The sequence below is a fragment of the Phoenix dactylifera genome, chromosome 2 (assembly GCF_009389715.1).
Source record: "Phoenix dactylifera cultivar Barhee BC4 chromosome 2, palm_55x_up_171113_PBpolish2nd_filt_p, whole genome shotgun sequence".
Lineage (NCBI taxonomy): Eukaryota > Viridiplantae > Streptophyta > Magnoliopsida > Arecales > Arecaceae > Phoenix > Phoenix dactylifera.
Genome location: NC_052393.1, coordinates 27,139,570 through 27,283,748, shown reverse-complemented (window position 1 = coordinate 27,283,748; position 144,179 = coordinate 27,139,570). Strand labels below are relative to the sequence as shown.

The 144,179-nt window shown below is 39.1% G+C and overlaps 8 protein-coding genes, 1 long non-coding RNA gene and 2 pseudogenes across 10 annotated transcripts; 4 read left to right on the top strand and 7 right to left on the bottom strand.

Moving 5' to 3' along the window:
• Nucleotides 1-27,568: 27,568 nt before the first annotated feature.
• LOC103708684 (transcription factor bHLH93-like) lies at nucleotides 27,569-29,473 on the bottom strand. The gene is made up of 4 exons (XM_008793733.4): nucleotides 28,563-29,473; nucleotides 28,254-28,421; nucleotides 28,015-28,182; nucleotides 27,569-27,912 (listed from the first exon to the last, which is right to left on the bottom strand). The coding sequence occupies exons 1-4, from the start codon at nucleotides 29,124-29,126 to the stop codon at nucleotides 27,826-27,828; spliced, it is 987 nt and encodes a 328-aa protein (XP_008791955.3). The 5' UTR covers nucleotides 29,127-29,473; the 3' UTR covers nucleotides 27,569-27,825.
• Nucleotides 29,474-29,883: 410 nt separating this feature from the next.
• LOC120109950 lies at nucleotides 29,884-35,518 on the top strand. The gene is made up of 2 exons (XR_005510772.1): nucleotides 29,884-31,009; nucleotides 31,085-35,518. It is a non-coding gene; the product is annotated as an uncharacterized LOC120109950 (long non-coding RNA).
• On the bottom strand, nucleotides 35,320-42,335 carry LOC103708683 (serine/arginine-rich splicing factor SR45a-like). Its single transcript, XM_008793732.3, has 7 exons — nucleotides 42,248-42,335; nucleotides 42,118-42,137; nucleotides 37,085-37,192; nucleotides 36,873-36,972; nucleotides 36,659-36,808; nucleotides 35,979-36,048; nucleotides 35,320-35,838 (listed from the first exon to the last, which is right to left on the bottom strand). Exons 1-7 carry the CDS (start codon nucleotides 42,248-42,250, stop codon nucleotides 35,606-35,608), a joined length of 684 nt encoding a protein of 227 aa, XP_008791954.2. The 5' UTR covers nucleotides 42,251-42,335; the 3' UTR covers nucleotides 35,320-35,605.
• A 10,802-nt stretch (nucleotides 42,336-53,137) lies between these two features.
• On the top strand, nucleotides 53,138-64,172 carry LOC103708682 (DDB1- and CUL4-associated factor 8-like). The gene is made up of 5 exons (XM_008793729.3): nucleotides 53,138-53,471; nucleotides 61,142-61,393; nucleotides 61,491-61,634; nucleotides 61,726-62,469; nucleotides 63,823-64,172. The coding sequence occupies exons 1-5, from the start codon at nucleotides 53,355-53,357 to the stop codon at nucleotides 64,051-64,053; spliced, it is 1,488 nt and encodes a 495-aa protein (XP_008791951.1). The 5' UTR covers nucleotides 53,138-53,354; the 3' UTR covers nucleotides 64,054-64,172.
• A 4,331-nt stretch (nucleotides 64,173-68,503) lies between these two features.
• LOC103708681 (hippocampus abundant transcript-like protein 1) lies at nucleotides 68,504-93,796 on the bottom strand. 2 transcript variants are annotated; one of them, XM_008793728.4, is made up of 14 exons: nucleotides 92,374-93,796; nucleotides 89,904-90,015; nucleotides 86,196-86,308; nucleotides 85,301-85,423; nucleotides 84,990-85,198; nucleotides 83,522-83,597; nucleotides 80,504-80,590; nucleotides 80,277-80,357; nucleotides 80,136-80,168; nucleotides 72,297-72,350; nucleotides 72,156-72,197; nucleotides 69,268-69,346; nucleotides 69,115-69,185; nucleotides 68,504-69,038 (listed from the first exon to the last, which is right to left on the bottom strand). In XM_008793728.4, the coding sequence occupies exons 1-14, from the start codon at nucleotides 92,536-92,538 to the stop codon at nucleotides 68,949-68,951; spliced, it is 1,335 nt and encodes a 444-aa protein (XP_008791950.2). In that variant the 5' UTR covers nucleotides 92,539-93,796; the 3' UTR covers nucleotides 68,504-68,948. The 2 variants fall into 2 exon arrangements, with proteins under 2 accessions (XP_008791950.2, XP_026661059.2); XM_026805258.2 differs by having other exon boundaries at nucleotides 92,237-93,795.
• Nucleotides 93,797-96,106: 2,310 nt separating this feature from the next.
• LOC103714537 lies at nucleotides 96,107-97,664 on the bottom strand (annotated as a pseudogene).
• Nucleotides 97,665-99,868: 2,204 nt separating this feature from the next.
• Nucleotides 99,869-100,751, top strand: LOC103714536 (annotated as a pseudogene).
• Nucleotides 100,752-104,238: 3,487 nt separating this feature from the next.
• LOC103714535 (uncharacterized protein At4g08330, chloroplastic) lies at nucleotides 104,239-110,981 on the bottom strand. Its single transcript, XM_039123829.1, has 3 exons — nucleotides 110,829-110,981; nucleotides 105,014-105,193; nucleotides 104,239-104,927 (listed from the first exon to the last, which is right to left on the bottom strand). Exons 2-3 carry the CDS (start codon nucleotides 105,028-105,030, stop codon nucleotides 104,567-104,569), a joined length of 378 nt encoding a protein of 125 aa, XP_038979757.1. The 5' UTR covers nucleotides 105,031-105,193; nucleotides 110,829-110,981; the 3' UTR covers nucleotides 104,239-104,566.
• Nucleotides 110,982-112,653: 1,672 nt separating this feature from the next.
• LOC103714534 (probable esterase PIR7A) lies at nucleotides 112,654-113,932 on the top strand. Its single transcript, XM_008801815.4, has 3 exons — nucleotides 112,654-113,050; nucleotides 113,313-113,447; nucleotides 113,561-113,932. Exons 1-3 carry the CDS (start codon nucleotides 112,676-112,678, stop codon nucleotides 113,837-113,839), a joined length of 789 nt encoding a protein of 262 aa, XP_008800037.2. The 5' UTR covers nucleotides 112,654-112,675; the 3' UTR covers nucleotides 113,840-113,932.
• A 2,360-nt stretch (nucleotides 113,933-116,292) lies between these two features.
• On the bottom strand, nucleotides 116,293-127,562 carry LOC103714533 (dnaJ homolog subfamily C member 17-like). The gene is given in 5 exon segments (XM_039123828.1): nucleotides 116,293-116,897; nucleotides 120,822-120,997; nucleotides 125,940-126,012; nucleotides 126,014-126,166; nucleotides 126,892-127,562. Coding segments are annotated over 5 exon segments (930 nt in total). The 5' UTR covers nucleotides 127,393-127,562; the 3' UTR covers nucleotides 116,293-116,870.
• Nucleotides 127,563-131,041: 3,479 nt separating this feature from the next.
• On the bottom strand, nucleotides 131,042-143,869 carry LOC103714530 (putative aconitate hydratase, cytoplasmic). The gene is made up of 20 exons (XM_008801812.4): nucleotides 143,379-143,869; nucleotides 143,163-143,268; nucleotides 142,871-143,031; nucleotides 142,179-142,271; nucleotides 140,887-141,072; nucleotides 140,589-140,750; nucleotides 139,502-139,646; nucleotides 139,209-139,351; nucleotides 139,070-139,126; nucleotides 138,878-138,957; nucleotides 138,665-138,740; nucleotides 137,940-138,125; nucleotides 136,812-136,879; nucleotides 136,600-136,718; nucleotides 136,383-136,504; nucleotides 132,697-132,795; nucleotides 132,125-132,604; nucleotides 131,891-131,989; nucleotides 131,536-131,778; nucleotides 131,042-131,429 (listed from the first exon to the last, which is right to left on the bottom strand). The coding sequence occupies exons 4-20, from the start codon at nucleotides 142,230-142,232 to the stop codon at nucleotides 131,355-131,357; spliced, it is 2,394 nt and encodes a 797-aa protein (XP_008800034.2). The 5' UTR covers nucleotides 142,233-142,271; nucleotides 142,871-143,031; nucleotides 143,163-143,268; nucleotides 143,379-143,869; the 3' UTR covers nucleotides 131,042-131,354.
• Nucleotides 143,870-144,179: the final 310 nt, after the last annotated feature.

Below are 144,179 nucleotides of genomic sequence, written 5' to 3'. Positions count from 1 at the left end.
AAAAAAAAAATAAAATAAAAATCATCCCTCTTCCTCAAGTATCTTCTTAATAGAATGGTGATTGATCTAACAAAAGTCATAGAAAAATCAGCCAGTCTATAGTCTGCCACAATAGGGATGCATGTACTGAATGATATAAGAGGTCGTAGGTAATATTTTCAAAGAAAGTTACAAATCAAAATTCTGTTGGTAGTGTTTTAATCCTAGATAAATGCCAGCATAAAGCCGTGTCTTTCACTCTCACTCTCCACATACACCATGCATGTTTTATAAAGAGGAAGATAGGGAAGAAACGTAATCCTTGATGCAATGGCCGGGTATTTGTTGCTCATCTCTTCATGAGAACCTTGCGTGAGCTATAATAACTGCCGCATAAATGTGTATCTTTCTTGAGATAGGGTCATGCATTGCATTGCTGCACTTAAATTCCTTGATTTGACTTCTTATCAAGTCCTAGACAATCCCTGCATTTTATATACGCCGATAAAAAAATTATCAAAAATAAAATGTATATCTTAGAATCAAACTAATGATCTCTTATTTGAAGAGCAAGCTCTTAACCACCAAGCTACAACTTGTATTATTATTTACATTTTAATATTTTATATTTTAATCATTATTTTTTAAAATATTTTTTTTATTTTTCACAAAAATAAAAAAATATTTTATTTAATTATTTATGATATTTTCAAAGTTTTATTGTTAAAAATATTTAAAAATTAATTTTTTGTGTCACCATATTTGTTTTTTTTACAAACTCTATAAAAATAGTTAATTCATGATTACTTTTATTTATGCTATAATAAAAAGTAATAATAATTTTTTACTTTTACATTTTTATCTTAGATAGTTTTCGATTCTTGATATTTTAATACAAGTCGAACCAATAGCCTATATATAGTAATGTTAAGAAGACATAAGTATGATAACATATTTGATGGCATCGATGTGACTAAACCCAACCTCTATATAAAAATTAACAATTTAAAGTTTAGCAGCAATCTTCCAAAATCCTACAAATTATGATATTATTTACCAGCATATTAGTTAAATGCCAAAATAGTAATTCCAATTTCCAGCACTTTAAGTGATAAATTTATAGCCGCATTTATAATAAAGTACCACTAATAAAAAAAAATACTTATTGGAAGATAACGACATTTACAAAAGTCATTAATTTTTATTGTAGTTTGTAGTGCATCACCTTGGCATGTGGTTGTTGAAGGCCCAGAGCTAGAAAAATTTCCGTATAGGCATGTAGACTAAAGTGGCTAAGGATAGCAATTCTCAAAGGGTATGTACTTTTGCAGCCATCATGTCTCCTAACATGTATATATCTCTCTTATTATACATGTAATCTATGTATTCATAAAGATTTATCAAAAAAGAGAGACCTATTCCATGCTTGTTATTTTATTCCACTGCATACATCCTGCGGGATACCCACACACCCATCACTAGCTGCCTAGTAAGATGCCTCTAACACTTCTAGCTAGATCAAGTATAAAATACTTAGACAAATATACATATCTTTATGGATTGTAGAGCCTTAATCCTAGTGCACAACCCCATAAATTAACATGCAAAGATCCCTAATATGAATGTCAATAAAGCAATATCCTATAAAACATATAATTCTATTGTAATTATTATTTTATTATGCTACATAACATCATGCTTGATACCCTACACTTCCATCACTAATAGCAAAATTAGATGCCTCCAATACCTCTAGCTAGATCAAGCATATAAATAAAAATACTTAGATAAATACAAATATCTCTGTGGATAGTAGAGCCCTAATCCAGGTGCACAGAGATATTTGTATTTATCATGAAAAAGATCCCTAATCCAATCATCGATCAAGTAATATATCCTATAAAGGATATAATAATAAATATATCCTATGGGATTTTCACAAAGTTGTGGGTTGCTCAAAGTTTTAAATTTAGATATTTCACTCTTATTTTGAAAGATTATTTGCTTCAAGTATTTATTATTCATATGCCAAACATGGAACTCTTATCTTGATTTCCAAATTATTCTCTTGCGGACTCATAGAGAAATTTATATTTACCTAGATACTTTATTTATATGCTTGATCCAGCTAGAGGTGTTAGAGGCATTTTACTGGGCTATCAGCTCATTATTTTATTTTCCTATCATCTTTCAAATGCTAAGAAGTAGCTCGAACTATGGGTTAGGAGTTGCGAGCTAGAGAGCCTATGGATCAATTTTATTTTCTTTTCTTAATTATGGATTAAAACTTCATATCAAAGTTTGTTAATAATTTGGAGACTTTGTTTTTTCTTTTTTCTTTTTTTTTTTGAAGTGTAAGCCAGAGGAGTAAGGTACCCCCCCCCCCCCCCCCAACACACACACACAATTTATCTTTTGAGTTGTGATTGATGTATGGTGCATGCTGCTAATAATTTGGAGACAATATTAATGAGTAAATTGAGGATGGTTAATCTTAAGTTTGGTACTTTTGCAGTTATTGGATGTTGCTATTAAACTTATTTTACTTGAGTTATAGATGCTCTAAAATTTCAGCACTGTTTTCGTAGCATATAGTAACTCTTCTTAGAAGATTTGTATTGGACTTGAGAATTCTAGGCAGATTTTGGTTGTCTTGTAAGGCAAAGCCTTATGGGATCAATATGCGATCGTTTTCACATTCCCAGCTCACACCTTTGAGACAAGATATAATAAATTTAGTGAATATCAGAGTAGGGGACACTGCTTTGACAATAGATGGATTATGATGTTTGTGATTGGACCTATACCTATATCTTTAACTTGGTAAAAATGTTAGGGCTTAAAGAAAAAATACATAAAAAATTGAACTGATGTGTATTTGGTCATGCATCACGCCAGGAAGATTTTGAGTTATTACATAATTAATAACAAAGGACTGATTTTGAATTATTTTTTATTACAAAACATGACATAAAATAAAAAATAGAAAGCAAAAACGAAATAAATAATTAGTGGGAGTGGTGGAGTAAATAGAGGCACGGAGCCAAGGGTGGAGCAGTGAAGGGGGGAATCTTTGTCCGAGTGACGACATAAAGGAAAAGCTCTACTTGTATAAATGCTTACCATTCACACCGTTTTGATGTTTACCTGCTCTCATTTATATACAGTTACTCCGCTTCAACTACTCTTTTCCCACAATCTCTATAGAGCAAGATATTTGGTTGAAGCATCCACTGCTTGATGGGGAGTAACTTTTTGCTATTTGTTTTCCCTAAAAAAAAAAAAACTTATCAATGTTTGTTTTGGCGACAACTAATTCACCGCAGTAGATCAGAATGACCTGGGATCGAACTATATGTTATAAAAGGCCCAGAAGACCAAACGTTAGAGATTGTCCTTGGCAAGAAAAAAAGTTTAGAGATAGTCAGAAGATTAGATACAGTTGGTCCATGCGATAACTTTATGCCTTAAAACGAGCCATGCAAGTATTTAGCATAAGTAAAAAAATCCTCCATAAATTGCACCGATATAATCAAATAAAACCTTCGGTTTCGTAAAGATTTGTGGGGATAATCTCCCATTTCATCTATGTCCGGACGTCACTGTAATGGTGGTAGACTTACGTTTATAATAGCGTGTTTTTTTATTTTTTATAGTTTGACGTACTTTTGTTATACCTGCAGCTTTTCTGGTAACACTCGATTAGAAAACAGGATTAAGATGGACTGGTAACAGCACAGTTATGTTGGGCCAGTAATAAAGAGATATATATATATATATATACCTTGACGAGAACAGTGATGATGCGGCGGCAGGACGAGGTGACAGAGATGGTAGGGAAGGATGAAAGAGTACTAAGATATTGGCACGGCTCAATCAGAACGCAGGATCTAAAGCCTTCGTGTTGCCCTAGGAGCGTTTTCTGAGTGAACCGGGCCAACATCATAGTAACTATTTCATTCGTACGTGCTTGCCCCTTCTCAATTTCCTTCTAACTTACGCTGTGTGGAGGAGAGAGAGAGAGGGGAGGGAGGGAGGGAGAAGCATGAAGCAAAAAGAAGAAAGAACAATGCCATGATAACTCAAAAATCTACCTCAAGAAAATCACAGAGATGGACTACGCCTTTCACTTTGCTTTATTAAGTGGCGCACTTCACAAGATAAATTAGAGAGGAGAAATGGTATTGCAACACAAACCAGGACTGGCAAAACTGAATTTTTTTAAGCAAGAAAAGCATTTTTGAAAGAAGAAAACAGGAGATAGAAATGTCGAGCAGCTATTAGGAGAAGAGAATGCAGGGAATGTTAACAAGTTTTTTCTCTCTAGAGAAAAAAAAAAAAAGAAAGAAAAGCCCTGATACTTAAAAAAGATGAAATTTTCTCATTAAAAAAAAAAGAAAATAGAAGATGAAGAGGAAGAGGAAGACGAACCATAGAGAAGGGAAAAAAAAATGAGACAGATAGGAAGCTTGCATTCCTTCTTCCAAGTGAGAAACGAAGAGGATGAAAAAAAATTAAGCCTTAACGAGCTCAATCTCCTTACGTGAAAGAGGGAGAAGATAAAGAGAGATATCAGAGAGAGAGAGAGAGAGGGAGAGGGATGGAGGAGGTGGGGAATGTGTTGGTGGAATTTAAGGAGGTTGATGTGTGTGAGAGCGTGTGAGAGCATTTAAAACGCCCGACTACCAAACGAGAAAGACAGGCTGCAGCATTAATAGAAAACCTCCTCCCAACAATATTCTCTCTATCTCACACAGATGAATTACTAACATTTATAGTTGTCTCGTCCCATAAATAAGATCCCGTTTCTTCCAGTGCTGAGGACCCGGAAACCCATTTTATATTTATATATAAGCATCCAAATGGTATAGTTATCACTCCACCAACACCTTTTGAGATTTAGCTCCCTCAGCCTTAACTGCTGAGTTCTGATCATATTGGAGGTTATGGCATGGAGAGAGAGGGAGAGGGAGGGAGGAATAAATGTTATGGATGAGATAGTGACCTGCATTTATATTGTGGGATGAAAGGATATATACCCAATATAGTGGTAAAAGAAGGCAGAGAATATTTTTTGAATACAAGTACTTTTCATTTTGGTAGAAAAAATACAATGACTTTACCGTGTACAGCACTTCCTTAAACCTGATGAATTTGACTTACTAATGAATCCTGATGATATTAAAAAATCCAAAAAATATGACTTGGTTTTATAAAACATATCAAGAAAAACTTAAGAAAAAGGCTTGTTTTTATTTTTTTTTTAAAAAATAAAATTAAGGTTGGTTTTGGAATTAACAAAGAAGTCAGAAAACAAATCAAGTATAAATTCTTGAGTTGCATCTTCATATGCGTGATAGCTTCCACTATAATTCAACAATTCAAATTAAGGTTGATACACTTGTTGGATTTGGATATATCTTGTCATATGTAGAATATCTAGTGATACAAAAAGGAAAAGTTCTAGATTGTCAATACATGGGGAAAAGCATTTCTTATAGATTCGTCATGCATTGCATCACCTTACATCCTCATTAATGTGTTATATTGAGGTTTCCCTGAATTTAGTAAAAAATCCATGAGAATTTAGTCAAAAATTGCATTATTAAATTCAAGAAAAAGAATTGTGTTCGGGGTGCAGACTTAACTCACATGCTATGCAGAGAAAGAGAAGAAGCATAAAGAATACAAGATAGGAAAAATGAAACAAACTACTCCATGAGAATTTTATTAATCAAAATCAAAAATTTCAACTTTGAACTAATCCTAGGCAACTCTATATAGGCAAAAGGACAAATTATTAAAACAGTAAGTTTTTCTAGTTTTAGACTCGCATTGGCCCTGCAAGCATGGATTTTGAGGATGAGAATTGGGATGAATGGCTTTGTCAATTGTTAGAATCATTGAGCTTAAAATACTGACTCTGAAATTAAAGTGGTCACATAGCAATTTTAATGTGAAAGTTACACCCGTTATAGTTAATGATAATTATATGTATTGGCTATCAACTGCATAATTGTTTACCTATTTTTGCACTCTTGTTTCTCTATGAAATCTATGGTTGAGGCGGCTAACTTAGTTATATATTTGAATTTTCTATGAATGAGAAATTAGTTCAATATTTCAAGTAAGTTTTAAATTGATCATTTGAAATAGAAATTAGAGGTACCAACAAAGTAATAATATAACATCCCAGGATCTCCCATAAGAAGACTAGCCAAGAAGGTGTTATTTGGTTTCTTGACTCTGTGGAATTAAATATACACTTGCATGGGTGGCACAGTCCAATTCCATTCAAATCCAATCACAAGTATCATACAATCATAATACCACAATCAACCCATGGTCAATCCAAATGGATGCATGTTGCAGTGCCCCCTGTCTACATGGATCGTAGGTCAGGTTTTATTCTTATACTATTTGTAATAAAGTAGGATATTTATCTAAAAGAAGATTAATTGGAAGGTGTTAATGGTTTCTTAGCCCTATATAAATATCAAAAATCTATCCAGTGGATAACCAATATGGGACTAAACACAAATCTACACAAATTCTCATAAATAAGATACTTTAGTTTGCATGATAGTAGCATTGATATCCATCAATAATATGATATCTGATAATTGAGGACAAGATCACATACTTATAGCAAGTTCAAGAAAACCCTATGTTGATTGATTGTGGTGCAATATTTGTTTTCTTTTAAATCACAGATATTAATACATTAAAGGAATGTAAATTCTTATACACTATAACAAAAAGTGTTATTAGTTGTGTTCGTAAGTGCCGCTATAAGCAAAAAAATGCCATTAATATATTTTTCAGTATTTTTTGCAGTATTTTTTTATTTATCGTCTTAAGATAGTATCGGCAATTAATTCTAACATTTTCAAAAAATAGAAAACAATATTTTTTTAACGGCATATGTAAGTGCCCTTAAATTTTAAATCCCAATATTTTATTCAAATATATAGTAGTGATTGTATATTCTAATAATGTACCTTTGCAAGCTCTCAACCACCAAGCTACAACATGCATTCCTATATTCATTTAGTTATTCAGATGTATTCAGGTCATCAAATAATCATTTGATATACATTATGATACTTTATATTTTAATCATTATTTCTTATAATTATATCTGTTTATTCCTATATTCATATATAATTTTTCTTATAAGCTAACTAAGAATAGATAATTCATGATTATTTTTGTTTATACTATAATAAAAAGAAATAAGAATATTTGATGCAAGAAAATATTAATACTTTTATATTATATTTTTATCTTAATTTTTTTTTACATGTTTGGTCAAACTAGTGACCTACACATATTAATGCTAAAAAGGTATGATAACATGATGTTAATATTTTTATAACAAAGATTCCAATCATGACATGATTTTATGACCACCACCATGTGTAGGATAGTATATTTGATGGCCTCAGGGCAACTACAGGTCTACAACCAGGCTCTGTAAATAAAATTAATAATTTTAGGTTTAGCAGCAATCTTCTAAAACTCCATAAATTATAAGATTATTTACTAGCATATTACTTAAATGCCATAATGGCAATTTTAGTTCCCAGCACTTCAAGTTACATGCTGTAACATAAAAATGTATAGCATCATTTATATAAAGTACCACTAATAAAAAAATACTTATTGGAAGTTGATGATATTTATATTTTAATGCAACAAAAAAAGATTTTTAACTACATAAAATAATAAAAGCCACAAACAATTTACCAACAAAAGTAATTTTTGTTGTAGTAATAAAAAACCGGGATCTAGTGGTACACCTCGATCCCCTTTTAGTTTTCTGAACTGATGGAACTACGCATACTAGACTAGATTTAGAAATAAAATTCACAAGATCACGATAGAGCTTTAATATATCTTAATATAGTATATCACAGAAAAATGATATACTGATATTCATCTAAAGTTATTTTAAGTTTATGATGAAATATATTAGTAGTGTACATATCAGAAAATAAAGGTAAGAAATAAGAAAACCATCGTAGCTCTTGATTCTGTGAGTGGCATGCTTGCTGGTCTGCAAATTTAAGCAGTTGCATTACAGCCATTTTAAGATCAGATTTGGTGAAAGCCAGATTAGTCTTCTCTAGCTCGCAACAACCCAACTTCTATATTGAAGATCCTTCATTTCAGATAGAATATAAGAATAAAGCCGGCCATCGTTATGAACTCAACGAACACTAGCATAAGTCGAGGATGCCCTAATTAATTTGGATGAGAGTAGTCATTGGATGACTACGGTATTTTAAAATATTGAGCCTTCAGCCTGTGAGACTTGAGCAATCTATCTGCACTCAAAACTTAGAAAGTTTAGTCGGTTCATGCATATGTAAAGTTGAAATTTAAGAGACACGCCATCTTTCGTCATCAATAAAAGAGAGAGAGAGAGAGAGAGAGAGAGAGAGAGAGAGAGACTCAGATCCATCTCAAACAACTTGTTATTGTCCAAAAGATCTTTGCATTGAGTAATGGATATCACTCACAAGATACAAATATCAAAATCACACTGTTACCAGCTTATATTCATTTGAACTGAATAAAAGAAACTTGTTTTTGTTTATTTGGACTTCAACATTTTCAAACTTACAAAACATACCGGAAACTTTAAAAAACTTTTTTCTATTATTATTATCTATGTGACAGCTGCTTCATCCCATGAAATGCTTTCGGAGTGTGCCCTCTCACCTCATGCATAGTGAAGCGAAATTTTTTCAAAGTTTTAATAACCCATATATCGAGCTAAAGACATCTTGTTTAACCACTGTAATAATGCTACGTACACTTGCTATAGTTGCCAAGACATCTTTTTTAGCCACTGTAATAATGCTATACTTGCTATAGTGCCACGAAAAGCGTATTCCACTCAACTTACTGTCTCCAAGGAAACACATTTCGGAAACAGTTTTATTTCAGCATATTATATAAAAGACTTGCACTGTAGAATCTATATATATATAGCCAATACAATAACTTTGAATACTGAATTCGTAATTAATTCGTCATGTATTATGGCAACCAGGTTTCTTTTACTATGATGAATCCATCTTATATATTCTCTATATTCCAATCGCAACTGAATTGAACAAACAAGGTAAAGGGGTGAAATGTGAATGAATGGGTCCGGCCTACTTTAATATAGGACCCATGCATGTAGGAATTCTCTAACAAGGAAACACAAGGGCAGGGAGTTCATTTCTGATATTAATAACAACCGTGCCAAATCCAGACCTTAGAAATCCTTGTTTGTACCTTTATAAAAAATATTTGGGTAATCAATTAATAACAAGATGTTTTCCCCACGCCATGGATTGAATAAGATCAAGTTCTTTTGATAGGATATAATATTTCTGCCAGTAACATCACTATCGATAGTTGATGGGAATATCAAGACCCATTGAATATTATAAATATATACTATGTACATCACTAAATAATTGTTTAGTTGCCTATGGCTATGAGTCTAATTACAGTTAGAAATTCATAAAACCTGATTTTGATTTAGTAAACTAGGTTGTACATATGATTTGCTATTCATAAAAGTTTCGATCTATTTTAGGATTCATGGGAACATATTTTAATAAAATTAAGCTAATGATTCACCATGCTGTCCAGGAAGCGAATTTGTTACCTCCTCCTGCCCCTTGTCTATGATCTCCATGTTCCTTTCCTCTTCTCTCGGCCTGCAGGCCATTTTGATATACACTCTTTCATTCTCTTAATGAAATGGTCCATGGGTTCGTGTATTTGTGGATAAGGGTTGTATCTTTTGCGTCAAAAAAAGATTCGTCTTTTTTTTTTTTTTTGCACGAATCCACCATTCGGTCAATGTTGTGAAAGAAGATCAGCAGTTCTTTCACGCCAAAAATCCAACCAGAATACAATAGCTTTTACGTCGGGTCAGTAAAATACTATGATCAGATGGTCCCACGCAATCTCTTTTCTGGCATAATATAAGATTTTGTCAGCGAAATTCTAACAAAAACATCACGTACATAATATTTCAAAAAAAAAAAAATCACTTTTCATTATAAAATAAAAGCATTACATTGATAGCAAAAGGAAAGCAATAAAACATACAAAGGGTGTGGAATAGAAGGGATGCAGTAAATGGAGGCATGGGCTGATAGAGAAGTGAATGAGGGAATCTTTGTCTGACGGAAGACATAATAATAGCAGGCATCTACATATATAAATGCCTTCCACTCTCACCACTGTTTACCGAGCCTGAGTGACGTTTTCCCGCTCTCACTTATTATCACTTACTCCTTCCCAACCACCCCTCGCCGACGCCCCTCTCCTCTCTCTCTCTCTCTTCTCTTCTCTCTTCTCTTTGGAGAAGGAGGGGGGAAGACTGTGTAATATTTCATACATAGCACCGGCTTCTGGTGATCCCCAGAATACGATAGCAGAAGAGCGTGCATGCATGTCAAGATCAGGGGTTAGTGGTGATATAACGTGTTTTTGGCTCTGGTTAATTTGAAAGACCATCTGGCATTTGTTGTTGCGTTGGGATTCACGCTCATGGTGGTTGCTGCAACGAGGCATGTCTGGGTGGATCCCAGTGTGCCAGTGGATGGCAGATGAGTTGTTGGTTCATTGAGAATAGCGTGCATGCAGCACTCTTCAACAAAAGCCTATGCATGTCTGCCTTTGTGCAGTGATCCGTCCGCCTTGCTCATGAGCTCTTGTCCTTGTTTCAGAACCATTAGATGGTAGAAAGATTCTATTTTGTGAATTACTACAATTTTTTGACGTTAAATTTTGCCGTTTATGTGGAGAAAACTAGTGCTTCTACCTGTGCAAGTTTTTCATCAGAATCAAGACGCCAGCTTATTGTAAAATGTGAATGATATGGGGACGGAGTAGTATTTCTCGCATTCAGCTAAGATCATGCGACAGAAGTTTAATTAATGAAAGATGAGTGAAGAGACAAAGAAGAGATTGTGGAGATGGACTACTGAGATATTGGCATGGCTTGGTCAAAACACAGGATCTGATGCTGTTTTGGTGGCCCAGGCTGGTAATGCATTCTGCTCGAGCCAGACCGCATATTAACTAAATTTTTCAACGCCAAGGGTTGGCCAACGAGTTCTCGGTGACCAAATACTTGTGGCTTTAGTTATATTTACTAGGTTATTGAATGATAAGCAACCGGAATACCTGGCACGTCAAAGAGAAAGAGAGAGGGGATAATGTATGGAGAGTAGGTCATACCGATGGCTGGTAGGGTGTTGACCAGAGACCTTGCTTTTGTGTGGAAGATAGTTACTCCCCAAGTCTAGGATATAACACCGCTATACAACCGAGGAGTGCAACCCATGATAACACGAATCCAACATTACATATAGCTTCCAAATCTATCTTAAACAAAATATAATAAATAAAAGTATAATTTCATTATTCATTAAATTCAACCAATACTGGTTCAGAACGTCTAAATATAAACAAAAATACCAAATCCATAATCCTCAAAATACTAGAAAATTTCTAAGCTATAAATTCATAATCAACTAAAGAACTAAAGTTTTGTTATATAGATTGCCAAGCTTGCTAGTACAAACTCGAAGCTTGTACCATCCTTCGTCCCTATTGACTGTATTCGCCTGAAGAGAAAAAAATAAAAATAGAGATTTATGAGCGACACAGCTTAGTTAGCAAATCTTACACTATTTTACCAGATCAATCATAAATTTTTTCATATTAATGCATCATTTATAGAAAATAAATACTATTGTGAAACTAAAGCATTTCATAGTACAATATATTAAAATAAGTCATAAAGCAAACTATGCATGAACAAATCATCCATATTTCATAAACAAGTTCCAAGTTTATATTGCAAATAAATTCGTAAATCATTCTTCATATCATTTAACCCTATCATGGATCCAAACATTACTTACATATATTCATACTATGGTTACTCATGACAGGGTTGTAATCAATTGCATGTCATAGTTTGCCAATTGTTATACTCGCTGGCAAGGGTCATATGCTAACTATTATATCCGTAGGCAGGGCCGTTTACTAATTATTATATTCGCTGGCGAGGGCCGTATGGCAACTATTATATTCGCCGGCAGGGCTGTTTACTAACTAATATATTCGCTGGCGAGGGCCACACATAGTTATCTAAGAGCCTTTCACATACTTATATCTTTTTTCTTAAAACATACATATAAATAGATAAAAAATACTAAATAGCATGATCAAATTCATATTTCATAACAAAACTATTTTTATTAAAATATTTATAAAATTATTTTTTAATAAAATATGATTTTCATAACATATATGCTGATCCATAATTTTAAGAAAACATAACATCTTCGCTGCCAATATCATATGCATGAAAATATGATAATTTGACAAACTAATAAGAAGTGTAAGATCTACTTACATCTTTCACCTTAGACCATCAAACTTTACTAGGCAAATCTGCTACACTTATTTAAAAATATTAAAAGCGAGATTAATTTCTAGTCGACGGTCGAATTAAAATAGTAAGAAAAATAGATGGTTTGTCTAGTGACAGAGTATGGTGGCGTTGAACGAGTCAGGTTTAAGCAACTAGAACAATGAATCATGGGGCATGAAACCGATCAAGGCTATGGTTGTTCGATAGGGTTTATAATTAGTGGATTCTAGAGACACTTAATAGGGCCGAAATGATCAGTTTAGTAGGCAGTCCGAGCACCAAAGTAGTTTAGGGCCTCTTTTTAGGGATCAACTCGGATTCATGGATCAGGTCGATGGGACTCTAAACTGAAATTCATAGATCTTCTAGAGAGAGAAAGAGGGAGAAAAGAGAGAATGGTGTAAATGAGAGAGATAAAGAGAGCCTTCTCTTCTTCTTCTTATCTTCTCCCTTCTTAACAAAGAAGAGGAGGAAGAGAGGCAGACCGATGGCTGCCATGTCGTGGTCCAGCGAGGTAGTAGCAAGCAGCAGTGGCAAATAGCAAAGGGCAGTCGATAACAGCGGCTAGCCGGCCGAATTCCGTGGAAGAAGATCGAAATAAGGGTGCCCTATTTTGGATGAAGTTCCGGTGATTGCCGGCTCAAATCAAAAGGAACAAAAGCCAAAACATCAAAGAAGGAAGAGAAGAAGATGAAGGACTCTTACCTCAGTCCAACAAGGTGATCCGACGACTCTTTCTAGCGAAAATTAGAAAAAGAACCTCGAGAAAAATAGCTTGAAATCGCAGTGAAATCTTGTCTATTCTTTGATGGATCTCAAAAGAGAAGGATGGGAGATCTTAAATAGGCAAAAATCCTAAGTTTTTTGGGGTTCGGATTGCCCTGAAACCCTAGGTTTCAAGCACAATCACAATCGGATGAGAGAGGAAGGAGAATCCCAGCCAGAGTCCTCCTTCCCTTTTCCCTCACATGCAGCGCATGTGAGGAGTTGGGTTGGGCTCTTAGGGCTAACCCACATGCCCAAATCATATGTGGGCCGTTCAATGGACCAAACCCTCATAGAAGATCATACAAAGTGCCTTTTTTGAGTGCATTGAAAGTATTTGACTGCCTAATGAGAATATGATGCAACACTTCTATGGAAATTCCCGGCCTCCAAAAATTCTCTCCCAAAAGAACATTTATATGCACACTCACACACACACACACACATACGGAAGCATGTAATATATACTAATAAATTTTGGATATAATCATGCATGCATGTGCATGCACATAAACACAAGTACAACAATACCTAACTAATTTTTGATATGTGTGTGTGTGTGTAAACACATTACCAGCTAGCTAATTAGTTGAAAAAGACATTCTCTTTAATACATCTGATTTTGATTTCCACCCTCACCCAACTTCCACTAAGGTCACGAATCCTAGAGATCCAAAGTTCACTATAACATGTTTGCTTAGATATATGATAATTAAACATTAACAATATTTTATAATTAAAAGAAGAGACAAAATTCATAAATCAAATTGTCGCGATATGAAAGATGATTTTGTGTTCAGTTTTTACCAAACTCCAAGGAGCCCAATTCTGATACAACATTAATTACCTGGCCGTCACAACTTTTGTTTAGTTCAAAGTAGTGCGTTTGGACCTTTTCATGAACAAAGACAGAGCAAATTAAATTGCACATGACTCATTGTACTTTGTTTATACTCAAAAAATTAAATGGTAAGAAAATTAAATTGACTAAGATTTGGTAAGCTAGTTATGCATTATAGTTGGAGAGTTCCTTGTCCAACTCAATATTGTCTCGTTAAATTAGCAAACAAGCCAAACATGAACAAGATTTTAGTTTCGAAAAGTAAATGAGCTAAGCACAAGCCTGACCAAGCTTGTTCGTGTTTAGCTTGATATAACTCAAAATTCATTGGTAACTGCATAATATTTATTAATAATTTGTATATTATTGTTTACTATTCACTTATGTAGTGATTATTGGTTAGGTTTTTTTTTTCTTTTGACAGCCACCCAGCTTTTATTAATTTGAAGACACCAGCACTAGTTTGAGAGAGTTTCAAGAGCTTTGGCCAGTCAAAAAACAAAACCAAACGGACCAACCAAAGAGCTCTGAAAGACAGCAGACACACAAGCAAGAGAGATAGAGCAGACCAGTTATAGTGAGACAGACCAACCAAGGCAGACAAAACCCAACGAGAACAAGAAGCAAAAAGGCCACATCAACATATCAAAACTGCGATCGACATCAGAACAAGGTGAGGCTGCAACAGATTTGAGTCAGATATTCCCTCAATTTCCCTCTTGAGGTCCAAGTGAGACTTTTGTGGGTTGCCAGAAACATATCAACTGATACAGGAGGTCATACAGCAGAGAATGTTTTCCATGGAAGAACTTTAGCAAGCACAAGCAGCGAATGTCGAAATCAAGCTCCATTAAGCAATTCAGGCGATCTTTTAATCTTCCGTAGCAACCGAGAAAATGGAGGAATGCTCGTTCAAGAACAATCTAGCATTCCTTTCTTTCCAAGAGACCCATGTCATGGCTGCGATCAACATGAGAATCAGCTGATGAGTTCGGATATCGAGAAGTTCCTCATTCTCCAAGCAAAACACAAGCCTTTCAAAATCTCATGAGATTTGCAAAATATTACAATTGTCAGTATCATGCACAATCTCGCTCATTATAGTATGCACAATCTTAAATATCACACCAGCTGCATATCATATGCACAATTTTGATATATCAGTTTAGAGCAATCTTAAAAAATTATGGGATCTAATTATCATATTTAAATATAGTATATGTACCAAATCATCGGATTTTGCTATTATATTATACTACATCTAGTCCTCAGTATCTTTTCTATAATGATGGAATTATGTTGTTGTATTCTACTATGTCTAGTCTCTCGAGTCAAGGGACTCAACTTGTATATAAAGCACACCAATGACATGAAAATCTAATGATTTCGTTGCATTTCATACTTGGCCTAAACAGTACATATAGATTCTTCTTTCACTTTATAAAATATTATAAACAAACATAAGTTTGGCGTACATTTAATGCATATTACAATGTAATGTTCTAGTGACATGCTAATTAGCACAATATGTGTCGTGTTACAATTTTTTCTCTTGTTCCAATTGACCTTTGGGAAATGAAGGAGATGATTATGATAGAATTCCTTCTCTTCTTCTTCATACCATTTGAGCTTGATATTGATGGCTGGGACCTCATTGTATGGCTACTTGATCTTTACATTTTTTTCGTAAGCATTAACAGGGGATAGCAGTAGCAAACATGGCAGTTTTTCAGAGGGTTTGGAAGAGTGGTCTTAGATGGTAGAGGAGTGGAAGTCATCTAGAGTACACAACTAACATGAGTACATGACACACTTGGGGGCTTGGTCAAGGAGTCTTAAACCCTATATAAAGACCTAATCACTACTAGTTTGAGACCATTGAGTCTAGGTTTGGGTACATAACTGTGCATGGCATGGCTGGTTGAGCTGAGTCAAATCAAAATGCCCACAGACAAATAGGAATAGTTGGTGGTAAGATTACTTGTATTTGAACTATCAAAAAAGAACTAGAATTTATAAACTAATGAAGTGTCAATGATTCTAATGATTGAAGTTTTCAGTCTTTTGCAATATCCTACCAAACATCAATCACCAATAAAAAGACCTCTAAAAACTAAAAAACACCTGAAAAGTCATTTAAAATTTTCGAATATCTAACATTTGCAATAAAGATCTCTCCAGAGAGCAACCAATACATCATAAAAGAGAGGATTTGAAGTCCGCAAAATTTTCCATCCAATACGCTTGGCAGATCCTCCGCATGTTCCTATTATCAATTATAAAATAGATTTTTTTGATAGTCTAACTGATGAGAATTATTACCTATATGGTTCAAGTCCACCAAATATCAAAATATCTACAATCATTCTGATGTCTAAAAGTATATAGATTTATTGCTCCATTACCAAATAGATGAGGCAAGAAATATAATTGCAACAGGTGGTCAAAGAAAAGTTCAAATCAGCCATGAGAAAGGACAGAAGAAGCTTGTTTTGATTGAACTACGACAAGGAAAAATGACGAACAAGGATTATATGTCCGGTACAGGGATAGATTATGATCTGCTGGATATAGTTTCTTGCGTGGTTTTCTGACAAGGCCCTAGCTAGAATCATGAAGACTGTATCTGCTATTCTGAAGCCTGATCAGCCTTAGAAATGTTGGGCCTGAGTTGCTGTAGTTCTACAGAGTATGTCGTCATTGCCTTTTCCACAAGACCTAATCTAGGGAGTACATTGCCCAACAGTTTAAACCTTCTCTAGCCAACTCCTGACTGAAACACCAAGCAACAACAACCAGAATCTGAAATGCACAGCATCCCTTAAATGTTTTACAACACACTTTGATAAAAACAAAAGTGTCAAGCATGCAATCATAAGAAGCAGCTTGATGAATATTTCCATTAATGCACCCAAAAATGGTGATCTATTATATGTTCGATGCAAAGATTATGCAATAAGCATGACTTTTTAACTCCAGAAGCGAGATACAGTTAGATTAACTCTCTGCTAAATCAACAACTAAGTTAAGGAAATTCTATCATCTGTTTTGATGTCAACAACTGAAGTGTGGAATGCTTTACTTAATGGAGATCTTCTGAAAACTGTAGATGTTCTAAAAGGAGACCTTCCAGTTACTACCACACTAAGCTCAAAAGGATCTACAGAAATGATTTAGATTGAGACAGTGGTGAATTATTGAGGTTCACTTTTCTAGCCAGGCATCATAACTACAGAATTGACAGGACAGCAAAAAAAAAAAAAGGATATCCAATGCAATGCAAGGTTGGGTTCAATCTCACAAAAATGATAATTCAACTAATTCCTCAAAGAAATAAACCATGTTTTGATTTGTGTTGCACTTACTCTTGTTAATTTCCTTTGTACTCTCTCAGTTTTTGTTGTCTAAATTAATATGAAGGCTTCCCTGTTTCCATTTCTTCCAAACTGCATCCATTCTTTACCATGCATACTCATGTTATATCCACTATTTTTTCAATTATTACTTCCACTTTCCAACTTAGTTTCTGAATATTCCAATTCATTCAACTTCAAATTGCACATCATGTGGAAAGAAAGACAATCTATAAAGCTATGGATCAATCATTCACTCGTGGCACGCTTCTTTTTTTTTGGTAGATTTGCTGACTTTCTACATGTAATACACTGTTAACAACAGATTTATTGTCTGGTGGACCCTTTTCTGTTGTCAAAAAGCTTTCTGTTTTAAAAAACGGACCATCTTCCACACCCCCAAGGCTAGCTTTTCTTCTTTTTATTTTCTTGTTCTGTTTTTTTTTTTTTTTGAAGAACCCTCTCAGCTGACCTACTAGCAGAATACAGTTACATAAAGATTATCAAGCTGAAGCAAGCTTAACTCGTCCGAACTCCCACGAAGCAACCTGTAAATGGAGATATTCTAATCAAGCTTCTTCTCATATTATTCATCCAGAGGGGCAACATCCAGTTGGAGTTCTTGGATTGCTATTTGATCTTTGGACTAGGATAGATGCCCTAGTCGCAATTCCGTATCCCCGTAGACTCTTTTTGTTTCGAAGAAAACCTTGTAACATTCTTTAGTTGCATAAGTTTTGATGCATGTACGTAGGTTTGCAGGTTTCCTTGATCAAAGATACAAACATCAATTTCTGTGAGTTGATCCTATGATGTTGATATTGATGGATTACATCATATACCCAATTTTGCATCTACAGGATGGATTTAATTGTTAATGTTATGAAAATTTTAATAACATGGAAAAAAAATTTATCAACTTTTTTCTCCTAAAGTGAACAATTCTTGTTATGCTCATTTCCTGATTCTAAATTTTCAGATAATACTTGGTTAATTCATCCTGTCTTCTTCTGGTTTGTCTCCCATTCTTCATTTGGAAATATAATTTTTTTTTAGCAACTAGAAGAACTTTAGTGATATTAGGATTCTAGGTATCAGAGATAAGATGCCAATCAATGAATGTAGCAATGATGACCTAAATCATATCATTGAATAGTTAAATTTCAGAAAGGAAAACAACAACCTATGCTGCTACCTGTCTCTACCTAGCAATAAAATACTAATAAGTGAGCCCTTGGGTCAAAAACTCTGCCTATAGTTTCAGAGCATTAATTAAAAACAAAAAGCAGATGCATCACTAACAAGCAGGTTGGTAAAAAAAAAATATACGTATTCCTTAGTCTACACAAATACCTTCGAATCCATCTTACACTTCCTAGCTTAATCAACTAGGTGAATAACAAGCGTTAAAGTACTGAGTTTGAAGTTACCAACCAAATGCTATAGTTCACATACTGAAATATCCTTCTCTGATGCCTTAAAAGTGGTCCTTTAAAAAGAAAATCACACATTCTCCCTCATGTCTATTCCCATATTTTCACAAATGCAGTGGATGAGCACGGAATCAGAAGAACGGCTACTTGGATTGAAGCAGCAAATGTTTATTCCAATGGATTTAGACATCCAAATGACTGTCTCATGCTGGTCTTCGTGACGAGGACCGTCAAGATTTCATGTTAAAAAGTTCTACGCTTGTGCCAGTGTCGAAAAATGCAGTTGTCACCCCACTGTTGTGAATTGAGCTTGATAAGCAGGATGATTGAAGATTGTAATCTTAAGGAAACCCATCCTGATTGTTTGAAATAACACCTCTTCTTGGGATTTTCAGGCTGGGCTTAAGTTTAAGAAAGAATATGGTGTAGGTTTATGTCTGCAGAAGACAGCAAGATCTGAGAAAGAGAGAGGAATCCTAGTCTACAGGGAAGTGCATGTATATAGCTGGTGTAAGAAACAGTATTGCAATGATGAATTTACCTAACTAAAAACTTTACTTCCTATTTAGAGGCATCAAAAGTTAGGACAGGAATCTTTAAAGTGGTTGACTCCCTAAGTAAAAGAAAAAAGAAAAGAAGATACTTTACTTGAAACAAAATATAGAAACAACTTTGGATTCTAAATTGCACAAATAATCATACAGGAGGACTAGGCACTACATACTAAAAGCAAGAGGGGAAGAAAGAAACATCTTCTATATTTACAAGAATAGAGCCATTTTGCTCCTTTCCCCAAAATCACATTATCTATCACACCATCTGAGCATAAAACCATCATTGCTAATCACAACGATTATTGCTAACCACAACCAGCAACATCAACTAGATTGATTTTTTTATTTTTTTAATGGAAAGCAGCATCTGCTAGAAAAGTTTCTCTCTAGCTAAAGTGCAAACCTTTCACTATCAAATTACAGAAAGTATCAAAAGCCGTTCCAATTTGGATCCTTTTCTAAGGAATCCAACCTATTAATGATTCAAATCATCTCATCTAACTCATAGTCATAGCAGTTGTTAGCCTAGGAGATAATACAGATAAAAAGAAACACGCCCATACTTTCCTCATATAAGATGTGATTAAACCCAGATAATTTAAAGTAAAACACTAAACTATAAATAAAACTTGTGCATAAACCGCGCTAATAGCTAAAAATGATATATGAACCTTTGTTTTTAATCAAAAGAGTAGGGCTCACCTGAATTTGGCCTATGGAAAGGTAGAACACCAAAGACATAAGAAATAAGAAAATAGTACAATTTCCAAAAATAAAAGCTAAAAACCACCAAACTTTTCTCACAAAGCAGAAAAGCACAATCAAGAGATGAACAAACATGACCATTCCCCATGCCATACAGAGGGAGACAGCATACAAACCCCATACTTCATACATTCCAATGTTCATCAACCCAAGTCTAATCACACAATCAAACCAAACACTCCTTTCCCAATCTAAATGAATTCCATTTCAACAAAACCACAAACATATAGCAACCATAACATCAAGAAGAAAGCAAAGAGAAGTTGTGAAATTGGATCACAAGCAAAGCGATCCCCCAACCGCAACCTCCACAGAATTTCAATACTTTCCATACTTGTGCCAGCAGAGGAGCATCACCACACATCTCCTAATAATGTAAAATCTGGACCTTTGCTCCTTCGCCAATGCGAGGCAACCGATCTTCTCCGATGCGGCGCCATCCTTCCACCCCTCGCCGCCTCTCCTCCTCGTCGTGGTCGACAAGCACTGGCCCATCTCATCCAATCCAGAGAAATCAATTCTCTTGTTCAGAGGGAGAGAAGAAGAAGCCCGGCGTCCACCATTTGGCTGCAGAGGAACAGAGGTGAAGGAAAACAGAGAGAGGTCTTAACTTTCTTGCTGTTGTTTGTATTTTAAGGCCAAACCGCCTTGGCGATCTCCTCTCTTGTCCTGTCCGGTCTTTGCTGTGTTGCGCGGCGGGTTATCGTTATAACGGCTTTTGTCCCGCCAACGTACGGCCGTGATCGCATCTGGGGGAGGGGTGGCCGGATGGAGTGGTAATGGGTTTGACACGTGTTGGGTTCCGAGTCGGTTGAAGCGGCTGTTTTGTGAGTTGTAGGTACTTTTGGATAGGTTTGGGTGGTATATACGTTGAAGCCAGCCCGGATTCTCTGTCTTAGCCTCTTAGGGATGGGAAGGTAATAGCGGTTTGGGGAGGAAAATATCTTTCTAGATATCCATTTTGAAAGAAATATATTATCTACCAAAAAGTTACAAAAAAAAAATAAAAGAAAAATTGATTGAGTATTTGCCAAATCAATATATATATAAGTTCAATGAGCTTGGGATAAAGTCATCAATGTTTATAAGGTTAAACAAGTAATGACAAAGGAAAGCAATTGCTATAAAACATAACAAATTCCTTGTATAATCAAAAAAAACATCATGGATATTAGACCTATTACTATGCAATTAATTGTGATTGTTTTCATCTTCAATCCAAACAGGAGTCTTAGGAATTTCATGATAAAAGAAATGAAAACAAATGGATATTACGAAGCAAAGACCTATCACAACTCATTAAGCGCGATTTCATAATTTAACTTAACGTATACAAGATTTAAAAGTTTATAGGATACAAATTTAAAGTTCATATATGAAAGATTGGTAAATTTATAGAGTAAAAATTTAATCAGTGCAAATGTAAATAAAGATGACGTCCTTCTTTGAAATTGACAGACAAGGGATATTATAAAGTAATTAATTTTATATTGAAAATTCATTATATAAAACAATGAGGAGATAAAAGAAGGCATATAATAGTATGGATGGAGAGGTGTTTCAAGATGTTATTTGATTGATATAATTTCTTGATCAAAAAAATTATAGGACAAAAATAAGGTTTTTAATACTACATGGATTTGAATTTCAAGCATCAAAGAGAGTTTTAAAAAATAAGTTGAATGTAGCGGAGATCAGAATGTTAAAGAAGGATACAAGGTAAAATTAGAAAAGATAGAATAAAAAATGAGCATACTAGAAAAGCTATAGAAGTTGTATATATCAAGAATAAAATGATGGATTGTTATTGTTTAAGAAGAGATGTTGGAGAATAAATTTGGAATAATATGAGTTTTTCCAACAAAAATTGGAAAGGGATTTCATAATGATTCGGAAATAATATAGCAAAGAAAGGAGAACACCTAAGATAATATTGACATCATCGAGAAAGGATATGGAAACTCTCTGAATTTCTTTAAGCTAACTCTAAGTAAAAATGCTTGTCAAATGAAGAGCCATCAAGTTAAACCTAATATATTTTTTGGGTGATAATATATTTCATTGTATGTTCATTTATTTTTAAATTTAATATTTTATGATAAACTATTAATTAGTATCCAAATTTAATTGTTCAGCTCAATTAAATATCAATTCAAGGTTGGATTGTGCTTGACTCAAACTTGGTAGAGGCTCGAATTAGTTTCAGCTTGATTTGAGATTATTATAAATTAATCGATCAAGCTCATGCTTGGCTTAATTCAAAATTAAGCTTAAATTAGGCCTGCCCAAATAATAAATGAATCAAATTGACCTCAAAATTCAGTCTCGAAACAAATTTCAATTGAAGCTTAGCTATCCCTAGGGTCCATCAAGCGTGGCTTAATCATAATGCTGCATGTATTTGTATTAAAAATATGTGCATCATTGTAAAAAAAAATTATGTACATTCAACTTTGCTTAAATATATGATTGAAATATATCTATAAAAGCTTAGCTATCCCTAGAACTGAACTATTTCTGTCAAGGAAAATAAAAGGTCAGAATACACTAAAAAGAAGCCATTTTTGTGAAATACTCACCATGGACAAAGGAAACCTAATGGTGGACCTAGCTGGATTGAAAAGGGTCCACCGCATCTACCGCAATCTTGGTATTTCAATTGACATGATGTATGGCTTCAAATCATGTCCAATAATTGCTTCACTTTGTCTCCCAAATGGAGAAAATGCAGGGCAACCATGCTGCTAGCTCCCACACCAATACCTGCACTCCCATCTTCTACTGTCATCCATTGATCAGACGATGGTCATCATACAGTCCAAATTGGAGGTCCAAATGAGACCTACCCTAATCTCATGTTTTTTTTTATTATTTTAATTTTAGTCATCATGATTGATTTGGAATGAGACCATTTTGCTAATTAACTTAGTAGGCGAGAATTGTGCGTTACTCCTCGCACGCACTTGATTTCGAAGCGAGAAACTTTGATTGGTCATGTAGGCCGAGGGCCCACCAAAAATCCTATCATCCGGGTCCAGTGAGAGGATAATGGGTCCAAATCCCATCTCTAGTTAGGCTGGACCAGCCCAGTTGTGGCTTCCACTGGGCTATTAGAAAGAAAGTGAGGGGTAGATTTTCTTGTGGAAGTCCTCTGTGGCTATGGCGGCAAATGGGTCAGGTTGACCCATAACCCAACCCGACCTACTTAGATCCGACCCAATCCATTTTAGAGAACCCATAGGACCGGTCGAGGCCTAAAATTGGACCCGTTTTACTTTCTGGGTCGATTTGGGCTTATTGAAGTCAAACCCAACTAGATCCAACCAATTTGGAAGTTGGATAATTTTGTATTTGCAATCCTACGACCCGATCCGACCCAACCCGAATCTGTAAAATTATTTGGTCCTGCGTGCCGCAACCCGCGGAGGTATAAACAAGTTCTGAAGTCATGGATGGGTTGACCCAAACTGGACCTGATTTTTTTCGGTTGGGTCCGGGTCATACATGGACCCGACCCAATCCGATCTTCTATTGGGTTGAATATGGGTCCAAAATTAGGACCTGAATAAAGAACCGAATTGGATCGGGGTCACTCATGACCCGACCCGACCCATTTGTACCTCTATCTATGGCAATTGATCTGATAGAAGTGTTAGAGAGGAGCCCATGAATATGGTAGATCATAAGCAACAATAATTTGAAAATATTCAAACCATGCTAAGAAGCCAGCTCATAACAACTTCTTTTTGTAATCTAGGTTCTAAATTATAACAACATTTGTTGTAACCTACTGTCTAATAAACATTTTGTTGTAACCTATTGTAACAATATATATTTTGTTATAAATATCCAATGAAGGAGAAATCAAAACGTGGGCTGCCGTTCATTGTCAAAACTCTCTTTGTAATTTGGTATCAGAGTGTCGCCACCCCAGCCTGCCATGATATCTCTGCCATGACTTCATCTGCAGCAAGCTCTCAAGTGTCGCCACCCGTTACATCATCAGCCCAAAGTGCCGCAGCCCCTACTATAGTGATTTCTAATATCTCAAGCCTCATTCCAATCAAACTAAATGCAGGTAATTATGCATTATGGAAGTCTCTTTTTGTTCCCACACTTCGTGCCCAACATCTCTTGGGTTTCGTTGATGGAAGCACTCTGGCACCATCTCCATCTAGTCCTAAGTCATGGTTTGAAAGGGACCAAACACCCGTTGTTGATGTTTTATCTTCAAAAAAAGCGTCCGCCGAATCCGAACCGAGGTGGGAGTACAGCTCGGACGACTCTGAGGTCGGCTGAAGGCGGGTTGAGCAGGTCAGTTGACACGTCGAGTGCCGAGTTTCTCTGGAGATGACCTGCAAGAAATTTGCTTGCCGAAGAGTTTCCAGCAAAAGACTCTCCGATTTCTAAGCCAGAATAATGAGGCAACAATATAGAAGGGAGAGAATTTCAATCTGTGAGTAATATTGCATACATACCTTAGGTCCTCCGGGCTAACCTTTTATATAGGAGAGTTCATTTTATTGTTACCTGGCCTGACGTGGCATGCAATAATGTTCAGATAACGATCGGTAGTACGGCCGAGGCGTGGGTGCCAATCTACGTGGGCGGCCCACCCAATTTTCTTTGGGCTTAATGAGCTAGCAATTGGTAGGGTGGGTCAGGTCAAGTTGAGTTCGTAACAAACATTGAACCTGACTCGGTTTAATCTCGGAGCAGGTCTAGCTTCCACACCTTTGACAGATTCATACCCTCTAGGTTTCATGTGTTCGAGAAGAAGTGAGAGTGGAAAGAAATGGAGACAAACTTTTTTATTAGTGCAAGATTTTATTGTCACAGGATTTGAACAATTTTACTGAGGACTCTTGCTCTTACAAGCATTCAAAACACTCGATAAAATAGTCAGCTCTCTCAAGTACCTCCCACCCTAATGCCTTCACAATCTTGCATCAGTATTCCGGAGATGGATGAGCTTGGTTTCAGCCTTTCATTTGCTATGAGGAGAAACTATACCCTACACCATGTGCACCACATAGCGGTGCACCACGTCATTCACTTCGCCTCATTCCTATGGGCTCTATTCATGATGCACTTATTTCAAATTGCTGCAGCGCTCATCTTGCTTTGGTTTGTTCCTATGGTGCATTGCTGATATGGTGCACATAGTGTAGGGTATAATTTTTCTGTTTTGAGGTTGTTGGCCTATTTAACCATTCATTCTATCAATGAAATGTTAGAGAGAGAGAGAGAGAATGGAGAGGTGTGAAATCGGCATTTACTTAATCCAATTATACCTTTAATTTGACTCGAGATTTTCTTTTGAGTAAAAATTTGCATCAAAAATTGGGATCCAACGTATGGCAAGCCGATCTATTTAGTTTCAAGATACAAAGGAGAAACCAAATTACCAACTAGTTGAGTCGGTAATGCCTCTTCTACCATTACAAGAGATCTTGGTTCTATCACTTACTCTTGGCAGTCAGCCATCCTAGTTCTCTTTAAAAGAGAAGTTTTAGGTTATGTAAGACTTTGGACTTTACAACCTATATTATTCTATTGGGAAACTATGCATAGTCCCTTAGTATGGCACACTGGCATTGGTTGGTTGAAGACCAAGATAAGATAAGTAAGGTAAGGTCATTGTTGATCAGTTATTGAAAAATTTGTATTGAAAATGAGATTTGAATTATTTATTATGTTCATGCACTAGTGTGCTTTATATATAAGTTGAGCTCCTGGACTCGGGGGGACTAAATATAGTAGAATGTAACAACAAAATCTCATGACTATGGAAAGATACTAGGAATCAGGTATAGTATAATATAATAGTAAAATCTCATAATTTGATACAGATACTAAGTTTGAATATGACAATTGGATTCCATGATTTTTGGAGATTGCTCTGAGCTAATATAACCAAAATTGTGCATGCAATATGTGGTAGGTGTGATATCACATGATTCTGACAATTGTAATAGTTATTGTGCACATGATAACAAAGCTCTAGTATTCATCCGATCTAGTTCCAGAAAAATGGCATGCTCAAGATTGATAGCAAGTAAAGATTGAATAAGATGAACTTAAGACTTTAACGTATTTCTTGAGAGAAACGCATAAGCAATTCCTGAAAGTTGTGGTCATGCCAATGTTTCAGAAGTCCAAAGGAAATTCCCTACATTTGAGAATTTGAATAGAAACTTGAAATATAGCTTCTTGGCTTACACTTACAATCAAAGACATCCATTACGTTAATAATTTAAAACAACAAAACAACCAAATGGTCATATTACCTTTCAGAGTTTTGCACTATTCAACAAACAGGAAAGCAAGTTGGCTTAACCTATTAGCTGTGGCACTGACTCAACCCAACTTGACTCCATGTTGCAAGTTGCAGAAAAGCCTAATAATTTTTAAGATGATCGTACATAACACAAAGACAAAGACTATAGGTTGTGTTACCAAAGAAAGAGATCTTGGAGGATAAAAAAAAAAAATTACATAGCTCATCTTAAGCCATGTGGTCTAGCTCCAAAGGTTGAAGATGGCAAAGAAAATCCATTGTAGAGCAATACAACTAAGAGTCCACTTACAATTCTCTAACTCGACTTGAAAAAAAGAATAGAATATCTTCTTTGTTCAAGAAAGATCTCTTCTCTTAGCACAAGAATTGGGCAATGAACCAACATAATCCCTCTAGAAAAGATGTTCAGATCTGGTCTACTCAAAAAAAAATGCCTGAAATGAAATATGTTGTCTTGTTTATTATCGTCTCTACTCTTGTATTTCGAGTCGCAGACTTGTATGTCAAACACCTACAAGTGGACTTCCATTTCTTTAAAACTGTTCGAGTTAGTAGTGTAGAAAGACCAATTTGAAGCTCCAACTTACCTAACCTCACATGTATGTTATCTAAGCATCAAGAAACCGCACTCCTTAAGTGAAAAAAATCATTGCTTACTTCCAAACACCCTACAGTACATGCCAATCTTACAGGAGTTTCATATTTTTGTAGCATCATATCCCCCCATAAGGCTACTTAAAAACCACCGATTTGGCACCGATATACAACCGTCATAGATCTAGCATTCCATGTTAGTTTCCGATCAATTATCATGCGATGATTGGATTTAAATGGTAAATCAAGTACACCACTTTTGGCTCTTATCCTTTACAGATTTGAGCCCAAATGTTCCCAAAAATCCCCCTAGTGCAAGCAAATGATAGATTGGTCTGAAGAAGTCATCAGATTGCTTGATTATAAGTGATGAAGGTAAACGCATAGCAGTCGGTAAACATCGCTACGTATTTTGTGGATTCTTGAAGAATTGAATGGACTACAATCAGCCATTTCATAAACTGAAAGATCTTTTCTTGTATGAATATAAACTGGAAGCATTTCCTTTTTTCTGAGCAGAAAATAAACTGGAAACATTATTCATTTCGCATTTCTTGATGAACTCTATATTCAACTACATAGTCATTGTTTGATGCTGGAGACTAGGCTTCTCTAAGTACATGCATAACAATCTTATTGGCAATCTTTCCCTAACAGAAGCAAAGAGTTAACCTCTTCTCATCAAAGGTCTTCTCGGACACCACTAAATAACTCTGAAGCTTCTTAAAATGATAAATAAACAGAAAAAGAAGGTTTCCCATATTGTATTGTTACTCTTTCTTAAACACACTCGCCCCCATAAACAGCAGTCCTGAACAATGCTTGCTCAATCTCTTCAGAGCTTATGAATGCCCTCTGCTCCTTGTCCTAACCAGTCACAAGAGATCCAGAAAGATTAAGTAATCACAGAATAGTAACATAAGTTGGGACTCTAATTTACACAAAAATATCTAAAGCTAGGCATCTTACTTCTGAGCAAGAAGCTTGCATCCCAAAATCACTGAAGCAGCTAGCAACGCACTGTTGGATTTCTAGCCCCAAAGCCTCCAAAGTATACACTGAAGAAAGCAACAAACCCGGCTTCGCCGTGCAGGAAATCTCTATCCTGGTGTCCCCTTCCCTCCTTTCGACATGGAACTGCGCATGCTCTCATGGATCAGATGCAGCTGAGCAAGGGGCTTGTAAACTAAATTGCACGCAAGAGTTACCTTGGGAGAGATTCTTGGCAACATCTCGTTGGGGTTGACACCATGCAAAGTGTCCAGTAGATTCAGCTGATCTTGACCCACTTTAATCTCTTCCTGCAAGCTCTTGATCCTCTCCAAAAGCTCTTTCACATAATCAATGGTGTCTCCAAGGATTGATGTCCTGTCCATCTAGTAACATACACTAGTATCAGCATGCAGCAAAGATCATGTAAATTTAGAAGAACCTAGCAAACAAAGCTGTAGATATGTAACCAAGGAAAGAAGAGGATAAATATCATGGGATAAATAAAACGAGTTTCAATGCATCACCTTGCTGATCTTAGGAACAATGGATCTTAGCAGTGAAAGCCGGTCATTAAGCCGCTTCCTTCTCCTCCTTTCTGCCATTAGATTCTTCGATGGCAGGCCATCGACCTTCTTCGGCCGGCTATTCCGTCTCTCCAGACACGAAGATCCTGCGCCACCAAAGACTAAAGGAGTATCCATAGTTTGCATTGGCTCTACCTTCCAGATGCTCTGCTCCTGATACCAAGTGCTGTGGCTTCCTTCGGGGATCACACCAATCTCTTCATTTTCCTGAGTTGAGCAAGAAATGGTGCTATGTGTCGTCATGGTGCATGAGGATTGAAACTCTGGTGCTGCGGACAGGAAGCCACTTCCAAATGGACAGTAGACTTCACTCAGGCAATCGAAGTTGGGCTCGGCCTGCAAGACTAGCTCTTCGAATGGAGCGTAATTCGGTGAGACGACCGGGCTTGCAGTTCCTTGGAAGCAGTCAATTCCCCCTTGGAAGCAGCTGGGTTCAACTGTCTCCCTCCATGGAGCAAAAAGCTCCTGCAGGAGGCTTTGCTCATCGATCTCCATCTTTTCCATTGTCTCTCACCTCAAACGCAAAGTAACAAAGGACGGAGGGTGGTATGAAGTTGCACCAACCAAAGGAATAACAAATGAAAGCTATAGGAACAATTATTCCCTGTAATGAATGAAATAATTAATGCGTCAAGGTATGCTAGATGCATTAGAACCTATATAGCCAAAGATGGGAATGAAAACTCCTCTTTCTTTAATCTCTCTCTCTCTCCACCTTCCTATGTCAATGATTCCATATCTTTTCTCACTGATATCTGCAATCCTAAAACCATCACATTTAACTCCCATGCCCTGAAAGCTTTGACCCACAGATCTGTGGGAACTCAGAAGGAAGGGGTGGTAGGCTAAGAAATTATTCAATAGCTGTCACGGCCACCTATAGTCCAGTGCTGCTAGGAGGGTGTCTTGGTTGGCTCTGGGACCACCACTCATTCCTCAATGCAAGCTCTTTTGGCCTTGTTCCTTGGGCCACTGTGCCAATGGTTGCAGGGCTCTAAGTCTATCTTTAATTGTTTGTGCTCATTAAATAAAACTATCTGCATTCTCTTCTCTCAGGGTCTCTATCCCTGCAGCCCAGTGAAGCATTTGATTAAACTTGCAAGAAACACAATTCTTCATGGGTGCTGGATGCATGGGCACATGAAATTATTCGCACCTCGTGTCAAATATACTTTACAATATTCCACTGCATATGACTAGGTATTTGGTAGATGAAGATGGATGACAATTTGGCTCATATTTATATTGTAAATGGTATCTTACTGATCTTTCTGGATAGCAAGTTGCATTGTGGTCCTACTCTACAATTCCTGTTAAACAAAAAAAAGATAGAAGCCATATCTTTCCTTATCCCATAATCTGTTCTTCTTTGCAGGCTTTTTGTTTCTTTATTTGCTGTGATCTAAGGCACTTATATCTCAATGCACTAAATTAACCTACTTGTATAACATGATGTGCATCTTCTTCAATTTTTTTTTGATTTAAGCTCAGCATTTTCTTGGAAAGTGGAGGATTTGCTGTGTGAGTTTGACTGAAGGCATGGTAGATGAAGGTAACCTGACAAATGGTCCAACAAATGGTCCAACAATGTTGATGGTCACTGACAGATTTTTGAACTCGCTTGATGATTTCTGTTATGTTAGCCTGTGAACTATGTTCTGGCAGTCTTGCTGGAGCCAGTAAAAGAGCCATATATTTCATGACTACAATTAGTCCATTGTAGTAGAAAGATTTGGGCAAGATTTAGAGTAATATCTCCATTGGAATGAGTGTTGCGGATGCTATTTTACTTGTTGTATCACTATTGATTCTTGCTCCCCCAACTTTCGGTTTGGTAAATAATTCTGGGCCCAAAACAGCCTTCTTAATCTCCATGAAATGTTATAATCAGAACCATGTCATCCACCATGAACTGTTTGTGACTGAGAAAGATTGGTAGGTGGCTGAAATAAATGATTTAAGGATATAAGTTGATGTAAGGCCAAACATCTTTTGCTCTCTTTTTTTTTCTTTTTCAGATTTAAATATCTTATCTAGAACATGTTGAAGGGCTTTATAAGCTGCATGTAATGGTTTATTCTTCTCTTGGCTGCTATAGAAAGCAAATGTATCAGTCATTACCGTTGTGAATGTCAAAGATATTGCGAGTGTTTTGTGATTTAAGGTTGAACCCTTCCTGTCTGCCATATTAGAAAGGAGGAAAAAAAAAATTACTTCCATGGAGAAACCTGCATGTAGGATATGGGGATCTCGCAGATACGATATGGGGTGGAATCGATGTGAATCAAGTGGTAATCATATAATTAATCTCCTCAGCACGAAGGGGAGTATAAATTAATAAGAGTGAACCATGTTGAGCTGTCCAAGATTTCGAATGGATTCTTGAGGTACATGTCTGACCTTGCTTCTCAGATCATCATCCTCATCTTGTCTCTTATTCATTTTCTTCATCTATTTCTTAGGTTAATCTATTGAAACAGGTTTAAGATGTAGTGAAGGAAGAGAGATCATGAAGTATTAGGTGGCGATCTCCTGCTTCTCATTCTCAAGTCAAGGATTTATTTATTAGAAATACTTCTAGCTTCAAACTCATTCTACTAGGCTCAAGTTCTTGAGGTCTTTTTAATCAAAAACAAAATTCTAATGACTGCCGCGCAGGATCGCCTGAGTTGAATCTGTTGTGTTGGATGATTTCTGGATTGCAACAATACTTCATCAAAACACAGGCAAAGGCTGGCATCCTTCTTCTTCTTCTTCTTCTTTATTTGTCTATTTGTTTATTTTATGTGTGGTAGTTGCTATACCCATGCTTTTAGTGGATATGTGAAGCATTAGACTCTTCTTCTTTATTTATCTATTTGTTTATTTTATGCGTGGTAGTAGCTATACCCATGCTTTTAGTGGATATGTGAAAGCATTAGACTAAAGGAAATATAAATTTAAACAGGCTGGCATAAATGTTAGGCAACTTTGTAAGGAGAGATTCCAAGATTTTGGGCTTAGGATGATTGCAATTACTTGACTTTGCAATACTAGGAATATCATAATCAGAATTTGTGGCAATACCTTGATAGGACCTTCAGAGTAGACTTCTGCCTACCAACAAAATGAGAATTGGAGAAGGAAAGCTAGTCAGTTTTTCATTTCAGGAATTTGACAAGCTAGAAGAAAGAATTGGGTTGACTCCAATAATTTCAATCCGGATAGGGCTGCAAATAGGTTAGTTTGACTTGTGAACCAACCCAGTCCCGACCTAATTAGATCTGATCCGATCTGTATTTGAAAACCCATGGGGTTGATCAGGCAGAAAAATTGGTTCCGATCTAAATTTCATATGAAGTATGGATCTTGTATTTTTCAACCCAACCTACATATCATTAGGTCTATTTTGGGTCAACAAACAATAGGCTCGAGCTGACATGACCTGATCTAACTAGACCAAAAAAAAAAATCATATAAACCTTCTCCTTTACTCTAAGTATCTTTCATAAATTCTTGAATAAACTCTCGTTTAAACTAATTCTTTTTTCATCTCAATAATGGCATCTCCTCTTATCTATTTTCACTGAATTACACTTAAAAATTCATATTTCATTATTTGCTTTGGTAGATTCTTATTTGTAATATGCTCAATTATATCAATATATATTTTGGAAGATAGTAGTTTGCAAACTTAAGAATGATCAATTACTTAGATGAAATTAAAAGTTTTTCAATAAATGATTAAAGTTTAAGTTTTATAGATTTAAGTTCTAGTTATCAGAGACCATGGAGCACGCCAATCATCAAACTTTCAAAGGCTGCTAATCTATAAAACTAAACCTACCTCTATCTCCTTCTGCTTTGGATGAACTTAGGAGCACGACAAAAATCCTAGAGCACGTTAGGCGATCCACCAACAATAGAAGTAAACTAGAAATAAGATTTATTTTGTAAAATCCTTTCGTAGGTTCATTAACCATGGAGAACCGGCTCGAGCAAAAAAAATAAAAAATCAAAGTCTTCATGTGGCTGGCAACAAAGCATTAGCTAAACACCAAACCTAACTAAAACTCGGTCCAAACCATAGACAGTTTTTAAAATTTAAGGTCTTCCCAACTACTAATCTACACCAACACTAAATCCAAAATTAAAACCATGATAATATAAACACCTACTGATAGTAAGACAAGCTCCTCATGCAACAACTTTTTACCAAGTTGCTCCTTACTAGCCCATCTCCTCCGGTGTATGCCGAAGCCAACAATGACTTCAATAGTAATCCACAACTATATGCTAAAATTAGTTGTCCACAATTTTGCCAAAATTTAATTTTGAGCTTATAAATCTTCCTCCTTCTCCACCGCCGCCCTCGGCCAGCCCCTCTGCTCCTCCTCCACCTTCGACGGTGACCCAGCCACCCCGCAAACCATCCTCACCGTTGCTACCCACCAGGCATTAGGATTTACGAGAGGAGGGGTGGGATTAGGGCATTTGAACAAAACATCTGAACTTTGAGTTGATTATGGGACCTGCCATTCATTTCAATGTTCAAACAATTTTAATATTTAAAATATTTATCGCACTAGCCATAGGCATTACCGTCTGCAACCAGCTGCTGATGGAGAAATCTAAACCGTCTACGTTAAATTGGACCGGCCAAGTATAGAATAGGGGTCGAAGGAATAAAATACCTTTTGGAGCACTGTAGAAAAACCTGCTAGGGAATAAACACATGGCATCTATACCATAATCTGAAACTAGCCACTCCAGGACAATTTGGCCAATGGAAAACATTTAGGGCACGGCAGATGATTAATAAAAATAATAAAAGGACCGGCCGGTCCAGCTGGACCGGACCTGGTCAGGTCAGCCGGTGAGGGGACCAGCCGCGTGTCGGTGCCCGAACGGAGGCACGTGAAGACACCGCGAGGAGGGGGTCAGCGATCACCCCCAACCACTGCCCCATTCCTCCGCTTGAGCCTTTGAGGATCTCTCTCTCTCTCTCTACATCTCTCTCTCAGTCTCTCTTGATGCAAATATTTAGTTGCTCTTTGGAATGTTAACTATGATTTATATATTCCTAGTTTTGAATACTTGGTTCAGATCTGGAGGGCTTGCATATTCTTTGAGGACATACCCATGATGATATGCTACTATGTCATGGGATGAAGTTTGGGATGTAACAAAAAAATATTCATCAAAAATTTTAGATAAAATTAGCAAGGAATTAACAAAAATATAGTAAACAATATAGGAAACAACTTCAGAATCAACAAAATATAGTATCATTGGTCTGTAAGTCATAAAGGACTCTTGAATTTTTGAGGAAAATAAGGATTCCTGAATTGGTAATGAAAAATTTATGAATAAATCAGAAAGTTTGTGAATAATTAGGAATTTCTTGACTAATCCATTTATTAGAATAATTTGATGTCTAGTCCAAGTAAAAAAAATGAGAATAATTCAAGAATTTCCACTTATTCAAAGAAAATTGTCATTATGGCTAACGCAAGACCTAGAAAGAAATCAGTTTTCTCTGCTTTTCGATATTAGCTTTTATGGAACTCAAAATGTCTATGATTAGAGAAGCGGACCATGTAGTCTGGTAATGGCTCATGATTTACAAAAACCAAGCTACAGGACCCACCAAAATAAGGCAAAGCTGACAAGGTTATGATCAAAAGAAAGATGGTCTAACTAAAGCATGCAGTAACAATTTATAGCAGGCAAACTTTACATAAAGTTTGTAAATATTCTTTGGTGAATGGACAAATTAATCCATTCAATTATAGATACATAATGAGAATCAGAAAATAAAATATTTAACAATTAAATTAAAATATTTATCGAAGAATCCAATAATACAGATCTAACGTACTTGATTGCATGAGACATCATCCAATTAACTATATTATTAGTTTTTTCTATAAATATATGTGAAATATCGATAGAAAGCAACGTAGACACCATCCACGAATAATTCTGCAAAAGAGCATAGGGTCCGGCATAATAGAAGATGGATGCAAAAGCTATCTGATAATCGTAATTTTAGTTTTAAAATTCTTTCTTAATCCATCTTCATGGATGATGTCGGCATCTCTTTCCGTTTATATTTTACCGTGCAGCAACCAGAGAGAGGCGCAGAGGACAGGGACCAATCTTGTCCTTGGCCTTAATTCTCGTGTAAAGGAGATTATTAGACAAGACGTCAGAGGCCCAAAACTTGGACCACCCCAAGAACCTTTACATTACACTCTCATGCTATGCCAGGGACACGCGAACATGCGCAAAGGTGAAATGAACTACCGGGACAATAATTACCAATAGCTACAAAAATGGGTTCCAAGGTTAGTAAAAAGTAATAACTTAAATGACCAAAGATCTCAAAGATCTAAAATTCATGATCCAACGTTTGGCTATGCGGGATCTACACCTAAGGGTTAGGTGCATGGTACATATCAATAGGTTATGGGCTCGAGAACTAAAGCACTTAATGGCTTACCGTATCCCTCGGATGTTTAATGGCAATCAAGGCAATCAGACATGTAGACATGTTCTCGGTCAATGGCCCGTGAAAAAAAGACAGACAAATTGGTAGGATTCAGGCATGAACAAGCAAAGCAGCTGGAAAAACATAATTTTAAATAATCTGCAAGCAAATGAAGCATATTATTCACTGCATGAACCAGAATGCAGTTAAACAATATACAGCGCATGCCCACTGAAAATGCAAGTATATTGTACCATAAAAGCAAGAGTCACCATAACCACAAGTAAAAACTCATGCCAAGAACCAAGTCTTCATCATCCTTCAGAAGCTAACCCAGCGTTCTCAAACTAATATCAGGATCGTCCAGTACCTAAACTAGTGTCTTGAACAAAGCTATGGTTATATCAAGCATAAATATAACTCCAAGCAACATGCCCCAAGAATAGTTAAGTACATCAAGCATAGAGGATAAACCGACTGTAGAGCTCCAACATGCATTGCCCATTAACGATTACCTGGCATAAACATTTGCACGATGACCATAGCCTCTATCTGGACTTATATATGGAGAATAAGGAATAGATCTTGACCGCTCCCTTCTTGATCTACCACCATAAGGTGACCGAAGAGGGGAGAAACCTCGACCACCTCGATATGGTGAACGTCTTGGCGATCTATGGTACCCACCACCATAGTCATCGCGACCATAGCCTCCACGGTACCTGTCACGGTCATAACGATCTCCTGCAGCAAGCATAGGGATGTATAAAGAAACTAGAAACAAATAATTAGCCTGCTACTGAACGAACTGGAAGAACAAAGTATTGAGACTCAAAACAAGCTCAAAATTATGCTGTGCTCATCAGAAAACACAAAAAACTTACTGGTATCTCGGGTGCTTTTCACCCCAAGGTAGTTTCCAGGTGTAGGTGTCCGTGGCCTTTTCCTCCTCGACTGAAAAGCAACAGAACTCCTCAAATTCTTTACAGTTTCCATCCATGATACTCAAAAAAGCATATAATCAATAAGGAAAAGGAAAAACATAGCAAAAAAGCAAAAGCACACATACGAAACACCAACATCTCCGGTTAAAAATCAGAAATAAAAGTATGACGAGCACTAAATGATATAACTCATTGGCAAAGGGTTAAGAAATTTAATACTACCGGAACAACATTTGACACTAGGCATGACTAGTAGCATCATTAGATATATGCTAGGTATCAGGTACCATAAATTCCCGCTTAAAGAGTTGGTATTGTCCGTTGATTAGTTGAGAGTTGAAGGTGAATGCTGAGGTTGTTTAGTTGGACAAGTTTGCAATGTTTAGCTGATTTGAAGCATGGAAAAAACAATAGGCTGGCCATTCATCAACTGTGGGACTAAAGTTGAGATGGATTGTCTCATCATCTTGATTGCTGCCAACATAGCTGAGGCAATTTTCTTCTGAATATAATCAAAAACCTCCAAGTCAAAAAAAACAAAAGAAAAAGAAGGAAAGAAAGAAAAGGTGAAAAAGTGTTCCCCTGAACATCATCTAGGTACACATGGTGCAAAATATTACCTTCTCCACAGTTATGTATCGGCCCTCCAAAACTGACTGATTGAGATACTTGACACAACGGTCAGCACCCTCAACCGTATTCATTGTCACAAATGCAAAACCACGAGAGACACGAGTACGGGGTTCAACAACGAGAAAGCATCCCTTAACCTAAGAATACAAAAGTAGTTAATACACATCAATATGGCTAAACAAATATGTAACACAAACTAACCTTGCCCTCCTTGGAGAAGTGATACTCAAGATCTCTTTCTGTGACTCTACTCGACAGGCCTGTTACATAGAGAGTATTTCCAGGATTTACCGAATCATCCCTGCAACCACAGGTCATAAACGACAAATCTCATAGTTAAATCCACATATCAAATAAGCTTGATAGAAGCACAAAATCAACTATATTTAGTAATGTCAATGTAAGCATCATACCTGCTACGGCTTCCAGATCGTGATCGTGATCTGGGAATGGGTGTTCGAGACCGACCCCTAGATCTCGAGCTAGGGTACATCCTATCAGGAGAAGGGGATCGTGAATACCTGAAACACCCATAGTTAAATAAAGGACCAACCTTGTCAAACTGAAAAGGGCCTAGAAATAAATACAAAAGAGAGGTGTTAAGTGAGGCCTATTTTAGTATAGCAAGTAAGAAAATTGCCATGGACTTGTAAACATCCACGAGAACATGCAACCATTTTGGCTAAGGAATAAAAAAAAAAAAAAAAAAAATAAGAGAGAAGAGAAGAGAGAGGGGGGCAGGGAGAGAGAACAAAAATTCCAAAGTAAACAAAGTGTCAGACATGATTTTCTGGTGAACAGACTGATAGCCCACAAGGACCGACATCCATAAGTCCGTGATTTGTCAGAATATCCTGCATAATATCAATTCATGCAGCTGTACATACAACATTTATCTATTGAAAAATGTATAATACCTCTTTAGGATGCATGGAACATGAAAGACTTTGAGTGCCTTATAAACAAGGTTTTAAAAAACCAGAATACATGCTCATATTGGTCACTAGCTGGTACATTATAAAACACATACGGACACAGTGCACAAGCTGGCTTGTTACCAAGCAGAAACCAAAGAAATAAGAGTAAAAACACCTTTAGGCATGATACCAAGCAGTACTAGGCTGAAAAGAACTGGTTCAAAGCCAAATCAGGGAAGGCCAATTCACCCAGAAATTGGTCCCAAGGGAATGCTCAGTACCAGTACCTGCCTGGTATGGCATGTAGCAGCCAGTACACTCGATATTATAATCCTTTCATCTAGAAATATTCAGATATGGATGCCATTTAACTTTGGCAGACAAGCCTACCCTTTATTTATCACTAAATCTAAGACCTCCAATCACAATAACTGAGGTTGCATGTGCGGAGAAAATGGAGAAAAGTTCAAATTGTGTTGCCTTCTAGCGACGTGTTTTTATGTTCAAATTGAAGGAAAAACAGAATTCAAACTACTCTCCCTCCCAATTAGATATATTATCATTTATTTTAATATTCCTATCTTGAGCCATTACTGTCTATTTCTCCAGGAAATACATGAATCCAATAAATGGAATAATTATTATCATATAATTTCCCTAGAAAAAAAGTTGGTCTGGATCACTATCAAAGTAACATGAAGCATGTTTTAATGTGGCATAAGATCTCTAAGCAATGGCACCTTCGGTAAAAGATCCTCGCTTCTCCAATATGATCCTAAAAACGTATTGAAAACCATTGCCATAAAATTGAACATCCAGAAAGAATCACTATGTCTCCTCTCTTGTTCCTTGCACTCTTACATCATGATGATGCCGGCATTTTGCCCTTCACTTACCACCTCTGATCTCCAAAATCTACCTCCACATCATTCACTGTCTACCTCGGTTTATCTCTCCCTTAACCTGTCTTGATGCTCACTGCTCACCCTAATCAAGGCCATCAACTTCAAGTATATTTTATTCTTCTTCTCAGAGGGTAATATAAGTTGAAAATAATGGAATCAGTACAGGTAATCAATACAGGTTACCATTTCAGGTTGGGTTCATCTTCACCTGTGGACAAATTTTAGCTTAGCCAAGCTCAAGGTTGGGTGGGTGCACCATTCTGGGTCACGTAGGAGAATATTAGTTTAAGCCCAAACTATAATCAAATGCTTCGCATCTACATAATTCAATTATAACATATTACTTAGGAAATAAGATTTTTTGCTTAAAAAAGACACCTTAGAATACATTTAAAAAACTTTTGCTTAAAATACAAACTAGAACCTTCTTCCTCTTAGTAGGATGAAATGGCAGGAGAGTTTTCTGTATGACAATTGTCAAACCTCAACATAATAATTTCAACTTACCAAGTTGATATAGTGAAAGCTCATATACTCCCTTCTACTTTTTACCAAAATCAAGCACTCTACATTTATCATAAATCATAAAAGAGGTAACAACAACAACAACAACAGTCTAGAAAGAATCAAGGTTTGCACTCTTGGTACCAAACCCTGTACCAGTACCATGTTGATATATTGTCAGTATGCCAGCAGTATGGGGGTCAGTTTGATATACCAAGGCCTGGAACGGGCATACCAAGTCTCGGCCCCACACTGATATGATATGGTACACCCAACACAAGGTGGAATGTATTGATATGGTGAACCTTGGTAATAATAGTTGTAGTAGCACTAGCAATAGAGGTAACAACAACAACAATAACAACAATAAAACAAATAACAGGTTGATTTCAGGTCCTCGATATAAACCCACATTGCACTCTAGTGTGATTTGATTCTACTACATCTAGATCCATAATACTTGGAATCAAACAGACCTAAAAGTGATCTTACATTATGCGTTAGCCAAACATTGAGCAAGTGAAGAAGTGCTTCTCATTGAAGCACTTATGAAAACTATCTTAAAAGACACAAGCAATGCCAAACCAACATGTCAACCATAGTTGCAAGTTCAGTGATAATTCACCATGGAGGAATTTGAAACTCCTTTTTTTTGTTTTTTTTTTTTGGGGGAGATTGGGGGGGGGGGGGGGGGGGTTAGGGGTGTAGGGAGAGAGAGCCAAAAACACAACAACAACAAACAAACACCAAGAACTTAGATACTAAGCAATAATATAAAATAGAAACGAAAAATGCATTTTTGGTGGCGATGTAGTCAACGACAACGAGTTGAGCCAAAAACAGCAATAGAAGCAGGAGCAAAAACAACAACAACAAACACCGAGAACAATATAGAACAATATAAAACTGCAGATTCATCAGTATTTTATAAAGATGGTTTTCCTGTATGTCATCAAGGAGTATTTCTAGATCCCAATTCACCCAATGCCAGATAGCTGCCAAGAACCACCAACTAGAAAGCACAATGCATGTCCCTGCTACACCTTCATGAACAAATCAGTTACTCAAGGATCAAGAACATTTTAGCAGAGTCATCAGATCATAAAGAATTCATTCCTGAATTCAACAACAGTGAATATGACCACTATGGCATCATTTTCGACATAGTGGAATAGAAAAGATCGACAGGATCTTTTAAAGAGTAAAAATACCAGTTTACATAGCTTTACTAACTTCCTTCTGATTTTGAGCTAATGATGAGGCAGCCTCTAAAAAACAGATATTTAGAAGAACAACCAGTATGCAGGCCAACCACCTGGAAAGTACCTAAATGGCTCATCTAGGCCTGAACAGTCCAGGAAATTTGAATAAGTACATAATGTATCTTATGTAGATGCATTACAACCCCCTCATCTTTCTTATTGGTGCTCAAACATCTCAGTTTCAAATATGTCAGATTTGCCAAACAAAGCAGGGAAACCATCTTAATTACTAAGTTGTCAACTAGGTTGAACGCTTAGAGATGAAAGGCATATAGGCATGAGATTTATGTCATCATAATTGAAAAATACCCCATTAAAAACATAGGTTCCAACATTTTACCATATTTAGCTTTATTACATCCCTTTTTTACTATCCAAATATAACCAGGAAAGTAGATACTTTCCATGAGCCTCTGAGCCAAGCTCAAAAACAGCCTTTATTCTCTTAGAACCACAAGCCCAAGCTTGGCCCAAACTCATATGGACTTGGGCTTCGCATATGAAGGCCTAAGCACAAACACAGCTCAAGAGCCTACTTTCTTAGCCTGAAGCCAGGGCCTATGCAGTTAAGTGTTCAGGTCAACATGACCCAGAGACCTAACAACATTACTATCAACATCTGAAAAAAAAAAAAAACCAAGTATTTCATTACTTTGGAGTCATATGACCCCTGCCTTGCACCCCCTATAACTGCCACATGTCCATATTTTCTCTTTTCTTGAGTGGCTGCAACCCTCAGTAAATAAATGACCAATCCTACAACCATTTGCATATGGATTCTATTGGCTATCGCAAGATAAAATTGGTGAAACAAGATCCATCTTAATCCAAAAGATTAGAAATCATCTACTCTAAGCCATTCACCTAATCATGACTAAAATACAGAGAGAACTTCCTAAAAAATAAAAAAAAAAAATCAACAAGAGAACCCCTATACACAAAATCAAATCTGTACACATCTATTTTCCTTCAATCTATGACCTTCCTCCCAAGCACATGACCCCAAACGAATCTAGATCACCAAGAAAAGCATATAAACCATATTTGATCAATAGAAATATCCAGATAGCAGACTAACAGAGGTAAAACTTCAACATATTATGTGAAACTAACATCTCTATGTGATGTAATATAAGAAATCATCAGGACAAGCATGCATTATATTTGATGTACAACCTGCATATTGAATTATTGATCCAGCCATTGAATTGGCCCAATCTCTTACCCAGAATGAACCAATAAAAATCCTAAAACTCTGAAAACTAGAATCAGTGTTTATAATTCTGATCAGACCAACAGCCCAATTGTTCTTGAGGTTGCAGCCCATGGAAAATAAGTTTTACCCATCGAAGGATCTTGACCAACAGACAACGTATCTATACAACTAAGCTGTAAAACCTTACCTCAAAATCGATTCTCGATGGGAAGTCATCCTTAAGGAATGGAAAATTACACCCAGCAATGTTCCAATCAAACAGTCCAATAAGGCCAAGCAATTCGAAAGAGCATCAATCAACTGAAAGGCCATGCCATACTCGATTTATTAATCATTCAATCACTTTGGTCAATAAATTGAGAAGCAGGATATCAACAAGACGCTATGAAATCTATTGAATCTATGATTTTTCTTTATGAAATAGCCTTACCAACATTGGGAAAAAAAATCTAAGTGGGGGAACAAGAAATTTAAAAAAAAAAAATTATCAATTAGGGTTTGCACAACTTCTTGATGGGATCGGGGCTCTCTTACGCGAGAGCGAATGATACAGAAGGACCAAAATCCTAGAAGATGTTCGAACCCTAAATTAAACAAGAAGGAAACGAGAAACGTTATAATTCGTAAGATTTAGGGTTTTACCTCCTGCGTGGAGAATCCGCCTGCAACGAAAAGAGAACAAGAAAGCATCAATTGTTAGTAAAAAAAAAAAGGGAGGAAGAGGGGAGAGAGAGAGAGAGAGAGAGAGGGAGAGGGGGAGAAGAGAGATTACCATGGCGTGATGGAAGAAACGAAACCTAGGGCGAGGAAGAGGAGAGATGGGTTTGGAAACAAATTTGTACCGGAAGCTGCATCCAAAAAAAAAGGGGTCCGGTTCGGTCTGGTTTGCGCTTGACTAATGGACCCGGAAGCAGTAATTCAAAGTGGTCCGGCTCGGTCTGGTTTTGGCCCATCTCTTGCCCGATCCATGCTTTAATTTGGTGAAGAGGATAAATCCAAGCCCTACATATCAAGCTAGTATCTTCTTAATAATTGATCCAAATATTTCTCAATAAAAATTGATTATAATTTTGAAATAAAAAATTATATTATTGATTTCAATTTATGGTGTTTAGATGGTATAAACATTAAAGTTTATTTATGTCGAAGATATGTTGTAGTGGATATGAGATAAATAAGAATAAGATAAGTAGTGAGTAAAATTACATTACCAATTAATAGTATAAAAAAAATTATGAACTATTGATCTTAATGTGGAAATCTTAAAATATAATGGACTGAAAATTATTTTTGCTTATTGGTAGGAGAAAATCATCATATATTGACTGCATGTAATGAAAGATCGTTCTCTAACAGAAACATATTCATAATGTTGTATGATAACTAATTTGCTAGATAGTATCACCAATCATATGTACATCATTAACACAATTAATGTTGGCTAGGAGTTTATGGTTGGGGAATTGAATGCAACTTATCTCCGATGAGAAAATGTATCCAAATATCAATGATAACTGATCTAAAGAAGGCTATTTTTTTTCAGCTAAGTCTTAACAAGAAACACAGAGTTCGAGTCTAATTAGAGAAAGTCTTGATACATAAATTAAAATCCAATTCAACTTAAAAGCTTAAATCATTAAGTTTTGGACTTGGTCATCTACATGCCATCTACAACTTATCTTCAATGAGAAGATAGACCCAAATATCAACAACAGATGACTTAAAGAAGCTATTGTTTTCGCAAAAGTGTTGGAGAGAAATAGAAAGTTTGAATCTAACCAACGGAAGGTCTAGGCATGTAAGTTGAAACCCAATTCAACTTAAAAGCTTAAACCATTGAGTGTCTTGGCCCAATCATCTATTTCAATCCATCTACATCCCACTAATTATTCCAATGTGGAATAAACCACACACATGATCCTCAAAATTTTTCCCCCTTCACTTGGAAGCTTATTTCCACTCTCCCATGAGTCAAATCTACTACTCTTTGATCAAACTCCATATCCAGTTATTCTTCTGAGTATATCATGTGTTACCAACCTAAGAGCCTACACTCCAAGATCACACTTCACTATAGTATATTACTATTGTTGAAGCCAAGAGTCACTCGCTCTCCTAGAGCCACATTTCATCGCACCTTTATAAGAGTCCGCTTTTTCAAGAACCATGCTTACCCTTATAAAAATCTGCTCTTCCAAGAAGCATGCTCACTCTTACCAAAGTTTGCTCTTCCAAAAAATAGCTCTAGCCTGCATTCAAAGCCTGTTATGCTTTATTGATTCTACTTGCCAAATTTTCTTAGCACACCATGACCACCATGACTCGACTCTACCAATTTGCATCTTACCATTCTTCACAATAACTACACCCTCTCGACACGCCATTGCTACCAAGATTCAACTCTACCAGCTTGCATGCTACCATTTTTCATACAAACTACCAATTTGAGCACCCTTTATAGCTTCAAAAGTTTGTTAGGATTGTTGGAAGTCAACTTTAATGCCACTTATCACAGAGAAATGAGAAGTTCAAGTCCAGCTAGGAGAAGACCTTGATATACAAGTTGGAACCAATTCAACTCATAAACTTGAGTCTTCTAGATCCAAACATCTATATCAATTCATCTATTTTCTACTAATTATCTCATGTTGGACTCCACACATAATCCTCAACATTAAGTTAGGATAATTTTTTAAATAATTAGTGAGACTAGACTTTTGAAGCATGTTTCTATCAAAATGGGGCGAAAAATTCTATTACTAAAATGACTTTTCAATTAGTTTATAGATAAAAATCTCATTTATTAGGACCTTTAAGTGCTGATATTGGTTGTACATTGTATCCTTATGTGCTGCACTAATTCCTACATCGATACTGAATTTTCTTGCTGATAATCACACCTAACCACATCAGTGTATAAACTCATAAACATAGGTAGCTAGCAGAGATATGGTAGAGCTCAACTAAAAGCATGCCATCTATAATAATAAAGCAAGTTTATCATATTGTTCTTTATACCATTAGAATGATTGGTGTTTAGGCACCATTTTTTTAAATAAATAAAATAAAATAAATATATCTGTGTTACGGGGGAACTAAGCCGCCATGCTCCACGTGACCGGCACGCGCGCCCATGAAGACTACGGCTGTCCTTTGATCCAGCAATCCGACCCCGAGTCGGACATCTTCGGCTCCACAGCCCGACCTCGAGTCGGCTGCCCTTTGATCCAGCAATCCGACCCCGAGTCGGACATCTTCGGCTCCACAGCCCGACCTCGAGTCTGCTGCCCTTTGATCCAGCAATCCGACCCCGAGTCGGACATCTTCGGCTTCGCAGCCCGACCCCGAGTCGGCTGCCCCTTAATCTAGCAATCCGACCCCAAGTCGGATGTCCTCAGCAACGCAGCCCGACCCCGAGTCGGCTGCCCCCTGATCCAGCACTCCGACCCCGAGTCGGAGATCTCTTGATAACGACAGGCTGCTTCCCAGAGGCACGCCGAGGCCTCCTGCTCCACTACTCCCTGCAACGGCTGTATCCGATGCTGTTCCACGATCTCCTGTATCAACCGTACAAAGCGGAACTCCACTACGCCCTGTCATGGCCGTACCCAGCGCTGCTCCACGACGCCCTGTAACGGCCATGTCAGTGGCCACTCCATCGCGCCCCACGATGACAAACCCCCCTGAGAGACCCCCCAGCCAGGTATATATGCGGCTGGGGGGAGAAGGGGGGGTAAGCAATATCTTCCAGAGCACTCTCTTGCTTGCGATTATCATCTCTCCTCCTCCTCCAATCTCCTCTGACTTGATCGTCGGAGGGCCTCCACTACCCCAGTGGTGGTGCGAGGCTTGCTTGCAGGTTTTCCGGTGGAAGGTGGAGCGTAACCAACACCAACCAAGACAACTCAGACGGAACCCCGTTCACACCGCTGTGTCAATCGTTCTCGGTTTGGACCACCAGCAACAGTTGGCGCTAGAGGAAGGGCCGAATCTCAGAGCGATCGTAATGGCACGGCGAGGTGGTCGTGGAGCTTCCAATGCCTCCGGTCGCGGGGCCTCTCGCGCCTCCGGCCGGGAGGCCGCTGCGTCTCCAACACATTCTCAGCAACACTCTACCGCTCCACCTCCCATTCAGATGGTCGAAGCCGCTCAGTTCGACCAGTTAGCCCAGCAGGTTCGCACCCTCGCGGAGGCAGTGCAGAACCTGCAGGGTGTGATGTCTCGGGCGCCGCAGCGGGCCCAGGAGCCGCTGCTCCCTGAGCGCTCACCTGTCCTCCTCAACCCGCGCTCCTTCCTCTCCCATGGGGAGGAGCGCCGGCACGAGGAAGATTCTCGAGCACGGTCCATTCTGCCGGGACCTTCCCATCGGAGCTGCGCGGGGTACGAGAGGCGGGCCCGGGCGCGTTCCCAGACCCCCCAGTCCTCAAGGAACCCGCGCTCCAGTCGGTCCCCCTCTCGGTGCTCCTTGTCTCCCACCCATCGGTCGCGCTCCCTGGACCGGCGGGTGGACGATCTCCACAGACAACTCCAGGTCCTGAAGGGCCACTCCAAAGATCTCTTCGCCGACTTGGAGATCTCCTCCCAACCGGCGCTTGCCTCGAGGATCCTGCGGACCCCAAATCCGCCGGGATTCAAAATGCCGGCGATCGAGCCCTATGACGGGGCGGCGGACCCGCGGAATCACGTGGAGAGTTTCAGGACCTTTATGCTCCTCCACGGAGCATCAGATCCTCTCCTCTGCAAGGCCTTCCCGGCGACCCTCCGTGGCCCGGCAAGGGCGTGGTTCGCCGGCTTGGAGGCTAACTCAATCCAGTCCTTCGACCAGTTTACTCGCCTCTTCATCACCCATTTCGCCGTCAGTAGCCGGCGGCGACTGGTCTCCGACTCCCTCTTTGATGTCCGGCAAAACGAGGGAGAAAGTTTGCGGGATTATCTTACCCGCTTCAACAAGGCTACGCTGGAAGTCCGGAACCTGAGCCAGGAGGTGGCTCTTTCAGCCCTGAAGCGTGGCTTCCGAAAGGGCAGACTCACCTTCTCCCTGGACAAACGCCTGCCGCGGAGCTTTCCGGAGCTGTTGTCCCGGGCGAACCAGTATGCGGACGCCGAGGAGGCGGCCGCCCACCGGAGCAAGGAGGCCGCCGAGATCCCTCCAAAGCTCGGGAAGAAAAGGCGAAAAGAGGCACGCCAGAGGAGGAGCCCGACGCCTCAACATCGGCGCAGAAGCCTGTCGCCGGCGAGGAACCACGGCGCCCTACGCCCTCGTTCTCCACCCCGACGTTTCAACCGGTACACTCCTCTCCTGACTCCCCGGGCCCAGATCCTCATGGAAATCAAGGGGCGGGAGGACCTCCCGGTCCCAAGACAGATGAAGAAGATTCCTGGGAGGAGGCCCTCTCGGGCGTACTGTGAGTACCACCGGGACCACGGCCACGACACCGAAGACTGCTTCCAGCTTCGGGACGAGATCGAGGCTCTCATCCGCCGGGGGCGTCTCGGACGATATGTGAGCGACCGACGTCCCCCCGCGGACCCGCGTCCAGCCGACCCGGCTCCTCCGGAGCCTCGGGAGCAGAATCGACCCGTTGCGGGCGTGATCCACACTATCACTGGGGGCTGCTCACGGCCCGTGAGGAACGCAGGGGGCTCGGCGGAAGCGTCAGGGACGGCCATCGTAAAGAGGCAGAGGGTCGGTAATGTAATCACCTTTTCTGATGAGGATGTAAAGGGGGTTCAGACTCCCCACGATGACGCCATGATGAGCTTGACCAGACAATTGTTGCACAAAACATCCACCCCCCTCATCGGATTCACTGGTGACGCTGTCCCGGCCGAAGGTGTCGTTGAGCTGCCTGTGACTGCGGGCGTTGCACCCGCAGAAGCCACGGTGCGACTCGGGTTCTTGGTCGTCCGTGTTCCCTCGGCCTACAACGCTATCCTCGGACGACCTGGACTGAATGCCCTTCGTGCGGTGGTCTCTACGTACCACTTGCTCATGCGGTTCCCCACGGCGGCTGGGATCGGAGAGGTCCGAGGTGACCAACCGACCGCACGGCAATGTTTCCTAGCGACTCTCAAAGGGAAGAAGCCCGTGGAAGCCCTAAGCGTCGTTCTCCTTAATTGCATTCTTTGTGCAGGACACTCCGGACGGCATGTATCCCTCGGTCCACGTATCTCCGCTCGCGCCCAGGCCGCATCCGCCTCGAAGAACGCGCGTATCGCGGCCGCTTAACTGACACTCCTTGCAAGCAGCAACTGGCGGTCCGATTTCCCAGGTAACGCTTCAATTAGCATTTAATGCCCTTCTGGTGTTCCCCAGGCGACGCTTGGAGAGGAGGAGAAACACGATCGTAGCTGGACACGGAGAAATCCCGTCGAGTGGCAAGCGACAGGCGCGTGGCCAGCGAGCGGAATTTTCCGAGGCTCGGCCCTCGGATGCCAGGCTAACCCGATGATCATCTCGGGAGCAGACTAGCCTGAAGTCCCGACCGGTCGCCTCGGCTTGCGCCAGCCTTGGCCGACCAACGAGCGGAATTTCCTAAGGCCCGACAACCCTCAGATGCCAGGCTAACCCGATGATCATCCCGGGAGCAGACTAGCCTGAAGCCCCGACCGGTCGCCTCGGCTTGCGCCAGCCTTGGCCGACCAACGAGCGGAATCTCCCGAGGCTCGGCCCTCGGATGCCAGGCTAACCCGATGATCATCCCGGGAGCAGACTAGCCTGAAGCCCCGACCGGTCGCCTCGGCTTACGCCAGCCTTGGCCGACCAACGAGCGGAATCTCCCGAGGCTCGGCCCTCGGATGCCAGGCTAACCCGATGATCATCCCGAGAGCAGACTAGCCTGAAGCCCCGACCGGTCGCCTCGGCTTGCGCCAGCCTTGGCCGACCAACGAGCGGAATTTCCTGAGGCCCGACAACCCTCAGATGCCAGGCTAACCCGATGATCATCCCGGGAGCAGACTAGCCTGAAGCCCCGACCGGTCGCCTCGGCTTGCGCCAGCCTTGGCCGACCAACGAGCGGAATCTCCCGAGGCTCGGCCCTCGGATGCCAGGCTAACCCGATGATCATCCCGGGAGCAGACTAGCCTGAAGCCCCGACCGGTCGCCTTGGCTTGCGCCAGCCTTGGCCGACCAACGAGCGGAATCTCCCGAGGCTCGGCCCTCGGATGCCAGGCTAACCCGATGACCATCCCGGGACCAGACTAGCCTGAAGCCCCGACCGGTTGCCTCGGCTTGCGCCAGCCTTGGCCGACCAACGAGCGGAATCTCCCGAGGCTCGGCCCTCGGATGCCAGGCTAACCCGATGACCATCCCGGGAGCAGACTAGCCTGAAGCCCCGACCGGTCGCCTCGGCTTGCGCCAGCCTTGGCCGACCAACGAGCGGAATCTCCCGAGGCTCGGCCCTCGGATGCCAGGCTAACCCGATGACCATCCCGGGACCAGACTAGCCTGAAGCCCCGACCGGTCGCCTCGGCTTGCGCCAGCCTTGGCCGACCAACGAGCGGAATTTCCTGAGGCCTAACCCTCGGATGCCTGGCTTAGTGCCGGAAGAATTTCCTGAGGCCTAACCCTCGGATGCCTGGCCTAGCGCCGGAAGAATTTCCTGAGGCCTAACCCTCGGATGCCTGGCGTAGCGCCGGAAGAATTTCCTGAGGCCTAACCCTCGGATGCCTGGCCTAGTGCCGGAAGAATTTTCTGAGGCCTAACCCTCGGATGCCTGGCCTAGCGCCGGAAGAATTTCCTGAGGCCTAACCCTCGGATGCCTGGCTTAGTGCCGGAAGAATTTTCTGAGGCCTAACCCTCGGATGCCTGGCTTAGCGCCGGAAGAATTTCCTGAGGCCTAACCCTCGGATGCCTGGCTTAGTGCCGGAAGAATTTCCTGAGGCCTAACCCTCGGATGCCTGGCTTAGTGCCGGAAGAATTTCCTGAGGCCTAACCCTCGGATGCCTGGCTTAGCGCCGGAAGAATTTCCTGAGGCCTAACCCTCGGATGCCTGGCTTAGTGCCGGAAGAATTTCCTGAGGCCTAACCCTCGGATGCCTGGCTTAGTGCCGGAAGAATTTCCTGAGGCCTAACCCTCGGATGCCTGGCTTAGCGCCGGAAGAATTTCCTGAGGCCTAACCCTCGGATGCCTGGCTTAGCGCCGGAAGAATTTCCTGAGGCCTAACCCTCGGATGCCTGGCTTAGTGCCGGAAGAATTTCCTGAGGCCTAACCCTCGGATGCCTGGTTTAGTGCCGGAAGAATTTCCTGAGGCCTAACCCTCGGATGCCTGGCTTAGCGCCGGAAGAATTTCCTGAGGCCTAACCCTCGGATGCCTGGCTTAGTGCCGGAAGAATTTCCTGAGGCCTAACCCTCGGATGCCTGGCTTAGTGCCGGAAGAATTTCCTGAGGCCTAACCCTCGGATGCCTGGCTTAGTGTCGGAAGAATTTCCTGAGGCCTAACCCTCGGATGCCTGGCTTAGCGCCGGAAGAATTTCCTGAGGCCTAACCCTCGGATGCCTGGCTTAGTGCCGGAAGAATTTCCTGAGGCCTAACCCTCGAATGCCTGGCTTAGCGCCGGAAGAATTTTCTGAGGCCTAACCCTCGGATGCCTGGCTTAGGGCCGGAAGAACTTCGAGAGTCAGGAGTCGGCAAGACGCTGCCAAGGGTTAAAAAGAAAAAAAAAGAGGAGGACGAAAGCGAGATGAAGAAACATTCGACTTGTATTAATTTTCATTGTTTCAGGGCCAAGGCCCATACAATTTGGCAAAATGCCGACATACAAAAAAAGAGGACAATGAAAGGTACAAGAGGTCAGCTTGGAGGAACCCCCGGGTCGGGAGCGTCGGGCTCGTCCGCAGGGGGTAGGGAGGCGGTAGGAGAATCAGCAGGCGATGGCGCCGGAGAGGAGTCGAGAAGGAAAATCCCACTCAGGTCAACTTTGGGGTACTTAGCCGACACCCTTGCCAGGCCCTCCTCGAAGCCTAAGATGAAGGATTCGGACCCCGCGTCCGACGCGTCACGGACGAACTCGTCAGACTGACGATAGGCCCGTACCGCCTCCGACTTAATGTGGTCTGCTCTCACTTCGCCCATTCCTAATGGCCAATAAACCTACGGTCAGGACGAGGACAAGAAGGGGGGAAAGACCGGGACGACTGGGGTACACTAGTACAAAAGGAGAAAGTATGAAGAGCCCTATGTAGAAGAATGGGGTAATTCACCGGAAGAGAAGGAAGAACGGCTCCGAGAGCGTCAAAGGAGAAGCAAGCGAACAGTCCGACGGCAACAACGGCAGCGCAAAGGGGAAACTCGAAAATGTCTGTAAAGAGGAAGACGGACGGGGGAGGACCCCCGGTTAAATAGGCGGAAAGGCGGGTGATGCCTCGATGACGCCAGAGGACGCCTGGCCGCCGAAGGGTCGCTCGCGCCCCAAAGGCGAATCGACACCATTAAGGAAGGATGTCCGCCGAAATCCTCAGACTGCCAGATCAGCAACAACCGCCATACGCCATAAAGAAGGCGGGGAGCTCGAAGCGCGCGCGCCTCTCCGAGGGATGGCGGCAATCTCGAAGCATCACTCCCTTCACTCGTTCCCCTTCTGGTTCCAGGCTCGGAAGTGGGGGGCTACTGTTACGGGGGAACTAAGCCGCCATGCTCCACGTGACCGGCACGCGCGCCCATGAAGACTACGGCTGTCCTTTGATCCAGCAATCCGACCCCGAGTCGGACATCTTCGGCTCCACAGCCCGACCTCGAGTCGGCTGCCCTTTGATCCAGCAATCCGACCCCGAGTCGGACATCTTCGGCTCCACAGCCCGACCTCGAGTCGGCTGCCCTTTGATCCAGCAATCCGACCCCGAGTCGGACATCTTCGGCTTCGCAGCCCGACCCCGAGTCGGCTGCCCCTTAATCTAGCAATCCGACCCCAAGTCGGATGTCCTCAGCAACGCAGCCCGACCCCGAGTCGGCTGCCCCCTGATCCAGCACTCCGACCCCCAGTCGGAGATCTCTTGATAACGACAGGCTGCTTCCCAGAGGCATGCCGAGGCCTCCTGCTCCACTACTCCCTGCAACGGCTGTATCCGATGCTGTTCCACGATCTCCTGTATCAACCGTACAAAGCGGAACTCCACTACGCCCTGTCATGGCCGTACCCAGCGCTGCTCCACGACGCCCTGTAACGGCCATGTCAGTGGCCACTCCATCGCGCCCCACGATGACAAACCCCCCTGAGAGACCCCCCAGCCAGGTATATATGCGGCTGGGGGGAGAAGGGGGGGGTAAGCAATATCTTCCAGAGCACTCTCTTGCTTGCGATTATCATCTCTCCTCCTCCTCCAATCTCCTCTGACTTGATCGTCGGAGGGCCCCACTACCCCAGTGGTGGTGCGAGGCTTGCTTGCAGGTTTCCCGGTGGAAGGTGGAGCGTAACCCACACCAACCAAGACAACTCAGACGGAACCCCGTTCACACCGCTGTGTCAATCGTTCTCGGTTTGGACCACCAGCAACAATCTGCATATTATAAAGTGATCCAATCGGAGAGAAGAAAGTAATTTCCTCAAATTGCTCAGCCCTAAATCTCAAGTAAATTTAGAAAAATATGGAAACGGTGGTGAAAGTAGGTTTCTTTTTCTTTTTTTTTTATTGATCCTTCAAACAAAGATACAAAACCTCTATTTGTGCTCGTGAGGTCCACTCTTGCTCAATTCATGTCGCATTTCTCTTTCTCTCTCTTTTTTTATTGTGGGTGGGGGGGGGGGGGGGGGGGGGGGTGGTAAGAAAAAAGAAGCAACTTGAGTAATTATTATTTTTTTGGAAAGTTACATTGCCTCATCAATCTCCTAGAAATAAGTAATTTAGGAGGAAGATACGAAAACCAAAATCTAAAAACAGGCTGAGAACACCCACAGAGATTAGTTGAGACCCTTTATTTTTCTTTATATATTTGCACACTTTATGATAAAAATATCCATTTATTTTTTAAAAAAGCTAAAACATAAGAAATATACAAGAATAAATGAAAAATTAGTAATTCACATATCCTAATATCTCAATTAGCAAGATAATCATTTTTTTATACAACTATACTTTTTTTTTGACTTTGAAAAAAAAAATATACTCTTGCCCTTTTTTCCCCCTAAACTCTATGCATTCTATATGTTAGGCATTCTATATGTTAGGTACAACTTGCCTTTCTTTGGAGAATTTATCAATGAATAAAGCTCAGGGCGAAATATCAACTATCTATCATTTGGTTTTTTCTCAATGTTGTATCACACTTGTCATTTATAGATTTTTTTTATAGCAAAGTCATTAACAAGTGGAGGCACAGCCCCCTGATTGATCACACCAGTTAGACCCCACTGAAGTGTTGCTTGTATCCGATCGCACATGCACCATCCAGCCGTCCATCCCTCGCACGCAAACAACCACGAAGCGCCACGAGTCCATGGGGACAGGGTTGTATCTTTTGCGCGAAGGAATGATTCACCTTACTTTGCGCGCATCCACCGTTGATCGCGCAATAGTTGCTTCGAGATCCGAGCATCGGATTAGCGGGCAGGTCCAGAGTACTTTGAGATTTGTGCGGAGAGAGATCCGACGGGCGATATCGTGAAAATAAAACGATCATTCGGTCGCGAGAAAGATACAACCCGAATCCGAGTGCAGGAGCGCGTTCTACACGTAGTAGAGTAGAGAGAGAGTGAGAGGCATCTTCTTTTTATGGCCAGAGAGCCATCTCTTTCTCATCGCCCCACCGCTGCCGAGGCCTCGGGCGATCGATCCGATCCGATCCGATCCTCCCGTCGATTCGATCTCCGGCGCGAGCCGGTTTCGCCTCTCTCTCTGACTTTTCGTCGAACATCGGGTGGGAGTGAGAGAAGAAGAGAGAGGTGATGAGAAGGGCTTGCAAGAGAGGCCGGGGCTTCGGCCGCGGGATCGTCCAGCTCTGGGACCGAGAGGTGGGCGATGTCTCCCCGAGATCCTTCGCCCGTCGCATCGCGGCTGCCGAGGTTTGATCTAAAATTGTCATTCTTTCCTCTTTCCCCCTTTTTCCCCTGAAAATATTCGAGTCTTATTTGGGGGCTATTTTGCAGCTTGGAAAGCGAGTGATTTTCAGCATGATCTGAATATACAGCACACTGAATCTGGAAGTGATAGGAAAAAAGATTTTGTACACGGAGAATTATGTGATCTTTTTTTTTTTCAAAAAACACTAATTGATCGTTTTACTGCTAATTAAGAAGATTTATACGATTGAGCGATTTTGTTATGGTGGAATTGAAGTGAAAATTTCAATTTTGTATTGCAATGAGAATCAATTCAAGATTTCTGTTTTCACTAAAGTTGGCAATCGTTGCTTCTTTGAGGAATTACTGGAAATTGGTTAGAAGTATTTGAGGAAATAGTTTTTTGCTGCTGATATAGTTGTAGCTCTTGGATAACCCTAGGACATTTAGGTAGCAAGGAAAAAAAAAGGAGCATATGTGTGAATGGATAAATTCAACATGTACTTAATTTAATGAATATTATAGATGGAGAGGCTATCTTGGCTGTATGGACATCAAGACTAGGTGCTTACCTTAATTATTTTTGAATATGGAGAAAATTATTTTTCATTTGTTTATAATTTCTTTTTTAGGCTTCTCTTTAATGTTTGGGCTGTCTTGACCTCTAGGTGACTGCCTAGCACCTAGGCGCTAAGTGGTTCCTTGGCCATCAATCTGCCACTTACAGTCTTTTAAAAGATTGAATTCAACCACAAGAAAACTATTACATATCTCTGCAGTATAGATATTCCATCAGAATACTCAAATATAACTGAACTACATGAAGTTTGTGTCATGCTCTTCTGAAGTATTCCTCATTTCCGTCATAAAATTGCAAGTGATTAATTTTCAAAGCCACCTTGTAAACTACTTTTCTCTGTCTGTTTGCTTGATTTGGTTCCTTTCTAGATTGCTAGTTAGTTTGGCATGGAAATCCTTGAAGGAGAATCTATGTGGGGCGATCAACTTTTGCAAAACTATTTGAGGACACTTTAGAAGAAGAAAAAAAAAATAGTGCAAAACTTGCAAGGAAGGATGTTATTGCATGTACATAATTGAGCTATTTTTGAAGACTGGGAGTTCATCAAATGGATGATTTGGTGTTATTGTTTCAGCAAATTAGTCCTCAAGGGGATGTTATGGGTGTTTAAGGAATCTGTTGGAGTAATTTTGGGAGGAACAGCTGGCTAGGTTTTTTCTTTGTTTTAATTTTTTGGACGTTGGTAGAGCATGTATTGTATTGTATTTTGTTTGTTTTGTTTCCTTGTCTTCTTTATATGTAGATTATAGACATACTGACTTGTAGAGCTGGAGACGACTTTGGCTAAGGCCCAAATGATATTGGATTATTTGCTTAAGGGGAAAGAGAATAAGGGGAAAAAAGCCAACTACAAGCAACATCCCTCCATGTTGTCCTTATTCATGTTTGCTCTCTTTCCTCCTCATTCCTTCCTCTCTTTATTCTCCACTGTTGTTTCATTTTGTAACGATCAAAACCCATGCATATCTAATTAGAAAGCAGGCTAAACTGGAAAGCCCATCATCCTTGAAACTCACATTACATAGTGGCAAACGCCCTTGTGATCCTGAAGCCTAGTCTACTGCACCTTAGCCCCTACCTTAATCATCAGGTTTTTGTCCCACCCAGTGTCCTTGTGTGGAACTCTTTGCAATCTATCGTAAAATTTTTGAGGGTTTCGCTGACAAGGGAGTGGTAGGATTAGTTGGAAAACATAGTTTATAAAAGATTCATCCACCATCCTTAGAAACAACATGATTTGTCATCGAAGATATAATGACCTTATTTGAGTGCTAAACATTACCCCTTTGGCAACAATAGTCATGTTAAATAGTTTATTTTTGAATACAATTTCACAATGTTCATAATAATATCATGTATATAATTGCTCTTCAAATCTTTGTCTGCAACTTGACTACTTGTGACATCTGTTACATACCAATTCTTCTCTTTCATTTAGTCTTCCCCGATTAAACTAACAAAATCTTGAAAATACCAATTAATTTTTTGTTTCTTAAAAGTGAACGCTTTTTAAATTCTCTAATTTCTTTGTGCCTTTTAAAAATACTAGGAAAGTTAGCAAACGTACGTTGGCAGCTTATTTTAGCATCTGGATAAGCATTCGACCAGCAGGTTCTTTACAGTTGCATAGTTTATGCTTGTGATATAGACATTATAATTAGTTTCTTTTCTTTCTTTCTTTCTTTTTTTTTTTTTTATCATTTGTATGTTAGAAATATTTATTAGGAGATGATTCTAAACTTACAATGTTGAGGATGAAAACATCCCTTCACTTCAGTGGTTATATGACAATAACATGACATCTAAGGGGTGTCCAGTATATGCTTCAAAATAAATAAATAGATATTAGGAAAGTCTGCAATGATTAGAGGAAGGGATGATTTAAGTTTTAAATGCTGTTTTAAATGATGCTTAATGCCTCATACCTTGAACATATCCCCGTCATCTTGTTACCACTCTATCTTTCTCTCATTTCCCTCTTGTTATCCACTTTGTAATTGAAGAGAACATTTTATTTTTGTCCTCCATAAAAGAAGGCTTGGTCCCTCATTCTCTCTCTCCCCCCTCCCCTCCCCCCGTTTCTCTTTGTTTCTCTTCCCTCTTCTATCTTGCTATTCTTCTACCTTCTCATGTAATGAGGGAAGGTTGAAGTTTTAGCTTTTCTCTTTTGTTCTCTCATTTTCATCAAGGATTGTGTTTTACATTTACCAGAACATGGTGAATAGAATATGGTATGGTGGCCATTTTGGTACCTTTACAAGTGTTTAGATTATGTTTGGAGCAGTCTAGATCTTTGCTATGCTGTAAGTTATGGAAGGGTCTGCAATAACGACCGATTACTTCAAAGTCTCCTATGTTTTATGAAACTTCTATTGTCGGGAATTGGGGGCCTTTATTTGAGGTTAGATATTATGAGAATGGCTTGATGCTTCATATAATTCCTTTTGCAGGTGGCAATCAACGAGATGAAACAAAGCTCATCGATTTTAGGTTAGATATCATGAAAATGGGTTGATGCTTTATGTGATTCCTTTTGCAAGCGGCAATTATAAGAGATGAAATGACAAGGGGGTGGATAGATAGAACAACCAAAATGTGGAATAGATAGAACAACCAAAACCACCCTCTTTTCTCTCACTTGGCCACTTCAAGGAGGATTCCTTTTGTAAACTTGCGTGAAGAGGCTCAGAAGCTTATATTTGCATTTCTCTTGTATTATTCTCTTTTTATTTCATTTTTATAGTGTTTTGAGTAGGACTACAACTCTTATTTTAGGAACTATGTCACTTTCTGAAATTATGGAAACTTTTATCTTGAAATTGATGTTAGTATCAGGATAAGGAATGTGGAGTCGTATTAGAAGGGTTAACGTACGAGGATGGAGAGACATATGCAAAAGACTAATTAAACTCTTTAATGCTGATCGCCAGAAGCCATAGATTCAGTTTAAGTGGTGACATCAAACTACAAATTTACATTAGAAACTTAGCTAGAAGCTCAGTTTTCTGTAATTTGATTTTGAAGTGATACATGATCCTTCCTTTACCTTTAAAGTAGTCTTCCGTCTGCTATATAGGCTATCTTTAAGGATACATGATCCTTCCTTTACCTTTAAAGAAGTCTTCCGTCTGCTATTTGATTTTGAAGTGATACATGATCCTTCCTTTACCTTTACCTTTAGCGTACGAGGATGGAGAGATATATGCAAAAGACTAATGAAACTCTTTAATGCTGATCGCCAGAAGCCATAGATTCAGTTTAAGTGGTGACATCAAACTACAGATTTACATTAGAAACTTAGCTAGAAGCTCAGTTTTCTGTAATTTGATTTTGAAGTGATACATGATCCTTCCTTTACCTTTAAAGTAGTCTTCCATCTGCTATATAGGATATCTCTAAGGAAAATGATGGGAATTTAACTGAATAAAACATGTTCCTTTGCTGTTCTTGCAGATTCATCAGCCAATTCATGTATAAGCTGGGTAGTTTATAAACTGAAATAGATAGCTAGATGCTGAAATTATTTGCTAGAATTTCCTTATATAGTTTGGTTTGTTTAAAACTGCTGTTATTGGGGGAAAATCAGCTTGTGCTAATTGTATTTTTGAGATTACATTTGTGATCATTCATCTCATAATGCACAACAAGAGAAGAAGCTTAGTAAAATGGCCACTGATCAGCTTGTTGAGTTCCTCAGTTTGCATCTTTGTTTAAATCCTTCCTATTTGTTTCTCTCTCCTCCATCTCTTCGTCCCTAACATATGTTGCCACCATTCTTGTCTATAGAATAATTAGTCCATGTTGACTATATGATTTGCTCATGATTCTTAGTGTAAATTGTTTGGCATAGACATCAGTCTTTATTTTCGTGATTAGTCATGATTTAGGTCTAGTGTTGCTCTTGATTTTTCCTCCTGTTTTATTTTTGTTGGTGAGACAGAAATCTAGGGTGGAAAGACTGATATGTTAATCTTTGCTTTGTTGCTTTTATTCTACTGGGCACTTTCTGAATCCTGAATGTGTAGGATCCTATTGTTTTTGACCAATTGTTCCTCAGCCATCCTATAACTAGGCTTTGTTATATTTGGTATCGGATCAAGTTAATTCTAAGGCAGTTATTGCATATATCAAACGTTTAATGTTCAATTTTAGTTCAGATTGCACTTTCTTTTTTTCTTTTTAAACAAATATTTGAATTAGCCTTCTGCAATTGTGACCTTAGGGTTTCTAATTGTTGTCCTGATGTTCAACATAGGAATCTAGATACCTAATCACATACCATATCTGCATCATATACATATCAAATACCAATATTTGCCTGTAGAGTATCTTATTTTTTAAAATTTTAAAAAAACTCTGGATATTTCCCTTATACATTCGGAGATACTTCTTCGGTACCTCCAAGCATGTGGGGAAGGGTGTTTGGGTTCTTTTATTAATGTTAACCTTCTAATGTCAGTTTTGTAGTCTGTCTTTAATATTAAAATATGAAGTATGGATTAGGGTGTGTGGATTTGAATGATAACTAAAAGAGTTGATATTGACTAAAGCATGGACTACATAATTTCAATAATTTACTATGCTTCATAAATGCTTTTGTATACACGCACCCAGGTACATCCATTCATACATGCATGTATACATATATTTATGTATAAAATACATACACACACACATATACACTTATATATATTCATTGATGTATCCTAGCTAAGGTTTGTTGAACTTGTATCGGAGGGGGTATTGGCTGGCAGCTAGTTCGCATAGCTTTGCGAGGGCTCGAAGCAAGCTTAAGGCTTCACGATCAGTGTTCGGATCGGGAGGGCATCTGGATCCGGCAAGAGAAAGGGGCTAAGGCATCCTGATAAGGATGGGGACTGTGAGAGAGAGAGAGAAAAGGTGAGAGCTTACTTTGAGCTCGAGGTGGAGAGAGCGGCTCCAGAGAGCCCTCGAAGTCTCTCAAAGCTCTCAGGGAGACGAGTTTTTTTTTTTTTTTTTGAAAAACAATTATTTCTCGAACCATTGAAATAGACTGAACCATCTTGGGTCGATGTCGGTTCGATATGAGTCGAGCTGCCTGATTTGGGTCAGTTTGGTAGGTCAGTCTGGCAATTCTTGATCCCAGCTATATTATATCTTACTTTTTTCAAAGTTTTCATATCAACATATCCATATTCAAAATTTGCACACATGCATACATAGATATTTGTGTCAAGGCTTCATAGTTTCATAGATTGTTCTAATATAATTTTTGTTTTTCCTCCTCATAGGTCTGACTTTGGCATCTTCATTTTTTTTCTTCTTTTTTATTAAAAAATCATTTTCTATTGTAGCTGCATGTATCATGTCATATCATCATTTAGTGCATTTTGCCTATATTTCAGCATTCATAAAATCCTATCTTTGTTGTGGAAGTCTAATGCATTGTGAAAAGAAGTCCTTTTTACATGGAAGAGACAGAAGGGAGAATAACATAGGCATGCTTGGCAGCAAGGTATCTAACTCCATGGTAGAAGTGCTGCGGCAGATGAATTGGATGTTATCAGATAATTTTGGTTGTCTAAGTTTGAGTTGTCATGGCCTGTTTACAAATTACAACCTAGGGACCTGCCTCTACCTGCTGTAGCTACCAAGGGCAATATGGTACTTAGGGTGGATATGACTGCTATTATATGGGGAAGGAGTTTGAGATGTCAGTGATGATTTTGCATGACTTTGATTATGGAAGATGCAAATGATCTTTAGTATCATTTGGATCTTCATTTAAATAGTTAATTGATTGGCTAGATAATCTTGAGTACTTTGACTTTATGAAGTTCCTTGAAGATAAGTAATTATGATGTGTTCTAATGAGGCTAAAGAGAGTGGCTCTTTTGATTCTATTGACTTCAATTAGAAAGTAAGTGAGTAGAAAAAGGCAAACTCAAAGTCAAAATTTGTGCTATAATAAAGATATATTGAGGAAAACCACATATTTTATGCTTTGTTAGATATGCTTATTCATTAGCACTTGCTAGCTTGAAAATAAGGAATCTTCTCTGTAAAATACACGGGGATCTCCACTTGTCCTCTAAGTGATTTATGAGGGCAAGCAGTTCAGACTTGGATAAATTGCTGCATTACATTGATATTTTTAGGGCCACATTTTCCTATATAATCTTTCTTTGTAGATGAAATCTTTTAACTAGGGTCACATGCCCACTTTGGAATCTCCTAGAATCTTGAACCCTCGCCTGCTTCCTGAAGGCTTCAAATTTTTCTAAAATATCCACTTACCCAAATCCACATGCGCACTTACTACCTATTCTAGAGTCTGGCAATTAAGTACTCTATCATCGATTGGATTGGCAGCCAGGATGCAACTCCTGACTAGTCAATAAAGGAGTAGTTTACCACTGCATACCATATGGAATTCATTTTCTTTTGGTACAATATGCACAGGCATGTGTTGGTTGAGGGCGGAGTAGGGGGAAGGATGGATCATGTGCTAATACTATGGGGCTGTATCATGTATCCTGGATCCTTTCTCAAGGATTCAGCTCCACACTCTAACCTATTATCTAAAATAATTTATACAATTTTCTATATTGAAAAACCAAATTAATTTTCTTGTGCCGAGGGACAGTCTGGGAGCCTCAACTTCCCTTCACCTCTCCTTGATTAAGAAGGTGCTAAGACAAACACATCCCTCATCACATCAGGTGTGGGGAAAGAACAGGTTTATTTGTCTTTATAGAACTTCTAAAGGCCTAAAAAACCAATTAATTTTCTTTTTTCATGCATTTGTCATATTTAGGAATATTCTTGGATGGATTTATTGATTTATTTATCACTGAGGGTCCTAAAATTTTGCATGATATGCAGTTTTCCCCAAATTTCTTTTCTAAATCCTTGATGAGTCTAAATGTTCCTATGGATGGTCATTTTTCTGATTTGGTTTTACAGATGAGGTGGTGCATATCATGATTTCATGTTTTCCTTGTTTGAATGACTACCTTGTTAACTTGTTTAGTTGGAGCTACATAGGATATTCTTCATACTTCCTTGAATCTTGTGTTCTATACATAATTTTATCTTATATTTTTTTACACAGGACCTTGTTCTGCGCTTTGGAATCCATAAAAAACTAGAGAAGCATGGAGGTTGTGTGAATACTGTTAGCTTCAATGCAGATGGTGATATTCTTGTGTCTGGTTCTGATGACAGAATGGTAATTTTGTGGAATTGGGATGCTGGTCTTGTTAAATTGTCCTTCCACTCAGGCCATTCAAACAATGTTTTTCAAGCAAAATTCATGCCATACATGGAGGATCGGATCATTGTTACCTGTGCTGCAGATGGGGAGGTACGTGCCGTTCCCTTTCTCTTGCCCTCCCTTTAAACCTCGGATGTTATGTATTGTGAGCATGTAAGGAATGCATATATTTCCTTCATATCACTAGGTGAGACATGCTGAGATACGTGAAGGTGGAAAGGTGTTGACTTCATTGCTAGCCCAACATGAAGGTCGGGCTCATAAGTTAGCTATTGAGCCCGGAAGCCCTTACATATTTTATACCTGTGGTGAAGATGGCCTAGTTCAACATGTGAGTTCTTTGTAAGCTTTACATTTTCTCCAGTTCCTTTGTAAGCATGAGTCACCTTTACATAAGCCTAACAAAGTCACCATTTATGCAGTTTGATTTGAGAACAAAATCTGCTACAAAGCTATTTACATGCAAATCTTTTCCAGATAGGTCGGAGTTTCAGCAAAGTGTTCAACTAAACACTATTGCAATAGATCAAAGGAACCCCAATTTTTTTGCAATTGCAGGAACAGATGAATATGCTCGAGTTTATGACATCCGCAAGTTCAAATGGGATGGATCAACTGATTGTGATTGTCCAACCAACTGTTTCTGCCCACCACATCTTATTGGTGATGGACATGTTGGAATAACAGGTTTGGCATTCTCAGACCAGAGTGAGCTGCTGGCCTCATACAATGATGAGCAGATTTATCTTTTCACTAAAGATCAAGGTTTGGGACCCAACCCAGTACCTAAATCACCAAAACCTGCTGCCAAGGACACTGAAACCAGAGATGGGTCCCAATCATTTTCATCATCATCCCCTGCTGATGCAAATCCGTCTGAACCTCAAGTATACAAGGGACACCGTAACTCTGAGACTGTGAAGGGTGTGAGCTTTTTTGGTCCCAACTGTGAGTATGTCACTAGTGGATCAGACTGTGGCCGAATCTTCATTTGGAGGAAGAGAGATGGGGAATTGTTGCGTGTCATGGAAGGGGACAAGTATGTGGTGAATTGCATCGAACCTCATCCATATGCTACCGTGATTGCAAGTAGTGGCATTGAGAAGGATGTTAAGATTTGGACTCCCAATGCCCTGGAACCAGCTCTGCCAGTAAACATGGATGAGGTATGTGTTCTGCTGCTCTCTGCTTGCATTTCAGTTGCTTTTTGCTATTTCACTATCAGTTCTTTTTGAGTACAATTGGTATCAATTATCTTCATTTGATGTTGGTATTTTTGGGATTTTTGTCCACGGTTTCTTATTTACCCTTCAAAATGTCAATAGTGCACATATGCACCTTCTAAAAGTAAAAGTACTCTTATCATGTTGCAGTCACTTCATTCTAATCTTAGTTTGTCTAGGTTAAAGTTAACTTGGTCATCGGCTGTTTTCCCTTAATTATTCTTAAATTTTGAATACTTTTGGCCATTTTGGGGAGAATATATGAAATTTAAACCAATAATACATTTGTACTTTTCATACTTTCAAGGACATGAAAATAGTCAAGTACTTTTCAAAGGTTTTATTCCCAAAAATCCTTGTAAACCAAAAAAAAGGTAATCATATTGTTTCATTTTTTTCTTCTTGAGGAAGATAATGTTGTTACTTATCGTTTGGAGGATTTAAGCAAACTGCAGGGGCTTTTATGCAAGTTTCAAATTTTTAGAAAGGTCATGTGAGGGGTAAACTTTTAGAGGGACACATGCAAGTTTCATATTTTCAGATCAGCACGTATACAAATTTTAGACTTTTTGAAGGGGTATATGTTTTGCTCTTTTGAGAGGTGAATGATCAAATGAGCACTTTTTAACGGATATACATGACAAAATACCGAATATGTTTTTAGAATAATTAATTCTTTGTAATCAACCTATTTGGGTGCTGTTCATATTTTATCCAGAAAATGTGCTTTTCTGTTTGTAGAAATTTCAGATCTTGTAGCTCATGTCGGAGGGGTTATATTTTCATTTTGCAACCGCTGTTTCTGAATTTGGCAATGTCTATTAACATGTAAACTTGTTTTTTTGCACCTTCATCTGACCAGCCATCCGTGACCGTGTATAGTGCATCTCGTATCCTACTTTTCTTGAAATAAAACTTAATCATTTGAGCCCTACACTAGATTTTCTAGCTGAAATTCTTCCCCTCCCTACTGGAAAAATGGATTTGAGTTTTCAAGGCTTTACATAGATTGGGCAGCAGAGGAAGTTCTAATTTCTCTGCTGCTCCGTGTGTGATCAAGGCACTTATTGCTGTTCAAATTGATTGCTCTACACTTGATGACTATGACTATTACTATGGTGATGGCTATGACATTGATGGTGATGATGATGATGATTTCTATTTTGATGGTGATTATGATGATGATGTTGGTCCTGTTTGTTATGATGATGATGATCTTGATGATGAATGATGATGGAATTGTTGGTGACGTTTGTGATGATGGCGTTGACGGTATGGCTCCTGTGAAATTACCAGTTAAAGCGGCATAAGAGAAGGAGCAGACTTTACCAGTTCTCATTTCCAGAAGACATGATAACACAGGTGTTGGCACTGCAGAGGCGACGATCTAACTCGGGACACCGTGGTGAAGACTGGCCTGGTAATGCTGACCTGATGAATCTTATAATGCATTTGACCGATGGAAATAGTTCTTCTGATGAGAATGGAGATTCATCTGGGAATCCAGCGGATTGTATAGTCAACTGAATCATGCATTTACCATGAACAGAAACTCTAAGAAAACTGTACATATGAATAAATTATACTTTTTTGCTTTGAGACTATTTAAACTTTTCTTATTTAATAGTTATTTCTATCCTTACATCTGTCAAATGGGTCTATACTTCTGGAGTAGGCATCCAAATAAGCAAAGCACGCATTCACAGTTTATGTAACCTGAAAAATCTGGTACATACGAATAGAATCTCATATTCTAGTTAGAGTTGATAATATAGCTTGCTGATTTAATGCATCTCTATTCTCATTTATTTGTTGGAGGATGTTTTAGATCTAGAGTTAGGGTTCCCATATGCCAATTATATCTTACCATGGCAGCAGCTCCTATTGTTGTCATTTATCTATTTTGTTATGTTGGACAATTTAATTAGAAAATGAAGGGCAGGTTAATGCCGCTGCATAGTATATGTGGGATGTGACACCAATTATATTACTAAATTTTTACCAGTTTCTATCAAATATTTTTTTGAGGTAAAGATGTTGAAACAGTACTGGCCGGTATGGTAAACTTTTGTTATACGTGTTGCTAAACTTTTGTTATACGTGTTGCCATACAAAGGCTCGATGGAAATTGAGTCAATGTGAAGATTGCTATATATAGCCTTAAATTCCGACTGTTTATATTTATAAATTTTTTATATGAAAACTTCATATTTGGTAGTCTTGTAGGCTTGAGGGATTATATTTATGCAATATGACATCGGATTTGCCAGCTCTATAAATATGTCTTTATGCCAATGGTGAAAACTTGTATGCTATGAGGGTATTCTCATGGCTTCTAGATTGAATGAAAGAGGAGATAACCCTGCAGGAAAAAGGAACTTGTTTCAAGGCTCAAGTTTTGATCTTAATTTGTCTATAATTTTTTCCAAGATTAATGAATCATTTCTCATACATAGACATACATACCTGTCTCCTCCTAATACAAACAGAACCCCTGGAATCAAAAAGCACCAACACAATGAACTCAGGTGTTCATTGAATCAACTCTTCCAATCTCCTAACTAATCATCAACCAAGACGAAAAACGCACGTTACTAATGGATGCTGTACAAGACCAAGGGGACAATCCAATGCTTAAAAAATGATAGGTATATAGTTTATTTTTTTTTAAAAAAAAAACCTAAAGATGGTCACACGTCAGCTTCATTGAGAAAACGATATAAGTACAACCAAAACAAATAGGGAATACAATACAGAGAAAATACAATAGAAAAAAAAAATTTGCAGCAGAGAATTAGGAGTTGGGTGGCGAGCGAGTTGAAGGCAGGGTAATGAAATTTGATGGAACCTTGCTCTGAAAGGTACTAAGAACTTGGATTTTGACCTCATCCTCAGCAACAAATATCCAATCCGAAATGCATCCCCAATTGTAACCATCTTATCTGAAGATCTTGTGGTTCCTTGGTTATCCACGGCGCTCGGCAATGACAGACGTAGCTTGGTTATCCCCGCCCCTCCTCAAGGAGTCGGCACCGGAGGGCGCCATCAACCCGATCCAATCAAACGTCGCCTCTAATCCCGGCATCAAGGAATCCTTCTACAACCTCGACTTAACCATTGCTGCAGACCCCTATAACAAGCGGGTGTTTTTAAAGAATGATCGGCCACTCTACGCCATCAAGTGTGTAACAATCTAGAACTACATTCAAAAAGATTTATCGGAATATATAATTTAATTGTTTTGATCCTATATAAGTAATTTAGATCTATCCAATGCATAGCTGACATGGAATTAAACACACACATATACCTCATTTAAGTCATGGTATTCTCACCAAGTTAAAAATTTAAATTTATGCAAATTCATTAACAAATACCACAAATCTATTCACGAACACCACCAATCAAGCTCATGGTTAACTCTAATAGGCCCATACTGCAGTGTCTCCTAATCCATATAGGCTATAGACTAGGTCTGGATTAGTTCTTACTCCAAGTACGAGACTCCGTGTTAATATAAATACAATGATGGATAGGTCATGGAATCGGCAGATCATTTTTTTTGAACGACCAATAGATGCTTGTTTAAGGGAACAGGAACACATCATACCACTACCTTTTGAAGAGTTATAAGAGCGCCCTCTTTTTTCCTCTTCGTCTCCTTCTCTTCTTCCCTTCCTCCGCCACAAGATGCAGGCTCTCACCAATGGTTTTCACCACCATGCCGCCCTCTAAGCTCTCACAATTGCCATCTCGCCAAGCCACTTTTACTCCCCACCCTCTCTCACTCCCTCTTCTCTTCTCCCCATCCTCTCACCCTTTTGTTCTTGTCTCACCATCAATGTCTTCTTCCCGAGGTTGAATGGGGTCTCTCGCAAGGATGATTCGCGACGGTGAGGGCCTCCTCCATCCTACAGTCATCCATCATGTACTCATCTCGCTGTCACACCTCCGCCTCCGCAGGGCACGTGCGGCACCCAGTGCCTATGTGGGGGCCACATAAGGGAGGAACACATACCTCCCCTGCCAGATATTGTCCGGTTCCGAAGCCCGCACGCACCGTTTAGACCCTTCCTCAGTTTTGTTTTCCACCCAAAACGCGTCTACAGAATTTGAAGACACCCACTCATATGCCTAGGCTCTGGAACGAGTCTTTCCGATGTGGGACTATTGGGCCTCACATCCTTCCCACCATCGAACATGAGCCATCGTTGGCTCTAATACCAAATATCACGCCCCCACCTCCGCGGAGCACGTGCGGCACCCAATGCCCACGTGGGGGCCACATGAGGGGGGAACACGGAGCTTCCCTGCCAGATATTGTCCGGTTCCGGAGCCCGCACGCGCGCCGCACACACTGCTTAGACCCCTCCTCGGTTTTGCTTTTCCACCCAAAACGCGTCTGCAAGATTTGGAAACACCCGCCTCATATACTCAGGCTTTGGAACAAGTCTTTCCGATGTGGGACTATTGGGCCTTACAACCCTTCCAACCATCGGACAAGAGCCATCCTCGGCTCTGATACCAAATGTCACGCCCCCACCTGCGCGGGGCATGTGAGGCACCCAATGCCCACATGGGGGCCACATGAGGAGGGAACACGAGGCTCCCCTGCTAAATATTGTCCGATTTCGGGCCCGCATGCGCGCCACATGCACTGCTCAGACCCCTCTCCGGCTTTGTTTTCCATCCAAAACGCGTCCGCAGGATTTGGAAACACTCGCCTCATATGCTTAGGCTCTAGAACGAGTCTTTCCGATGTGGAACTATTGAGCCTCACACCCTTCCCATCATCGGACAAGAGCCGTCCTCGGCTCTGATACCAAATGTCACGCCCCTGCCTGCGCAAGACACGTGAGGCACCCGGTGCCCACGTGGAGGCCACATAAGAGGAGAATACGGAGCTCTACTGCCAAATATTGTCTGGTTCCGGAGCCCGCATGCGCGCCGCACGGACCCCTCCCCAGTTTTGTTTTCAATATGCTTCCAAATTTCTTAGTGCACTGCAATTCACAATATTCTCAAAACACTATTCCTTTTTCGAAACATCTTTGACAAGCATCTTTCCAGCTCCCGAATGATGCCCCTAAAAGACTTGTCCTTGTATGAATTTCTCCATGCATAGCATCCGATACATATAGTTGGTGCTGTTTAGCTTGTCTACTCCCTACTGGTTTAAACCACTACTATGAGAGTCCATCCTTGGCAACAAGAACCAATCCACCAACCTTTTGACCCTTCTCTTTGCAAGGCCACAACTACCACCAAGCCTTCTAATGAGGTTCTGATATCATTATGTCATTTGGAGAGTATGACCACTCTCTAATATATAACTAGATACTCTAGACTACATGCCCAGGATTGTAGTAGGACCAAAATAACATAGCAAAAAGAACAAATTTGGAGAAGGAACACACACTCAAATTCTAATAGGAGTGATTTAGGGACACCCAACACACTATTTCTTCACTTCCCCACTTACATGATGATTAATTATAGGGGTTTATATAGGTATGATATGACTTTTGTACATCCTTACATAAATGCACTACAACATCCTAAGACACCATCATTAAATAAATACAGAACTCTTAGGAGACATCACTTAGAAACACGAAGAGCCACTTCACAAGCACTACATTAACTAAAGCATCAAAGGTCTACTTCCCAACAATCTACACAGTTGAATCATGTGAATGTCTCATTTTTCCTTCTCCTAGAAGGGGCCATCACCAACTTGTCATGCTCATTTCCAATCAAACCATCTATTCTCAAATTATTCTTCTTACTTGTATCTTTATTCATTTTCAACCAGAAGTAGAATATTGCAAGTACAATGCACGATGACTCAAGGGAAAGGAATATCTGATAGAAAGCCAAGAGTTATTGACAGACAACTATGATATACTAACAATCTTTGCTTGTTGGCATTAAGTTATTATGATCTTGCATTCTGATCAGAGCATGACAAAGAAGCTTCATTGTGGACAAATTAATTTTTTGATGCTTAGTGCTTGGTTTATAATCTATACAGATTACAAAGAAGATGTGCTTCGTACCTGTTGAATCACTGTAAGGGCACCGGGACATGCCATGGAAGCAGCAGCAGTCACACAGCAGGAAGAGACTAAAAACCTAAAGAGAAAGAAATAGCCATCTAAACGAACATAATTACAAGAAATGACTCTGCATCTTGCCTTCCCTATCTGTGGCCTCAAACAAAGGACAAGCTGCCATCTAACTTGTCAGATTATACGCTCAAGAGCAGCAGAGAAGTCCATACAATGGAATAATGCCGCAAGTGTCTAGGATAAGCAGTTTGCAAAATCTCTGCTTCTCAAATGCCACTTGTTTACATTTAACCAATCGTCAGAATATGAACAACTGAATGAGATGCTGAGTTGAATTCAGATTCTTGAGCATCAGGCCTGTACATAAATGCCATTCACAAGTTTCTGGCTTGTAGTTGGAGGTGCAGCCCTCATCATAATACTAAGCACGAAGGCTATCAACTGCACAAACATTTGATTAATGATATCAAAAGCACTACAAGAACTAGTGGGAACGTGATTGTGACTCAGTGCTTACCGATGCAAATCCAGCACACATGATACTGAAGCCCTTGAACTTAAATGGTGCATCCTCTGACAGGAACCAAGCTAAAGGAAAAAGAAGGCAGTCCAATTTATGAACTTTTCATACAACCACAGTGTTTTAAAGAATAACCAATTGACTAACTACCTGTTAGCGGAGTGAAAATGAATGGAGATATAATTGAAGCAAATGAACTGATGCCAGTTATACATCCTTGGGCCATTCCCTGAAACAAGCAAGATTTATTAGACAACCATGAATGCATTAAGATAGAGCAAAGAATCTCGGATTTATAACAGCAGTTTGAGCAGTAAGAAGCCAGAATCTTGTAAAAATTGGATACCAGGTTAAATATTTAATTACAATGGAGCTCCAGAATGGGCACCAATGGTAGAACTGCAGATAATATTAACAGGTCTAACATAAAAAAGTTGTGCTAAAATTAAATCAGTCTTCTAAGATCGATGTTAATGCAAAGCAGACCACTTCCTGATTATAACAGCTCATCTAGTTGTGAAGCCATTTATCTTAAGTTAGATTTAGAACTAAATAATGCAAAAGTGCATTCTTGCTAATTTTAGGCAGTGTTATAATTTGATTAGTGCAAAGTACTATAAATATGCAGATGTATAACTTATGAATATGCGTACAGGAATTAGTAAGGCATATGATGTGACTAAGAAAAGAGGGTGAGTCTTGGAATAATAGTAAGGTTGCTCCACTACGACCTGGTTGTCATGGGTTCAAAATATGGAAACAGCCTCTCTATGTGTGCGGGGCTAAGGTTGCATACATTTGACCCTCCTCAGACCCTACAGTGGCAAAAACCTCGTAAACTGGGCATCTCTTTCTGTGACGTGACTAGGAACAATATGCAGTTGTATATAAAGTCATTTAGGGTCATGGGTATAGTAGGGTTCCAAACCTTCCCTATAGTGAAATTTAGGTTGATCAATAGTTTACTTTTATAGAAGTTATAGGCTCGAGATAAATTGAGTTGATGTTCAGGAATAGGGAAGATGTGCCTTTGCCATGTTATGCTTATTTTGGAAAACAATTTTATATTTGTCATGAATAAATTTAAGTAGTGCCTTCTCCTTTTTGTTGTTACCTTTTACTGTGGTGGGTTTTATAATATCTCTTCTACTCTGTATCACCTTTTTTTGTTTTGTTTCATATCTCCTCTCCATCAACTTTATCTCCTTCTCCATAAGGAACAAGATGCAGGACTCTAGAATTTTTCAAAATCACAAACCCAAACTTAGTTTGGTCATTGTTGGTTTCGAGGTTCAAAATATCAAGTACTGAACTTTTACTGACCACAAGTCATGTGAGCCATGCCAATAAAAGGGGATAGATATATTATATATAAATATGCTTTGATAGGGTCGTATGCCTCTTTGTTACTTGGACACTCCAAATTTTGGGTTTTTAACATGTTGGCACTTAGACATTTAGGTCACTTCATGATAATTCTTGACACTTCTACTGTCAAAATATGATGTATCTACTTTTGGCAACTTCCATAATAAAGTTTTTTAACCCTAAGATAGTAATTAGTAAACATTTTGTCAAATTTTATGAAGTTAAACAGCATAGATCTAGCATATTATTTATAATAAGCATACGTTAGTATATATTCATGTGTACACAAAAATGTGTCCTCATGGCCGATTCTTTTGGACAATTCACACCTGTCACATGTCCAAGTAACATTGCCTAGTATGGCTTGTTTGGCCTCCTTTTTGCATTTTTCTTATGCATTATTGTCTTAATTCTATGTTTTTGGAAAAAAATGTGATCCCAAGTCATGGATTTCAACATATGCTGGAGATTTTGTAATCCTCATTTTGTGCAAAATATGGTAAAAGCATCAAACAAACACCATTTGCTCAGATTATTTTTGGATTTACATGAATCCAGTGAACAAAGACCACCAAGTCCAGGAATAACATACCGCCCCAAGTTTTTTCAAATTAAACACTAATTTATTCTCAAATTGTTCAAGAAATTAAAAAAGGGGAGAGATTATTTACTAAGGTTGAATATTTTTCGAGACTAAAGAATTGGATGATCATTGTTTGAATTTCAGAAATGGGCTTAGTAGCTCCTGGAATCTCAGTCAATTCATACCCACATTGCTGAAAAGGCCTTTAAAGACTCATGCCAAGTGGTAACAGGCAGTATAGCTTGGTTCATTCCTATATGGGGCTAGTTCAGCTATCCTCCCATACTGGCTCATGGCTGACACATGTACAGACTGGTAAAGAAGGCTGACGCAGGCAGCTTTTGAAACCACTGTAGAAACTTAAAAAAAGCCTTCTTTCGGCGAGGATAAGCAATCGATGCAAGAAAAACTAGTTAAATATTGGTATGAGTCTGATAGGAACCAAGATCAGTAATCCGGTGATAACCAGTAAATTCACTTATAATTAAGTGTAATGCAATAACCGGAGTATCAATTCATGTAGGTACTTTATAGAAGTTGTAAACCTGGTTTCTCTAGTAGTACTACAAGAATAAGATACACAAATCTAAGAAAATAAATATTCATAATTTGCCATGATAATTATCCAAGTATTTTTCCATCAGCATGGTTTCAACTATAGAGTACAAATCTAAGTGAAGAAGGCTATGGAAATGCGCACAGTTTTTGATTTGTCAAATACTTGGCAAAGAATATTTTAGCATAAAAGAGGCCTGCCATGGGATCTAGAAACATAGCTGGTGGATAGGGAGATCTACCTTGTGGGTTACAACTTAAGCACATATGACTAAGGAACAAACAACTAAGTTCTCCTTGAGTTGGAGATTATCTAGACAAAGGGGAAGATGACATGTGAAATATTTAAATTGCCAGCAGGCCATAAATGTAATTAGAGAACAAGAAATATGTGAGAAACATTATGTAACTAGAATAGTAAAATGTCTCAAACAGATAAACCAGTGATCTGAATGTGGCATTCTTAGATAGATTATAGCAAAGTTCATCAGCATCTAAACCAAAATAAACTTGCAACGTTATGACTTTATACCTGCTCATTTGGTCCAACTTTTTTGGATACAATGCTCCTTATCTGCTCAAAGAGTGGAAGTTCAACAACTAAGAAGTTATGCTCAACAAAAAATTAAAAAAAAGGCAAAGAAATCTAGTGCAATCAATAGAAAGCACTCACACAAGGTTGGATGAAAATACTCAAAACTACAAATATAGCAGCTAAATAAGGAACCTGCAATTTAAACGATATTAGTGGCACTTCATAGAAAAATCAACAAATAATCGCTATTGAAATATATATTTTAGGCACCTATAAATGCAGCTTTTCTACCAACATTCCCTCAAGTGTCCCAAATGGTTCATTATCAGCAAACATAAGTGCCACCAAAAACATGAAAACAATGCAGGAACTGAGACTTTAACAGCACTTATAGATGCCATTAATAAATAAAATTTTATCAGCATTTGCAAAAAAAAATCTGCAATTAATTGCTGGCACCATCCTAAACTGGTACATAAGAAAATGCCACAAGAAATTCTGGCAAAGATATTTGCAGCACTTTTTCAAGGTATTAGCAGTATGAATAAATGCTGCTGATAGCTTGTAGCCAAGGACTGGTCAGGGGACCACGACATAAACTAATTTTAGGGAGCTAGGCTCCAACCATCCCATATTGCACCGTGTCAATGGATACAACCCCATGCCGCACTATATCAAGGCATATCAACCCATAATGCTTGGTAGGCCTTATTTTCTTTTTGATTATTTGTATCGAGGCTCATTGACCCCCTATCATCCCCATATCAAGGTACATACCTACTGATGGGTGACCAGTATAGGTTCTTAATTCGATAGTTAAATCCTTGAGATAGATGACACAATAGGCTTCTACAAGCAGTAAACAAGAAGTTTTAAAATTGATTGAAACGTTGCAAAAGTTACTTTAATAAACTAAGTACTAAAATAAGCAAATTTAGGTCAAAACTCTGGCTAATTTTCTGACAGAATAGAAGAATATTAAGTTCATTGGTTGTTAAATGTAACAAAAAACATAAAACAAATTATCAGTAAAATAAGTTCGAAAGGAAAAGAGTCAACATTGAGATTTAGGTTTTTCCTTAAGAATATGTTTGTTTTCAGGAAACTAAGAAAAAGGAAAAGGAAAAGGACAATATTTTCCAAGGAAAAAGGAAAACTCTAGTCAAATGTAGAAATCTATTTCTATTTTTTTTTAGTTTTCCCAACATCCAAACAGCTAGAGAACCCAATTTGTCAGAATTCTTTTGTTTTCCACACCTCCTCCAAGAATTGAACACAAATTTCACCGTCTCGATACCAAACCCTATGCTGGTGCCACACAAGCACAGTGTCGGTACGGTACGGTATAAAATTTTTTTGGCATACCGAGTGTCGGTACACCATCCATACTAAGTATCGGTACCGAACCGGTATGGTACGGTACCCCTCATACCATCCGGTTCGGGCTAGTACGACGTACCTTGATTGAACATGCAACAAAAGATTTATATATTGAGAAATACTTATTCTATTAAACTCTCAGATGAGTAGTGTCGGTAGGGAGACATAAAGTTGCGACACAATCTCCCCCATCCCCCTTCTTTTTCCTGCCAACCTTTCCTAAAATTCTGCTGCAATTGCTGCTTTCCACACTGTATATGTTGGTCAGCACATAATTCAAGTGAAGCCCTCCTGTTTTTTCCCCTTTTGGCAGGATCCTGTTTTTCTCTTTTACTAGTAAGCTCATCCCCCCCGTTAACAAGCCCATCAATATGCTTGCATCTCGGAATATGAACTGCAATTCTTTTATGTTCACCAACATGAGAGAGAGAGAGAGAGTTTATACTGAATCTTGTACCATTCTCCTCTTGTGAGCTTTCAATTGTCTTTTGACCTTTTTCCCTCCCTTTTCTTTGCTGCCAATTTTCTATTTCTTACTTTTATGTCATATTCCATACGGCTCTTGAATATATGAATCTAGGGTACATGGATCTTGCCTAGAAAGGTACTTGAGACTATGCATGCATATCTTAAACAGCAATTAACATAGATATCTTGGATGATTCATTATGCTAGATTCTTATATATTAGCTAAGAGCTATAATTATTCCTTCATGTTTTTGGTGGGATAGTACAAAGCCATTAAAATTGGTGTATGATTGAAAAGATGTTGAATAGAATTATGATTAAACTGCCAACCTCTCCTATAGCATGCCCACAAGGCATATTTTGCCAGCAAATTATTGCTACAAAAAAAGTGCAATATTTTTGATGAAAAATTTTCAATCAAATTCATTCTTACCAAGGACTGAAATATCAGCATAAGGGTAGTACCAGTTTTTCCCAGCATCAATATGGTACTCATCCGTATAATACCAACTCTCATGATGGTGGTGCAAACTAGTGCCACACCGGTATGCAAATTCGAAAGGTTCTTTTTGCTCTTCTTTTGGTTTTTCCTTTTTCTTTTGGAATTTTGATAAGTAATATGGATATTAAGTCAGCCTTCTTTTGTTTTCTTCGATGAGCAATATGGATATGAATTGAATTGAAGTTTATCTGACTGCCTATTTTATTGATCTAATTGACATTTGTTGTCTCATTGCAAAATCGACTATAGGATTAAAATCATTAAATTGCCTCTAGCATAAGGAATTTTTGTTCCCTAGTCCCTACAAATCATGGTCAATGCTTATAAGTCTTTTGATAGATGGATGCAAAGTTCAAAAAGTTTTGGTCAAAAGTCTAATGGATTTCATTTTCTTTAGAATCGGCATTAGTTTTCATTTTCATATTAAATGGTTGAATAATTTTAGCATGTTTCCTTGTATTAATGAGTCGAACAATTTTATTCCTAGTAAGATTTTGAACCAGGCTTAATGTTGGATTAATTTGTCTTTCACATTTCACGCTACATTAGCCAACATGGCCATTCATATTTTTTTAGAAAAAATTGTCTTTTTGGTATTGGCTCATACTAGTAGGAACAGATTGAGGTGGCTGGTTTGCCCCCATTCTTGTGATCTTGAAAAAAAAAAGTTTGCCCTCCCGATGGGGATAAGCTTTGTATTGGCATACCAGTCTTGATATTAGTTAATCTAGATCTGGATGGCCAATATATCTTGATCTTATGTTGATTTGATGCCCTGACATCTGTATTACTGTTAGTTTCATGTCAAAAGGGTACAATTAAGATTTTAAATCCTGTGAGATGGGGGTATCCCAGTTTTTCCATAGAATGTGATGCCCTGCTATTCCGCCCCGTCCTGGTGGTGGTTCCATTCATGCATCCCCATACATATCCTCTATCTCTTTCCCCTTCTTCCTTCCTTTCTTCCTTTCTTTCTCTCTCTTTTTCATCTTTCTTTCCTACCTTTCTTTTTCGTCTACCTTCCCTTCTTTTATTTATTTTTTCTTTCTTTCTCTTTTCTTTCTTCCTTTTTTCCTTCCTTTCTTTCATTTTTTTTCTCACTTTCTTTTTTTCCTTTTTCATCTTCTTCTTTTCTTTCACTTTTTCTTTTCTTCATCTTTCTTTCCTTTCTATCTTTTCCATAGTATGCCGAACCGGCCCGTACCAACCGGTTCAGCCAGTACCGGATCGGTCCAGTTCAAGCATGGAAAACGAGCGGTACAAGCCCAATACTGGTGCAAACCATACCGGTTCGCACCGGTACGCGCCACGCGCGGTTCCCCGCACTAGGCAGCTAGCCCGCGGGCGATTCTCCGCGCTGGGAACCGCGCCTGCGTGCGGTTCCCCGCGTTGGCAGCCCACCTACGCTCTGTTGGCCGCTTCGGTTCCGGTTCAAATCGGTCCGAACCAGAACTGTACTGGTCCGGTAGGCGACCGGTATGCCCACCGGTACCGGTACGGCGTACCTGATTTTTTTCTCTTTTTTTTTCTCTCCTAGCGTCGATGAGTTTCAGACCAATCCTATCCCAATCCTATTTTCTCACAAGAACGGGATAGGATGACCGAGACACCCCCCATCCCGCCAGAACTTAAAACCTTAGGTACAATATCGATGGTACGATCTTGTTCTGCCAATATTTGAATTCATGCTTCTTATAGTCTTGTAATGTTACCGAAACATTATTAGGCATACACATCAAATATTATTAAGCTATATTAGGAATATATTATTCTCTAATTGTTGGTCTTCTATACATTATTGACCCCTTCCTCATCTGCTTAAGCATTCAAGGTCTAATGGCTAGTTAACATGGTATCAGAAGCAAAGTTCGCGAGTTCAAATCCTATTTAGTCCATTTTTTCCAGTTGTTAGCTTGAGTTGTTCTGGATCTTTTATGCCTTCATGTATGCGGTCCAGGCCGTGAGTTGTTTTTGATCTTTTATGCCTTCATATATGTGGTCCAGGCCACACGTGGAGGGTTATTAAAGCTCGATATCAAGGTTTGCCATATTGGTTGGTATCGGTGTGTACCAATCATACCGTACCTTACCAATACCGAACCAGTATGCGGTACAGAGGCGTATCAACACTCGGTATGCCGAACTGGGTACCATATCGAGCATACCGACACTATATTAGGATGGTAGCAGTACGAGGTCTGGTACCGAGACAACGAACCTTGTTTGATATATTATACATTATTTAACCCATTTCTAATAGCTTGAGATTTTGAGTATAATAGTTAGTTAACAAGAACCATGAAATGGCACAATGATATGAGTTGAATGACTATTTTAAGCATGTTCCACAATATATGGAACATAAAACATAATACATGCATGCAAAACTGCAGGTTTAAAGATAGATTAAGAAAATAAGCTATTCAGACTCATAATAGGATCTATTAAGCAATTTCACTTGGAAGATTGGGGAGGGGGAGGAGGCACCCCCACACACAAAGAGGGTGAGAGGGGAAAAATGCATCTATTTCTATAATATATTATTAAATTATTTTAAAAAATTACAAGAAGCTTTAGATTTCTTGAATGAAAAGATGACAATTTTAGACAAATAATGAATCTTAAGCCCAGAAAATGTACAACATTTTAGCCTATGAAGCACGGACACAGATATAGGATACAAATATGTCAATATAGCAAATCTTAAAAATGTAGGATGTGGTGCAACTAGAATATATTGAGAAACATATAGATATGTATATATGTATGTAGGCAAGCATGCATGCATTTATTTTATGCATATAGACAAACACGAGTGCTATATATAGAACATTGACCAAGCATAATAGGCTATCAAAATAAAATAGCCCATACTTTGTAGTTTGTACTGTATCATTAACTTTTACAAATTCACCATTAGTAAAATCTCATTGACCACAATCCATAATTTATGTCTAAATACTAATATTAATAGACTATAAATTGACTCTCCCCCTCATTTGTGGAGGTATTGGGAAAGTATCGAAAGTATATCCCAAAATCCAGAGTGTTTTTTAATCTTTAAAAAATGGATATTTAGCACAAGTACAGAACATGAATCCGAGAAGTATCCAACGAGTATCACTATTTGATATGGATACAAATATGGACATAGCATGTGATTTGAAGTATTTGTGCTTCCTAGATTTTAACATCTGTAGTTAGCTTTGAAGCACTGATACTAGTTTGTGTTTATCTAATTCACTATAGGAATTCATCTAGAGTGTACACCGGAAATTGAATAACTCTAGGATAAAAATGACTCTAGCCAATCAAGGCATAGTTCTAAAAATGCTAGAATTGATACTTGAGTTTTGAATGATGAAAAAGTTGATATGTTGATCTTGACCCTTGTTAGCTTTTACCCTAGGTAAATTTGACTCCATATTATCTATACTATATACAAAAATGATGGTTTTGGAATGAGGAAACATTTCAAAACACTCTCACTTATCTTAAGCAATACATTATTATGTCACTCACTCTCTCCCCTACGTTAACTGTCAAAATTTAAGTACATTCTTTACCAATCAGATCAACCCCTCCCTTAAAACTCTACGGCTGGAAATGGGCCGGGTCGGGCCATGCCTCTATCCGAACCCGGCCCAAATTATTTTTTAGGCTTCGGTCCGGGCTTAGGCCCAAAAAATTTTGGATAATTTAGGCCCGAGCCTAGGCCTGAGTTCAACCCGAAATATCCGTTTGGGCCAAAAATAGGTCTGTCCCAAATCTAATTGAAGTTTAATATTTCATAATATTGATTCACAAATAAATAAGCTAATTAAAAAATAGGCTCTCATCTATAACACAAGTAAATGATACATGATATATTATTCTCAGCTAAACACATTTTAATTTGTCATTTACTTCTTCATTATTCTCTCTAAATAACAATATAGAAAAATAAATTGATTTAGGCCTACATTTGGGCTCTATTTCAGGCCTTGTTCGAGCTCGGGCTAGGGCCGGGCCAATGACATACCCGAGACCGGCCCAAAAAATAAATGGGATGCGCTATACATTTAAGCCCAAACTCGGTCTGAACTCTTTCGGGCCCAACCCAAAATCGGTCCAATCCAATAGGCATCGGGCTGGCCGGAGCCCATTCTAGCCCTATAAAACTCCCAAACAAATTGAATTCTCTTTAAAACATATCTATTCCTCCCTGCTCCTCTTTTTTCTCAATTGTGGATTGCACCCATGGTCGGCGGAACCGTCTTGACCCGCCCAGTTTGGGGCATCTTGAGCCATACCGGCGGCAGATCGGAACGGTTTCGGCAACAAAAACAAGACCGGCGACGGAGAAGAAGGAGAAGAAAAAAAAGAAAAAGAGAGAGGAGGAAGAGAGAGGGAGAGGAAGAGGAAGAAAGAGAGAGGAAGATGGAGGCCGGCCGGCGGAGGCTAGGGAGCCACCGCGTGGAGGAGGCGAAGGCCAAGGAGTCACAGCACGAAGGAGGCGAAGCCCCTCCTCAGCCTTTTCCCCGACAGCTCCCCGGCCTCCTCCGCGTGGCGGCTTTCCAACCTCCACTAGCCTCCCCCTTCTTTCTTTTTCTCTCTTCCGTTCTCCCTCTCTCCCACCTCTTCTACTATGTCGATACAGGCCCGACACAATATGGGTCCGTACCGACCCATGCCCCGGGCAACCGGTCCAGAGCCCGCTACCAGCACAGCAGACACTAATTGCACCACTACCACATGCCCCATAGCTAGTATTACAAAAGAAAATCAGCATTGTCTTAAATGAAATGTACTATTAGAGATGATCAAATGTCTGACCAGGCTATACAGTAGAAAATAGGCCCAATGTTTATAACCAGGCTTGGCCCGACTCGACCCAAATATCGAGTCTCTATGTTTTGTCCAGGCCCGGTCCAATCTTGAAAGGTGAGTACTAGGCCCATCCAATAGACTCGATATTGATGTATTCATTAACATATAGTATAAGATTTTATTATTATAATATATAGTTAGTTAATCTAATTAACATATAAAATATATATTAAATATGTATAATTATCTCGGGTCGGGCTGGGCCGGGCCAATCTTTTATTTTTCTGGCCCATCCTGATTTTCAGATCGGGCCTTTTTTTTGCCGAGCCCTATCCCATAGGCCTATTTTTAGCGTCCAAGCCCCTCCAAATTTTGGGCTGGACTAGGCGAGAAGGACGGGCCGTCAAGCCTATGATCAGCTCTATGTACTATCAATGAAGTTGTTTCAAAGTCATCTCTGTTGAAGCAGTGTAAAGATGAGATGAATTATCTCTTAACACAACTTATTAGAGCACTGACTTTCTTGTGTGAATATATCATATAAAAATTATAAGAAAAAACAAATATTAGTTATAGCAGAGATATTGACAGATGGACATCTAGAATTAGAAGAAAAACACACGTTACAATTATCCATGACCATTCTTATGTGTTTATGTATCGATATATATAGATGTGCAGATGAATACATGGGTCCGAACATATATTAATAGACTTTAGAAGAAATGGATAGTTAAATATAAATAACCATTACGATTAGACAAACAGTTTAAGAGAAAGATGCCCACACAAATTAGCAGGCTGAGAGAAAAACTTACCCAATATGACCATGCAATGCTATAAAGAAAAAGCTGCAGAATTTTGAGAAAATTTCAGCAAGTCAGAATTAAGTAATAAAAGGTTGATTAGTACAAAAAATCAAATATGAGAGAGAATGATCAAAACTAAAAGAAAGTTACATGTGCACAGCTTGCTAGGAGCCCTATGTTAAGGAGTTTCTCCTCATCCAAAGTAGGAATTAGTAAGTGCATCAGGAGTAGCTGCAAGACCAGACATTCTTAGTTGAAACCATTTCTAGTTACATGCTTGTACATGCACATAGAAATGCATGCACATGAGTAACTGTGAAAGTTTACAGATATTATACAAGCAAACAGTGTCAAGCACCATCACAGAAAAATCGTACCTGCGAGAAAGCTCCTGCAATCCCGATGATCAGCAACAGATCAGCAAATTGATCTTTGCTGAACTGAAACTGTGCTTTTAGGAAGTACTGTGTTGATATCAAGTAAAAACTGATAAGTAATCAGAACCTTCAAGACAGGCATGCAGAAATTAAAGTTTATACATGAAGGAATATGCAGATGCATAAGTCCCTGATTTGTAAAAGTACTCTCAAAATAAAGTTGAAAAATATATGGGAAAAAACTGCAGATGCAAATATACATTCATTTTAATTGTTAGAAAGTTGAGCTGTTCGAAAGCTTAGACTTTGTTTCCATCAAGTTGAAAAGCAGACTAAAGTTTATCGGGATATCTATTCTTTTATAAATCAGTTATATAAATATGGTTTAAATTATAGTTCAACATTTTTGTTAGGGTATCAGAAGTTGGCCTTTTATCCTTAAGGTGTATAGATCATATGATTCATTTGCAGAAATCCCACAAGCACATGCATTAGGCTTTCACTTCAGTTGCTCATGTTGATGAGTAGGTTGGCATACAGTTAAAACAGTAATTAGTGTATCTATCAAAAAAACAAAACAGTAATTAGTGAAATATATATGAGAAGCTTGGTTTTACACCCATCAACATAAAAAAAAAGTTAAAGAGGTGAAAGTAAAGCAAAGCTCAGTCTCAATTTACTCTTGCAATTATATCATAGGAAAACACTGACATTTAAGGATGGTAAACCTACTTATAATGAATTGCCCATAAATGCAGCATGGCTATCTTGAGGTGCAATTTTGAATTAACTCTGAAAGTTGCTGTCTTAAACTCTTCTCAAGCCTTAGATTATGCTTATCAACCCAAGTTCACCAAACCGCCAAATATCAACAGTTAGCTTGCCAAAAAAAATGGTCATGAGGAGATAAGGTGGGGCCTTCAATTTATCATAAATTCGCAAATTTTTCTTAGTTGGTTCTTGTTAACTACCAAAATCTTAGAGAAAGTAGATGTTCCCTATTTGGAAGAGCGGTCCTCTTACATATTATATGATTTAGTTGACTAAATTTGTCATGGGAAAATAGGCCATCATACTATCATTTTATTCTGGGTGTCCTTAAGATGCTGGAGGTCCTGCTGTGACACTTTATTTGGAGAACAGAGATTAATTAATAAAAAAAAGCTTCTTCGACAGAAAACAACCAAAGGATTTTCTAATTGTATCAAGTTAATTGGATTGCGGACTAAAGAACCCAAGATTTTCACAGTAAAGTAACTTTGCATGATTGGGAAGAAGTGCAGTGAGTCATTTGGAGGATAATTAGCAGAACAGTAGGACATCGAACTTGGAAGCAACAATATCCAACTACTTCCCTTTTGGAGAGGGACATTATAGTGGTTACCACTTATTTATAAGAGGGTATATAAGCACAGGTGTACCGTCATTTGACCAATTTATGGTCAAGGAAATCATGGAACCACCTTGAACATGTACTCCAACTGAAGCTTACTGAGTGGTAATGAAGATAATTTTTGTGAGAGAGAGGAAAAGAAGGGAAAGAGAGAGGGAAGAGGGACATTGGGGTAAAAATTGTTGGGAATTGTAAAATGATACACATGTTTGAAGAAGGCCCTTTAACCATAAAATGACTCCTTGTTGACATAAGCATTAAAAATGTTTCATTCAAAAAGTGTGTAAAGCAGTGGCATCATTAAATTAAAGCCTCAAATCACGAATATCTCATTATCAGTCATCGAAAATCTAAGAAACCTTCATTAAATTAAAGCCTCAAATCACGAATATCTCATTATCAGTCATCTAAAATCTAAGAAACCTTCAATAACCTAAGGGGCACTAGTTTTGCTTGATTTTGGTTGTAATAAGTTTAATGAAGAAAGAATATAATTTTTCATAGTTCCACACCATCGTCTTCATTTTTAATTCGAGTTATCACGCCGACCATGTGATTGTTAAAGGCAATTGAAGTTTTCCCATAACTCTTCAATGGACTGCCTAGGAGGAACCAAAATGTTTAATGTTCACCTGTTATAAAAGAGGCTAAGAGTTATAGCCAGTGATCAGAAACTGCTGACTTCTTGGTTCTTGTGCTATGCAATTCAAAAAAATTTTGAGCAAAATAGCTGTTTAGCACAATAGGGTAAATTGTTATACATTTGCCAAAAGCAAATTTAGATGCAGCTTGTGGAAACGGATAACTTAAATATAAATTTTCAATAAAAAGATGGTGTGGGAGCTAGTTTCCTAGGAGATACCAAAGCAGGCATCAAGGTTTTAAATTCCGTGGGATGGGGTTGTCCCAGTTTTTTCATGGAACAGGACATGCCACCGTCCCGTCCTGTCCCAACACGTGGGACAAGGGATGTCCCAAGACATACCAATCAAGATGCTAGGACAATGGCGGGATGGTCCTCTCCCAACATTTGGGATAGTACCCCGTCCAAGTAACCTACAGGATGTCCTGTTGGGACTTGAGTCTTTGGCAGGCATAGCATTCTAGATAAAAGTTTCTTGCTACCAAGAGGCAGGAACACATGAACACCTATGCCTTATCTTTAGACGTCACATAAATGTTGTAGGTCACCTAGGAAAGGCATGTTGGCGATCATCTTGCTGACTTGGGAAACCTCCCAAGCAATAGGCTAGGTCTATCACTGGAGTTGCATAGGCTATTCAATAACTATGAAATATACACTATAATTGCATGAGAGGTAAATTCAGAAATCAACACAGTTAACAAAAAAAGTATTTTATTTCAAACTCTGCTCTATAGATACTTGCTTCCAACTATCTTGAATTTTTTAAAACTTTGATCATTTTATTCCTTTGCATCTACATACTTTTAATTAACAAAAGAACAATACAAGTTTAACAAAAGAATAAGACAATTGCAGATTTCTAGTAACAACACAAGGTTAACAAAAGAATAAGACAATTGCAGACTTCTAAGTAACAACAATTTATTGCGGGCAAAGCAAATAGGAAAACAATCTCAAATTAGTAGAGGATGAAAGGTACCAATAGTGCACTCTGAACACCGCTTTCAGCAAAACTGTTGAAAAATACAACAACTGCTGCTCTTGACAGGGTCGAGCTGCATGATAAGGCAGCAAATTTGAGAATCATCCAGTAAAAACATCAGTCAGAAGTTGAGTCTATTTGGTATGGAAATGCACACATGTTTCAGCTTGTGAAATAATGAATCAATACATATATTTCAAATGAAGGACTTATGTATTAAAACACAATGATGCTCCATGTCCTTTCTATTAATAAGCTTTCAAGGAATTGCCATGCTAGGGTTCCCCTCTCTACCAGAATAAAGGTCTGTAAGAAAAATCACTTACACTTAACCATACAAGAGTAAAAAAACAACAAGAAAAGGTACATGTATGTAAGGACACCATTCGGTACTTCATCTTGTATACTTAGCCATCACAATTTGAGGTCTCATTATTGTCAAAGTCGAAGCTGAATTTTCTGAGAAAAAGATTAAAAAGGGAGATTTTTATTTAAAAAGAAAACACATTTCAAAACAAAACAATTTTTCCAGCCCATTCTTTTCCGTACCAAAATTGGGATCATGTTATATATTCCTATACTTTGCGCCTCAATTTGATACACTCACCATATCAAACCTTGCCTTCTTCTCTATTCATCTATACAGTGTAGAAAATAAGGTAGGTTTCCTTGCCACCAAGCAGTCTTATATGTTTCATGTATGCTCCTTAAGAAATTTAATGCAGGAGTTAATGGTGGACTGAGAGTAAGATAATTCAAGTTCACAAACTTGAGCTTATCATAATTTCATGCATAAAGTCAACTCTGCACAGATAAGATTTGCAAGGATAGTCACATAAATTCTTTTCCTCCAAAATGAAGAAAATATATGGAAAGCTAGGTTCCAAAAAAGGAAAAAAGAACATGTGTGTAACACCTACAGGACATAGGTGAAGAGGAGTTTGTAAACAAGATCAAGTGAAGGAAAATAATCCCAATAGTAAGCATATATACCAGAAGTTTAAATTTTTCCATGAGCTAGAACAAGTTTATGGGGACAAAAGTTAAGGATGGAAAGTAAAATTTTCCAGCTGCACCAAGATATCACTAGATAGCATTTTATTAATTTAAAATTAATGTCTTTCTCATAACATATCAAAAGAAAAAAACACAAATATCTTGCAGACATAATGAGAACTTTCTCTGCTATCCCTTCTGTTGCAAGCCGATCGCCATGCACTTGAGCAAGACAATTCCATGAAATATAAAGAGAACAGCAGACCTCAACCATTTGAGTCAAGATTGAGATTAGGGGACAGCTTATTATTTACTCCACGCGGTTCCCAATTCCAACCCATCCAAGAAAGACAAAGTCAATCAAACCAAATAGAATCAAGAATCCAAAAATGTGGGCCCGAGGATTGATCTCGACTAACAGCAAACAAAGCAAAAAATCAAATCAAAATCAAAACAAGAATCGAAATACCTGCCCCGCACAAGGCCGATCATGTCCTCCAGAGACGGCAGCTTCGGCAGCGCCGGCAGTCTTGGAGACGATTCGCCGTCCGAAGACGGAGTGGAACAGAGAGGCTGGGAGGCCTCCTCCTCGCCGCCGCCGCCGGCTACTCCGCGGTCCGTCTCGACCAGGAAGAGCCTCATATAGACCGCCGCGATGACGGCGACGATGGCGGAAACCTGGAGGCAGAGGAGGCGGAGAAGAAAGAGAGAGGGTGACGAAGAGAAGGGGACAGAAGGAGAGGGAGAAGAAGAAAAGAATAGAGAGAGAGAGAGAGAGACCTGGAAGGTGGAGGAGGTGGAGAGGAAGCGGGAGGAGAGGGTGCCGGAGACGAACCCGGCGGCGGAGACGCCGGAGAACACGCCGAACGCCGTCGCTCGCCGCCGCTCGCCGACCTTGTCCGCCTGCGCCACAGGGAGACGTAACGCATGTCACCGATGGCTTTGGAGTTCGTGTTCCAAAATCAAGAACACTGAATCGATGACGTTGAGATTGGTGCTGGAAATCCGATGTGTGCGTAACGGCCATGCCCGCTCGGTGCCGCATATAAAATATTTTACGACAGTATGCGGACTCCGCGAGACATGAAGCCAATAGCCCATGCCTGGTTTGGACCAAGAATAACAAGCGTGCATATATATGCTTTCTTGATCTAATTCCTTTATAAGTTTGATTTTTAGGTTAAATTGTTGATGATTTGCTGTCTTAGTTTTCACTTTTTAACATTGAATCGAAACAATTGGTAGACCATATGTCGCGCTAGCTTAGGCATTTACTAAATTATGCAGCCGGCTCATCAGTGCATTTCGCATTAATTTTTCTTTTTCACTTTAGTTTGTGGTTACCTTCGCTATAATGAACTATATCATCTTCGATTGTTAGGCATTAGAGCTAGGGATATTTTCTCCATTTCGAGGATATACATTCTTGGGAACCATCAACAATGATTAATTTTGATTCTCATGTTGAGAAAAGTCCGGTACATCTCGAGGCAATGAAGCAAATATTATTGAAACTAGCTTCATCATTAATGTATTGTAGTATGTACGAACATATTGTTAATAATAATTTATTGTTCTATGCATGCTTTTGTTAGAATATAAAAATATATTGAAACTAACTTATTCGATTGTTAATGTATTGTTACATTAATGGTATGGTGGTATGAGTAGTTACCACATATGCAAGTGAAAGGCATTGCATGCTGCCTTCGCAAAACATGCCCGTAAGCATCTTGATGATGTAGTAAGCATAGAAGTAAGCTCTCGATCGATCATAAGCCAATATAGCTGCAAAAATAATGAGACAATGAATAATAATCCTTAGTAATATAAAATTTAACTTTTAGTGAACTCGAGTTTTCCTCCATAATGACACAATCTACTTAGCAACCGAAGAAATCTAGATGTGGTGAATAGAATTAAAGTGGATCTCTGTCCATTCTCTCAAAAAATAAGAAGAACAAATTTAAATTTTTGCATTTTTTAAAAACTTTGTGACAATATAAGTAAAAACTGTAGAGATGGATCAAAGTGACTGCTTATCACCTACATGATTTCTCAAAGAAAACATTCACATTTCAAAAGGATGAAAGGCCTTTTGCTATGCATTTGACAAAGATAAATGCAACTTCATGACCATGAAACTAGAATTATTTTAGCAATTATAAATCTTTGAATACAACCAATGGGCTTTTACGTGTTGCAACCACGGGTGTTTGCCTCCACGGGTTTAGCGGTTAACATAAGTGAGAAGACATTTGGCTTATTCCATGAAGGCATCAATTATGGCTGCAAAACTAGTTAGACCAAGCTTATCCACTCTTCGTTAAATAAAAAAAAATAGGCCAAGCCAAGCCAAGCATGGCCTTTTTAGTTTGGTACAAGTGGGCTGAGTGGGAGCCCACTTTGTTGAAGTGGATGGACCAAAATTACTTCGAGCTATTTCTTCTTACACTCACTCACTTCACCTCTACTTAAGGCAGCAAATGGGTCGGATTGACCCCTGTCCCGACCCGACTCATTTTGAAGGATCCGTAAGGCCGGGTTAGGTTTTAAAATTGAACCTGTTCTATTTTTTGAGTCGGGTTTGAGTTTACTGAATTCACTCACTCCAACTCTACTTCGAACCAAAAGAATACCTAAATTGGACTCTTGCAAGCCAAGTTTTGTTTGAATGACCAGTTATGGACAACCAAACAGGCCCTCAATTTAATACACTTGAACAAGCTTGGTCACAAGTATTTTCTTGAGCTAGTTAGTGTACTACTACATTGTACAAGCTCAGCTCATTTATAAGCCAGGTTTTGAGAAGCAGCTCAAGATTTGATCTGCCAATAGCCGTTAGATCTACTAGTGGGCCTTATTTGCCTAAGGGTTTATCCTTTGGAGAGCTTTCAAACCTTAACAATACATTACCATCATAATGCTCAAATTAAAATATAAAGAAAAATCTTAAGATTGGATCTTTTTTACTTATTGAACAAGCTTGAAAAATGTTGGTTATTTAGCTGGCTCTGCTGCATGAAGTTGCTTTCAAATGGGAGCATTTCCATGCAGAGGACTGCATCAACTGTTCGAGGGCGGTAATAACACAAATCCCAGCTACTTTTGAATTCCCCCTAAACTTGATTAGAATCGCACTCGAGAATGTATTAATTGGATTGGGGGATTAAGGAAACAGGTCCTAAAAATTGACTAATTGGGTTAAGTTGGATCTTATACAAGTCATCATTTTGTTTCTAACTATCCCTAGTCCAGGGAAATCAGGACAAACAGTAACTATTGTTTCATTTATAATGATAATTAACTTGCAATATTAGAATGGGCTTTATAGTTGAACCTTGCTCGACATGTATACATACATCATTAAGCCTTTAATTTTTGTGCTTCCACAATCACATTATCAACATTTCTTCGTGCCTTCCTTGGAATCTTTCTTTGTCGAAGTTTGCTGCATTCTCAATGGCGGAGAGAACAAGCAAAGAAAAAAGGAACTAAAGATAAAAGGTTTAAAAGGAGAAAGGGATGACACAAATGGCCAGCACATATGATCTCAAAGATCTTCCTTGCTCAAGGGATAAACTTTAAAAATGAGTCAATATCATTTCTTTTGACTTTTTTTTTTAATCCTTGCTTGTCTCTAGGCCAAAGAAAATAAAGGCAAGGAGACATATGGAACATCTTGTTGCCCATCTCAAGTCTACATTTTGCTTTGCACTTTGGACTTCAAAAGACAATAGGTCATGCAACCACCATTTTTTCAAGTCGTGTGGTGTAAGCAAAGCCAAAAAAAAAAATAAAAGGTCCACTTGGGGCTCCATCACCTTCACTTTTATATTAGGTTTCATGTTGGCATGAAGATTAAGATGAATATAACAAGATATAGAGTCATATGTCATTCCATAGAGTTTAAAATTAAAAATTATAAACTAATAATATCAAAATATTATAAATAATTAGGGTTAGCAACCTCTTATCACATATACATGGTAAGATTCCTATAAGTACAAATTTCTAAATCATTACTTTATAGCATTCTTCTAAGTTGCCATGATTTTTTTGGTAGAGAAACCGTCTGAATTGTTATTATTAGTTTATACCGATCGCCTACAGGTCTATTCCATCCCAAAAAATTGCTATCCACCTCTACTAAAGTTTTCTTAATTATTTTTAATTTCTATCTGAACTGATTTTAGGTGTTTAAACAGTACTATTAATACATGATGGTGTTATTTCTCTACAATCTTAACCACTAAGTATAGTGGGGTAGTTGCAGTACTTTTTCTCACTATTCTTTTAGGTGCATACCTTGTGGTTGTAAAAGTACTTCTATCTAAACTCCTTTGCAATTGGTAGGTTCTGTGTGTTTGCTTCTTTAATGCTTCAAGCATCTTAACTTCTTATTTTCAAAGCACCCCCTCATGGTGTTGGAAAGTAACAATGACAAATAGTATCCTTTTTATTGAAATTTAAAAAGTGCATGTAACAATCCTCCAGAAAAATCTGTTCCAAAAGAAATGTTCATGATTTGGTGATGTCTTAGCTTACTTTTTTTTGCTTTCAATCTGTTTCCTACTCCTATTAAGTAGACATTTACTGAATGTGCTATCTAATCAAGCTAGTGAAATCTAAAAGGTGGTTTTGAAAAATCTATTCAAATCCTGACTTCTCGAGGGTTTGAAGATTCAGAATATCTATGGTAGGACTTTCCCTTGTTGTTAATTCATTCTTTACATGCCTTCTTTAGCAACAAAAAAATAAAGTCCATATTATTGATCATATTCAACTGAAGTATAATAGGATGCTAATTCAACTTTGATGTACTCTGCAGCTACTGGTAGGTTTTTGTGAGACCCACAACCGAGCCATTTATGTCCAAATTCCTAACTTTTTATGATTCATCTAATACCTTTTTTTTTTTTAAAGAGAAAGTCTCATTTGCCAATGGGCTACAGTGCAAAAGGATAAGCCTTCCTCAAAAAGACTCCAAAATCCCCCAACATCAGTGAAGGCAAGATTTAAAATTCAAGTCTCTTGATAGAGAACGAGGTTTGGTGGTGTGTGCAAATCCTATATTACCCATCAATAATAATCTAATACTTCAATAAAAGAGAGATATAGCAGATATGCACATCTCTTAGTAGAGCATCATTTTCTTTTCTTTTTTTCCATCATAAAAGAAAACCTAGAAACAACTGCATGTCACCAGTATGACAACTCTATGTATTTCAATGGTCTCCAAGACAAAATTTATACTAGTACAAAGTTTGAATTATCGAATCTACTTTCCAACAAAAGTAATATTTTTTTGAGCAATTATTTTTAATTATGCTTTTATAGTTATATCAGCCTTTCTTCAGAGTATATAGAGTATGGTACATACCTAAGGGAATAATAGCAGTAGTCATAGGAAGGGCGAGCAAGGCTTTCCGGCCATATCTATCAGATAGATTGCCGATCAAAGGAGTTACTATGAGAGTTCCTAGCCCTGTTATCTGCAAGAAATGGATTGTTGGATGTTAATTAGGTAAATTAGTCATGTCATATCATTCATTTAAACAATACGGTCTATGTCATAAACTACTCGTGGCATGTTATTTTATAGGTTTGTACTATAAAAATTACTAATAAGTTAAAGAATCATTGTCATAGAAAAATATTAGGCCCCAAGAAATAAAAATTAGAAATCAGGAGCCATTTGCCTAGGTGATGGTCCAAAATTGGAGAAGGAGAGTTTAGCAAAAACCCTTTGCATGTCCAATCATTGTGACAAAAAACTTGTCTTTATATGGTGGCTGATCTCTAGCTTTCTTAAAAAAATACCAATTTAAATATATATATTGAGATGGTTATTTGAAATTACCTGTATAATTGGTCTTCTCAATTTTTCCTCATTTAGGGTTCATTGTGATGATTCATTAATGAAATATGAGCAAACTCATCTCATGTTAAGGTTTTATTGCACACCTTGTTGAAGCAATACTACTCATAATATATTGCTTTTTTAGAGAAAAAAAATACTGCAACAAAAAGTCTTGTAGTCTCACTAATTATCCATCATATAGTTTTTTGTTGATTTACATTGCTTTACGCTAAATCATATCATATGATATTTGAGACTGCATGCTCTCAATTCTAAATAAGCATAGTTGACATCTATATGAAAATATTATGCAAGATTCCTAATGGGTAGTTGTTTCCACTTAGGATTTTATATATGAGATGAGAGTGGCACAGGGAAGGCAAAAGGAAGACCTAAACATTGTGAGAGGTCCACTAAGAAGAAATGAGTTCATGCTTATGTATACATGATAAGCATTTAATCCATCTAATATAGAACTCATCAAACTTCTCAACATCTCGATCAGACTCTGCTTGCTTCCACACTGTATATACTGCATATATCAAGCAAAAGTTCTACATAAATAAGAATTCAAAATGCATTTTTTCATGAAGTCTGAATTTTTTTTTTTGAGTATGAAATGCTTGGTGCACTTATTTAGATAATGTGCCAGATTAGCTACAGCACAAGAGAAAGACTTTTTTATGGAAGAGAAATAAAAAGGGTTGGCCTCTAGATCTTGACATCGAGCCTTATTGAGCTTTATCTTGAAATTCAATCTATTATATCCGATCTCTCTCTTGGTCTTTCTCCTCGTTTATTGCCATGTCAGTTCATTTGACTTAATTTTAATGGCTATAATTAGTAACTGTTATAGCAGTAAATAATTGATAACAAAAATTATTTGTTTTTTTTCTTCATATTATTTGTTTTGTGACAGAAACTTATGATTTTGAAATCTATCATCTTGTTGAAATCAGTAGCTGAAATGTCAATTTCCACCAGTTATTCCCATTCTATGGTGATTGTTGTAATGATACGATGGCAAGATAACGACGCTATTTATTATTCCATTATGTAAATATATAATAAAATTTCGAGACTTATCGGAGGCCTTAATTTGTTGCTGAAGATTAGCTGGAAGTGATCTTTATAACTACATGTCAATTTCATAGCTTTGCAATATTCAAACGATCGTTTTCAAGGGGTAGGTTATCACTTTGATGCTGAAGAGCTAAAGTTGATTTAGAGTGCACCGAAAGAGCAGAACTTGTGGACATAAAGAAAAAGGGAAAAATATCTCCAAGCAAAGTTAGGTGGCCTGGTCGGCTGGTCCTGTTCTCTCCTACCAGTCTTCTGGTAGGACTGGTCCTAAACAAGAACATATATACCCTTCGCAATGTCCATTGATGCGACGCATGGAATGGACATCGATTTTAGAAAAGGATACCATAACTTTTGGATTCAGATAATGGCCTGTCTGACTTTTTGTTTTATAATGCGGGCATCCAAGGTAAAGTTATTTCCTCATTTTTATTTTAATTTTTTTAATAAAAGAAAGGGAGAATCATATCCATGCAAAGTTCACTGAGAGTTTAATCTTGTATTCATTACTTTGTGTAGCTAGATTCCTTCGAGTTTAGAGGAAACTGAATAACTGCTTTGATTTAAACATTTAATGCACATATACATCTAATTGTACTTTATCTTAAACTTTTAAACATCAGTTTCTCAAAAAAAAAGAAAGATTTGGACATGAAAATAATTCTTGAGGTAGTTAAATATTAAGTTCATAGGTGAATCCATAAGAGTAAATATCATTACGTACTAAACAGTAAATATCAAGAACGGTATTTTCTCGAGTGATATCGTACCTGTGATACCATTCTGCAATGGCTTTGGAGCAAGCCTTTTTCCTTCTTGAATTGCACCAAAGAAAAGAAAGAAAGAAAGAAAGGAAGAAAGAAAAATCGTCCCGGTGGAAGAAGAGAGCCAAGAAAGCGAGGTTTACCACTTGTTGGACGCCACCGAGATAGACTGCCAGCGAGCATTGGTCCCTTCCGGGGCACAACGCCTCCATGGTTATGTCGACGATGGATGGAATCACCATGAAAGCAGAGAAGTAGAAGAGGAAGGCGCATGCAAACAAGTGAAGCAACTCTCTCAGCTCCTTCATCTCTCTCTCTCTCTCTCTCTCTCTCTCTGTGTGTGTGTGTGTGTGTGTGAGTTTGTGACTACAGACTTGAGCTTGGGAAGGTGAGAGACACCCCTATAAATAGGGGAAAAAAAGGTGGAAACGAGCACAGGAAGATAAGAAGGGAAGGGTTTTGCCTTTGCTTGAGTTAAATGATGGGGTGTGTGTGTGTGTTTGTAACTATACACTTGAGCTTTAGGAAGGTGAGAGACACTCCAAATAAATAGGGGAAAAAAAAAGGTAGTAACGGGCGCAAGAAGATAAGAAAGGAAGGGTTGCCTTTGCTTGGGGGACAATGGATTCGGCCGGCACTGATTTGGGTTAAATGGTCGTGTGTCGCTAGCCAAGTTTCTGTTGTGCTGAGCTCACTCATACCAATAAAAGGGAGCGATGGAGATGGTATGATGGAGATATGGCTTTAGCTTGTACGCTAGGATAACGGGATAATTGGATTGCAATGCACTCCAACTCTTTAGCTAAATCACAAGTGACAAATTATTTCTATTGGATACTACCAACTTTTTAGCTAGATTGCAGGTGACAAATTAACCCCATTGGATACTTTGAGAACAACTCCATGTATAAAGAATCCACAGGGTTTAATCATATGATTTATGCTAAATTTATATGCTTGCTTGGATGCTAACTATGCTGAAACATTTGAAAGTTGTTTCGACCTATCCCACTTAATTTTTGAGTTTTTTAGGTTTTCATGAATTATTCTCTAAGAGTTGTACCCGAAGCTGAGTCCTTTTTGTTTCTATGGTGATGAGGAGAAGGCAAGCCCCCTTGATGTGGATGCAAAAGAAAAGGTGCACATAATGGCTTGCATTCAAAGAATTCCTTCCCTCATTTTTGTTCTTTTTAACTTGGATGGGTGCACTAAATGGCTGTGGATTGATTTTTTTTATCCTTGAAAAACAAAGATTCTAACTAGTTAGAAAAGGGTTTGTGATCAAAACTAGAGATTAATCATGCTTAAAGGGGAGAAAAAAAGGCTAGTTGTACCACATATTACACCCTTTAAAATTTGTACACATTATCCAATATACAATAGAAGAAGCTTCATATTTGCTTTTCCAGGCTATCTGACTAGATCAAAGTTAGCTTGATATTATCTAAGCCGAGTTTGGGGATGGAGTTAGATGTGTGAGGCTTTTCGTCATCAAATTTAAGGGAATCGCTCCAATACCATGTCTACAGCTAGAGAGGGTGCTTCACTCTCGAGCCTTTCTCAGTAGTATCCTCAAGTCTCATCTAGGCTCAATCTACCCTCCTTGCCCACCTCTTTTTTTTTTTTTTTTTGGATACAAAATAGGAGGGGAAGAGAAAACCTCACCCCCGTAGGAGCTCCCACTGAGTCCTCCTTCCACCATGAAATGTTTGATATAAACCGCAAATTTCCGTGTACCCTCTCCGACCCGTGGGTTCTCCCCACTGGGTTCATTACCTACGTGTGAGTACATCACCCCAGCGCCACCTCGGTACCGGCGGGCCAGATGGCGACTCCACCAGGCAAACCAGATAGAGAGCATCCGGTCTCCACATTTAATCGACGTCCGTGCATTTTGAACCTAGATTACTCTGGTGAAATCTTAGCCCTGTTCTAACCGTGCTACCATCTTGGTGGCTTGCCCACCCCTTTGTTGGTCTTTTTTTTTTTTGCCCTAGAGACCTGCGGGCTGCTCCAAGCCCACCCCAAGTTGATACAGTGGTCCTTTCTTTAGAGATTTTCACAGCAATTTGGTGACCCCAATGGAAAAATTTTGAGTTGAAACATGAAAATCTATATGGTTTCGATGCACTACACTTAGGGCTTTTTTTATTATGGGTCTTAGCTCCACTTTCTAGCATGATTTACAGGTACTCTTGGAGCATTCATCTTTGTGAGAATGGTTGTGAGGGCCCCGACTATGGGGTTTGGTCTGACCCTATTGACTCAAATGAAAAATCAAGGTAACAACAAATCTCCATAAATAGCAGCAATATGCTAAAAACACATTTAATCCATACTGTTTACACCATAACCAGACCAACGACTGTAATCTAAAGGCTGATATACCGAAAAAGGTGCAAGTTGAAACACCAGAAGTGTAGGTCGAATGAATATGGTATCAACCAAGAAGGGTGAGAGTTATCCGTAGTTATCCAGAATATGGGTATAGTGAAAGAAAGGTGATTGTCTTGCATAGTAGGTCACATGGTAGAAACCAACATATGGTTACATATATCATACTAGCATCTAAAATATGGGAAGAGCGGAATAGTTATGCCTATCTTATTACCATCCATACCACTACCTAGAACATGGGATTGGAGGTATAACTACTCAGAATATAGTAGTAAAGGAAAGATAACTACCATACATAATAATAATTGTCCACATGACACAAACTAGCAAAAACTCAAAAAGATATCATTTTCCACCCTCATATCTTACAACTAAAGAGGAAAAAAAATCCTTGTCCTTATAAGCCATCCATGCCGACTAATCTCAATTCATTTTTATTTTCTTTCAAAAGCACGAGAAGGAGCTCAAGAATCCGAACCTTTGGCGAGGGCGAAGAAAGGTATGCTTGAAGCCATCGAGAAGATTAGAAATTTAATGGTTAGGTTAGAGACATAATATTGTAGAACTCCAAAGATATTTAAGTATATATATATATATATATATATATATATATATATATATATATATATATATATATATATATATATATATATATATATGGAAATTGATAACCTACTCTCTATCTATTATGGTAGGTTATCAATCTATCTATTTTTCACTAGATAAAAAATACCTTTACTTTTTATAACTCTTAAGAGTATTTTATATCTTTTTTTCAATCACACATTAACTCACTCCCTCAACCTCCCAATTAATACTCTCTTCCTCTTTCTCTCTCTCATATATATATATATATATATATATATATATATATATATATATATATATATATATATATATATATATATATAGACACACAGACATATATGTATACGAGAGAGAGAGAGAGGATGAATTAATGAGAAATTGTAAAAAAATATATATAATACTTTTAAAAATTATAAAAAATAAAAATATTTTTTATCTATGAAAAAAAGAAGAAGAGTAGATTAATAACTTTCCAAAGAATAAGTTATGAACGCTCTTTAAACGCGTGCGTGTGTGTCTGTGTGTATATATATATAAACTCTGCTTTGTTTCCTCGTTTTCATAAACTCCGAAGCGATCCATGCCTCCAAACAGAAACACAGAGCGGGACGTGACTTTTGGGTTTTGTCGCCGTACCTTTCACGTGCCTCTCCCGCCACCCACTCAAATCCAACACAAGCCGACACCCACGCCAACTCACCACCCCTGACACCCACACGATCTTTCTCATTTCATAATAATATACATATATACCTCTCATTCTCCACCATCCGATTCGGAGAGCAATTAAGATCATGAAACACCAACATCGGATCATAAGCAATAATTATAACGAAAAATAGGGCATTTTTGTCATTCAAATCGAACTGAAAAAGAAGTGCCGGAAGCCAGTTCATCCGAAACCCTAATTAATTTTTTGAGAGAAAAAGTAATCTGAATTCAGCTGGAGAGAGATAGATACCCCAAAAAAGTTAATTAAAAAAAGCTCAATTTCTGATTTTTTTTTCTTCTTCTGATAGCACAAGATAGAAAACCCAAAAAAGTTAAAAAAAAAAAATTAAAAAAAAATAACACAAGAAGAAAAGATCAAAGGTCTACCTCCATGGGCGGGATGGAGTGGGACTAGGAAGTAGAAGATTCTTGGTGGTCGGCGGCGACGGGAGGCTTCTGGCAGAGGATCAAGTGCATGGGGGTGAAGATACCGGTCTCGCCGCCGCGAGTGAGGTGGCGCGCCGTCTCGTAGAGCATTTCGTGGACCTCGACGACACCTTTGGGCGCGATCCGGAGGAAGGCGAGGGCGGAGACCAGGATGTGGTTCCGCCAGTAGGCGATCCGCCCCATCTTGAGCCGAGTCCACCACGGCCCCGCAGGGGGCGTCGCCAGATCCCTTTCTTCGAGAACATTGAAGCCCACCTTCCGCGCGATCGCCGCGATCTGGTCGTGGGCTCGCAGACCCGGGAGCGCGTCCCCCCTCTCGATCCCGTGGATGGTCTCGACGTGGTCGGGGTCGTCGGCGCGGTACAGCGCCGTGGTGACCCACTCGTAGGAGACGTAGAGGGCCCCCGGCTTGAGGATGCGGAGGATCTCGGCGTAGACGTCCTCGAGGCGGGGGGCGTGGCAGGTGGCCTCGATGGAGTAGGCGCCGTCGAAGGACGAGTCCGGGAAGGGCATCTCGAGGAAGTTGCCGCAGACGACCTCGCACAGGGCGTCCAGGCCCGACTTCTTGTTGTGGGCGCGGGCGCGGCCGACCTGGTACTCGTTGATGGTGATGCCGACGACGTGGGCGCCGGAGCGAGCGGCGATGGCGCGCATGGGCCCGCCGACGCCCGCACCCGACGTCGAGCACGCGGTGGCCGGGGCGGGCGCCGACGAGGTCGGCCACGCGCTCCTCGTGGACGCGGGTGGCGTCGCGGTGGGAGCGTCCGGGGACGGAGGGCGAGAAGTGGAAGCTCTGGCCCCAGCCCCATTCATAGATATCCGTCACGAGGTTATAGAAGGTGTCGACGAAGACGGGGACATTCTCCGACGACGCCTCCGCGGTCTCCTTGGGGCGCCGGAAGAAGGACCAGTACTGCCGGTACTTGTCCTCGACCTTGTCCCGCGTTATGGATCCCATCTTCAGATCCACCGCCCGCTTCCCCTTCACCTCCGCCGCCCCCATCACCCACACGAACCAGTAGATCAGCCCCGCCGCCACCACCACCGCCGTCCAAGCCACCGCCACCGTCTCCATTCCCCTCCTCTTCCTTCTATTTCCCCTTTCCTCCTCCGATCCAGAGAGAGACCCACTTAGAAAGAGAGAGAAGCGAACTGTTAGGATTTGTTGGGATTTACTTATGAAGAATATTGCCGCGGTAAGATGGTCCGGCGAGACCATAGAATAATCCAGCCAAACCGCGAACCGTCCCTCCTCTCCTCCTGGGTCGCCAGCGCCTGCGGCCCGGAGCGAGCGGAATTTAAGATGGTCCGGCGGAACACAGAACGGAGATCGAGGATATCTATTCCTTGCCATGTATTTACCTATGTATCCATATATTTTGCTGGCTTTGCTCCTTTTTTTTAATCTAAAGACAAAATCAAAATCCTACGAGGTGTGCGAAGCGCGAGGTGGGGCCCGCGAGGTAAGTGGGATTTTTTTTTTCTTCTTCTTTTTTGAATCTCGTGTCGCCTGACACCACCACGTGTGAAGGTCACGCGTGGAAGCGGGTGCCTTCTCTTCTTCCCACCCTTTAGCCTTAACGTAACGTGTGGCTCCTCTACACCGTGGAACAAACGTGGACATTGCTTCCCGAAGCAGCCCCCTATCGTGATAGCATCAAAATGGACGGCTGAGATCCGTCATGATGCCAAGAGAAAGGCAACGGTCCATCCAAGTTTTTGAATGCGCAATAAATATTTATTTGAATTTATTAGCCAGCAAAAGAGCCGTTAATGCTTGTGGGATGGTGTGCAGGAAAAGAAGGAGAGAAAGTGTGGTCAACGGAAAAGTAATGAGATGTCTCTTGTTTGGTTAGAGCTTTCAAAAGAGGGAGATGGAAAAATTGTATTCCCATGGAAATATGATTCCCACATTTCATGGAAAATACATGAGAAACATGGGAAAGTAAGGCGGAATCACTCCATTTTTATTTTTTTCCAAAAAGGCCCTTCAACATTAAAGAAGCATTAAAGAGGTATTAAAGATCTAATTTTTATTAAGGGTATAATAGGAATTATACTTAACTTTTTTCAGAAAAATGGATGGTCAAATAAACATAAGCATTTTGAAAATTTGTAACTTTTGCATGGTTAACCAAACATGTCAAAATTACTTTCCTAAGCATACTTTTTCTAGGAATCTGTTTTTCAGAAATCATATTTGTATGGAAGAAAAATGATTCTCGCGAACCAAACGAGTCCTACACTCTCAAATTATTCAACACGTCTTCCATCTTAATTTTTAAATATTAATTTTTTTTAATTTTCACATATGTGCTTATACTTGAATTTCTTAATTTATCCAGCTTATTAAAAAAAATGCTAATATGAGATAGAACGGTTGTTGGATCATCGCATGTCGCTTTGAGAGCTGTGCATGGGGATGCGTGTGGGATTGTTTTGAGATCTTGTGCATGGTTTTGTGAGCAAGATTTCTCCGCATGTGTATAGGCTTTGCTAGGGAACTGTGCCCACATGTTGGTTGGATTAATTTAATTAATTTTAATCTAATTTAGCAAAAACCTTGGAAGATAAGATTAGATGGGTAGGTTGTGAAGTGGTGGGGGACCAATTCTTCCTTCGATAACTTACAATGGCTTGGTCTCTGTGTATTTATTTGATATCCGTGAGTTGGGATGAGATGCGAATGTGGCAGTTCAACTGGAATTTGGAGTATTGGAAAGCTGGGTGTACGTGTATGGGGGCGAGCTGGCGTTTAAAAATATATCTGGAATTATAACGACAGGCATATACCGTCGCGCACAGCGGTGTAACCAATGTCTTGCGTCATGTTTTTAAATTGAAGGCTATTAGTATTTATTATTAAATAAAATAATCAACGACTCTTCCTGTCTGAGTGAGGCCGAAATGATCTGCTTCACTGGCGACTCAATCCAACCTATTTTGGAGGATTCTTTGTGCTGGATCGAATTCTAAAATTAGACCCGTTCTATTTTCTGAATCGGATCTGAGTTTATTGAATTCTGACCCGACCCTACCTATTTAAAATTTGGATAATATTTAGGTTTTCAATTTTACGATCCGATTCGATCCGAATTTGTCAAATTATTTGGGCCTACATACTGCAATTTACGGAGGTGCAAACAAGTTTTGAAGATATGGATGGATTGATCGGAACCAGATCCGATCTAGACATGAACCGAATTCGAATTTTTTGAGTTGGATTCGAGTCATACATGGATCCAATCCGATCCGAATGACCTATTAGGTCAAAAATTATAGCGGTGGATTCGATCCAGCAGGATCCGATCTGATTTTTTATTAAATTAGGTTTGGATTCAAAATTAAATTTGAAAAAAAATAAAATAAAATTGGACCGGGATCACCAATCCGATCCGACCCATTTGCACCGTCCGTCCGACCGTGTCTCCGTGTGGTCAAGTCCACGGGCGGGCAGGCGCGCGACGAAATATCCAAAGCTTCTAGGTCATTCCAAAAACCGACCTCCAAATCAAACCAGTCCCCCTCCTCTCTTTCTCTCTCTAATTCATCTCACCACCATGGCCACCGTCTACCGGTAAGTGCTCTTCTTTTCTCTCCTCTCTCTCTCTCTCTCCCCCCCCCCAAATGGACGATGGGTGTTGATGTGGGTGCGGTTTTCGTAGGTGCGCGGAGTGCGGGGCGGACCTGAATCTGAGCACCGCCCACCTCTTCCCACCGGACGCCTACTTTGAGGCCGGGAACAAGGGCACGCTCTCCTTCTCCTGGGTGGACGACTCCAAGCTCCGCTTCTCCAAGGAAGACAAGATCCGCCCTTCTTCGAGACCGTCAACTACTGGGGTCTCCAAAGGAAGCGCACCCGCATGCAGTGCGACGCCTGCGGCCGCCTCCTGGGCTACGTCTACGACGACGGCCCGCCCCTCATGCGAGGAAACGGCCAGCTTGGCTTCGGCCCCAGCCAGGCCATCCCCCGATGCCCCAGGTACCGCTTCAAGACCAAGGCCCTCACTTTTCCTGCCTCTTGATGATGCCACTGATGATGATCCTGATGATCTCTTTTCCCTTTTTCTGAATTGGATTTGAGAGAGATGAATGGATTGTTCACTCTTTTATGATTATTGTGAAGACATATATGCTATGGCTCATAAAAAGATCAGATTGGATTTCTATACATGTACTCCGTGATTACTGATAATTTATGTTTTGCAGATAGTGAGAAGATTCGGATTTTTGGGCATATATTCCTGGTATTATTGTGAATATATGGGATTTCGGTAATAAAAAGTTTGGTTTCGTAGTCGTGTATTCTGTGATTATTGTGATCTTATATAGTGTGGATAGTTCAAAAAAAAGAAAAAACATTTGGCTGTTCGATGAATATGGGCATCCTTTGCCTTTTGATTATTGGGAATGTTTATGATGCAGGGAGCGAAAAAGGTAGGATTTTTATGTCTCTAATCATGGTCTGGTTTTTGTGCTCGATTGCTGTGGTTTGAATGTGGGTTATTGGGTATTTTTGTTTTGACTCATTTGCCTTAATGACCACTCTTCTGGTCTTCTTTTTGATGTTCTCTTTGAGATGAATGAGGGTGGGCTTCCTGTGTTTTCTCGTTATTGTGAATAGTTATATTCATGATTTGGGTAATAGAAGGATTGGACTTTTAAAGAAGAATTGCTGATTTTTGTGTTTGTTTGATGTGAGTTGAATTGAGGTTACGATAATTGGTTTATCAGTGAAATTTTTAGTGGTTGCTGATATTGTTTTCGGCTGGTCACCAAAGAGCTTGAAGGAATCGGTTGCTCTTTGGTTTTCTCTCTTCTTTAGTTAGTAACCTTGGCCTTCTCCAATTATATATCCCTAGTTTGTTTATTGAGCATAATATATAATTGTGTTATGGGGGTAGTGAATACTTTGTGTCTTCTTCTGTTTTGAGCACTTTGGTTTTAATGTTGTCTGCTTATTGTAAGTTACATTTGCTTAATTAATCCTTCCTATTATAGTGTTTATATTTGTAAAATATAATGTTTTGCATTATTTACATTTTTAGTATCAAAAACTATATAATGAGCTGTTTGAAATGAAATTCTGGTTTCTTGTTTGACTATTTTTATTTTCTCCATTCTATTTGTGGAGGTTCATGTCAAATATCACATTATCTATCATAGTATGTTCTTCCATTTCTCCTTAATAATGTTTACATTACAGTAATACAATGTAGTGTATTAAGTATGGGCTGGGTGATGGTTTGTCTATGATATATCATGTTAGGATCGACCTATGCTGTGTTTATCTTCACCACCATTATTATACAATACTATGGGCGAAACTATAAATCCATTTGACCTATTCGACGAACAAATTCACCACATAGCTTTTCAAAATAGGTAAAAGTTATACACCTTGACACTCGAACATGCAAAATGAATTGTGATCTAGTATGTTGTAGTAACTTTGTCTTGTTAATTAGCATTTTCCTCATTTAGATGTCCTTAGCTTCTTTGCCACACATTTATTACATGTGTTTTATCATCTTTGACCAAATGCTATCTCTAGATGTGTCAAACTAGTTCCAAGTAAATGCACATTTAAGTTTGTTTAATAATGATCTTGGTATATGAGACTCCATTTGACTAGTTATTAATAACAAGTTTGAACGAAATTCTTGGGCATGGAATCCATTTACACAAATGAGAACACTAGATTTAGCTAACAAAAACTTTTTCTTTTTTCTCTTTTTGATACCCAAAACTCAATATGCTTGAAATCTGGATATTCTTCAAGTCCAACTTTGGAACCGTTAAATTGAAAGATGGAAGGTTACATGAATTACACTAAGAGCTATCTGACCATTTATGGAGATAATTGATTTGATAATTTTGTAGATGAAACTTCAAGGTTGGTTCTTGCCAAGAGGTATGGAATGTATTGGGGAGGCAAGTGGTTGAGCTGGAAAACTAGGGTAGAGATTGGCAAGTCTATGAAGGAGTCTTGGGGATGAAGAGGCTTGAGGTGTGCAATAAAACTATTCACTCAATTGAGTTTAGCAATGAGGATGAAACTTAGTGGAAACTAAAGTCTTAAATCCCATGGGCAGCCTAGTTTCGTCTACAAGGACGTGCCTGATTTCTGCTTGGTTGCGAGCAGATCGGTTTATGCCGAGGAGTCCTGCAAATTTCCGACACCAGCGATGGAGGAGTAGGCGCAGACATCCATGGTGGTGGAGACCGGCGGAGACCACAAGGAGCTAGAATGCAGCTCTGGCGAGGAGATTCGATGGCCGATCTTTGGTTTCTGGCTGGCGGCTATGAGGAATCGGCCACCACGTGCTGCTAAGGATCCGCCGCGGCTGAAGAAGACGACCGAGTCTATGCCCAAGCCATCCTCCTCTAGGGCGCAGTCCTCGCCCAACCATCCAAGTTCCCCTAGCTCACCGCCAAACTTCAACGTCGGCAAAAATCGGCGAAGGTGGCGTAGCGGCCACTCCCCCCTGAAGGATCGGTCAGCCGGCGAGGGCGGCGACTCGGGCTCGAGATCGGGAGTGACTCAGGGTCATCATTGAGTCGGGTCGACTTTTGACCCGTTGTCTGCCTTGGTTGACTCGGCGGAGGACGCGAGTGGCATTGAGCCGACCAGAGTGCAGGCTGACCCAAATATCCTGATGGTGGACACTGGCCTGAGCCTATCCAACAAGCGGCCTAGGAGCCTAACGTCTGTCCGGATGGGGCAGGGCTGGGCGAGGCTGCTGTGGGCTGGCCTGGGAGTGCAGGTCGGGCTACCTGTGTGGACGAGCTGGGCTTGTCCATTGCGCCCGAGCGTCGGGCCAGGCTCGATCGGGGCCCAGGAGCGCAGGAACAAGGGGCTCCCCCCCCCCCCCCCCTTCGCCTCTTCTCCAGCTTCTTCCTTGGCAAGGGCAGCCTCGACCCTGCCACCACCCTCAATGACCCTCGGCTCCCCTCTGTCTCTACCCGGGGGTGGTAGTGGTGAGGTCTCTCGAGGCTACTCCGGGCGCTACTTCGTTGGGAAGGGGTGCCCTGGGTGGTTTGGTTGCGGCCCTCCTGGAGTCCGTGCCAGGCAAGGAGGTGGCCGATAGCGGCAGGCCGACAGCTGGCCGGCCGAAATCTAGCCTTGTTGCAGGCCCCCTAGATCACCCTTTGGCTATGCAAATGGCAAGATTGACAGTGATGGGGAAGGCATTGGACCTATTGAGGGTGATTGGCCGACCCAGATTGAGGTGAAGGGAGCTGGGGCCTGTGCAACGATGAGCAAAGGCCGGACTTGCAGTGCGGTGCGGAAATGAAGATCTTTATTTGAAACTGCAAGGGAGCGATCAACCCCTCCTTTAACACTTCGTTTAGAAAACTAGTCAAGGTGAATGATCCGAACATCTGCTTCTTGTGCGAAATGTAGTTTTCTAAAGATGGCCTCCACCGAGCTCAGCGTCGCCTTTTGGCTACTTGGAAGTCCTTTACAGTAGAGTCTCAAAGACTGTTGGGGGGTAGACGCCGCCCCTTGTTTCGAGACATTCGGGCCATGGTTAGTGGCGACGTTGCCTTCCAGGCCAAGCATGCTTATAAAAAGGCTAATGGGTCCGCAAAATGGATAGTCTCGTATATGATCGGTCATTCCACTAGAGGAGAGCCTGTGGGTTGAGAGAGAGAGAGTTATCAGAAGTGCTTCGAAATATTATGTTTTTAATTTTTTTTTTTTTGAATGCATTCATACAAAAAATGTATAAATCATCCCTTGCAGCCAAAAAAAAAAAAAAGAAGAAGAAGAAGAAGAGAGAGAGAGATAAAAATCCAACCTTTTTCGTTACCCGTATCATATTTTCACAATAATCAAACAGCAAAGGATGCCCATACTCTTCGAACAACCAAGTCTTTTTTGATTTCTTTTGAACTATCCACACTATATAACATCACAATAGTCACAGAATACATGTTTAAAAATCCAAACTTTTTATTACCGACATCCCATATATTCACAATAATCTCAGAACACGCATTAAAAAAATCTGATATTTTCACTACCTGCAAAGGAGTTCATGCATAAAGATCAAATCCGGTCTTTTTATGAGCCATATCATATATATGTATACACAATAATCACAAAAGAGTGGACAATCCCATTCATGCCGCTCAAATCCAATTCAGAAAAAGGATAGAGAGATCACAGGATCATAACCATCATCATCAAGAGGTAGGAATAGTGAGGGCCTTGGTCTTGAAGCGGTACCTGGGGCACCGGGGGATGGCCTGGCTGGGACCGAAGCCAAGCTGGCCGTGTCCTTGCATGAGGGGCGGGCCGTCATCGTAAACGTAGCCCAGGAGGCGGCCGCAGGCGTTGCACTGCATCCGGGTGCGCTTCCTTTGGATGCCCCAGTAGTTGACGGTCTCGAAGAAAGGCCGGATCTTGTCCTCCTTGGAGAAGCGGAGCTTGGAGTCGTCCACCCAAGAGAAGGAAAGCGTGCCCTTGTTCCCGGCCTCGAAGTACGCATCCGGCGGGAACAGGTGGGCGCTGCTAAGATTCAGGTCCGCCCCGCACTCCGCGCACCTGCAAGACCGCACCCACATCAACACCCATCTTCCATTTGGGAGAGAGAGAGAGAGAGAGAGAGAGAGAGAGAGAGCAGCACTTACCGGTAGACAGGGGCCATGATGGTGATAAGAACGAGAGAGAGAGAGAGAGAGAGGAGGGGATTGGTTTGATTTGGAGGTGGGTTTTTTTAAGGACTCTGGAAGCTTTGGAAATTTCTTTGCGCGGCCGCCCGTGGAATTGACTGCACCGTGGGTTCAGAGACACGGTCAAACCAGGAGTCTCTGGAAAGCAGCCAGAGTCAGAAATGCAATGAAAGAGAATAAGAAATAGTCAAATGAGAAACCAGAATTTTTTGACATAGTTTAACAAATATAAACATTATAATAGGAGGAACTAATTAAGCAGATGTAAGTTACAATAAACAGACTTTAAAGCTCAAAATTGTCAAAACAGAAGAAGGCCATAGCACAATTATATATTATGCTCAAGAAACAAATTAGGGATATACAATTGAAGAAGGCCAAGATTACTAACTAAAGAAGTGAGAAAACCAAACGAGCAAACGATTCCTTCAACCTCTCTTGTTACCAACTGTATCAATATCAGCAACCACTAAAACTTCCACCGATAAACCAATTATCGTAACCTTAATCCAGCTCACATCAAACACACACAAAAATCAGCAATTCTTTAAATATAACTATTCACAATAACGAGAAAACATAGGAAGCCCACCTTCGTTTACCTCAATGAGAATGTCAAAAAATAGACCAGAAGAGTGGCCATTAAGGCAAATGAGTCAGAACAAAAATACCCAATAATCACCATCCAAACCACAGCAATCGAGCACAAAAACCATGCCATGATCAGTGACAAAAAAAATCCTACCTTTTTCGGTGCCCGCATCATAAATTTTCACAATAATCAAACAGGAACAACCAAATCTTTTTTTTATAACTATCCACACGATTTAACATCGCAATAATCACATAATACATGTTTAAAAATCCAAACTGACATCCCATATATTCACAATAATCCCAGAACACAAATAAAAATCTGAATCTTTTCACAACCTGCAAAATATAAATTATCAATCACAAAGTACATGTATTCCCAATAATCACAAACAAGTGGACATTCCCATTCATCTTGCTCAAATCCAATTCAGAAAAAGGATAGAGAGATCATCACGAATCATCATCAACATCATCAAGAGGGAGGAATAGTGAGGGCCTTGGTCTTGAAGTGGTACCTAGGGCACCGAGCCATACTCAAGCTCGAATTCGAGCCTTGGTCATAATTAAAAAAAAAATATAACATAATATTATATTTTAAAATATTATAAATAAAATATAATATTATTGAAAATATATATAGGGCTCATATACCTCCGAGCAAGTATTTTAATATTTTACTACTCGAGCTTGATTCAAAAAACTGTTTGAATTACTCGAGCTTGGTAACAGTAAACTATGTCAAGCTTGGACCCAAATCGAGCGCAAACAACTTATAAGCTGTTAGGCTCATTTGCACCCCTATGCCAAAATAGAAAAGCAATAAAGAAAATTTAATGCAGATAAATGGTTTCTTCATTTATGTTGCTATACAATAACTAATTTTTACATGCATTTTCAATTATCTTTTCATGCATGTACATAAGTAAAGCATTTCACGAAAATAATGCTTCAAACAAAAGTGAAACGTCATGTTTCACTGGATCACAAGCCTAATGAAAATTGGACCAAATATTCAAAACATTAGCTGAAGCTTTTAGCATGCTATTACTGAATAATAACATGCATCTTTAAATGGTGAAATAAATTTAGTAAATAAGTAAAAAATACAAAGACTTTCAAACAACTCAAAAAACTTGCAAAACATTGTGGTAAGAGAATGCAAATGAATGGGAGAGTTGGGGAACAGATGAAGAGAAGTGAGACACAATTTTAATGCTGACCACATACAGTGAGAGACCTGGAAGAACATTGTGTTCTAGAGTGGATAACAAAAGATCCATTTGTTTTCCGTGATTAACCTCATTCCAGGAAAACATTCTCAAATGATCATGAGCATTCTGAAATACATCCAATAGCCATTCTTGAATTTCCTAGATGAACAAAAATTATAATGGGTAAGCAGATGACAAAGCAAAAGCTGACAAATAGCACTATCATCCACTGGTGCCAATTGAGCTTTGATTCCTCAAGTCGCTGCTCTTCATACAGGTATTATGGCACAATATGCTCAAGAGGCTGTATTGCAGTGCTCGACATCAGTAAAACCAAGTGTTAACAAGTAATGTACTAAACCAAGTTTGAGGTATCTTCTGCCATCCTCTGTTGTCCATAAAAACATCAGGACCTTGGAATCCTCACTACAATCAAGAGGCATGCAGAACGATAAGAATCATGCCTCACCGCTTACAACACCTCAGCTAACTATGACCCATCATATCAAGCGTTTCATCAAGACCTTTCAGTCTCTGCAATCCTTCGCTAATCAAGAAGCGGATCTTCCTGCCTATCCTCACAATGTCGATTCTTCTCCATCTCCTGCCTTATTGTCTGTCTCAGCTCATCTGCAGATGCCCTAGTGTCTCAGAAGCTGCAGACATATTTTACTACCAAAAATAGGAAAGATTGGACTCAAAAGCTTCACCTCTTGCATGGATAGGGGCCCGCTGAGCAGTCCTTAGCGCTTTCCTATAGAGCTTCAGTACACGAGCCCGGATAATGAAAGCCTGCAAGTCCAAGAAGCGGACCATCGTTCTATTCTCTGTGAAGAGATGAGCATCATGTTATAGCAGTCCATCTAAAACCAGAAGGATATAATAAACCTGCAGACCTAAAAGGATATGTTTAATTTATTGCTGAGATTTTCTTTCTTCCAAAGGCTTTTGGGTTCCCAGACTAGCTCGACTGTAAATATATTAGACTTCCATGTTAACATACAATGGCCCAGCGAACTTTTAGAAAATATATAAATATAACATAATTTACATGAAAACTTGACATCCATAAACATGCCAGCTTGTTACTCTTGTGGATACAAGACATAAAGCCATAAAACTACAGTCTCTGCCTCTCTGATTTTAGTTCATTTATATCCTTAAAACATGCCTCCTCTTAGCTAAGAGAGTTTTTCAAGAAGAACTAGAAGTTCAAGAGGTGCTCTTTGGATCTTGCTAAGTATAAAAGCCTGCAATAAAATCTCTGTCTTGATTAGTCAATAATGCCCCCACTAGCCTAATCCGATATCCCCTTTTGATGCATCAAGTTATAACTTGATCTTAAAATATGTTGCTGCAGACATATGTGCACTTCCTGTACTAAAACTTGCCTTCTTCCTCATCTAAGCTCTTTCCAACTTTGAAGAGACCTGGGATGCTACTCCCCAGTTTCGCAAGCTTAACTAAGTATGTACTTGTCATATGCTAACTGCCCTCATGTTCAATAGCAAGACCCTCTATTGCCAAAAGTTGTCTTGGCTAGAGGAATTCGATACTGAGTCTGAGGATTCACATTTACTAAATATTAATCCAGAACATTGTCAAACTATGATGGACCATACCATGATCCATATATAGTTTGAAAAATGCTTGAGTGACAGTTCTATGACTTTGAATTGTAAAGCTGGTTAAGAAAATTAAATAACAGCTGTTAAATATAAAAGGATGTGAACATTAATTCTATCTCCCTCCTCACAATTTTTCTTTCTTTTCCCTCTTGTTTCTAGGATTGCTGACTTTTGAGTTGCACAAGACATGTATGTAAAGAAGCAAATTAGTTGGAATTCCAACAAGTTCAACGGTATGGTAAATTGTTTTGATGACAGCTGATGATTGAAACAGTCACCTCAAAATTGCCCCAGTAAATAAATACAGTATGTCATCGGCTGTTTTCTTAACTTTGTGAGAAAGCATAACTGCATAAGTTTCAGCCATAAAACCGATAATTTCCATGGCAATGAAAGATTAAACTCCTATATTTTTTAGCATTCTAAGCATAATCAATAATCAAACCAACAATATTATAAACTTCATCCCATTCCACCCAATCCACACAATGACATGGCAGCAGTTTCATTATACTCTCTAGATTTGTACCACACCTCACAAACTAGACAGACCACAGTAATGAGCTCTTCGAATTCATGATCTCTAAAAACTTTTTGCACAAGTCAGCCATCTATTACTCACCTTCCTTGATTCATTAATATTCATTGCCAGAATAACAATATCCATTAATCTGCTCAGATTATACTCTCCTAACTTAAATGACAAGAATGGTACGAAGCAGTCCAGTCCAACACCAAAGCAGTCAATGTTTGAAGTGCACCACACTTTCACTCCTTGTTGGATGACTCCAACACCTTTTAAAAAAATCACAACAATTTTAGGCGTCTTCCTTAAAAGACACGTACAGCTTGGTCAAACCACTTGTATCATCTACAGTTCCATAAAATTTTAGGTGGGTTTGGAAAATGAACATGCCGATAAGGGTTAAAACCTCCCGCTGGAGGCTGTTATAGGACCAATTACCTTGTAACAAGCTTCTATACATGAGGGTAATCATAAATGTTGAATGTCAATTTTGTGATCTTTGTGAATCACTAGTGGAGGATTAAGATCATGTGATTGTATCCTGTTTTTTGCTGCGAGTTGCTGGGGTCAGCTGCAATGCATTTGCGGGCAAGGTTTTTAACCTCAGTCTTTGCCAGCTGTAGCAGACTATATTTCTACAGCCTAGCTATAGACAGGAATTAGAGTTGCATTGCGCTCATAATGAAAGAATTTTCCAACAATCCTCTTCGTCCATTCAGCTAGTAAGTAAAGCCTTTTTTTATTCTTCCTCTCTGGTTAGCAGCAAACCTTTTACCTCCATTAAGGTGCTGGGGTGGTCTGACAATCATCTACAAATTCTAATAACCTTTTTGTTTCTAGGCTGCTTCCCCCCTTTAGAGTTCTTAAAATTAATTTTGATGCTGCAACAACAGAAACTAGATCAACAGCTGGGTTTGCAATTAGAGACCATACAGGCCTCTTAATTAGAGCAGAAGGCAAATCACTGCTCCCTTCACCGATTCCTTATGCCCAGCTGGTTGCTGCTTGGCTGGAAATGTTGCCGTTGCTAAACTACACACGCAGCATTTGTGGTTGGAAGGGGATTCTATAACTGTGGTCAAATGGATAACCAACCCTTTCTCATTTAGATGTCATTGTTTCCCTCTCTTACATGATACTCAAATTTGGAAATCAACTAGGCAGTGGATTATTACATCCCATAATTACCACGAAGGTAATCAAGCAGCTGATTTTATGGCGAATTCGGCTCTAACAGGGGATATTAGTTTTCAACCATAATCATAATAGCTGTTTTTATCCTTCCAAGCCTTACTCAATTACAAGACCATAATCGATAAGATCATAGTCGTGGTTGCTGCCGACTTGTCCAGAGAATGACATGAAGGAAATCATGGCTCTATGTGTGAATTGGATTACTCATATGAGGGGGTCGCCTGTTGCCGATCCCTCTAGCAAGAAGGACAAGACTGAGGAGGAAAAGGGCTAGAACTAGTTCTTTCAGATGTGCAAAGCATACCCTGTGATAGGGATTAAACGGTTAAATACTCTAAACGACAACTCTACAACTCAAACGATTGGACCTCCAAAATCTGAGACCTCACCCATACCCTGCGTCCCAAGAATCCAGAAACCGCTGCTTTAAAAAAATCCCTCCAAACATTGAATCTTCCGCACTTCCCCCACCAGAGGAATCGTCAAAAACCTATAAACAAGTGAATCCACGCTACCTCGCGGATCAAAACCCCATAACCGCCCAAGTCCCAACCCATAAATCATCACAACCGACACACAAGCAGGAAAAAGGGGACCAAGATTCAAGATTCTACAACCTGGCACCGCGCCTGGATGCTTGTCTCGCCGGTCGGGAAGGGCGCTCGTGCCGATCGCCGGTTGCCGCTCGGGAGGAGGGACGGTGGGGAAGTGGGAACAAACCCTGGCCGGCCTCGAGGGCGAGGGAAAACCGAAGGGAATTCCCGGATCCGCCACATTATATAATATTATATCTGGAATACGAATCCGGGAACCAAAGAGATCCGTATCCGAAACTTACGCGGCATTTTTCCTATCCGGATCGGTATATGGACCCAAAATCTTTATCCGAATCCGACCCGAATCAGATGTGGATGCGGACACAGTTGGATTACATTCGACCCGCTTACAGACCTTTATGTGGATATAAATCCAGGGGGTGGACACAGGGAGAAACTACAGTAGAGCGTCTTCCACTTTTAAAATCAAATGGAGAGGGAGTACAGCAAATAGTTGCAAATTCGAAGTAAGAGGATAAGCTTTTAGAAAAATATTTAATAAAATCAGCTTCGTCTAATTATACTAATATGTAACCGACGGTTATGATTTTGCGATGTCCATGATTTCCCTCACATTTAAAATGACCTAAACCAAGTAATATAGAGGGAGACTATGAGGCTAGATGAGTCCAAATCCTCGGTTGCGTCCAATGCTGGCCTCGGTTCTAGCCTCTCGGCGATTGGTCTGCATAATTAGACCATATCCTTACACTTGATTGCTGATAAAGCAAAAGATTTGAAGTTGGAGAAGAATCTTCTTTGCTCATTATCCAATAATAAAAAATATATCAAAGAAACATAGAGAGAGAACAATGGTTTTTTTTTCATTGGTTGCAAAGTCTTTTCTTATTACTTTCAAGATAAAAATAACAATTTCTAGTTTTTTGTTGCTATAAAAAGTGGTAATCTTCTGAAACTTTATTTTAGAAATCAAAAAGGTCAAATTCCAATCAATTATGGAAAATGGTTTTCTTATTTGGATTTTTTTGCCAAAACAAACAACCAGAAGAAAGGATTCTTTAGGACAACACTGCTTTTCTATGCCTTTATCTTGAAATCTAATAAGGAAGACCCACTCAGGACTCCATGTAGATGTACTTTGAATATATTAAGATCTTGATGGCTTCCCACGAATCAAAGAAAACCTCGATGCAGCAGAAAGCATGGTAAGCCTGCGGTTTTTGTCATTTTCAGTTTTTGGTTTCCATGATTCCTGTTTTCTCAGAAAGGGAGAGGAAGCGTTGCTCAGGACTCCATGTAGATGTACTTTTGAATCCAAAAATAATTTGATGATATAACTAGATGAAGTTGATATAAGAATTAAGATCAAACTTCTACTTATATTTTAAAATTTTTAAGATATTGATGTTATTTTTATAATCGATATCCTATTTTAATTGAAAGAGGAATTCATCTCGATTTGAGCTGGACCTTGCTGCCAGCGTAATTAAGGAGAGCGAAATTTTCATCCATCTTTGACTGGTAGTTAGTATTAGTACTCTAGTGCTTAATTATGCCATTCAACAGCTGTCCCTTGTCTTCCTCGATCCGGATGCCTTCGGTCTTATCCAAGTATGATAATATATTGATTTTAATTGGAGACTACGACTTTCTTTGGTCGCCGGAAGACAAATTGTTTCTTTGAACGCAAACTTTGAAAACTATCAGTCTTATCCAAGTATGTATACATGCATGCATGCATGCATGCATGTGTGTGTGTGTGTGTATATATATATATATATATATATATATATATATATATATATATATATATATATATATATATATATATATATATATATATATATATATATATATATATATATATATCATGAAGGAGAAACGATGGACACCACATAATACTAGTTATGAGTGTGGAATGTGCTGCGATGGTGCACTTCATCCTCGTTCATGGGATGTGCCATGGAGCATGGTGCTGGTACCAGCTCGCCACCTTGCTGCGGTCGGCCGGGCATCGAGTCACGGCGCTCGATCTCGCCGCCAGTGGGATAAACCCCAAGCGTCTCGATGAGCTCCGGCGATTTGCCGACTACACGGAGCCACTAATGGAGGTGATGGCGTCGATCCCATTGGACGAGAAGGTGGCGCTCGTTGGCCACAGCCTCGGCGGATTCAACCTCGCTCTTGCCATGGAAAAATTCCCTGAGAAGATTGCAGTCGCTGTATTTGCCTCTGCATGGATGCCGAGCATCTCCACTCCCATGTCTGTCTTCATGCAGGAGGTATGTATGCATGCATGCTCCTACATGGGAAAACTAGTCTATTTTTTTCTTTTCGATTGATTCATGATTCACGGAAAATTAAATTTGAAAAGAAAGGAAAAAAAAAAATTCAAATATTTCATGTGGAGAATTTATAGAAAGCTAGCTCGAGTTGGATCACCAGTCAATCTGAATATCCAAATCATTGATTTGTATAAATTAGTCTGGAAAAATGTTGAAAGAATTAGAATCTCTAACTTATCTTACGATTTGGTGAAACCAGTACTCAAGAAGAAATCCACCCGGACCTATGGATTCCAAAATTATTGTCAGCGAAGATCCTGAAAATCCATTTACTTCATTTCTTTTCGGCCCCAAGTACATGGCAACCACCATGTATCAGCTTAGCCCACCTAAGGTATGATGTGCAGCAAAATTTTCACCTTCTTTTTTTTCTCTCTCTCTCTTTTGTCGTAACCTCTTTTAAATCAAGTATCTGTAATTCTCAAACGATACTAATATTGTTTGTAGGATCTAACACTGGCTACTATGCTAGTGAGGCCTGGGAGGCAATTCCTTGATGAAATAACAAGAGAAGACATGATCACAGAGAAGAACTATGGATCGGTGAGCCGAGTGTTTATTGTGAGCAAGGAGGATGGATCATTGATGCCGGACTTCCAGTATTGGATGACGGAGAGAAGCCCAGGGGTGGAGGTGAAGGAGATTGAAGGCGCCGATCATATGGTCATGCTTTCAAAAGCCAAGGAGCTCTGCAATGTCCTCCTCGGGATTGCGAAGAAATATTGAATTTTATGTGCACTTGGCTTGATAATAAATAGAGATGGAGTTTCTCCGCTTGCCATTGGAGAAACTACAGAAATAAACGAATTCATTCTGGTCTGCATTGGATTCATAGCATGAGGTTGGGGTGCATACATGGCTAGGTTGGGTTCAGGTTGTATCTTTCGTGCGAAAGAATGATCGATCTTCAACCATTGGATTGCAGCTTGCATAGAAAATAATGTGATGATACATTGATTTTAGTAGGAGAATAGGCATCTTAACTAACCAAACATGATTATTTTTTGTTTTTTTGGGGGTGGGGGGTGGAGTAGGTAACCAAACACAAGTTTTAAAAATCATCTAATCATTCATCAACAACTCTCTTTTCTAATACTCTTGTGATAAAAAGGGGAAGTTTCTTATTTCCTCCACTTTCCTAAGTGCAATTATATATTGAGTTCAATAGGAGAGCAGGCGTTTGCAGTGAAAGCAAACCAACCGAAGACAAATATTTTGATAGATAACATGTATTTAGCCCAAATTACAGGAGATAATGTGATTGAGTTTAACATAGTAGACCATGATTTTGTTGGATGATGGCATCTAAATTGCCTAATATTGGTTATGGCAAATTAAGAGGAAGCACATGATGAATTTAATAAGGAGAAGTTCCTCAAATCATCTAAACGTAGAAGACTTTTGAGAAGGTTAAATGAAGAGTCTCTCTAGCACTACTAATTTCATAGCCACAATTGTCTCCTCATCCTTCACGTTTTGAGTTATATCACACTTCTATTAATCAACAAATATCAAATACCCCTCCAAGGACATAAAAAGTACAAGATCTTTGTACGACGGTATTTTGTACGCCGCTTACGGGCTGGATGTAAGTATAGCAAGCTGATCAAAATTAGCTCCTATTCAGCTTCGCTCGTAATCTAAGCTCAGTTTGACTCAAAATAATATATTAGCTGATCTTGAAGTTGAACTACTTCATGCTTAAAATTAGTTTGGGATCTTAACACCCTACGATCTCGATCCTTAATGAAGACACTCCCAACATATGGAGCATGAAAGATGAAGACCATGTTCTTCTTTCAAGATATTTGAGATTTAGTTTCAGCCGCCAAACATTTCCCTACAGCATGGGTTACTTTGAAGCAAGAGTTTATGGCACTATAAAGGTAATAACAATTACAATTCAAGCTCTTAGATGAAAATTTGAGAATTTATTTATGCAGAAAGGAAAATCTATTCATGATTCACTAATTGTTAATCAAATGCATGCATATGCTGAAATTGTTGAAGATTAAATAAAAAAGGTAGTTGAAAAAATTTCTTAGAAATTCAACTTAAAATATGACCTTGTTGCTGCTGCTATAGAGAATTTAAAGATTTGAGCAAATTGTCTACCTCTGAATTGTTTGGCTCTTCGCAATTGTATGAGGATGGACCGAATAAATCGTGTGAAAAGTTCAACTACTTTAAAAGGTTAAGAATTGATGTTACATTCATAGTCAATCATAAAATCCATGTTAAACTATGATAAATATTCAAAATTGATATTAAAATATCTTATAACATTTTTTATAACACCAAAAGGTCAGCAGTGGGGTCCATAAAAACCTGTCATTGGAACAAGGCTTCCTTGCTATGGTTATGTTTATTTTTCTTTGTTGTAGCAAATTAAACTTCAAGAAAAGGATGAATATGGCTACTTACTTTTCATATGGAAATTTCTATGAAGGATTGGAAATCTAACAAGATAAGAGAGCAAAAATATCAAGGAAAATTAAGGCAATTAATGGTTATAAGTCACTTCCATAATAAATAATAACTAATGACAATAAAATAATAGTGACAGGTTTCTAATAGCTCAATTGACAAGGTTTCCCGTATTGATATAAATGACCTAAATTCATTCCTATCCAAACCCAAATTTGCAGCTAGGCTTGCACCCATTCTGGTTCTGAAAATTACTCTAAGATCATATTATAATAAGCATCTCAGTTTAGAAAGCTAGCTCACATCCACATCAATCTACCCTAGCAGATGTACATTTAGCTCCAAAAACAGCATATGGACCTGGATTCTAAGCTTAGCCTAAAAAAGGCAGCAAATACTAATAGCATTTTTTACTAATGGCAGTTATCACCATCTCAGACACTGGAACAGTCCCAGACTTAGCCACAAGTCGAAGGTTATTTGGAATACAATAATAAATTGTATCCAGTTATCTAGAGACCATAAATACAGAACCCAAAACCTAATTTCCATGATGAACAAGGAAATAACATCAGAAGCAAGAGATTTGCAGCCTACCATGTAAAACCCACCAGCAAGCTAGCAAATAGCTTCACCCGTGCTAGGTGGAGGGGATGCCATGCTCACCCATACTTACATCACTCAACGTAATTAATGATTCTAATCACCGCAATCGCTACTCACATGTCAAACAAAACACAAGAAGAGAAGCATAGAAGAAAAGAACAGCTTATAAAACATCACTCAATACATAGTCCAAGTAACTAATTGACAACCACAGGGATGCCGAATTTTTGCCTTCAGTATAAATTCTGTAACTTGTTGCGGATTCATGACAGTATTCCTTAGCAGCGTTCAAAAAGGGATGCTGGAGATTACACGGAAGTAAAATGTCATCAGGGAATGCGATGTCATGTTTTCAAGCCCAGACACCCCTAGATGAGTTAATATACAGAACTTAAGATGTAGAAAGGATACTCCAGATAATGTCCAAGTTCTACGAAAAGGCAAAATTTCTTCCAAATGCAATATCTGTGGGTAAGAATTGTTTCCATATGTGAGAGAATGTATCGCCCACCCTGTTATGATGTTCATGCAGAACACCATCAGGCAAGCACATGATCTTATACTACATATACTTCATGAAGGATAATCTAAATTGAAATCAATTGCTGGGGCATAAACTTGATACTACACGCAAAAGATTGGAGTAGAAACTTGCTTCATGTATAAGTTGTCAAAGAAAAACTAAACCATTTCATGATCTCCCAAGTTGGCTTGCTTAACATTATTACATGTTTTTCCTCTTTTCATTGGCCTGCATATGAAAAATGAATTTGTAGGTAAGCTCCAAAATATCAGAATATGAATTAAAAAAAGCAGTTAACTTTGCAGCATAAACAAAATATTAGATGATGTCAAATGTACAAAATTTCTTGCCATATTCTAAATTGTTCATGCGATAATATATTTCAAAGTTCAAAGTCAATTTTCAAATGGTAACTTTGTAGCTTTATTATTCTGAAATCATTGCAAATAATCTACTAATCTTATTTTCCATTCAATAGAAGGTTTAGATCATCCCTTCAGAAGCAAACATACCTACTTGTTTCCTGCATCAAATGTAGAAATTGGCATTTCATTTGGATTTCTTAATCAACTGTATACTACTGGAGCAGGACTAATACTGATAAAAAAAATAATGAACTAGACTTTATCCAATTTATCCCTGGATTTTAATCCGATCGGCATTAGTTCTGTGTCACATATGATTGTTCATTAATGTGTTACTTTTCTTCAGTTGCAAAATTGGCTTTCATAATATTTCTATTTTAATGGTAGTTATTCAAATTAGTCAGCAAAGCAATGAAAAAGGAAACATAGAATTACAAAGTAGTTTTGAAATGGAAGTCAACCAAATTTGGGATGGAAAAAGATTGCACTCAAATTTTATTTGATATAAGAAAATCATTCCTTGTCCAGGTCCAAAATGATCCAAGGATCAGCATAGGTTACACAACCTGAATTCATATTCAGTTTACAGTTTGGGACCTGATGTACACTCATTTCATTAAGGGTCACTTCTGCTTAGATCTGATTAGGATAAGGTTGGGAAGAATCTGAATTTTACAGCACCGGACCAACTTCTAGATGTTTTGGGATGGGGTGCTTCCATGTTGGAAGCAGACTTCCAAAGCAAAAGAGACCTGATTGGAGATAGGAGACCAGATTCAAGGACTGTAATTAGCCCATAAGCTGCAATTTAGGTCAGATGTGGGTTCATGCAGCTCTCTCACACCAATAACTGTGCGATGAAATGTGATGAGATATTAATTTTGCAATTCATTCTATACAAGGGTAGAAGTGCATTTATAAAACTACTATATTTTAAACTGAGAAATAAGGACGCCGCCCATAAAACTAAATCAATTGGTTTGGGCAAACAGGCAGAATATTCCCAGTAAATCTTGAGTGAAAATCGATCAGTTCAATGGTGGACTGCAAAATGATTAGGATGGAGCAAGTTTTTCTAATCAGAGATTTTAGATGTTCTGTGCTTGTGACAGCTGGGTATCATTTCCATAAAGTCTCGGTTCCCAAGGCTGAACTTTGAGGTGCTTGGGAAGGCATCATGGTGGTCCGTCAATTCTTAAATGTTTCAAATATTTGGATTGAAGGTGATTCATCCACAGTGATCTCCTGATTACAGGCGTCATAGAGTGCAACTACTTCATATCATACAAGTCCTATAGACATCTTGATGCAGCGCGAAGGTGAAGGGAGTTTCGATTGTTGGAGTTAAATTTCGAAGATCAGCACACAAATTGAAGTAAGTTGGATTAAAAAACCCTTCATACGGTGAAGAAAGTTCTCTCTGAGAAATTTTACTAATATATCAAAAGGCTGCCCCATACAATATAATAGACGCATATAAATAGAATATAGCCCTTAACCCTAATTCAAGCATTAAACTTGGTACGAAATCATAATCAAAATAGAACTCAATAATAAGAAAACATGCTCAAATTATTCTATTACAAATATAGAAATTTGGCTAAAATTCGATACTATCTCTCATGAACAATTTATAAGAAAAACTGACAATTACCTCTAAATCCTGTTGCTTTTCCGGGATTGCAGGTCTAAGCCTATAAGGTAAGCTATCTGTAAAGAGCAGGAGTCGCTTAGCAAGCACAATCTCTTTTTTTCTTTCAACTGCTTCCCTCAAATAAAGAAAGTATGGGCCTACTCGCACACTCGCTCACAGGATGGAAATAAAATCAAATTTTTGCTTGTCAAAATTTTCGAACGTGTTGGCTTCTATGAAGTTTGGCATAATCCAACTACTCATAATACCAATTGGCTGCACCCTATGCTGCATCATCCTCCCCGGACTGGAGAGAATTTGCCCTCAAATTCATTTTTTTCATTAGATGTATCATCATGGTATGGCATGAGATGCTTGACATTAAAGACATCATGGATGCAAATATGACTCAATAGCTTCAAACAGTATGTATTATCATTAATATTCTCTACGAGCTCATAAGGTCCAACCTTACGAGGAGTGAGTTTTCCCTATTTTGCAGCTGTCAAGTGGTCCCTAGTAATGCTAGCCCACACATAGTCACAAACCTTGAATATCACCCTATGCCTATGCTCATCACATACTCCTTGAATGCCTATTTTGATTCTTCGATCTTCTTATGCACCAAGCATGTATATCTTGACGCTTCTGTACCAAGTCTTCAACTTGCATGCTAGTTCAACCTGGTTGTCGAATTGGCACCAAGTCCAAAGCACATCTTAGGTTCCAACCATACACAACCTGGAAAAGACTCAACCTACCAATCTATTGATGGATCTATTGAATGCAAACTCTACTTGGGTAAGACACTGATCCCACTGCCTCGGATTCTTACGAACCAAGCTTTGCAGTATATTGTCCAAGCTCATGTTCACCACCTCAGTCTGCCCATATGTATGTGGGTGGTAAGCATTTCTAAATAAACAAATTGTTCCGATCTCCCACATAAACTCGTCCAAAAATATGACCCAATTGGAACACCATGTAGTCGGACCACCTCTCGAAAGAACAGCCCTACAATGAAAGATGCATCCATTGTCTTCCTGCATGCGATGAAATGGGCAATTTTCAAAAATGATCCATCACAAAGACCGAGTCGAAGCCATGCTGAGGCCTTGGGAATCCCAACACAAAGTTCATGCTAATATGGGCCCATAGTGCATCAGGTACCAGCAATAGATTGTATACTTCCGCATTGGTTGCTATCCCTTTTGACACCATGCACAGATGGCATCACTTGACATATGTCACTACATCCCTCATATTGAGCCAATAATATTGCATGGACACAAGCTGATATGTCCTCTCGTGCAGAAGTGACCCTTGAGATATAGCTCTTGTAGGATTTTATGCCTTAACAAACAATCTGGAATACATAGGCGAGTCCTTTTAAACAAAAAGGCATCTTATAATTGAAATACACCATATTGTTGAGCTCGTACCTCATTAAGAATGCTAACAAAATATGGATCAGTAGCCAATATATCTCTAAGAATATCGAACAAACTATAGTAGCATGCATGATAGTAAACAAAGAAGTACGACGGCTCAAAGCATCAGCTACCCAGTTTTCTTCCTTATTGCCCCATTGAGTTACCTAGTTAAAAGCTTCATATATTAAAACTTAACTTCATTTAAAATGTTTTTGTATTTTAATGGCATTTCTTTTTACACAATAAAATTGCTTACTGTTGAAGAAAAAGCACATATATATATATAGACACACACACACACACACGCACGCACATACACACATATTTGTACCATTGCATTAGCGCACACATCTAAATGCAAACACTAACATGCACATACAGCAACTTGCAAATAATATATGCATGTCTATATGGATGATAATAAGAAAATTCAGGTTTGGAGATTACAACATTAGCAAAATGTAATTATATGCGCTTTCTCTTGACTTTTCCTTTTTTTTGGATGCATCAGTATATCAAGTTCCAGCTAGGTGAAATAAGCAGTTGCTAGTGCACTTTGTAATTTAATTTTTATATTTTACTATTTATGATTAATCTTGTTCCTATACCATAAGAAAGGAGGCTACCATCAATATATAGTAAGAGGAGCAATAGAATGATGAAATAACACCAAACAACAAAAGTTGAGGAATAGCAATTAGTCTGAAAAAATGTTCTATACCTTTTGAAGTTTCTTCATGATAGAAGCCTCATAATCTTGAAAACCAGCACCAACAATGTTGCCCAGTTTTGGGTTGATTGGTTCAGCAGATCTTGCAGGAGAGCTATTAGAAGCAGCTTGAAGAGGAAGAACTAACAAAGGATTTGAGAGACTGCCACTCATACTGTGTGTAGCCGCTTCCTGAGATAAAATCAGAATAAATGAGCATATACAGTGTATATTGAGAATATTAGCATGCAGATATACCCCAGTAACTTAGATATAGAAAGCATTTTTTTTGAATGGCAAATCAAAGTTTGATTAAGAATTAGCTCCCAAAAGACTTGCTTCTGTGGTTTTGGCTCAGGGTATTTTAATATCATTATATGAAAAGGTGGGAGATTGTCCCAAAAACTTTTTTTGTCATTGCCAAATATATGGAATCAACAAATTGGACAGGAAAATTCAACCTCCCACACACATGAAGCACAAAACAAAACCCAAACAGCAAAAGAATATGAGGAAATGGTATAAAAAACAGTGGGAATTAAGCATCTAACAAAAGCTCTGGCAGAAAGCTACGAAAACATAAAGGCCGAGTCATGACCAGGGGGCACCCCAATCTAAAGCAAAAGACCAACAAAGAATGCCGCAACTTAAACTTGGATGCCTGCTATAATACTGCCTACCATTCAGGGAGCTTGAAAGGGAAAGAGGGGTGCCAAAATTAAGTGAAAAAGAAAGAACAAAACCAGGAGGGCAAAAGGAGATAATGAGGGTTAGGGAGAGAGGATAAATAGAGAAAGTAGGGAGAAAGCTATGTTTCTGATATTTCTTTCCATTACTCTATGGTTCAACATATGTGCCTTAGGGACAATCATAGTTTCCCAATATGAAGCCTTCCATTCTCTCTATGTCGAGGTATGGGAAATTACGGAAGAGTAATCCCTCTTAGAAGAACCTAAACTATGCGAACCGTTTAGATATGCCAAACAGCTTCATAGGTTCCATGGAAGACCCCTCTAATGCTTGCAGCGTCCCTGGCCACTAATGGTACCAGTCTCACAGAAAACTGACATCAAGTTACAAACCATTACTAATACTTTGATGGACCATACTGTGATATATAAAGACACAGAATTAGAAAGTAGAAGATATATAAGCTTAAGGTTTCAGTATTTTTAAAAGTTTGTTGAATATTCTAATCCGTATATAAAACAGAGAAACCTCTATTTACATATATGGATCCAGATGCATGTCTAAATTACAGACTTCACATGCTATAATTTGAAGACCGCTTCTATCACAAAATTCTGCTTCATGAACAAAGAAAAAGATATCGGAATCTACATATTTGCCATGACCAAACGTACCATATGATCCTGATCTTTATCTGAATTGTTAACCAGTTACGTTTAAATTACAAAACAACTTTTGCAAGAAGTGCATTCATCATTATATTCTCATTCATCAGTGAACAAGGAGATACCTATATTTATACAAATGGCCATTACTAAAGCTACCATATCATCCTAAACTCGATCTAAACTGAACACTAGTTATGTGCTAGTTACATAAGACAACTTACCTGAGAAGAGCAGACTCTTCCAATGTATGCATACCACCCACTATATAAGAAAACTATAACCAGCCATTCATAAAACGGAATATGACAGACTATATGAAAGAGCTAAATCAACAAATCCCAAAAAAAGGAGAGCAAAGTTGGCTTTCTTCAAGGCACCATCAAGTTGACCAGGAAAACACTTTACAAAACAATTGGTCAAAACGCTTATTTTCCATTAACATGGGTGACATCTTCGTTGACAACAAATATATTCCAGAAGGATTCTCAACAGTGAGAAACCTTCCCCGCAAGATTTATTAAACAAAGGCATGGATCTTTATAGAGCTTTTCAAATTCATTCTTCTACTTTCAATTACAAATAAAAGAAACCAAAAGGAGGAATGTTAATTGCTATGCATTCCATGAAAAAGTGACCCCTTGCTAATATGACAGAAGTGTCCAACAAGATCTCTTACTAGTGTTTCTAATATTAACTCGAGTAATTTAGAAAAAAGATGTCCTGAATAAGTTTTTTATATTCTTCTACAATATTATTTAGGGCAACAGTTTAATACTACATATAAACATCGAACATGAAGGTGCAGAAAGAAATTGTTAGGCAAAATATCAAAGAAGACATAATCTCATAATACTTCTCTTGAAGATGTTCACCCAACCTACTGAACTTGCATTACAGATAATCCAAACTAATAATGCCCTCATTTTCTTCATCTGTGTATTAATACAAAAATTATGATATCCCTTCTATTAATTAACATCATATTACTAATAATATTTGACATTTAATGACTTTTTTTGCTGAAAAAATTTAATGACTTTTCAATGAAACAGGTTGGTATCATGCATGATCTCCAGTATCTACTAGCTCATCACTTTCTCGGATTTTGTCAAGCACTTAGAATTTTAACCTCCTTGATGTGTAAACATACATAAATACATACACAAAAATATATATGCATGCCAACATAAATATACACATTTCTTCATGTTTATACAAGTATATATACATGTAACCGCATATATTTCTTCAGAGATGTTTATGTGTGCGCATGTGTGTGCAAGCCAAATATAACGGGTAGAGACTGTTCAAATAGGTGGTTGATAAGACTAGGATGGGAAGATAAGGAATTAGAATATTGCAGGAGCTATAAGAGTTGCATCAACTGCGGACAAAGTAAAGAAAAACAAACTGAGATGGATATAAATGATTCTTATTTTCACATACAGATATTTTATTTCCATATTTAAAACACACATGTGTAACATAGGCTTTTCTTCTAATTTTGCATGCAATGTGGTTTGTGAATGCTAGGCCTTCTAACCCTTCCCTTAAAATTAAATGCTTGCAGAAGAGGAATTGAACCCTGGTCTCAATCACTTTCCCCACCTTCCTCCAACTTAAAGAGCCAAAGGGATGTGCAATTGCGCAATTGCTTTCTCTCTTAACGTCTTGTTCAGCCTCTCCCAAGAGCCAAACAAGAAAATGAACTATAATAATGTCAGATATTATAAAGTGAGCTAGGAAGACATGACTTGAGAAATAAGAACTTGTGCGACAAGATGTCATGAAAAAATACAAAACAGAAATTAGAAGAGTTTGTAATAGGACATTGCCAGAAGAGCTAGAAAGGAGCTGAAACAGATTAAAAAAATTCTTAGGAACAAAAGATAGAAGTTTATTGTATAGATTTGATAGCATTTTATAGAATCATTTAGAAAATGGATTGTATATTGTAAGAAAACATTAAAAAATCGCAGAAGCATGATAGCAATTAGCAAGCGACAGTAAAGAAAATTGCAGTGATTTGTTTTCTCCTTTTTTTATGGGAGGGGAAAATTGTATTGATTTGAATACATATTTTTGTCAAGAACCTCTAAAACCTTCATCTAAATATCAGAATTTGTTTGTTATCACAATGCAGGTATAAGATGTTTAAGCGACAATGTTTTATTCAATTAAAATAGTAATATAATGCAATATACAACAACTGATAAGTAATAGAGGAAAATTCAGTCTATGTTCTTCTTTACTTCCAACTATAAAGCCATTCTTCTAATTGCTCATGACCAGTGGTTTTTCCACCAGAACAATCAATTATTACAAAGACCATTAGACTATTAGGTTCAATTAGGCTAGTGATTCTGCATATCTAAAGATGTCCTCCCTAAATTCTCAAATACAACTTCACTAGTTCAACATATAAATTTCAAATAATCTCAGAGCAGAAGATTCATACAGAATTAGAAAGAAGAAAAGAAAAAAAAAATCACACAAATCGATGCGAGATGCCAGATTTCAAAGACTTTCCCTCTTCATCACGAGTTTCGCGAATTATGGGAACTGGAGAAAATGAAAAAACTTTCGAAAAGTGGTTCGGAATACACATGATGAGGAGTCATGTGCGAAATTCATATAGGTTAGACAATCATCCAGACGGTCTCGCTTGAACAATTGAGGGCATTATCTCCATACAAAAAGACGCCCTAGATCTTGGGATTCTTTTTCTCTAGCAAATTCTCCACTTTTTCTTCCAGAAACAATAGAAGCAAGGGTTGCGGTACCAAATCGAAGTCGTTGACCTATCGATGTTTTGCTTGGAAGAGGCACTGGAGGAAGTCTTCTATTCCCGTAACGAAGTGAAACTAAGAAGACCCGGGCTATAAGCTATATAAAGCTTTTACTCTGCCAAGGATCTCTCCATAAGTCTGTATTGTTCCCGTAGGCGAAGTTCCTTATGGCACTCGAGAGTAAAAAAAGGTCGACCAAAACGCGATGCAACTGAGGATTTTTGGAATCCACCAATTTCATTTTTTTTTTTCTTCGGCAACTGTGGGATCCTTTCGAAGACTCTTTCTCAACTTTCTTTCATTTGGTACTCGGAGAAAAGTGGAAACATGATTCCTTAATTTGATATGGAAACATGATTCCTTAATTTGATATAGAATCAGACAAAAAAAGGCTCCTTTAGCGAGTTTATAAATAGGTGTTTTTCCAATCCCGAATTACTTCTGCCTATTGGAGTTATTGCGGGGAAGCTCTTCCTTTCCTTCCCCAGCTTTTAGTGAAGCTCCCATTGAGTCAGATGTTCCATTTTCATCTCAGACCCGTGGAAAAAGAGAAAAGGGATCTGCTGTTTCGACGCCGCTGTGGATGCGGGATTGGAAAGGCTTTTTGTGGTGGCCTCTAATGCAAAAAAGAAGGAATGCAGATGGGGCCTCAGATTTTGAAGCCCTTGACGGTACGTTCGGGTGGTGCAATTCCTAACCCATATCCAACACGCTCAACGGCCTTTTATTCGCTATCCGCACCATGCACTCTCTCTCACTTTCTCTCCCGCTCGGTGAGCGTCATACACCACGCAATGTCGATGCTTAGTGAATGGATTACATCAGCAATATGAATAAAGTTGCTGTTGATCAAGCATGTTTTTCTTATAGCAAGTATTTCAGTTTTCAATGCTTTTCATGAATCCATTGCAAGGGCAAAGAATGTAGCGCAATTGTCACATACCCACAGTCGTACATACTAAATGGTAGAAAGGAACAGAAACTTACCGCAGCATCTTTGGAAGACATGACGACAATGGCAGAACCTCTCTTTTTTGATCCTTTTGTCCTTATCACAAACATCTTCAACCGCTCCAAACCTCTCAAACAGCTCTCGCAGCTTGACAGCACTATAATCCCCCAAATCCCTCTCCCAGGAGACCTTCAATAACCTCTCCTTATCCAACATTGCCGTCCTACCATTCTCCTCTCCCTTCTCTTTCCCCGGTGTCTGCTGAAATTATACACAACCAAAGTAATTCATTTAGAAAATAATTCTAACCATAAATCTCCTGTACATTTCTGCATCCAAAAGCATAAAAACTAAAAGACCCAATTCTTCCAATCCATTGAACTAAATATGTTTCAAGCCTACAGTCATATATTATAGAAGTTATTCTAAACCAAAATATCAAAACTCAAATGACCTTAAAAATTAAGATCTAGGAAATTCACATGTTCTACATTAAAAATGTTATTTTCAGGAGGAAGAAAGAAACAAAGAACAAGAAGCAGAAAAAAGATAAAAGTTTTTCAGGAGGCTAAATTAGTCACCAAATAGTGAGCAATCATGCATTCCTACATTAAATTTAATTTGATGAGAAAAGAAAAGGAAGCTAGGGAAAAAAGGCTATATCCTTCAGGAGGCTACATGTTGTACATTAAAAAGTTGCTTTGACGGGAAAAACGGAAAAAAGTTATAAAAAAAAAATTCAGGATGGCATTCATTAGCCCAATCCATTCCTAACAATCAACTCACCTTAAAACTGTTGGAATTCACGAGTACTCTACATTACAAAAGTTATTTTGAGGGCAGAAAACAAGAAGAAGAGGCAGGAAAAGGCTAAATTTCTCCAGGAGGAGGGACAATTTATCGGCCATCAAAAAAGCAGTCAAAAATTCGCTCCTGAAGTAAAACCCTAGAAACCCTGATCTGAGCGGCCCTCGAATCTTTACCGAAGTGGAAGGGGGACCGGTCTTCTCGGAGGCCTTCCGGGCTTGGAACGCTTCCTTTTCCCTCTTCAGCTGGGACGCGACCTCCTTCTCCCGGCGCTTGGCCTGCTCGGCCGGGTCGAAGACATCCTCCTTCCCCTCCTCCGCCGCCGCCGCGGCGCGCTCCCTCTCGTCGAGGTCGGCGGCGAGCTTGCGGCGCTTTGCGCTGAGGGCGGAGTCGCGGAGGGCGCGGTCGCGGCGAGCGCGGAGTCGGGCGTCGAATTCGCGGCGCCTGGACTCGTCCTTGAGGAGCTCGAAGGAGGATTTAAGGCGCTGGAAGTCGGCTGTAGCGTTGGGGTCGTCGGGGCGCTTGTCCGGGTGACGGAGGCGGGATTGCTCGCGGTAAGCCTTCTCGATCTGCTTGAGCGATAGGGAGGCGCCCTCCTCGCCGGAGGACAGGCCGAGGACGGCGTAGTGGTCGACTTTGTCCTCCTCCCCCGTTCCCGAGGCTGTGCCGCCGGCCATGGAGAGGACTGGATGCGATGCAGGAGGAGGAGGAGGAGGAGGAGGAGGAGGACGAGAACAGCAGGGGAGTCGTCGCCGCTGTCACCGGAGAGGAGGGGCGGCGGGAGGAGACAGGCGAGGGCGGTGGGCTTGTTTCTTGAAATAAAAAAGATACCTGTCGCGCGTTCGAAGGATCCTTAATCCGACCCGTTAACTGGATACGGACCTAATGTTAGATTTCTAAAATATTATATAAAACAATAAATTAAAAAAATAGAACAATAAATAAATACTCCCCAAAAAATAGGGAACAATAAATTAAAAATATATTAGTAATATTAAATTAGAGTTTTCTTTCGCATTTCATGTGCAATATCTCTTCAATATTGGGTTCTTTATGCCTATCTGGGGATCGAGCCAATCGAATCTATTTTTATTTGCAGGACGGCGATTTTATTACCCTTCCATTTTCCACATCAAACTTGGTTATGGTTATGAGAAATAGCTTTCCTACTTCCATGCAGAGTAAAGCAGGGATCCACTTTTACCCATCCATGTTCACTTACCCAACAATATGGGGACCAAGAACATGTAACCTGGTAAAAGAAAATCAATGTTCACTTAACCAACAATATGGGGCTTTTACCCATCCATGTTCACTTAACTAACAACATGGAACCTTGTAACAAAATCCGACCTGCCGGAGGAAAGGAGAAGGAGCTGTTCTCCATTTGGGTGGCAACTTTGATGGAGGCGTCCATGAGATCCACATGGGGGTCGTAGGGCCAAGGCTGGGATGGTGTTGGTAGTGGATCTTGAGGCATCCATGAGATTGACAAAAATGATTGTGCATGGAGATTCTTACCTCTATAATAACTATATCAACTCGGTCCACAATCCTATCTAAGATACTTGCTCCCCCTCTGGATGGGATGGAGGAGAAGAATGGGCTTGCAACAAATGAGAGGAAGGATCGGAAAGGATAGATGGTAGCAGGCTCTACTGCATAAACAACTTTTACTATTGGGATGCCACCTTATTGCACCATATGGGCCGCTACAATTATGCATTGCAGTTACCTCCCTTCTACCACTTTTACATTTAAGATAGTGCTACCACTCCTCTCATATTCTAAATAGTGATAATTATCGGCTAGCTGCCCTCTGGAGTTTCACTTCATTTAAGGCATTGTCCTAAACTGATACCTCTCATCTCTCTTGGTCTGCATCCTAGATACTTGGCCTTCATCCCGATGTTTCATCTTGCACCTTTGCCATTTCGGCCTGCACCTCTGATGCTTTGGCCTGTATTCTTGGTATTTGGGCATGCAACTTGGTATTTGCTCTGAGGTCTGTATCAATCTATTAGTTCTCAACCTGCTAGCTAAGTAATTTGTATGCTAGTCGAGCACAACTTTATCTGCTTGTTAAGTACAACTGCAACTTACCAGTCGAGTACTTAAGCTTGCTAATTAAGTTCTTAGTATGCACCTTGGTACTTAATCGAAGGTTGACATCATTTTAGAACCACTTACTGCAATTGCATAATATGCTCCTTTGGAAGACCTACTACTACTAGGTCTACACTGGATGACATTTTAAAATTTGTTGATCTATAAATCGCAGTAATCAATCTAGATGCGGTGTAAACAATGATTTCCCCCATATCCTATCAGTCGATGGTTAGATTTTAGATTTGGCAATCATCCAACTTCGCTGATTTGAAGGAAAGCTTATTAATAATTTGCAAACCTATCAATCACTTACTTCACTTACCGAGGAGGTTGATAAGATTACTTCTAGAAAAGGTGAACTCGAGTAGTAAATAGAGACCATGGATGGAGGATCTGATAGAGGTAAAATCCACCACCATGCTTGCCCTTCAGCACAAGGATTCTACATGCATGGTTGATTTGGAAGGAGATGTGCCCAACAGGGCTGATGCCTCCTAGCCCTTGGCATCAGAGGAGCATATGCCATAGGCTAGTTAACAGGACATCCCCTAGCCATTGCATTAGGACTGTGACCCATCTCCAGTATGGGAATATGTCCCAAGACAACTTCCAAGCCGATATTATTCTCCCTTGCACCTAGCGGGAGATCTGGGTGGCTGAAATTCATCCTAGGTTCTAAAGTTAGCCAGATATTAACTTCAAGCATTTCGAATCATTAGCTCAGCCTAACTTATTGGATCCATATTTATCAGTGAAAAATCATCTCCATCACTTTAATCCTTAGATGCTGAGGATTCACTGACACAATATTTAGCCTTTCCCTTCTCATACGTTATAGATTTTTGAAGCTCAGGCTTTCCAGGTCTTGATACTTCCATATTGTAGATGAGAGTCAGCTATCTAGTTCATCTTGTAAGGGATACCATCAGCCATGTTCACCATAGAGTTGAGTGGTGGATATTGCAATGTTAGGTATCAATATATTGGAGTCTTGGAGAGTATAGTGACAAGTCTCTTGACTTGTTTTGTGATAAAAGTCAAGGAAGACTCCTGCTACTCTATCAACGGCATTAACAACATATGTTTTGTAATTGCCTCCAGTAGATGTTGTTGGTTTTCTTTCATATGGAGTCTAAACCATAAGAGAATGTCATGCTAAGGACTGGCCATGGACCCAACTAATTCTACCTGAGGAATTTGACCTTCATAATCAAGATCCCTTAGAAGACCAGAACCAGTCTACTCACCAAGAACTTAATACTCCTAGGTGAACATATGGAGTCTGTCTGGATGACTCTATCTAGAGTACTTGGGATTCATCAACGACATTGTGGATTAGACTTCCCAACAAGCCTAGCTGAGCATCACTCTTCTTCCGTAGTGGTATCATAGTAGTTACCCATGACCCATTGACCCATTGAGCATGCCAGAGAGCTAATTGCTCCTTTCTTTCCCCTTTAACATGAGATGGAGAAGGAGCATGGGACTAGAACAATACACGGGCATGCCATCAGTGTATGAACAGGAAAAGGATGGATGTTAATAGGTTGTACTGCTTTGATCTTCAAAAAACTTTCACCACTAGATTGCTACCTTCTCGAGAAAGAGCACAAAAACTATGGCACCATGCTAACGACTACCACCCAAAGGATAACTAAAGATAAGGAAATTAACTAGAAGATAAAATAAACAACTAGTTATTTGATTGATGAAGGCCCTTTATAACTAAAGGTCCACACGAGTTGGCAGTAACACTATTTAGGTCCTTGAAGACGTATGGATTGAATAGCAGGACTGTCCGAGCACAGGACGAAAACTGTAGGAATATGAAATTTAATATGTTGGGGGAAAGTAATTTCAGTCCTTTCAATTGTACCAAGCAACCATGCAGCTCATAGACCTCAATAACGAAACAGCAGATAGAAACGGTTGACATGCGGTGAACTAGAGATGCAGAAATGAATGAAAACATACTTCACCTGAGGATTTTCATAACTAAAGCAGAGTAGGACGCTAGCATGCATACTTTTAATTACCAAATATGTGACTAGCAATTCAAGTTCTGACTGTGCTGATGCTAATGATGACCTTTTGAAAAACAGGTAGATCAACTAAATAGTCAATACCCAATTTCTCTCCAAATTCAAAGATTCCTCAACCATACATGGAAAATTGCTGGATATGGATATAATGCCAAAACAAGAAAGACGGAACAAGTATGACAAATCAAGATGGTCTGCATTTTAACTGTGAATAATGAACATGAATCTCATGAAGCACACAACGTATGCATCTCGTGCTGCGAATATATGAAACATCTATCTCAATAACACACTTGGCCACCTCACATGTCCTTTTCCTCCCGTTCATGCTATTTATTTCTTGGGCAGGTTTGAATAAAAAACCCAAGACTACAGAACATAAACTGTATGCCACAAGGCACAAAACTGAAACACCTTGAACGAATAACAACACTGTTATACAAGATCATATCCCCTCATTTTACCTTCATGTCCGGACACCATTTGATCTAATGCTTCGCATTGATCAGATTTCTAATGACAAACGGCAGAATTCCACCATGATTGTAATATGCCAGTTCAACCTGTATCAATAAGAAGCTTTGTGAATAGATGCACAACCTCCAAACATGGCAGCAACTAGCAAAAATTGTTAATAACATTATATTTCACTAGCAATTCTCTTCATACCTCAGTATCAAAGCGGACAATACATGTAAATGACTTGCCATTGTCTGTCACAACTGTGACATCTTGACCAGGTTTGATGTCACTCACACTGCTTGGCAGGTTAATGGTGTAACGTTCATGGCCTGTTAAGCCAAGGGTCTCTGCATCTTCACCAGGCTTAAAACATAGTGGAATTATTCCCATGCCCACAAGGTTGCTACGGTGGATTCTCTCGAAGCTCTTGGCGATCACTGCTTTCACACCCTGCAACCAACCATTTAAAAACATGCCAATGATATAGATGGTTGGTAAAGACAGATACCCAGGGAAGACTGTTTTTCGTGCTGACAAAGAAAGGAATTTACAAAATATTTACCAGCAGCATTGGCCCCTTTGCAGCCCAATCACGAGAACTTCCACTTCCATATTCCGCACCAGCCAAAATGACTGTGTCATGCCCCTCACTTTTGTACCTCTGTTCACAATGCATAATTACTCAAGTAATGCATTTTGGAAAATATTAGAACTAGAGCAACAATGATATACAAAAATTTAACAATAATATATGAAATCCTAAAAATTAACATCTGAAAGGTTTTGTATAAGTTACCACAGCAGCATCAAATACAGACAGTTTCTCCCCTGTAGGAATGTGAATTGTTTTAGGCCCTACTTCTCCCTTCAAAAACTTGTTCACAATACGAATATTGGCAAATGTTCCCCTTGCCATCACCTCATCATTACCACGGCGGCTACCATACGAGTTGAAGTCTTTCCTTTCAACACCTCGATCCATCAAAAACTTGGCAGCAGGGCTATCTTTGTGAATGCTCCCAGCTGGTGAAATGTGGTCCGTTGTGATACTATCTCCAAAGTTTAGCAAGCAATATGCATCCTTCACAGGATGCGGACCAGGAGGAGACATGGTCATGTCCTTGAAATAAGGAGGCTCGTGAATGTATGTTGACGAAGGGTCCCATGTGTAGAGTGTGCTGGATGGCACTGATAGCTGATTCCACATGGGATTTCCTTTGGTAATTGCTTCATATGTACCCTTAAACATGTCTGGAAGCACACTGGATTGCACAACCTGAAGAAATTCAAATCTCAAAATTTGAAGCCTGTGTTAGTTTCTGATGAGTCATCTTGGTACAAAGAGAAAGCAATGGCTGAATAGCTTACATTTGCTATCTCTTCATTGGATGGCCAAATATCCTGGAAGTAAACCTTCTTTCCATCTTTCGAGGTACCTATAGGTTCTGTTTCAAAATCAATATCAACCTGAAAAGTAACTCATAGTTAGTTAAGGCATATATATCTGAATTTTAGGATCCTGAAAACCTAACACTCCCTTACTACCAGCTTCAATTAGAATCATAATAGAAGGGAGTACTTTCTAAGAAAAGTAAACAGCATCAGGCAAAGTAGAAGTTTAGACAATTTAGTAACACAGGTAGGAATTAGGATTCATGATTCCTGTATGTATCAAATACCACTGGCCAAAGAACAACTGTTATACTGCCTATTGAACTCATGATATAGAGAAATGGTTATGAAAATCAATACCACAATTATAAGCTAGCAACTAAAAATAATTGTTTTGAGGAGATATATTTTTCTAACACATCAACAAACATAAGTTTTCAGAAGCATCAAAAACCCAGATGTCAAATCATACGTTCAAGAAACAAGCAAGCATATACATTGATTAACAGCTACACTAATGTATGTTCATGCTATAGATGATATAATTACAGGCTAAGATTTGCTTGTGCATTCAGGTAGAAGTAGGACTGACTTGTGACATAATCACTATAAAGAAAAATTGGTCCTTTATAACAGACAAAATCTTACACAGCGACAGAAACAGGTGCCAGAACATCAAAAAACCATAAATTCTGTGCAGCATATTTCATATGCTCAATATAGTATCACATGACTGTCTAATCATCACTATGCAATGTGGATACATGTTAGATACACGTCTATCAAGTCATAGTTGACAACTTAGTTGAACACTGACTAAATTTAGAATTTTGTTTTAATGTGGATTCCTCTTCTCAACTGGTTCCAGCAAGTTTATTCTTCCTTTCATATTGCTTTGTTTTGAAGAATTTAGTTCATATTTCATCTCTCTCTCTCTCTCTCTCTTCTCTTGCATAATATTTCATGTATCCATCATCTTGCTGCATGCCTACCCACTTACAGAATTTGCATCATGTGCCCATGATAAAATAAAGCTTAGGACCTAATTACTGGTTGCTGAACACCTAGTTCATTATTGTAATTCATAGTGCAGTCAATGGGGAAGAAATACAAGTATTCTTATAGTCATAAGATACTTCCAAACTGTGCCTGTAGTCATAAGGTACTAAAAAAAAAGACACAAGTTATTATAGTGATTGGACCAGCTACTTTGTACAATTTACAACACTGGACCGGATATTATGACACAAGGCCGCTAGACACCATTTTCCTACAATTGATTACATTAAGATTATGACAAAAAGGAAAAATTAACACACACATAGTGTAGTTATTTCAATATTACTAGGTTTGGTGATGCAACGCTTAAGCAACAGGGCCACGAATAATATTCTTCATGCTGAAATAGATTTGACATCTGGATGGATCTGAATATTCTCGGTGACAGAAACATGGGAAAGAGAGTAAAAAAGGGTGAGGGGAAATATAGAAGATCAACAGTGGAGGAGATATATCTAGATCCTCCCAACCCCACCACAATAAGAAGATTCCCTTTGAGACTTTGGATTGCATTAAGATTATAATAGAGAATGAAAAAAGATAAAACACATACAATGCAGCTATTCAAATATTACTAGGTTGCTGACACAGCACTTTAGTGTTGGGCCACAAATTTTATAGTTACATGCTGAAATAGATTATCACATCTGGATGGATCTGAATATCCTATTGTGACAGTCAGAAAAGTGTGTGTGTGTGTGTGTGAGAGAGAGAGAGAGAGAGAGAGAAGAGGGTAAGGCGATATATAAAAGATCATTGATGGAGGAGATGCAGATGTATCTAGGACCCCCCCCCCCCCCCCTTCAAAAAAAAAATACAAACACAAAAGAGGGCAAAAAAAAAAAAGGAGAGAAGACTCCTCTTTCAGACTGGCTATTTGCATTCCAGGGATGGCCTTCTTGAAACAGTTCCTCAATCTATGCATCACTCTGTTTAATGGCAATCACTTTAAATCTCATGGGCCCCGCCACACATCCTCTACTTCCGAACAGAATCATGATAGTATCCTTCACACGAAAGAAGGTCATGCCATCCATCGCACCCAGCGACCGTTGGATCGTCCACTGATTGCTTTGAAATTTGTGCAGATGGATGGATGACAAAGTATGGAGCACTTTGAGAGCTGTGCAGTGGACGATCCAACAGTCCCCATGCATGTATGAAGGCATGTCCTTTCATGCAAAGGAGACAACCATGTTCCTTCCACATATGGGAACTTCTTACCCCACTCCCCTAAAACTGTGTCAAATGTTGTCTTTTTAGAAATTTCCCTGTCCATATCTAACCAGATAAAGAGACCAAAAAATAAAAATTCTTAAAGAATCTCCACCATTTGCTTAAAACCCTCAAAAAATCTGCTTATCTTCTTTGTCCAGTAGTAGCGGAGAACTTGATATCTCTCTGTGGGGCAGTCTTCCTACCCTTTTCCTCTCAAATATTCTCCCTCATAGTCACAAAATGCAAAAGATTGCCTCCCCTGCTTCTGCTTGCCCAAGTTCCTCAATATAAGCATTAAGGAGTCCAACTACCTTAATAACTGCATCAGTTTTTCCGAACATGTTATAAAATATCTCACTAGAATATGTGAAGTTATCTTATGTGGGAACAAGTTTTGTTAGAAACATGGTTTTAATTACTTTCACCATATGCTGATGCATCTATTTGTACCTCTGTTCTTTCACATTTTCAGCATACATGCCAAGTCTTTGGATACGTAGTAGAAGACTAATAGCTATCTCATAACCTCTTGAAATACATTGTTTTCTATGATGTCATGTTTGAAATTGTTGTCCTTCATTTTAACCCTGCTAAACTTTTTGATTCCTTATTTTCAAAAAAAGAATCAATTAGCTGGCCATGTTATAGAAAGTCTAATTTATGATGCAAATCATATATTATATATGGCATGCATCTAGATAAATTATCATTAAGAAACTTGCCCCCCCCCCCCCCAAAAAGGACATGAATCCTGGTTCTGCCCCTGATGAAATGCCATTCAAATCACTTGAAATACAAGTATCATGAATTAAAGCTTTCTTAACCCAACCTAGACCTGACATAGGCATTTTAGACAATAAATCCACTCATATTAGGACAGAAAAACCAACTAAAAGGGAGGAGAAAGCCTACAATCTAATATGAAAACTACAGCAAGTTTCAGAATAAAATCCTAAAACTGTAACTAAATTTAGCCATCTAAATTCCTGATTTTATCAGTCCACGAACAAATAATTGGCCCAATTGTGGTGGTTGCCGCTTTTATTGGTCATACATAGTTCCTTCCTATAGTGCTTCCATAGAGGAATGTTTTGTAATTGTAATCATCAGCAACATAAATAACAGTACCATGTCTATGGGGGCATAAAATATGAAACCAAAGAACTCTAAACAGATTTTAGTTGATGACATGTCCAGATATAATATGAACTGCCAAGTAAATGATTCATCTAATAAAATGGCTAATCAGAATGTAAAATAACCAGAATTCCATAAATTAGGAAACAGACCAGCCAAACATTCTTTATCGCAGCTTAAAATGAGCAAGCATTCAGGCCATCAGTGTACTGGCACAAAATGGCAGAACTACTACTATGATTACGTACCGTCCCAGCAAGAGCATAAGCTACCACCAAAGGAGGGGAAGCAAGATAATTTGCTCTAGTTAAAGGATGTACACGTCCCTCAAAGTTTCTATTCCCAGATAACACAGCTGCAGCAACGATGTCTGCAAATACACAACCAACTTCAGAACTACATATACACGAACATGTAGCAAAGATAGGACAATTAACTATGTCAATCAATAAACAGAAACATTACCATTCTCAGAGATAGCAGCTGATACTGTTTCATCAAGGTCACCAGAATTCCCAATGCAGGTTGTGCATCCATACCCAACAATATTGAAACCGAGCTGATTTAAATACTTCTGCAAACCACTGCAAAGGCAGAACCCAGCATGTAAGGCAAGGCACAATTGAGAAATTTAAATATAAAATATAATTCTCTGCTTTACGATCTTCAAAAAATACCTCCTTTCCAAGTATCTGGTCACAACTCCAGAACCTGGAGCGAGACTTGTCTTGATCCATGGCTTTACCTGATCCACAATGACAAAAACCATTAGCACAACCAGGGAACAAATCTTGTGGGATCTGCAAATAAATATTTGAAATTTGTAAATACAAGCAAGCATTCTCCTATTTAACAATTTACTTACAAGCATCATAGATGGACTATCAACTTGGCCATTTATTACACTATATAGGAACCAACAAGGAAAACAATTGTTGGGTATAAATACATAATCAAATACGTGAAGAAAACAAACAAAATTCCAGCAAAGAACCAGATAGCAAAGTATTAGGAAAAACATTCAGGAAGACACATTGTTTTTACCATTGGCTGCTAAATTATTTCATAGAAGCATTGTAACTGGAAGGTAAGCAATTAATGATGACCATGTTCAACTCAATTTAGTTGTTTGCTAACATATGTCCAATCAGATATATTTTCATTGTTTCTTTTTCCATTCTTTCAATTGTATGATAACATCTATGAGTTTTATCATATACTCAATCCTCTAGAGCTTACCCTTGGTGCACTGTTACATTGAAAGGCTGAAATGCATGAGAGATTTTTCATCATTAATCACAGTATGGATGTGACAGAATACCTACAGGCTAATTAGTACAATCTTAACTGATCATCCTTAAGCAAGAAACTGCAGTGAAAAAGATCGCCATGTCATTAGACAATAGTTGCTACTGTCAGTATGTAATTTAATATCAGGGAATGTTCAAAACTCTGGGCTCTTAAAAATATGAAAGCAAATAGATTGTAATGTCATCAAAGTGAAGATGTTTCGAATAGTACATATCTTCAACAGGTGATATCAGAAGGATGAGGTATGTCTGTATATGATAGTTGTTTTTCCATTAAAGCAAATGTAAGAAAATATACATATGTTATCTCATTCTTATGAGGTGTTTTGGCCATTATCGTATTATGCTACTGTCATATGAATAAAGCTAAACGAACTATATGCTATGTGGTGTAACTATCAACAAGACTTTGATATTGAAGTCCCAGTCACCTGAAGAAACTAATACACAAATTAAAAGATACACCATGCTGAAACGTGGAGGGTAGTGTTCAACCTCAAGTCCCTGTTCACAAGCCTTCTTTGCAACCAACGCAGCTCCAAGCATTACACTAGGATTTGATGTGTTTGTGCAACTGGTGATAGCTGCTATGACAACATCACCATGCTTTATCTGAGCTGGCAGCCCATGGAAAGAAAACTCTGCAACTTTATTTTGGGTTTCTTTTGGCACAGCAAAGCCCTGCAACATCATGTCAGATCAACATTATAAAACACGACAACATTTTCCAACCTAAATTGCAAATATTGTGCATATCTCTTTATTCTTATAAAACTATGTATCAAAAGAAACTCTACAATAGATTTGTGATAGTAAGTACATGATAATAATGAAACAAGTATATATGGGCCATCTGCTAGACAATTCCCACAAAATGCATAACACTGCTTCATTTTACATGTATGTGGGCACCCACGGGTGCGTGCATGGATGCAAACACATGGGGAGAGAGGGAGACAGAGAGATTCAAAGAATGTTCATCATCCTTAGGTTCCTATTAATAATTGTGTGGACATAATGAGAACAGCATTGTTTGTCGACACAAATTAACAAGAAAAGCATATTAGCAATCCAGTTAGGTCAGTACAGCATAGATTAAGACAAGGTGATATTGATGTTTTCTAGGCAGCCAAAATGGACATAACGACATCCATTTACAATGACAGCAAGTTTCGGTGCTGTATCCATGGGGGGAAAAGACAAAATACCAGTCGCCTTACCTTGAATCCTACTTTGTTATCTAAGCATGAATGCCAATCTGCTTTCATTTCCTTCAAGGGAACTCGATCATGAGGTCTGCCAAGCAGATTATTTGAGAAAAGTGGTCAGTACAAGAAAACAGGAGATTTAGTTAACTTAAGCTTGCAAAATAGTAACTCTGTGCTAGCCCCCAAAGAAAAATCCACATTAAACCAAAATAAAAAGACCCTGACCTCTTAGGCCCTGATACACATGGTTCCACGTCTTCCAAATTCAACTCTAGATAAGATGAGTACACTCTTTCTGTTTGGGGCTGAGTTCAGAAATTAAAACTCATTCAGCAAGTATGCATTACAAAATAGACAATAAATAAACTAAATCAAATTAAACAAGCTATCAATTTAACATCAGAAGGGTAGAGATACCTGGCTATAGTCAACAAACATCTTATTAGCCCGCAAATAGGACTCGATCATCGCCACCTAAAAGTTGTCAAGATAATTATTATTCCTTGAACAAAACAGGTTACCATAATAGCAATTGCAGACGGTAACAATGACTTACAGTGTCATCGCTTCTGCCAGTCAGTTTCAAGTATTGCAGTGTGACATGATCTACTGGGAAGAAACCCATTGTTGCTCCATATTCAGGAGACATATTTGCAATAGTGGCACGGTCTGCCAGAGATAGCTTACTCATGCCTTCCCCTGTAGATAAGTTACATAAGTGATTAAAGACATAAGTTAAGCGAGCACAAACACAGTGGATAATGCTGAAAACATTTGAAATAATTGCAAAAACAATCTGAAGAGAAGACTTTTAAAAAAAGTAGGGAATAGATTGGTTCACCCATTTACCATAGAACTCCACAAACTTTCCAACAACACCATGCTTCCGAAGCATTTGTGTTACTGTCAAAACCAAGTCGGTGGCTGTCACACCGTTATTCAATTTTCCAGATAATTTGAACCCAACAACTCCAGGCAGCACCATACTCATTGGCTGCACTAAGAGGAAAATAAAAATTATAGTGATAAACTGCAAGATTTTTGGTGATCATCACTTGGGGTGGGGAGAGAAAATAGAAAAAAAGGGTGCATCCGTAAACAAAAAACAGTTGACAAGCATATCCAGACATCGTTTAACCCAAAAAGTTCAAGGTTTTACGGGTCAGGTAAGACACCAAATTTCACAGACAATAAATTGCAAATAAATACAATGACCAAAAATGTGCAAACAGGTACCAAATAAAGAAATGACTGAGGTAGCATGTCGCCCAACCATGATTCTTTTCGTAAATGCATGGAAGTTATTACCCCTTGACATACTTGGGGAAGTTTCATAACCTTATTAAAGCTGGATTTGTGATCGCACTTATCAGGCTGTTTGCAAAACAACCTTTCCAACACTTTTTTAACCCATTTACATATTTGTTATGAACACGTTGGAATTTGAAGGTGAATCTTTTGCAAAGGAGGAAGTTTCAATCTGAAGCAATCAATTATGTGGTTATTTATTGATTTTGAGGAGCTTTTTAATCTTCCTACTGCTTTAGGTCTCTTGATTAGAGAAATGTTAAAAGAAAATAGTGAATGCCAAATGTATGTGCACATTATCTCCACGCCAGGAAATCATTATAAATAACAGAAGGCTTACATTTTCAGACATCATAACCATCGTTCAGTATTTTTACAGTCGAACTGTAGGCAAAGGTGGTTAATGGTTTAAGATGTGTTGTGAGTAGAGAAAAGAATGATTAGCCATTTAAAACATAAACATTCCAGAAGGATATGAAATCTTTATGTATGCATGAACACACAGACAAACCAACAAAGAAAGCAAAGATGATGATTTGTCAAGAATATGAAGACAAGAGAAAAGTGATTGCAAGCATAGAACAAGCTGAGAAATAGTGTTCAATGGCTAACTAGTAACTTTATTTACCTGACCAAGCATTGCAGCTTCTGCTTCTATTCCACCAACTCCCCAGCCAGCAACGCCTAATCCATCGATCATAGTCGTGTGCGAGTCAGTGCCTACCACACTGTCAGGATATAGAATCCCCCCATTGTTAAACACAACACGGGCAAGGTATTCCAAGTTGACCTACAAAACATCATTTTAGAACTTTAAGCAAGTAATAGAAAGGTAGAATTATCATCTTAAGATTACATTTCATAAATCATAGCTTAAAATTAGAACAGCTGCTCCACACTCTTCATGACCAATAAAAGCCAATTACCTGGTGGACAATACCAGATCCAGGTGGAACAACAAGCATGTTATGAAATGCATTGGATCCCCACTTCAAAAATCCAAATCTTTCCTTATTGCGTTGAAATTCAAGTTCCATATTAGCCTGAACTGCATTTTCTGATCTTGCCACATCAACCTGCACTGAGTGATCGATGACAAGATCGACAGGAACCTGCACAGAAAAACTTTCAAGTCTTAAATTGTACCCAAAAGGACAAATTGGAACAAGAAGAAGAAAATCATATCAATAAATATATATGCTACTAAAATGCACCTTCAATTTCTTGCCACTATTCTTTCAATCTCTTGCTCATACAAATCACTAATAAAATGAACAGTGCTAGCAAGCTCAACTTTATTCTGTTCCCCCATTTTATAACTTTATTGCTGCTACATATCACTAACAGCAGATGTCAATATACCCCATAGACTAAAAATTTCTTTTAATTCTGCAATTTTGTACAGACAAAATTTCAGGCCAGGTGAATGAATTGACACGATCAACCAATCAAAGGCTTCAGATGCACCAAACTAGACAAGGTTGAATAGGCGTGATGGTACCAGTGACCACGCAACCACATCCAACAGCAACTATCATACAAACCCAATCATTTAAGTCATGAACTCAAACTGTAGAATAGGGGTTCTCATGCAGCAGACCTTAGTTCTACTCCAACGCCTCCTCAGGGGATTTTATAATTTTATAATTTTTGTATAATTATTTTATAAGTATAATACATAACTTAACAAACTAATATTTTATAATTTTTGTATTCCAATTACTGCATAGAATCGCAGATAACCTGTTTTAACTGTCAAATGATAGGAGTACAAGTGAGTCTTCAAGACCTAACAAACTCCCCGTCCCCATGTCCAACATTTCATTTAGTAAAATTAAGATCTACAAAACCATGCATCCAGGGCTAACATCACCATGTTGCCAAGTAGCTATTCTTTCCTAACAAAAATCTTAGCTGTCAGCATAGCAAATAGCAGAAATAACCAGAAAATCATAAAATAAAAGCAACTATGAGAAAATCTATCCTTGAATAAGATATATTAAGTTTTATGGAAGGTTTGGTAATTGATAAGGTCTTCTTTATCAGTAAAAAGAAAGTATCAAAAAAAAAGTATCTTTCAACACTAGAAAAAAAAAATACATCATATCAGAACAGACAAGTCCAAGAAAAAAAATGTAGAGCACATATCTAACTTAAATCTGGATTGCTTGAAATTACTTTTAGAATATACATGTGAAGCAGAGCAACATATACTTACCAATGGGTTGATCTTATTTGAATCACTGCCTAGTTTATTCATAGCATCCCGCATACATGCAAGATCAACAACAGCTGGAACACCAGTGAAGTCCTGACAGAAAAGTTAATAAAACACCCGAGCACTTTTGTTAAGTATCCAGACCGGAAGTGGTATAAAAGAAACCAACCAAGAATTTCAAATGAAATACAGTACATTAACTACAGCGCTGTCACATATCCTTTACAAAAAAAATAATATAAGAATTTCCTAACAAATGAGACAATTTTGCTGAATTGTAGAAAGTAAAATGATAAATATAGCAATAAATGAAGCATGAGTAGACCCGTAAGGAAAAAAAGGAAGAGGTCAACCTTTTTGACAAAGACAATACAACAGAATGAGATTTTAGAGTTTATATAACTGTTCATTTAGGTCCTTGTCATGTAGCATAGATATTTCTGTCAAAAATTAATTTTTTTCCCTTGGAATTTTCCATAAGAAAAAAAAGGGAACTATGAGACTTCCAATTGGGAAAAGAGGCAGCTTGACAAACAGTCAATAAATTTTATTTAAAAAACAAAACATCGAATTGAAGCAGAGTAATATGATGACTCCTTAATAAACTAGCGAAAATCAAGAAACTACTTTGGATCGAAAATGTTCTAGCATAACATTTGAAATAGGAAATAGGATGAAGTGGAGATAAGTACCTGAAGCAGGACACGAGCAGGCTTGAAGGGAATCTCAACTTGCTTTGCGGCACTGCTCTCCCAGTCCAAGATCTTCTCCACATCCTTCCCTGTCACCTGGAACTCGTCACAGTTCCGGATCGCCGATTCCAAAAGAATCCTTATAGAATACGGAAGCCGATCTAAAACACCATCATTTCCCAAATTCGTCCAACCATAGTATCAGAAGAAAATCCTTTTCGAAATAAGAAAACAAAAAAAAGGAGAAGAAAAGTCCGCATCAGATTCCACCAAAAGCCATCAAAAGACTCACCGATCCGAGGATCATTCAGCGCCGGCAAGCTGTAGTACTTCCCAAACTCGCCTCCTCCAGGCTTGGAGAGGGAGGTCAAGATGCTCTCATACGAGTTCCGGGGTAGCTATCGATCAAGAAGCGCATCAAGAACCAACAAACCATCAAACAAGATCAGATCCATCTCTAATCCGATTCAAGAAACAGTTCTGAAGGATAAAAAGACAGATTAGATACCCATGGTGGCGAAGCGGCGCTCGAAGCGCTCGGCAACGGCGGCGGATGAGCGGATCTGGGCCCGGTGGCTGAGCGGCGACCGCCAGTCCCCGAAGTGCCGAGCGAACGACGAGACGGGCGACGGCGGAGAAGACGGTGGAGGAGAATGAGATCTTAGGTTAGGGTTTGAGGGGGAGGGAGGAGATGACGGAGGAGGCGAGGTTAGGTGGGAAGAGGACTTGGCGGCGGCGGCGGAGAGGGAGAAGGAAAGGCGAGAGTACGACGATCGGGTGAGGGCCCCAGCTATCACAGTCATGAGGCCTATTTATAGGCGGATCGGGGGGTAGGAGAAATCGTGCGTCGAGGACGACGATTATATTACGAGAATAAATTAAAGAACAACAGAGAAGAGAAGAGGAGAGAGAGGAGGCGAGGTGGGGGGAGAGGGAGGATGGTGGGTTTATAATGGGGGGAAGAGAGACGCAGCGAGCAGAGGGGGAAAGAACGAAGAGAACGGAGAAGGTGACTCGTGGTTGGAGCGCGCCACGGGGTTTTGGGGGCCCATGACATGGCCGCAAAGGTCAAATTTCTCCGGAGCGCCGCCCTCGCGTGCTCGTATTGGTATGAAAAAATAATGAGACACACAAATGTGACCGCCCTAAAACAACGCCCAGCTTTGATATCGCCGTGTTGTCCATGTTTCGTGGGTCCCAGCATACTCAGAGATGGAATCGGAGGTTGCAGAAGTGGGTGTCTTATTCTCAAATGGGACACACAAATGTCACCGACCTAAAAGAACGCCCAGCTTTGCCGTTTGAGTCT

Coding starts and splice junctions, on each gene's coding strand:
- LOC103708684 (XM_008793733.4), bottom strand. CDS start 29,126: ATGGAAAAGATGGAGATCGATGAGCAAAGCCTCCTGCAGGAGCTTTTT. Junction 28,422..28,562: donor TTGTTCCTAAGATCAGCAAG/GTGATGCATTGA, acceptor GTATGTTACTAG/ATGGACAGGACATCAATCCT. Junction 27,913..28,014: donor TGCAAGCTTCTTGCTCAGAA/GTAAGATGCCTA, acceptor GTGACTGGTTAG/GACAAGGAGCAGAGGGCATT.
- LOC103708683 (XM_008793732.3), bottom strand. Junction 37,193..42,117: donor GCGGATTCTCCACGCAGGAG/GTAAAACCCTAA, acceptor TGGGTGTTTCAG/GTATTCACGATCCCCTTCTC. Junction 35,839..35,978: donor GAAAAGCACCCGAGATACCA/GTAAGTTTTTTG, acceptor TGCTTGCTGCAG/GAGATCGTTATGACCGTGAC.
- LOC103708682 (XM_008793729.3), top strand. CDS start 53,355: ATGAGAAGGGCTTGCAAGAGAGGCCGGGGCTTCGGCCGCGGGATCGTC. Junction 53,472..61,141: donor GTCGCATCGCGGCTGCCGAG/GTTTGATCTAAA, acceptor TTTTTTACACAG/GACCTTGTTCTGCGCTTTGG. Junction 61,635..61,725: donor AAGATGGCCTAGTTCAACAT/GTGAGTTCTTTG, acceptor CCATTTATGCAG/TTTGATTTGAGAACAAAATC.
- LOC103708681 (XM_026805258.2), bottom strand. CDS start 92,503: ATGCGCCTTCCTCTTCTACTTCTCTGCTTTCATGGTGATTCCATCCAT. Junction 80,169..80,276: donor TCCTAGCAAGCTGTGCACAT/GTAACTTTCTTT, acceptor AAAATTCTGCAG/CTTTTTCTTTATAGCATTGC. Junction 72,351..80,135: donor GCATTGCATGGTCATATTGG/GTAAGTTTTTCT, acceptor TTTAAATTGCAG/GTTCCTTATTTAGCTGCTAT.
- LOC103714534 (XM_008801815.4), top strand. CDS start 112,676: ATGAGTGTGGAATGTGCTGCGATGGTGCACTTCATCCTCGTTCATGGG. Junction 113,051..113,312: donor TGTCTGTCTTCATGCAGGAG/GTATGTATGCAT, acceptor TGGTGAAACCAG/TACTCAAGAAGAAATCCACC. Junction 113,448..113,560: donor ATCAGCTTAGCCCACCTAAG/GTATGATGTGCA, acceptor TATTGTTTGTAG/GATCTAACACTGGCTACTAT.
- LOC103714530 (XM_008801812.4), bottom strand. CDS start 142,232: ATGCGGGATGCTATGAATAAACTAGGCAGTGATTCAAATAAGATCAAC. Junction 136,880..137,939: donor CTTGTGAACAGGGACTTGAG/GTTGAACACTAC, acceptor ATTGTGGATCAG/GTAAAGCCATGGATCAAGAC. Junction 136,505..136,599: donor AGCTGCTATCTCTGAGAATG/GTAATGTTTCTG, acceptor GTGTATTTGCAG/ACATCGTTGCTGCAGCTGTG.